Source organism: Sturnus vulgaris, chromosome 1 (genome assembly GCF_052056855.1).
Source record: "Sturnus vulgaris isolate bStuVul1 chromosome 1, bStuVul1.hap1, whole genome shotgun sequence".
Taxonomy (NCBI): domain Eukaryota; kingdom Metazoa; phylum Chordata; class Aves; order Passeriformes; family Sturnidae; genus Sturnus; species Sturnus vulgaris.
Genome location: NC_142243.1, coordinates 73073066 through 73217244, shown reverse-complemented (window position 1 = coordinate 73217244; position 144179 = coordinate 73073066). Strand labels below are relative to the sequence as shown.

At 38.5% G+C, this 144179-nt stretch overlaps 2 protein-coding genes and 1 long non-coding RNA gene across 9 annotated transcripts; 1 reads left to right on the top strand and 2 right to left on the bottom strand.

Moving 5' to 3' along the window:
• Nucleotides 1–53337: 53337 nt before the first annotated feature.
• On the bottom strand, nt 53338–63605 carry LOC106850794 (uncharacterized). 4 transcript variants are annotated; one of them, XR_015805406.1, is made up of 4 exons: nt 63454–63605; nt 61610–62786; nt 56327–56427; nt 53338–55015 (listed from the first exon to the last, which is right to left on the bottom strand). It is a non-coding gene; the product is annotated as an uncharacterized LOC106850794 (long non-coding RNA). The 4 variants fall into 4 exon arrangements; XR_015805405.1 differs by having other exon boundaries at nt 61610–62934; nt 63454–63578; XR_015805407.1 differs by having other exon boundaries at nt 61610–62916; nt 63454–63574.
• A 20-nt stretch (nt 63606–63625) lies between these two features.
• On the top strand, nt 63626–88686 carry PRP4K (pre-mRNA processing factor kinase PRP4K). 3 transcript variants are annotated; one of them, XR_015805396.1, is made up of 20 exons: nt 63626–63728; nt 67463–68656; nt 71563–71736; nt 72012–72167; nt 72890–72971; nt 74498–74708; nt 77084–77157; nt 78570–78660; nt 79040–79187; nt 80348–80485; nt 81646–81799; nt 82698–82812; nt 83285–83436; nt 83893–83979; nt 84647–84924; nt 85287–85421; nt 85936–85981; nt 86501–86587; nt 87414–87459; nt 88498–88686. XR_015805396.1 is itself a non-coding variant. In XM_088169899.1 (15 exons), exons 1-15 carry the CDS (start codon nt 63691–63693, stop codon nt 84848–84850), a joined length of 3018 nt encoding a protein of 1005 aa, XP_088026025.1. In that variant the 5' UTR covers nt 63626–63690; the 3' UTR covers nt 84851–86187. The 3 variants fall into 3 exon arrangements, 1 of the variants encoding a protein (XP_088026025.1); XR_015805395.1 differs by having other exon boundaries at nt 84647–85421; XM_088169899.1 differs by lacking the exons at nt 86501–86587; nt 87414–87459; nt 88498–88686 and having other exon boundaries at nt 84647–86187.
• A 7646-nt stretch (nt 88687–96332) lies between these two features.
• ECI2 (enoyl-CoA delta isomerase 2) lies at nt 96333–121371 on the bottom strand. Of its 2 annotated transcripts, XM_014872388.2 has the most exons (11): nt 121264–121371; nt 111883–112072; nt 108002–108164; nt 106669–106767; nt 104769–104960; nt 103903–103972; nt 102461–102563; nt 100770–100890; nt 98617–98706; nt 97692–97835; nt 96333–96873 (listed from the first exon to the last, which is right to left on the bottom strand). In XM_014872388.2, the coding sequence occupies exons 3-11, from the start codon at nt 108122–108124 to the stop codon at nt 96718–96720; spliced, it is 1098 nt and encodes a 365-aa protein (XP_014727874.2). In that variant the 5' UTR covers nt 108125–108164; nt 111883–112072; nt 121264–121371; the 3' UTR covers nt 96333–96717. The 2 variants fall into 2 exon arrangements, with proteins under 2 accessions (XP_014727874.2, XP_014727873.2); XM_014872387.2 differs by lacking the exon at nt 111883–112072 and having other exon boundaries at nt 121264–121365.
• Nucleotides 121372–144179: the final 22808 nt, after the last annotated feature.

The following is a 144179-nucleotide window of genomic DNA, read 5'->3' as shown; positions in this document are numbered from 1 at the left end:
CAGTATCTGTGTTGCCAAATTGGGTTAGCTGACCCATAGCACATTTATGATATGTGCAAGAAAACAGTTCCCAGACTGGCAGGCCTGTATTTGTACAGCAGAATTGTCACAGTGGGAGTATGCTGTGCAAAGCAGCTCTGCATGTGGAGGGCTGTGCCTGAGGTGCAAATTTCCTTTTGAATACGTTCAAGTCACCCTGGAGATTGTTAACTCATCCATGATTGCAGCTCTGTTGCCCATTGCTACAGGTTCTGGAACAAAATGGGATCAATGTCAGAGTGTCTCTAATAAATGTCTGCTAGCAAAGAGCTCTCCTGGAAGTGGTTAAATGAAAAAAAGAAATGTATAACAAAATAATAAAGAAGCAAGGAAAATAAAAAGTAAAAATTCTCTACAATTTGGATTTATTTACCACTGAGGGCTTTTTTCATTAATTTTGCCCCTGAGTGTTCTAAGGCTTTTCTTTCCCTTCCAGCCTCCCATAGCTCAGGGGATCTGCCATACAGGTCTCTTAGTGCCTCAGCTGCTCATGGCTTGGTCATTTCCAGTGAGTTAGACCAGCTCCATTCTCGACAGAAAGGCACTACCCTTTTCTTCCTCTAAGTTAGTTTTTCTGTCAAACTGTAGCACTGACACCCTCTGGGTGTGATTGAGCCTATTCTCTCATCCATTTCAATGAACCTTGACTCTGCTCTAGGAGGATAATTTCTTCCCACAGCTTCTGGGTACATCAAGTGAAATTGGACTGTCACTTACTGGATCCCACTCTTCTGGCTTTTAGGGCAGCCTGTCTCCAATGTACTTTATCTCTTTTATTTTCATCTCTTTCAGCCTGTGTCAACCTACTCTTTTCACTCTGTTTTACTTCCACAACACAAAATAATCTGCCTTGGCCTCAAATGAGGTTGGAAATTCACCAGTATGGCTTAATCTGAGAGGAAAAAGCCATCCCAGACTTCCCTTGTGTAGAAGTCTTCAGCTATACAGAAGAGCTGCTCAGTAGCAGCATGTGGCATGAAGATGCCATTGCCTCTAGCAATTCTGCTGCTGAAAACCTATCAGGGAAATATCAGCATTAGAGCAGGTAGGAGTATCTCTTCAAATATCCATGAATTCTTCATATTCTGAAGAAATCTGCTCTCCTTTACAATTGCACCCACTACCTTGGAAGAGCAGAGTCTCTGCTCGTGAAAATCTAGCCCAAGAAATATGAACTGAAAAGTTTTGTGGGTTTCTCTCCCCAAAAATCTTTATGGGATGCAAGTCCTGGATCTGACTTCCGTGGGATGACTGAGTTGGGCCAGGGCCAAAAAATGGCCTTCCCAGCTTGTCCTTGCTGCTTTTCTTACCCTGGAGCAGGTGTGTGCTAATACTCAAAACTTATCAGGCCCATCTCTAGAAGTATTAGGATATTTTCCCTCAGGCAAACATTCAAACTAGGAAATGTTGCAACCCATATCAAAAGATAATTTAAAATTAGAAAGAGAAACTCCAGATGAAGGAGGAAGAAGGAAGAAATCTGCTGGATGTCTATCTCACTGCCACTCCAAGACAACTTTTCAGCACAGTAACGGCAGGAAGACAGAACGAGCAGGCATCTACCAGAACATTCAGTCCAGGCCACTGGTAATACACAAGCCCACACCACCCTTTCCCATTCATCACCTCAGCAAGATCCATCTTAAAAGCAGTCACAAATCCCACTTGTGGAGCTACTGTTCAAGTGCCTAGAACTCATGTAGTAATTTCTAGCTTAAATTTATTCCTGGTCATTTGTATTCTAAGACATCCATGGGTCCTTTTCTCCTCTCTGGTATTTACCCACCTGATACATTTCCAGACAGCAAACATATCCCATTTCTGTTTTTGTTCTGCAAGGTTAAACAAATCATTCCCTTCAAGTTCCTACTGTAAAGCAGGATCCCTGTTCTGCTGATCTTTCTCACTGCCCTTTTCTGCATCTGCCAGCTTCAATTCACCTTTCTTCAGAGACAGTGGTCTCAACTATATAATGTGGTATTGGAATTAAAATTAATTACCACAAAACAGAGAGAAAAAGGATAATTTTTGAGGACCAGCTTAAAACTTGTAAAGAAAACCATAGCAAGTTTTACTGCATACATTGTAACTAAACTCACTTTCTACATCTACCGAAAAAGACTTTCAGAGCAGCACTATGTGGCTCTTCTGTCCAAGTTATATCTTGTACAACTCTGTCATAATTTGATGCCAGTCTCAAAAAGATGTTGACAGAAAATAAATTTTAAGGTTCATGAGATTTCCATTGTATCATGGTAACATTTCTTCTGTCCCTGAACCTGGACTTAAGGCAAAAATGGAGATGTCAAGTGAAAGCCTATGCACTGATTTCAACAGGCAGAAAAACAGCTCCAGAGGAGTTATTTTCATAGTTCAGAACCAATGAACCTTTGCAAGTCCATAGAATTTCCCTTCTTTAGGCAGGAGCAGAGTATTGTGTGTGGCCTGTCAGACATCGGGTTGTACATCCTTGCAGCCCTGGTGTTTGCCACTGACCAGGATGCATCCTACATTAGCCCTGATGCAACCCCTGCAAGCAGCCAAAACTATTTTCTGTAGTCTTCTGGCCACAGCGTTTCCCTGGAGCAAAGTTTGTGCAGTCCTCCCCTAGGGGCATCCTTGGACATGCACAGAAGCTCTCAAAGACAGCTCATGAAAGACCATGAACATATTTTCTCAGTCCAGATGTAGAAATAACCTCATAATGAAAAACAAAATGGCTCTACTTGGCAATCATTTCAGTGACTTTGTTTCCACAGCCCCAGGAAGGATTCCTTCAGTTCTGAAGGTAGCATAATGCAACCACAGCAGATACTATCAATCTGCCATATTAGGAGTCCTTCCAGGAAAAACGCTTATCATCTCCTGATGACATTCTGTTTTGCATGGATATATTCTCCAAGCTGGAAGAGGGGCAAGCCCAGAGATTCCTACTATCATCTGATTTGTGTCCTTTACACCACAGTGTCCTCAACACTCTCTGACTATTGGCCAGATCTTCTCTGTAGGCTGTTTTTTGAAGTCATCACAGAGGGAATTCTTCCCTATTTGTAATAGAAATGAAACTCAGAACAGAAAAATACCTCATGGCCAACTCAAACAATTGCTTCACTTCACCATTTCCTGTTCTGCAGTCCTTAAGAATAGTTATTGTCCTCACTGGACCAGGTTGATTCCCATTGCACATCGTTTGTAGGTTAGATTTATGCTCCCCTATGTTACTGCCCTACTCACACACTGCAAAGATGAACAACAGCCATGGGTTTTCCTTTTGCACTTTTCAGCCCAAGGTTGTGGTTCATGCTCAGTTTGGTTCATATGACAATGGCACCAAGAAATATTTGTTTCTAGGTCTTTTCCTTTGGAGCTATCTAAAATATACAAATTGTTTGCAGCACAAAAGCTCATCTCCCTTTGAATATAAAGTAAATTCAAGCATGCCCACAACAGGCCTGTGTGCTCCAACACTGTTACCTATGCTAATAAACTGTGAGAGAGTTCCTTGGCATGAATGTAGCCTGCTCCAACTTTCCCAAGCAGCTTCTGGACCTGTTTTTGTAGTGGGATTCTGCCAGGAACCACTCCCAAGCAGCAATTTGCTTGCAGCCACCTAGCACAGGCCAAGCCAGTCCACCAGCATAGATGCAGCCTGTTCCATGCCAGCTGGCCTCACTGGCTGGACCATTCCCAGGCACGTTTAATAAAGTGATACAAACCCAGCCTACATCTTTTAACAAAATTATGAAGTCAAATCAAATTGTCAGTGAAAAGCTGCTATACATATGGTTTTAATAGCGTGCTATTTTGCAAGTGTCTGGCATTTTCTGGGCTCACTACACTTATCCTGTGCTCCAGTTAAATACACTGATACAATTTCACAGTTAACAGTGGAGCTGCAGAACTCCAGCAAGGTTGTGATGAACTGGTTCCTTTGGAATAACAAGGGTAGAAGAACTTAAAAGAAGATTTTCTAAGGTCAAGGTTGTCCATTACCTAAGTTGCAACCACTGAATATTTCCTACATGTGACAATCTCATTATAATTTTCTGCTGTGTCACTGTGATTACCTCTCACAGCCAGGCACCATCTAAAATAATACCAAGAAAGCAATTGCTCTCCTATTGTGCAAGCAAAGTTGGAAATACAGATGTGATCAATTGGAGGTTGGGAAAACTCCAAACTCTATTTTTAACTCCAATCACAAGATCTAGGGTGTCCCATTAAATTACTGAATAAACAAAATAACTTTTTTCCTTCAAAATCAGCACGCAGTGATTCCAGTTGGAAAAGGACTTGTAGAGTCCTCCAGTCCAACCTCATGCTCAAAGCAGATGTAGTTAAAGCAAGTTGCTCAGGGACTTGTGCAGCTGTGGTTTGAAGATCCCCAAGGGTAGAGAGTGTACAGCTTCTCTAAGAATGCATGCCAGTGTTTGTCCACCTTCACAGTAGAAAAATTTCCTTAGACAAAGTCAGAATTTTCCACGTTGCAGCATGGTAACAACCCAGAACTCTGTTGGGGGCAACTGAAAACCCCTAAGGGTAAGCTGGAACCCTTTTGGGAGGGTGGGGAAAACTGTGGGTAACTGGGAACTCTTGGAACACCTCTAGGAGCATCTAGGGGCAACTGGAAGTAACTGAACCCCTGAGGACAGCCCAGAACTGTGTTGAGGCAGCCAGGGATAACTGGAGCCCCTTGAAGGCAACACAGAACCCCAGGCATGTCCGTGGTGTGTCATGTGCACTGAAATCATAAGAGTCAACAAAGATTTTATTCTACCCTATATGCCCAAATGAGCCAAATTTAGAATGAACTGTGACCTTAATTTGTGGCATTCTCATATCCCAAGGGCAAAACTTAAGCAGTACTTTTTTTTCCATATTAGATTTAACAGGTATTTGTAAAATACTGTAGAATGCAACATGGACAATGCAAAACTTTACAGTTAAAATCCTGCCCCTTACTCTGTTTCCCAATTTAGAGACAGATGAGCAAGGCCCAAAGAGGCATTCCCCTCCTTGTGCTTTTATGTCTCTACATGACACCAGCTATGCAGATGAACACCAGTAAACACCAATCAAAATGTGCAGTATTCTTCACCAGAGGAGTTTTATGAGACATGATTTGTCCTTCAAAGTAATTGCTCCAATCCCCTCATAAGGCCAGTGGAGCTCAGTTAGGTTCACCATGATTGGTGATAATTCTGACTGCTTCCATTAGGAGACTTGCTGCGCTATGAACAGTCAGGAAGAAAATCCCACCACTGTGTTCATTAGGAAAACTTCTACACCGTTTAATAAAAGACAAACCCGTCAGATCTATGTGTCACAAGAGCTATCCACCACACTGATGTGCCTTGCTGGGTCAGGGCAGGAGATGATGACACCATTCACTGAGCATTTAGGGCAGTGTAGGCACATCCTATTGCATGATTAAGCCCCAAGAGAGGCATTGACGATCAATTACAGGGGCTTTTTTTTTTTTTTCAGAGGTTCAAAACTTTGGGACACAAGATAGACTATGCCTGACTAGTACTGAATTCAGTCTTGTACAAGCTGCCAATTAATTTTATTGTCCTGTCTCCACCTTTTGAAGCGACTCGTTGTGACACATTTGTCAGGGGAATGGTCACATATACGGAAATACACACACAGGGCAAACAGGCACAGTATTAAAAAGTGAGGTCACATTATGGTTCCATTAACCTTGACAGCATCTATTAAAAGGAGATGAAAAGCAAAACAACAAACAACCAAACCTAACCTCTAGCTAAAAATAGGAGTTCTTCAGCTGAGCTCTTTTGTACCAGAGCAAATATTTATAGATTGCTCAGAAATCCTGAATAATGGGGGAATTTAATGGAGGCTGACAAGTTCTTAACTAAAATATTGCTAATGTGTACTATGATGAGGCTTCTCCACCATTTACCACAGGGGCCACTGTGCCACTAGAGGGTTGGCAGTCTATACAACTATGGATAATTAATGTTATACAATGAACAACTTCTCAGAGGAAAGCAAATGATCATTCCTGGAGCTTAATGGAAAAGTAAGTAGGTAAATAAATAAATAAAACTTAAAGATTTCAAATTTCTGTCATATCTGCCAGGAAAGTTCCCAAAGAGTAAAAATGCAGAGAGAAAGATCTATTAATGACAAAACAAGAAAACAACAGTAGTGTTTTTGACTACCACCCATTGCTCTGTAAGTGATGAAGGATTTAGGGCAGGGGGACAATTTTTAAAATTGCTAGGTTTTATTGAGGAATTTTCAGTGTTCATTTTTAGACTTTCGACCACAAAATAAATGGCTCAACATATTATCAAAAAACTGTCAAGAAAAGAGCAAGAGAACTGCAAATTTCTTCATCCAATGCAAAGGAGTGTTCTCTGGTCATGGTAAACCCAGAGGCTGTTTAAATAACTCAGATGCTAAGTCCTGTGGAGAAACAGTGGGTTCTATTTGATATTTGTAGCATTAATAAATGATCCCTTTTTCATACAGCTTCATCCTGACACTGTTTTAGGGCACAGGAGCCAGCAGGGACTTTGGAGTCTCAGCGTCAATTCAGGGAACTGACATATTTGGCTACAGAGCTTGGAGAGACAAGAGAGCAGCAAGGACCAGGGCCAAGGCTAAGCCTGGACATCTCTGGGCTCCTCATGCCTATGGTTCACATCTGGAGAATTTGTTCATCTCCGCTGCAGGACTGGAGAAGTCCTAACAGTTACAAACATGCAAGATCTGGTACTAATCCCAATGACTTTTATCCCTCCATTACAGAATGTCTTTGTTTATGACTCAATCGCCAAGATATTTTTGGAAGCTTTTATTCTGGCGATCCCAAAGCATTCTTCTCCTCTTATGAAAACTTTCTATTTCTTTGGGGTGTGGTGTATAACTTGGATACAAGTCTTGGCTGGGGCTAAGGCTAATTAAGAAGAGTAGGAATGACATTTTGCAAGAGATGAACCTCCTTATCTTTCTCAGTCATTACTGTGATTACTTAAGATGCTTATTTTTGAAACAACAATCTAAAATACATGTCAATAGGCTAAAATACACGTTACAAAGTACTGATCCTCACAATACAAGATTTAGGAAAGTTCAGTGTGAGAAACTGGCTTTAAACCAGTAAATAAACAATGCCTCTTATTTTGTTTCAGATAGCTAGAGAGGGTAGCCAAGTCACAGTATAAAACCAGAAAAAATCAAATCTAGTTTTTCTTATTTTGCTGACAAAATAAACATATATTCGTCCTTTTGAGTGAGCACTTGATAATAATGATTCCTTGAAGAATTTGTTACCTAAAAATACATCTCTTCAACTTTGTGTATTATTATTTCTCTGAGTATCAGTCCTAGTAGCAGTACGTGCTAAATACTGTCATTTTCCTCATAAATGGCAGCTTTCCAAAACCTTTGGCTATATATAACTACTGGAGTGTTTCAGGCATTCAGGGAATGAAAAATCTCCAGTGGAATAATTTGCTCAGGTCTGTAGCAGAAGCTTGAGCCCTATCACCATATTTCTTAATTAATAGTAATCCAAGAATGTATTTTTTTACTTGCCTCTGCATCGTACATTGCATCTACAATTCACCCAGACCATGGCTACTGAACATCTCCTTTAGTGGCCGTGCTCATGTGAACCTCCATCAGCTCCTGTGCCCTTCACAGCTATTCAATTCCACTCCTTTACCACTCCTTCAGTGGTGCCAGGACACTCACTGATTAGAAACTCGTGTTTGAACAAACCTCAGGTAGTATAACTTTGCTCCAGGTTTTAAATCAGGATATTTCTGACACGAGTAAGTTCCTAGATCTGATTCATCATTATAACTACTGAAGAACAAAACCAAATTGAGACTGATAAAGGTCATCAAGAGCATACATAGATGTTTTAAACTTTCTTCCCAAACTTTTAAAAAGCTACTTTAGGACAAAATTGATGGCTTTATGCACAAATTGCTGTCTTTATCTCATCTGCTGGTGGAGCACATTGACATCTATGGAGACCTTGAATTTAATTCAAGAGCAGCTTCACAAGCCGGAGCCAGTAAAAGCATTCAAGGAGTTCATCCTTCGCCAGTGATAGTGGGTTCAGATGAAAACTTGATCTGGAGGGCGGCTCTGCTTTCCCCTATACTCAGTATACTCCTATAATGGCTGAGGGCCATGCCTCTAGTCAGAGATGGCCAGGAACTGGGCAACTTTGTATTTTCAAAAGCCATCAAATGGCAGTATGTAACAAATTATTCTGTAGAAGAAAATCTTCAGTTAGCAGTTGAAAATTAGGTATTTTTTAAACTAGTCTCTCATTGCAGTTTCTTATACCATTGCTGGACATTTGAAATTCTATCTGGATACCCCTGTATACACAAGAATAATTTCTATCTTCTTTTTTTACCTCTGTATTTTGTGATTTACAGATTTCATCTCAATGCCAGGGCGAATTTTAGGCCTCACACTGCCCTGTTAAAACTGCGGATGTAGCAGATGCAGTAGCAGGTGTAAAGTTTCAAACCATCAAGCAGAATGCTGCAGTTCTGAAATATTTCCTTTTTTTCTCAGTCATATTTCCCACTCAATGAGCAGAGTACCTCTGGTCTTCATTCCCAGGAATGCATTTTATTTTATTGTTTCTTCAAAGATGCAGTAAGAAAATCAGCCAGGCAAAGCCAACAGTTTCAACAACTATCACTATGAGATGCAAAGTCAGAGGCTTTTACCTGCAGGACAGTGAGTACAACATCTCCAGAGCTTTATAAGCCAAGCTAAAATTTTTCGATGCTGTTTTGCCTAACACTATCAAGCATGTGCAAGCACAGTGGAGCCAGCATGTAATTAATAAGCACCATGTAAAAAGTTTCCATAGATTTGGGGTTTTCTTAAATGTCTAAATGTATTAAAGAGTTCTCACGTGTTTGTGTACTTGTACAGCAGCCCAGATGTGAGGATTTTGCTGGCTGTTCCCCACACCCTCACAGACAGGCATGCAGTAGCTTGGGCTGAACATAAAAAGGAATGCATAGGGAAAAGTTACAAGCTCATAAAATGTTAATGGTCATTTGCTTCTGTTTTTCGTGTGAGTATATAACAACTAAATAGACTCATCTTGTTAATGCAATCTGAGGTTGTTATGGTTTCCTGATACTGTTCTACTAAATCTCCACTGCATTGTACTGGTGTGCTCATCTACACTCACACTAAGCTACAAAATTTTGTGCTGTGATTCTCCCCAGCTAAAAAGCACTACAGCCACTAATGGCACCAGCAGAGAAGGGAAGAAGGTACAGCATATTGTTTAACAATGATGCTAAACAAGTTAATAATTAGAATTTGCTATGGTCAGCTTCTTTTCCAAACACTTTATTGAAATTTGTCCTTTCTAAAAGATTTTCTCTTGTAAGACTCACATTCATGCAGAAGGCAGATGCACATCTGTGGTTTGCAGCCTTTCAATAAAGAAGTTGTTACTATAAGTAAAATTTAACAACCTGGAGAAAGGAATGGATAAACCCAAATTCTAAAGAAGCAAAAGAACTTTTTGTATATGAAACTACTTGAATAGAACATCTGTTGTCTATAATCTGATAGCAGTGTAGGTTTTAAACAGTGCAAAAAGACCCTAACACATGGGCAGATGTGTGCTTAAAGGCAGTGCACAGGATGATCCCCATCTTGTGCTACCCACTTCCTTAGATGGAAGAATAAAACCTCACTCCTGCCAGAGTGCTGCTTCACTGTCAGCACACATTTGGAGAGCCTAAGACCTTACGGCTTGTTTTATTGAGTACCAGCCTTGTATCAGCCAACCTGAGCCTTTGTCCTTGTGAAATCATGCCAGAAAGGAGCTCGGGCCAGGGACAGATGTCCTTTGTTTCAGAACAGATGCGGCCTTGCTTTGTGCCTTTTCTTTCATGACCTCCTGGCTGGGGCTGCGGTGGTACCCTGACCCCTAAATTGCCGTGTCTGACATCTGCCGTGGCAGCGCAAGGGACATCCCTCCTTGGATGCAGAGCAGCTGCCTGAGCCGCAAGGGCACTGCTGCTGTGCAAGTGCCAGGATTCACCTGCTGCTGTGGCTGCTGCAGCCGTACGTGTGCACAGCACAGGGGACACGTGTGTGCCTCTGGGTCTGCGTGTGAATCTCCCTTCTGCCTTTCATGACTGCAGGAGGTGACATGCCCGTGACTGAAAGCTGTGACACCACCACTGAGGATGCAAAGCAGCAGGATGTGAGGAAGCACCGGAGCTGCTACAGCTGAGTCAGCAAGCCCCAGCTGCTCTGCTGCCTATTTGTCTTACAGCAAGCTGCTGTCTGTGCTGTGAGCTCCCCAGTGCACCATGCCTGCTCAGGAAGTTAGAAAAGTGAGTAGAATGGTCCCAGCTCTCCCAGAGTAGAACAAAAGATCAGAACTTACATTTCAAGGCTATTTCTGCTCTGAACTTTGCAAACAGAGCATCATTCATGTTAAAGACAGAACAGTGGAGACAAGCTGAGAGAGTTGGGGTTTTTCAGCCTGGAGAAGAAAAGGCTCTGGGGAAACAACAGAGAAGCCTTCCCATACCAAAGGGGGCCTGCAAGAGAGCTGGAGAGGGACTTCTTGCTGGGCATAGAGTGATAGGACAAGGGGTGATGGCTTTACAGTGAATCCACAAAGGTGGATTTAGACTAGATATTACTAAGAAAATCTTTACTTTAAGGGTGGTGATACACTGGAACAGGTTGCCTAGAGAAGTTGTGGATGCCACCATCCCTGAAAATGTTCAAAGCCAAGCTGGATGGGGCTTTGAGCAACCTGGCCTAGTGGAAGGGGGCCCTCCCCCTCCAGATTATCTTTAAGGCCTCTTCCAACCCAAACCATTCTATGATTTTATGATTCTATGCTTTCATTCTTCAGAAGACCTCCACGGCATTCCTACAGCTCTCACTGATGGAGTTAAGAATAAAGACCTTTAGTTCTGCTTCCCTACAGAATACTGCTCCTTTATCACCATTCAGAAAGAAACTCTGTCCACAACTGTTGAAAAATCCCTATCCAACCGCCAGTGTGGAATCAGTCTGACTGTGTCTAACTGACATTAAGAACATTGCTGAATCACCCAGACTTTCTGTCTTTGTAGACCATTTCCCCACCTTTTAATTTGTGCCAGCAATAAGTAGTATAGCAACTAGAAATTAAGCCACTTCAAGGAGACTAAAATTATTTTTTTACTTTTTGCCAAACTCATTTTTAGCCTGATCAATTCCTCGAACCACTCCACCACCTGACAACATAACCAGCTGGATTTGGATTGGCTTCAGCCATGATGAAACAGCATCCTTCTTCAAGAAGGGAGTCCTCAACTAAGGCATGGCTCATGCAATGACCTGTAAGCTTTAAAAAAGATGTAGTGAATGATTAAAGCCCGAGTTAGAAAAAAATGGTGCATAAAGCAAGGTGTTGTACTTCCTGAGTGACTGGCATCTTGGTGGAGTATGTAATGCCTCTCCTTTTCATACACACCATTTGGTTTGTGGCTGAGGATTAAGCTATCTAATTTCTAATCACTGCCTGGTGTGGTGAGCACTTGCTAGACACACTTTCTGGATGGTGAAGCTATGAAGCTCACATCTATGAAGCTCAAATAGAGAAATATCTTAATCCACTCAGAGGAAGAAAAGCTCCCTGTGAAATCTAAGCCAGCTACAATGCTCATGAAACTGGAGGGCAGAAGATCTGAGTCTACTTTGAATGGGTGGGGAGAAAATATCTCTATTTTCATAGAGGAAGTATCTTTATGTATTTTCAGTCATTGCAGGAATACCCCTGCAATTGTAAACTGTGGAGTGATTTAAAACTGTTGGGGAAAAAGAAAATCAAAGAGATGTCCCCTGATGTCTCATGTTCTCTTCCTGAGGCACATATGGTAGTCATAGCTTTTGATGTTTGCTCTCACATCTTTAATTTATAGGGAAGCTTTCTGTAATCTATGACATGTAAGGACAAGCAAAAACAATGTTCTCTGGCGCCCGGGGCATCTGAAATAACTTTTGCCTTGGAAAAAAGGAATCATTAGGTTGAAGTACACAGGCTTACTCAGAGACCTTACTTTACAGGGCAAACTCTTACCTGAAACAGTGAAAGCAGCAGTTTCAAAAATAGTATCCCATCAATTTAACAATTTTTTCTCAGTAAATTCAGAAGTAGTTACAACCCCAGCACAGTCACTGCACAAAACTGCATTTTTCTTCCAGCAGTTGAAGAGGAACATGTATTGCATCATCAGCCCGGAGATCAGGGCCAGCAGATGAATGTGAGGGTTAGTCTCCAGTGAAACACTAAGCATCTTTCTCTTCCTCAGGCACTGACAGAGACTTCATATCCCTCCCTCAAGACCAGCCATTGCTCAAAGATTATCTTTAATATACAACATCTTTGGAGCAGACTAATCTTCCCCATTGTCTAGACTTCACAATACAGCCTTCAAACAAGGAGTGCAAATGGGGACACTTCTATGTTCTCTCCTCATCCCTCTTATGTGAACAGCCAAGAGACCAACAGAGAACAGAGTCTTAGACCTTGGATTTAGTTTGTACACAGCAATAAAATTGCAGTCCAGATTGTAATAATATGACAGAGAAAAATTCCGTGGGCACATTGACAGACTCGACAGGCATTTCCTCAGAGATACTCTTTGACACTCAGGGCAAAGATCTTCCTCCTCAGACAGAGGCTTTTCTATCTTTTCCAGAAGACTTTTTGTAGAGACCTTTCCTTGGCTTGCCACTTGGACTCCAGTTTTCAGATTCAATTTCTTTCTTTGAGAAACCCTCAGAAAACATTTTTTGCTGCTGCTGTTTCCCATCGTGGGAAAACCTGTCAGTGCCAGGCAAGAGGAGGCAGTGTTTATAGTGTGCAACAATTGGGTGGCTCTCAGCCAACATGAAGTGAGGTCCAAGGGTCATGTATGCCCTGCTCTGCTGACTTTAGTATTCTGACTGAATACTAATGATTCCCAAAAGACAGCCATTGCTGCAGATTTGTGTTGCAGGCTCTTTGTTGTCATTTCAATAACTTTATTTTAAAAATTATTTTTCTGGCCACAGTTTCCATCTCTTTTTCTTAGAGTTGGTGGATGGTCAATTAACTAGAGTTTGGGGAAATCAGCAGTTTTTTGTTTGCAATCATTCATGCAGATCTTTCTCTGCCTTCAGTCTGAGCTGATTTGCAAAGACAAACAACTAAAATAAACATAGCTCTAAATGCTGCCTGGTTCAGAGTCAACTGAACATTCAGCTCTGGAAAGTACTGCATGATTTTTAGGTAAAGCATAAATGCATCCAAATTTATTTCATTTTTTATTGAAAGAGATCCATCACCAGATGGGCCTGCCTTGGAGCTGAGGGCTGATGGAGTTAGACTGTGCTCACACTTCCTTCCTGGGAGCAGCAGCAGCAATTGCAGTGGAAATACTCAGAGTAAATGTCTAACCCTGAGCCTCATAATTTAGTCTTTTGGCTTAATTCGATATCCTTGGCTTCTGCATTGGCTGGTTGGGACAAAATACCCTGCAAATAGTTCCCCTGTCTGCCCTGCTCCTCACCCCATGTTGTTTGTCTTCAGCTCTGCCAACATTTCCCTTTGCATGGGCAAACTGTAAAACCAATTTGGGAAAGAGTTTAGTTTAAAAAAGGATCACAGAAATTTGGAGAGGAGGAGGTGGGATATAAGGAGTATTGGCTTATGGGCTCCCCAAGCCCATTTAGGGTGGGATTCCACCAGTCGCTGTGTTAGCACTACTGAGTGGGGAGCCTGGAAAGGAGAAGAGGAAAGTGGGCAGAGATGGAGCGAGTCTGACTGCTGAGCACAGAGCTCCTGGAACCCTGACCTGGCCCAACACGGACTGAGCTCCATAAGCCAGCTCTGATGCTACTGAAATACCCATCTGGTCCTGCCACGTCACAGGACAGGCTGAGAAGCAGATTTAAATCCCTGTGGGCCTTGAAAAGAAGAAGTCCATAGCTTTGTGGGGGTAAAAGCAGAGAGAATTTTTCATTGCTCTTTGGCTTTATGATTAGATACTGATCTGAAGTCCACTGAATTCATTTGAAAGACTGAGTACACTGTTATTGATCAAGATTACAAATCAAATATTTTAAAGACTTCATCAATTCTTCTGCTGACTACAAAGCAGTAAGAAAGATAACTGGGAAAAGATAGAAAAAGGCTAAAGAAACACAGAAACAGCTGTACACCTTGAAACAGAATGTTACTGCGAGATGTAGTTTATAATAATGAGTTGATCAACATGCTAGGCAAGGGATTTCTCTTTTCTGTTTTGAACCAGTAGATGCACAGATGGGGTCTATAATAGAACTGGCATGTGTGTGGATTTTTTTTTAAGGCTGCATAATTTTACAACCACTACTAACATTCGTGTGTGTTGATATAATGGAAAGAGTACTCAAACTTCTGAGAATTAACATTGTCAAACTGGCTTCTTGCCCACGAGGTGACATTGAAATTGCAATAGTCTTTGTCTGGAGCAGCAGTAGTGGCTACAGCCAGATTGTGCAGAACCACGAGCTGCTCTAATCATAGTAACAGCAGTGGCATCAATATGATAATAAGTCAGTTAAGAAATGTAATTTTCCCCAGGTTTTCAGCCAAAGATACAGTTACAGCTACCTTAACTAGGATCAAGCAATAGATCTGCTTTTGAGACAGAGCTAGAAATGAGCTTTTCCAACATCTCTTGCCCTATATGATGGATGGGTTACCACGTGGGAGAGAGCATCAGCACACACCAACCAATTAGACATCATTGACCAACCAGGTCCAAAAGCATTTCCAACATGTTTCTCTCCACCACTGAACTGCTTGAATATCCTGTTTGTCACAAATTTACCAGTTTCAGCTGCACTCTCCCCAAACCATCACCAGATAGGATCTTGCAGTTAGAATCATCCGACAGACCCTTCCCAAGAGGGGAAGGGGGTTTGCCTGTGACAAGCCTGTTCTGGAAGTGAGCTGTCCTGCATAGGGGCTACCTGCTTGGCTTGTTTGTGTCCACAGCCATAGAGGCCACTCCACAAATGTGCCTTCTGATTTTGAGTTTATGGGTTTATTAAGTGCCCAGATATTCTAAGGGGTAATGACCCCTCCTCGAAGTTGTCTTTCTCATTCACCTGTATCAGTGAGAAATGAAGAAAATGAGCACAACAACATCATCAGTAATAAAGAAAGAAAAAGAAAGGTACATCAAGAAATGTGAATTCTGCTTTTCTCCAGGGATAACGTAGGGAGTACATTTTGTTCTGATATTTTCACAAGAAAGCAATTAACTCTTGGAAAAAAACACCATGAGTCAAGATTTAAAAACCTGTATGCGTTAAAATTAAGATCAGCACTAGGGGAACTCATACAAACATGCTTTCAGAATTCCTCTAATGCTGTCAGTTCAGCTGAATGTCACCAGTTCACATGAAGTGCAGGAGGTCCCCTAAGCAACTCAGCACCTTCCAAATATTTATTTAGAAGCACAGCTAGTGCAGGAAAAGCCTAGCTTTAAGCTATGTATCTGTCAGAGGCTCATACATAAACCATTACACTAAAAAAAGCTATTCCAACATTTGATCACTCCTAAGAATGGTCGAAACTATGCTACAAAAATATTGGAGGATGTGTCCTGACCTCTGGGATACAAACCCAGTTGTGAGATACGCCACTGCAGTCATACCTGTCAGCGTTTTAAAAGAAAGGCCCATATAATGCTAATCTGATCAAACTGCAAACTCAGCGCTTAAGCAATAAAACTGGAGTTTTATTGGTCCTTATTACTTCCTAAGTCTTAAAATCTCTGACTTGTAATATGACATCTAAAAGACTGCTTTTAAAAGAATAGCTGTCTTAGACAAGAAACTAATAGAGTAAAAACATAGTAATAATTGAAGCAACCATAATCCAACTAAATACTAATCAAAAACCTCTCTAAGGAACTTCCTATTTCAGATGGCTTCTGCTGATCCCTTTTATTTGTTTAATTTTATCAACAACACCAGCCAAACTACAGCCCTAAGAGCCGATGCCATCACGTGCAGAGACTGACTGGCACTGCACCAACATGAACATTACTACTCCCTAATTAGTTGAAAATTCTGGCACGTCAGGTGAACAAAGCCCACTGCCATCAAAAAATACCACTACAGAATTCAATCTCTCAAGCATCCAGCTCAAAGAAAGCAATGCTGTGCTAGTAGAGAGACAGATTTTTTTGCAGTATGTTTGTCATTCAGATTATTGCCTCCTCAATTGCTGGTAGCTGAATTCCCATCTCATAAAAGCTTTTTGGAGGAAAATCCCTCAGAGGGAGCTGACTTTCCCATTTTTTTCTTAATTTCTTTAGCTCTGTGGAAGGCCCACCCACAGTTTTGGCTGCTTATTTACCTCTCTATTCTGTTTAAGTTCTTTTCTTGCTCAGTTATTTGCAGCTGCCAATTAGAGCAAAACATCTATAGGTCCTTTGTTAATTAAAAAAAAATTTAAAAAAACATAAAAGAAAGAAATATCTTGATTTCAATTCTAACCCCAAATCTGGAAAGCTACAAACATTTAAAAACATATCTTGTCTTTTTTGTTTGGTTCTTTTTTTGTTCTCTGTCCTAACTATCTCCCTCCAAAATCATTAGCTAGGATGGATAACCACAAGAAATTCATCTTCAGCTATAGCAACAATTACCATTTTTAGGTTTGTGAACAACCATACATCATGGTATTTGTCCTCAAGGGATGCCAGAGTGGCTCTCAGAGGGAAGTTATTACATCATAAACCGTAAGGGCTGCAGAACCACCTTTTCAGCATTATAAAATACTTTTGTATAGAGTGGGAGTTTTCACCTGAGTAACAAATCCCTGTGATAACTCATGAAGCCACCTCCGTACCTCCATGAAAGGATAACCAGAAATATCATCTGTCATCCATACTAAACTTCTTCAGGTTCTGCTTGAAACTTCTGTAAGCCTTTAACTGGCTTTTGTAAAACATGTTTTCTGCCTCCAATCCTCCCTCTGGTAGTGACAAATGCATTAATTGATGTCTCATTATAATACTATTACTTCAGCTCGTATGGCACAGTTCTCTTTTAGCCCTGAAAAACTGTTTTCACTGTACAGCCATTTTATCTCTCTTTATGCAATTATAAAACAGCATATACATCTGTTAAATATTATTATTAGTGAAGTAAAAAATTCCCTGTAGCACAAGCAATAAATTTTTTATAGAGAACATATTTATCTTTTGACACATTATTATATTGACTCGTGAAAAATGGAAGTAATGTTCTCATTATTTATCCAATCTAACTTGAAGGACGCTCTTGTCAGTTCCTTCCAGGAAGAAAGGATGTTGAATATTTGATATATGTGATTAGTGGAGTCTTCAGTGACCTCTTCCAGTATTCTGTATTGCTAACAATCATTGAACCTTACAGAGGAAAAGGAACAGGGGCTTTGAGAGTTGTCATGCATTTGATAGTTTCACAAAGCCATTAAGTTTCTTGAAAGGCAACAGGTAACTTAAACTTAAAAGAAAGTTTAACCAACACATGGCTAAAAGTCACCATCCAAAACAAAAGGTCATGAGAAACCACTCGGGGAGGTGAATTTTGTGCCTGAGTGGGATTCCCTGGATACTATTTAATGCTTGTTAGAAACAGACAACAGGAACATCTCTGGATTTACCTCCCATTCTCAGCATTAAAATTTCAAATTACTACAGTAATCTAGGTTCTTTTATAGCTCAGCCCCTCAGCAATTATTCTGCTAAAACCAATGTAGAAACAGAGCCAAACCACAATGAGCTCTAGAGGCATCACTTCCACAATGTCTGAGACACAGGCTCTCTCTATCCAGGCCCTAGGGGACTAAGAGTGGACAGTGCTTGCAAAGTGAGATTTTAGTTTGGGCTCTCCTCCAGCCCAAAAGGGTCAGTCAGAAAGAAATCAATGCTCACATGAACCCAAGTGAAAAATCTGGGATCCCAGCTCAGCTGCTGCTGTAGCAGATGTTGGGATTCATCCTCACAGAGCAACCTTTGGGAGGGTACTGCACCCAGGACTTCCCTCTGCAGTAGCTGTGCCAGCTCTAGAGAGCTTTGCAGTTTGGCTGTGAGGCACAGAGAGGGAGGCAGCAGTGTGCAGAAGGGAAAATTCCAGCTGTGGTTGTTTCCCCTTCCCTCCCTTCCTGCCCCACAATAGCTTCACTGTCAGAAACAACAACAAACTGCAGGACTGCATTCATGCTGATCCCCAAGTGCAATTCCTGCCAATTTCAACCCCTCAATGGAGGGATAGTTTTCTTAGGCACATTTAACTAGCTCCAAGCCCTTTTGCCCGTCTAAAAAAGCAGTATCAATTATTAATAAATGATAGTACATAATTAATAGCAGTACTTAGAAGCAGTCCTGGCTTGCAGGGCTCTGGTTACTAGCTAATCAAACTTTACACTGAAGCACACCAGAAAAATGTTAACATTACCCTATCATTTAAAGGATAATTCACCTTATATTTATCTAATAACCATCCAGCCACTCTCCCTTTCTCTTTAGAGCACTTTCCAAAGGCATGCCATGATAGCTGGCAGCACCATCCCCATTCTTCAGGGGAGGACAAGGCATGGACAGGTAGAGCAGCTGGCCAGCATCTCACTGGTGGAGCCAAGCACAGCACCCACATGCACCAAGCTCTGTGCTTTATCAAGTCAGCCACAAGCAAGGGAGCATCTCACAAAAACAAGGGGAATATTACTCTGGTAGAGTTTCCTACACAAGTATGGCAGGAAGAGATTTTGGGTCCTGGTTCTGTTTACTCACAACCCTTCTCAAGCACCGAGCTCTTTTCAGAAGAATTCACTGAGAAGATTTATAATTAATTGTCAGCCTTCACAGCTTTCAGCATTAACTACTGCAGTTCTCAAAACCACAAAATAAATTGAATGCAGATGAACAAGACCAGAGCCACACATAATGAGGGAGTTCAGCAGAAGGAAAAAAGACAATTAAATAGAAAAACACATTAAAAGACATTCAAATCATGTCAGTGCCCACTAAAGAATGTCAGCAGTGGTCTTTGTGGAATAGGAGCTGTGCTTGGTGTGACATTAAGAAAGAGAAGGTTTATTTATGAACTTGATTTGTTTGGAGAGTTTTAGCTTGACTTTTAGAGTAGGGAAATCTGGGGCACAGGGCAGAACATCATATTATTTTCTGGAAGAAATTCCCTTTTCAAGGGTTATAGGTATCAAAGCAGCACATTATCACTACAATTTGCTTCATACATCTATTCCCCAACACCTAAGTGTAAGTGAGGGTCTGTTTCTACACATGGCAGAAAAAGGCAGAAAATAGAGCAGAAAGGGAGGTGAGAGCACTATGCCCTATGGAACAGCAGTGCTCCAGGACTGGCTGATAGGTTGGCATGGATTTTGACTCTCTTTTGCCCTTTTGCTCCTCTCCCAGGATGGAAAAGGGAACAATTTTGGCAGCACTCCATGGCCTGTCTGTATTGTTCCACTTGTATTTACTACTAGATTTTTCTTGGAAACAAAGAAGTTTTTAGAGCATCTCAGCAAGTTCATCTGGGGCTTTTTACAGAACATGCGGTAGACAAATTCTGATTCCTGCATAGAATAGATGTACGACAAGTTGTTTTGAAGTCAACTCTTGGATTTTTCTAAGCAGAAAGTGCATTTCCCCTTCCTGCTGTGAGAAAGGCTAAATACTGCTGATCGCTGTGACTTCTCGCAGTGATCACTTCCAGAGGCAATAAAATAAGCTGCATTTCAGCATTTGTTGACAGTAAGGCTTTAACAGCCTCTGCTATAAGCAAGCAACACATTTTCTTTTCTGTCACAGGAGAGTGAATTTAAGTTGTAATATCTTAATAAACACTTAATCATGTACCTTTTTCTGTTTTGTTTCTCAAATGCTTTGAGCAGAAGACTTACTTCTGTCCTGCAGCTGATCCAGCTGGCTTTAAAGCTCAAAACACACTTGTCACCTTTGAAGCTTCATTTAACCACCTAGGCTCTTCCTACATGTCAAACAGATTTTAACCCTGAGACAGACGCTGTAAATTTTTGTAGATAATTTCCACTACAGCCAGACATGGCAAAATCCACTGCGTACTAGGACTAACCTTAGGAAGCTTCTTTCACATCAGCCTGAGCAGCTTGCAAGAGGTCAGAGAGATCTAAACAGTTCTGGGATTTAGATTTCAGGCTACAATGCAAAAGATGCTTCAGAAGTCCCAGATGCTCTGCCCAATCCCTGGAGAATATCTGGGATTGGAGACTACCTGGGGTTACATTGGGTGGAATGTCACATTTTCTTCCCTTTGCCTCATTGCAGAGTCCTTGTCTACTCTGAAATGTATGATACTTTGCTTTTGCCAGAGGTTAAATACTTTATTCACAACGCCACAAAGGCTTCTCTGTGCAGCAGTGCTAGAAATGTCTAGGAATTCTGCTTGGCTTTATTTATATCTCTCTGAATGTTGTGTGTGCTACATTTTCATATGTTGAGGATTTCTATAGAATTTATCAATAGCCATAATGTTTTCCAGGAGAATCCATGGCTTGCCTTTAAGAGTGAACAGCTCCATCCTTAGGTTATCACTTCTGTCAGACTAGGATCAAATCCAGACACTCTTTCCATTTTTCTTTTAGCGGATCATCTACACTTAATCTTTGCCTCTGACAAACAGGATTAAGAAAACCCTCTATTTTTGTTCAAGGTCCCAAACCCATATATAAACACTGTAATTTACTACATAATGGCAGCTCTTTCAAAGCATAAATATAAGTAGCAATAACAAGTGTGCCTTTTTTGAGAAGTTCTTCTTTCCAGAGGTAAAAAATGCAGCTGAGGTGGAGTGTGTGTGACCTTCACATGCCTGAACTCCACAATGCACTGAAAATTCTGCTGCTGAACAGGGGATAAAGAGTCCCATCTCAACTGGAAAACTGAATGAAATTAAACAAAACAGCAACAATTTCTCATCTGATCCCTTCTGCAAATAAGATTTGCTAAATTGCCTTGGAGATTTCAGAGGGCAAATTCACCTGCTGAGCTGCAGGAGTTACAGCAGGCTTCAATCTGGTTTTGGTATAGTGAATGGCTTTTGAGCACTGCTGAGGTTACTGTGTGCAGAGGTAATGAGATGAAATCACAGATCAGCAAAGGCTTCATTTGCGAAGACATTTTAACAACAATAGAATATTCCTAAGAGTCTACTGCATTTTATTAGTTTAGCTGTTGAAAATAAACCCAACCAAAAAAATCCTGAATTATTTCCATGGAGATTTTAAAAAAGGCAAGAATGGGGTTTCTGAAGCAAAATAGCTTGTTTTTAATTTAAGAAACAAAAAGATTTTTGCTGTAAGGACTTTTGAATAAAACACTTTCCTTTTTATTGAAAAATTCCTTTTTGGTGAAAACCAAAACACTCCAACTGAGAAAAAGGCTTTGAAAAACTTCTTCAGATATTCTGGGGAAGCTTTGCCTTCTGGCACAGACATGGAAGTATAAGCAGTATACAGTAAAAGCAGTATATTAAGACAGTATACGTTGAATGTTTAAAAAAAAATACATTTAAATTTCCCTCTTCTGACTCCCTTTACTGCTGAGCTTGCAGAAACAACAAACTGAGAGGAGGAAAACTGCAAAGTGTGTCTGTGCTCCTCATGGGCTGTCTTGGTCCTCATCTCAGTCCCTGACACAGACTGAGCAGTCCCAGAAAGATTCTCAGGCACAGCACTGTGGTGTTCTTTCCCCCATGCTGAAGTAATGACAACTTGAATAAATCATTTTTTTTCTATTCCCCTGCTGTTCCAGCAAAGAGTTGCAAACAGAACCTATTTATCTGAGCACTATGTTGGAAGGGTGAGCATGGACCTAAAGAAAAAGGGGCAGGGAAAAGGGCAATATTCTTTTGTTAGTTTAAAAGTTTGGGTGAACTCTGACATATAGAAAGTGCTTGTTATAATGATTTCTTTAGCAGATGAGGTTTAAGGCTAAGAAATTTTAAATAGATGAAGCTCCTTATACAGTGTAAGCCCCCTCTGAATAATATTCCAGCAGGGAATATTTCAGTGAGTCTCACAGAAATGAGTATAATAAGAGTTAAATTGCTCCTGCTCCAACAGCAGATTTTTCTTAAAATAAACGCAATGAAAAAACCACCCCCTGAGTATAATTTCGTACTCTAGAGCCAAAATCCTCTCTTATTTACACATAAATCTAGGGCCTTATTCACAGAGTACCAGTTGCCTTCACTCTTTTCCCAAGGCATGATCTCTCCAGCACCCCAGGTACAACCCGACATCTGCAATCAGGCTGCGGCTCTCAATGGACATATTCCAGAGATATATCAGGATAACCACATTCAGAGCTAAATTCTCATGCTTATGGGTAATGAAAGCCTGATGTTTATGTACCAGCAGAGGCCAGCAATATCTGAATATGGGTAGCTGAAATTACCCCGTTCTACAGTGTTCAGACTTCTTTTACAGCAGTAGGGAGGGAAAAAAACCACCATTTGAATCGGACTCAAGAAAGGCAAGGTTATAACTCAAATTGCAAGGAGATACAGTGTGTGTGATGAACTGAAAAGGTTATTAGGGAAGAACAGATTCCTGTTATGATAGGCCAAGTAAGTGCTGGTTTCACTGGTACACTGGTAATTATACATTCACTCTTTCACATAATGAAAAAAAGTCTCGTGTAGTGTCTGCAAAAGGGGCTTGCACATTTGCATATAATGAAACCTGCAACTACAAATGTCAGCAGTAGCATACACTGATGCCATGAATAATTCATAACACAGAATAGTTGAGTTAAAAGCAGAGAAATAATCAAACCCGTTGATATCCCCTCACCCGCTCCCAGCTCTCCAGAGGCAGATAAAACCTTATTTTCTGAGCACTTCAAACCCTAATGGTTTCAAGAATTTCATCTCAGATAGAGCAAACTGCTGTACGGTCATTGCAACTTTGACTTTTAGAGGATCAGTTCTGATCTGGTCAGTCAAGCACTATCTGTCAGCTCATTTATCCGTGTCACTGCCCGAGACTCTGTTTGGCAGGGGCCAGGATTTACTTGGTCATTTCCCTCCAAAAGCAGTGTCTTCTTGACAATGGAGCCCATGAGAGGAAACGTGGAGAGTCACCACTTCCTGCTGTATTTACTTCGGGGTCTAAGATTTTTCTATGCCAGCAGGAAAGCTCCTGAAAGCCTGTTTTACAGCAATAATTGAGGATGGAGAAGTAACCATCACTTTCTGCTCATATTTATCCACGACATATTCTCAAACAATTACAGCTGGGTTACTGAGCTGTACTTTTTGACAGCCTGGCAGGGCAGATGGTAATCAAAATCTGCCAGATCAGAAGTTAATGTTTCCCCCTGGCTATAGGAAGCACTGCAATTGCCTGAGATGAGGGTTTGCTTTGATAATAATTTGATTAAATAAGCAGATGCCTACTGACTTCAGAAGGCATCAGCACATGCTCCTGCAGAGGAGTCAGCATGATCAGCTTCCCCAAGGGAGAAACAGAAATACCCCACAGCAAAGTGAGATATCGAGGAAAGCTGGGGAGGAATGGTATTGCTGGTCTGCAAGGATGTCTAGAAGAGACTTCAGTTCAATGTTTTTCTCTCTTCTTACAGGCATTTAAACTGGAATTCAAAAAAAGCATGACTTGAAGAAGGCAGTACTGATCTAATTTTCCACTGATAACTCCTCACTCTATCACACAAGGAAGGTCACCATCACTCCACAGCTGTGTCTAAACTAGAACAGGAGGGATGTATCATTTAGCTCACAGCCAAAGCACATTCAATTCATGGAAAGTTGTACACTTTTTATCTGCCATCATCTTACTCTGCTGGCTATCTCAACCACTTATGTTCTCCACCCCACTGGTTTTTAATATATGTACAAGCACGTCTATATTATGTAGCTTTTAATTACTGGTTCACACTCCTTAATACCACCTGTGTCCACAAAAATCCACATTAGGAGTCCCAACAGGGTTTTTAATCATGTTTCCTCCACACTGTACACTGCAACAGACTTCCTAATGATTTGATCATATGCTGTTTAATACACAAGTACCTGGCCTTATTCCCTCGGCGGAAAAGATGTCTGTAAATGCAGTAATACTTTAAAATAATTTAAATTTTTTTGTTTGGGTGTCACACTGATACCTATTTGCAAGCACCGTTTGCTGCACAGATCTGTGTCATTTTGTCCCACCTGAGTACTTTTCTCTATAGAACTAAAATGATGGTTCTAAGTGAAAAAGACTGAACCATAACACACACAACAAGGATAGAAAAATTATTTATTTTTGAACCAACTCAGTGGATATCTTATAGGAAAGAAATCCCATGCTAAGAAACACGAGTTTTGGATCTGTGAAACCAAACCCCTTTGCCCAATGCAGACAAACGGTGAGACAGGGATGTTGGCAGCAGGAGACAGGACAAGCCAAGAAGCCTTGCTTGCTTACACAAACATCATCACAGACCACATAACAGCAGCCTCTCTATATTAAAAAGCAACATTCTTATGCATGCATGTGCAAACACAATAGAGCACTGAGAGACTGTCTGCTCAATGGCCATACTCTTTATGCATGCATGGGCAAAGCTAATGAAATGCAGAGAGAACTTGGCTTATTGTATGACCAGTAACAGTATATGCAAAAGAAACAGATTTTTGTGAGACTGTTAATTCAGTCCTCTGAGAACTTGTTCCTTCCTGGCACCAAAAAATACCAGTTCAGTTAAAAAGTCAAGTTTATGCTTAATTTTGTGCTTATGCTAATGTTTGCCAGTCTGCTTACAACCAGAACCAAATTTTCAGAAGATACTTGCAATTTTTCTTAATGAAGATCTTTGTTTCTGTCAAATATGTTTCCACTGTTTCTTGCTGAGGCCAAACATCTCTATAAAAATGCTACAAAAGATTGTTGGGTTTTGTTTTGTTGCATTTTTTTTTCTAGTAAATAAAATCAAATACTTTTATTCTTGAAAAATTGCTGAACTTCCAAAGAGAAAAAGAAAATATGTTGATGAACTAAGAACAAGTGTGAGAAGTATGATACTAAGAAGGAAATGCTGGATTAGACTATCTGAAGACCATGAAATAATGCTTAGCAAGCAGCTGAGAACTTGCATCCTCCCAGATGTCAAAACAAACTGGCCTAGAACAGAAAATTAATTTCCCACATTTCAGCAAATACTACTTTTATCATTCCTGATTTTCAAACTCTACATTCTCTTCCACTGCTAGTTTTTAAAAAAGAAGCAACAGCAAAGAGCAAAAATATTACAAAAATTTGCTTTACACCAAGAAAAAATATAATTTAATACATAGCATAACCCCAAGGATCTTGAATAATTTGACCTTTTAGCATAGTTCTAGCATTCTCTGCCCCACAGCAATTAACATTGGCCATATGTCTGCAAGAGAGAGCTCTGGAGAGGACTGATATATTTTAAAAGCACCCTCATTTCTTCAAGGCTTGGGATTTAATATTGTGAGCTTCAGTCCTGACCATGCAATTTGCAAACCAACTTTCTTCATAGAAAATGTTTTACTTGCAATGGGGCTCCCAAAGGGAGACAGGCCCCTTCAAAGTGGTGAACAGTCTGACTGTGAGGGTACCATCACCATTCTGCTGCCACTGACGCTGTCTTTACACATGTAGCTCACTTGAAAGCTGCTTGCCTTTTACTCCGGATTTTTTTCTTATCTAGATATGTAACAAGTTCAGCACAAACAAGAAAAAAGGGGTTGTCTGGAGGCGGACCCTAAAATGCTCAAAACTACCAACTACCTTATGTTGCACCTCCTTGTAACTGTACTCCCAAACTAACAGGGGCAGGAAACTCAGAGAACAGGAGTAGAGCTGCATCAGCTTCTAATCCCTTTGGGTTTTGCTGTCTGTAAAGGCAGATGTGTATCATTCCAAAAGCTTTGGATCAGAAAGCCTGAGCTTGAAACTCAATTACTCTAAATCCCACAATTCCAGGGTGATAATTCATAACGCATTTCACGTCAGGAAGTAAACTGGTTGATGTATAGTACTTGAAAAGAAATTTTAAGACCAGAAGAAGATGCAGCAAAGGGCTATTCATACAACTGTCTATTCTACTTAAACATGTGAGCTGGGAAAACCAAGGGCAGTTAAGACCAGGTTAGTGTTGCCTTATGCTGCAGAATCTTCTCCTGCCCTGTTTTACCTTGGTAGAACATTACTTGCCTACACAAGGACAGATGCAGGTCAGCAATATCTCTACCCTGGCTTTTTGTCCATCCCCATTCTCCCCCAGTGCAGCAGCACCAAAGCAAATGCCTCACAAATCTGTAGTGTGAAAACTGGTCTGCTCTGATGCAGCCTAACCCACTGCCATGACCTGGTGGGGTTGAAGCTTGTCATCCCACCTCACTGACTTTGAGGGCACGATTTGGAAGCAGGGCTGCTAGAGTTACCCATAGCAACTGGATGGTTTTTCTAATGCAAACTTAAAAAAGTTAACAAGAATCCTCAAGATAAGTCTTCCAATCAGGCTGTAAAGCCACAATGAATGCTCTCCAACTATTGCAGCTGGTTAATTGATTTAGGAACAGCCCCCAAAGGAGAAACCCAGAAGAGGATTTATAACAGGGTTACTGAACATTGTGAATGAACCATCAGGGCCTTTCAGAGAGGTGGATGTATCATGTCCATCTTGCATTATCCATATTTCAAACTAATGAGAACAATAGAGTTCCTCCAGGCAGAGTAATTCAGGACAACACCATACCTTTTAAGAAAATACACATTCCCAAATGCTGAAATTATAGCTCAAACATCTGAACAAATCTCATACCTTCATAGTCAGTAAATTGGAGTGGCATCCTAAACTTCATTTAAGGACGCTTTCCACTTGCGGGTGAGCTGATCAGGTTTTTTCATCATATTAAATCAGCACAAGCTTTGGCAGTTGTCTTTAAAAAGCTTTTCCTGCTATTAGTTTTAAAACCTGTATTTTGTTTTGCTTGGTGCAGTAAAATGTCTCATCCTCACATAAAACTCCCCCGATACCAAAAAGGTGAATTCAATTTCTACTATAATTGTAAGCTTTTAGCAGAGAAGACACTGTGCCTGCAGACCTTTAGTAGAGAAGCAAGGCACACAGAAATTGTTCTCCAAGTAAGGATGTTAGAAGAAAAAGAAGAGACATTTGGCTCAGGAATGCCAAAACAAGGACTGAGTTTAGGAACATGGGGAAGGTTTTTATAGCAACGAACAAATTATAATATGCATGTAGTGACTGTACATTAACAACACACTTGTAGAAATTGGGGGGCATATTAGGAGGAGTGATCCCTCATGCCTTCCAGGCCCCTAAATAAATTATGCCCTCTAACACAGAAAATTTGGTGCAATGAGGTCTTATTCCAGTTTTCAGAGATCTGGTAACAGTGACAGGTAGCTGGTTACTAAGCTATGCTCTGTACTTTACATTTTCAGAGTGAGCCTATTTTCAAGTCTCTCCATCAATAACAAGGCAGGGACTAAGTCTGGTAATAAGAGGACATTCTAGACTGACAGTAAATCAGATTTTAGAGACTTCAACAGCAAATAAAGAGATCCCCAACTTGTACAGTTATTTGATTTCATAAAACTCCCTTAGATATCAGCATGTCCCACTCCATTGGAGGCTTAAATTCCGAAGGTCACTGCCATAAATCATAGAATGCTTTGGGTTGGAAGGGACCTTATGTAGTTCCAACTCTCTTGCCACAGGCAGGGATGCCATTCACTGGAACACGTTGCTTGGGTTCCCTTCAACCTGGCCTGGAACACTTCCAGTGATGGGGCACCCACAACTTCTGTAGGCAACCTGTTCCAGTGCCTCACCACACTCCAAGTAAAGAGCATCTTCCTAATCAGTGGTATCTGGGAGCAAGAGGCTGGTTGGCTGGCTGGTTTTTCATGCCAGGAAAGAAGCAAATCCAACCATGTACACTTAGGTGCTTTTGCTTTTTATGAGTAAGCTCTGAATTAAAGGCGTATTTGTGATGCAGGCAGAATCACATAATAGCTGTCAAAACTAAATTATTTTCTGCAGGGCTTTCTTAATGTAGCATGACAACTGCATCGACCAATGGGTAAGATCCAGGTGAAAGTGTCAAGTTTTCAAATAAAAAAGCTCTTTTTAAAATAATTGTGTGGAGTTGTAACATTTTCTGCAAAGCCCATTCTGACATAATGAGAGCTTGTCTTTTTCAAGTTTAAAGATCTCCCTTGCTCTTTGGAAGTCTACTTATTTGTCTCTTGTGATAGGCATGTAAAACCCTTCAGCAGTGCTAATCTGATCAGAAACACAAGAGATGCTAATCCACAGTGGATGGTCCATAATAAGTGATTTCAAAATCACTTTCAGCTGGCTCTCACAAGAGACACTGTAACAACAAAATTTGAAGGCTAAAATCACAATTCATCCCCGCAAAAAGCTACTTCCTTTAGAGATGCATGGTAGAAATTCTAGAGATTTTTTTAACATAGCAGAGATTATCATTCTGGATCAGTGAGAGGATCTTATCTTGCTACTGCTTACCCTATCAATCATTAGCTGGTGTGCTTGCCTATGAAATATTTGGACATACAGTGGATGATCTGTGGGAGTCCATGCAGAAAAAGGTCACTTTTCTTGTCTGCTTTTACTGGATGATTTTGGAGCAGGCTTATCACATCACTGGCTTGGACCCTTGGATAATTTAATGTATTACACTAAAACAAACTGCTGAGTCTTATTTTCCATCATTTTGCATTCACATAATTAAAAATGTGTTTAAGTGTTCCAGATGTGCTGCAGAGCAACACAGCTTCAAGAACCAGATGTTCCACCACAGCTCTTCCCAGCAATGTTGATGGCAGCAGTTTTCCTGGTGATACCTCACTTATTCTCAGCCTCATTTCAGATCACACGCACAAAAACTTCTTTCTCTTGCTCTTTGGCTGTAGAGATTTTTTCCTTCTCTTCCAATATTTTTCTCTGCAAGATCTTAATTTGGCAGCATATTAAGGGAGATGTCTTAACAAGTCAGTGTGAAGGGGCAGAACTAATTCAACTAACTTATGCAATAAGAGGCATTAAAAATTCAAAGGGTGCTTTATTACTTGTTTCAGTAGAAGCGAGTTCCCAATTCTACTAGCAAAAAGCTAAAGTTATCAAATGCATGCCCAGCTGAGTAGCAAGAATCATTATGGCCTACCTAATAAGGATTTATGCTGCACTGACTGGAATGCAACAAATTCCAAACACATGGAGGCCATACACTTGGAGGGGAGGGATGTGAATCCTTCCAGGGGAGTATAAGCCAGAGATGAATGCAAGTGCTAGTGTGCACATACAAACAGATTTGTCCCACTTTCCCCATTGTGCCATTGGCAACAATGCCTAGATTACCAAAACCACAAACAAATCACAAAGCAGAAGAATTATGACTCTCTAAGAATCCCTGTGCTGGAAGCATTACTGCAAGTCATGTTGCTAAAATAAATAGCTAGAAAAAGTTAGGGTTTTTTTCTGTATTTTTTTCTTCAGGACAGCAGCTTGCTTATTTAATATTATTATTAGCCCTGTTTATTATTCATTTCTAAAACTCTATTTATTTTTAACTAGGCAAAAGATCACCAGATCAGGAGAAAGGCTCCATAAATAAGAAGAATGGGAGAGAAAAGAGCCCTTTTAGATGTGAAGCATCTGCTGTTCCCAGGGAGGTATGTGGGTTTGGGATCAGGTTCATGGATGGGCTCCAAAAGCCCTGGGAGTTAGGTTGCAGGATAAACACATATATCCGAATCAGATGCAGTCTTGCTTCTCCCTCATCACTCAAACCCAAACATTGAGTTACAATTTAAAGTCCCTGCAAAACATTTCTATTTCCCTTGGTATTACACCAAGGGAATATCATGTCTTCTGGTATCTCTTCACAGAAATCACTGCAAACAAACACAAACAAAACAACAACAAGACAAACCCAAATAAAATAACAACACTAAAACCAAACCCAAAACAACAAATCCAATAGCTTATGAACAAACTACAGATTTTTCCTAAGTGTTGCAAGGGGGGGGACTGTAATTACTGCTGCACAGGTGTTATGTAATACAGGCTGATTTGGGCAGCCTTACCCTGTCTTCCACAGTTTACCTATAAACCCAGATCCCCCATTTGCCTAAAGCTTACTAATTATTAACTGCTAAAGAAGGCAGGTTATAAAAGATGTGTGTCTGATCTATACTAACAAGATGTTTTGCTGGAGTAACCATTCCAGCCAAAGCATCCATCGTGTGGATGTAACTCAGGAGCAGCAGAACCATTGCATTTGGCAATCCTTCTGAAAGTCACCCTGTAATTGTATAACAGTCACATTGGGGGTAATGGCATTTGTATTAGATTTTCCTGGCCTGGCTCCACTAGCCAGAGATGACACCTTTTCATATCCCTGCTTGCTTTGTCAACAGAAGTCTGTAACATAGATCCCTTCCTAGAGAGGGAATTGTGATTCTCCAGGAGAGGCTCAGACACTCCAGTACAGACCATTCTCTTCCCTTACACCAGTGCAGAAACAGTGCAAGCCCACTAATGCTTTTGGATATGATCCAAATTTACACATGTGCAGAAACAGAAGACACTTAGCACTAAATCCAATGCTGCTGCAGTGTTTGATACTTATGACAAAGAATTCTGAACTATAAGGTTGAGTGGTTTGCAGCTGGATCTAGTTGTATCTTCATCTGAAGATGTGGCAGTTTCGGTTTTTTTGCTTAATTTATCACAGTGTTTGGGATTTTTGCTTCATGCTAATGAAGAAAAATTGTTTTTCAGTTGCCATATTATTTCCAAAAAAATAATTAAAGATTACAAGGGAAAATCTGCACCAATATTTATTTTTACTGTCATGATTTATACCAGCTGCAGACCTGACCTCAAAAACTGACACTATGCAAGTCAAACTGCACAACACAAGGCCATTTCTCACAGGTCTAAACCCTCTCCTAGCAGTACTGTATTTCTCTTACTGTCTTGGGAGACTCATCAGTGACAAAGTTGGGGGTAGATATTAGTTTCTTCTGGTTCCATGGGCTTCCTACTGCCTCTGCCTCATACACACAGTGCTAGCAGGAAAACTGGGCCCTTTCATTCTTTGGCAGTGCTAAACTCTATGGCCCTTTTCCAATGACCTATCACACTTCCCAGACTTGCATAGTAGTTTCCCAATTTTTTCAGTTGTCACTGCATGGAGAGGTGTTTAAATTGTTCTTTTCTTTTCTGGATGGCAGCCAGCATAATACACCATTTCAGGCAGGGTCAATGCAGAAACGATGCTCTGCTTAAGAGCATGAAAGGAAAACAAAACAAAACAAAAAACCAAACCAAACAAAAAAAACCCCCAAAAAACAACAACAACAAAAAAACACAAAACAAAACAAAACAAAAAAAACAAAACCAAACCAAAACAAAACAAAAAAACCCCCAAAACCTGAAGGAAATGCCTTATTGCTAATGGCTCAATCCCTTCTGCTTTTTAGCAAATGACATCAATAGCTAAATCCAGGAGTCAGAAGTCAGAAAGCAAAGCCAAAGCAAACCTTTGAGATTTGGCTTCTGACAGGCACACACACTTCACTCCCATACCCAGTATGCAGAGCACAGCTCCAGAACTAATAGCACCATGACCCGAAAAGAGAAGAGAAAGATCCAGAGGATGAAAGAGAGGGTGCAAGGATCAGGGGTGAGAGTGGGTGTAGAGGGCATAGAGATACACTTCCCACAGCCTAAGCAATTTGCTTTAGCATATGACTGCATTGCAATTGACTTACCCGTGCCTGAGTCACTGAAGAGCTTATTTGTTTTTATCCCTGTTCTGATTTAGTTAGAGCACTACATAAAAGACAATGGGATTTGTGAAAATCTCCTATAGAGATCTACCAATTCAAGTATGTTCAGTCACTCATTAGGGCCATGCAAATTGTAACGCTGGGAAAAAGCCTTTAGAAGTAGATTTCCTGGAAGGCTGGGGGTTTACTTCCTCTACCTGAGCATGACTTTGCTCACTCATCACTTGCATGCTAGAAAAATTATTTCTACTATGCAGCTCTAAGTCACCAAGAGCTAGGTCTTCAACCAGCACTTCTTACTCAAAACACACTTGTCATCTCAAACTCTTCTCCCAGACACAAAATCATCTCAAAAATCTCAAATGCTGTTAATGGCATCACCACACAAGTCTAGAATTTGTGGTGAGAATTAGAAAATTAAGGTAGGAGAGAGTCAGAGCTCTGAAACAATGACAAACTCTCAAAATTGAATTTGATAAATTAATCAGCATTCATTTAATTATTGGGAGAAGAGAGTTAAGACTAAATGACCCAAGTGATCCTTTGCAGTCCTGTATTTCAGAATTTATAGTTTTGTGGTGATTTTAGCTGATTATTTCAGAACCTAGTTGCATATATAGTTGAAATATATTAATGATGTCCACTTCTTTATAAGAGGCATGTTTTCCTAGTACATCTTGCTTAAGCATGAGACTTCACTACTGGCTTCACTCCTAAATGACTTTTAAGGGGTAGAGGAAGGGAACATTTCTTCTATGTAGGACTCCTGCCAGCAGTTCTGAAAGCTGGAGCTGTTGTCCTTACGCCTAGCAATACACATATGCAACACCAATTTCACTGTAAAGACCATATGGTCTGTCTAGCATGAGGTTGAACCACTGCCATTTCATTCTAGCCTGGCTGCTCTGTAACAATGAAAGAATCTGATTTTCAACCCATCTATTTTAGTGTGGTCTTAAACCTATACAACTCATCACCCAGGTAGAGGGACAGCTGCAGCCAGTAAAGTTTAATTTTGCTCTGCAGCAGCACAGGAAAATGACCTGCCAGCACTAATCACTGACTGCTTTAGGTTAAAATGTTTCCTGGAAAAGGATACTAGTGCACCCTATGTAATTAATGTTTAGCCATAAGGTGAAATGGTTAACTTGACTCTTCTCATCACCCTCAGAGAGCGAGGATTAAGCATTTTACTGTGTCTGCATGAAACTGGCTGTGAGCAAGAGGTTTTCAGCAATCAGTGAGATGATGCTCTCATGTGTCAGATAGGGGCAAGCAAACAAAACTGGTGCAAATATTTACCCAAGAAAATCACAAGAGGATGACCAAGCTAGATAAAATTGAGGCAGGCTGTAAACTTAAACACATTTGTTTATTATTGTAATAAATAAATAAATAACTCATTCAGAGGGAATTTATAAAAGAGCAAAATCTGGTCAAACACATGCTCTTTCTGCTTACGGTTTTAAATCTTTTGTGATGCTAGCTTGCCAGGCAATTTAACATAACAGAGCAGCCTTGATGCTATCCCTGTGCAGGGCAAGGAGTTGAATCAATCAGGATCACTAATCACATGAGAAAAAAAAACACAGCACAACACTGTAGAAAGAAACAGCTGGCAATAATAAATTTAAATTGTTCTTCATAGAGAGAAAAATGGAAACATGTAGTGATAGACCAACATCTTCCTGAATGCACACAGTGCTTGGCTTTGAGCAGGGCATTTGAGGATCTCAAAGGAACAGCATGGTTCGACAAATGCTTGCTAATGAATGCTAGAGTTGTAAAAGGAAACCTAAATATAAATATAAAAATGCAACTTCAAATTAGCTGGTTCTACAGCTTGTACTGAAGTAGCATCTTCCCAGCCACAGAGGAAAAAAAAGCCACAAAAAACCCCCCAACAAATTAGTTGATGCTGCCATCCTTACTTTATCATGCATTTTTATCATGCAAAGCAGATAGGAAACTAGATATTGCACTCTTTCTGCAGGATCTGTGCCCGCTAGAAAGCATACTATAGCCAGAACCTGACAATTAATTTAGAAATTGTTTTTGACCAGATTGCAATTACAGAGTGAGGAGCCAGAATATGATGGCTAGAGAAAATGCCCCATCATAAGGGCCCAAAGAAGTCAATGTGCTTCATTTATCAAAAAACAAAGTCATGAAGGATCCAATTACAGCACACACACCTACTGTAAAAAATAGCTAGTCTCAGAGGGTTTTCTAACTCAGCAGAGAAATGTAGTGTAAGAATCAATAGCAAAAAGTTAAACCAAAAATAACACCAATTCAGAAATAAAACAAGTAACATTTCAAATGTGACCCATTGGTAAGACTAATTATGAGCTGAAGTAGTAAACTTGGTTTTTTTTAGGTTTAAATAAGTAAAATTAGTATTTTAACAAAAAACAAGCCATCTCTTGTCTAGCAGGAGTTCTCTGAAATGTACTACAGAGAACAGGCCAGGTGGGAGATCGGACACAGGCACCTTTCTGTGCTTTTTGGGGCAAACCACACTATGAAATCAGTTATTTCTCAATACTCTTACCACATCACCACACCCCTTACTCTAAATGTATTGCCAAGTTTCCTATGAAAATAAAACTTGGCTTTGTGTTCTACATAGATGTGGGTCTGTCCAGTGCCTCTTAGTAATTCTGGAACCCAGTGGCAAAGCTTAATGAAATTCAACAAAAAGGTAGGAAGTTGCTAAATATGAAATGCTCAAATAATTTGTGAAAAGAGCCAACAGAGAGAGGACCACAGAATCACACAGAGAATCAATCAGGTTGGCAAAGGCCTCTGAGATCACCGAGTCCAACCTATGAGCAAACACCACCATGTCAAATAGACCATGGCACAAAGGGCCACATCCAGTCTGTCCTTAAATACCTCCAGGGATGGTGACTCCACCATCTTCCTGTGCATGGGAATGGCAGCCCATTCCAATGTCTATTCACCCTTTCTGGGAAGAAATTCTTCCTCATGTCCAACCTAAACCTCCCCTGGCAGGGCTTAATTCTATTATAAGGTCACCTCTGAGTCTACTTTTCTCCAGAATAAACAACCCCAGCTCTCTTAGCTGCTCCTCCTCAGACTTGTGATGCTGCCTCTTCCCCAGCTTTGTTGTTTTCCTCTGGATTTGCTCCAGCACCTCAATGTCTTTCTTGTAGTGAGGATTTCTAAACTGGATGGAGTACTCAAAGAATGGCCTCACCAGTGCCAGATGTAGCTCCACATGGGATTGTTGTGGCCAAAGTGTAGGACCTGGGACTTGCCCTTATACTGTTGGTCTCAGCCCATTGATCCAGTCTGTTGAGGTCCCTCTGCAGGGCCCTCCTGCCCTCCAGCACATCAACACTCCTGCCCAACTCGGTGTTGTCTGCAAATTTACTACAGATAGACTCAGTCCCCTCATGCAGATCATCAATAAAGATTTCAAACAGTCCAGTCAGTCCTTAACACAGAAGACATCTTCTAAATTCATAGATCTCTTATTCCCCACAGAGGAATGGGCCATAGAATTAGACATCAGAGAATCCACATGGGAGGACACGAAACATGCATATATACACTTTGGGAACAAGGTTCCAGTAGCTTTGCTGTTCATTAAATTGCTTAAGTGATACTATTACAAAAGCAATTTTGTGCTGTGGCTACAGATAGCATACAGGCTATATTTATCTCAGAAGACAAGTTATCTGGGAGATGTTACTGTTATGATCTCTTTCAGCCTTAAGATCTATACCTTTGTGTTAGTTTTTCTTCAAATCTGCCATTAGTAGGACTCCTTCACCAATCTCAGTCTGAATAGCTCTCTAAAACATAGTAGAGAAACACATGATGGACAATACTGCTTTTACTTGGCCAAATTCCCCACTGAGTACGAGACTGCAGGGACTGGTCTTTTAAAAACACCATTACAATTTTCAGATGATTGCAAAAAGGAATTTTAATAACCAATTTGACTATTGACAGCACTTAATTTTTATGAAAATATAGCTGAAAAGGATCCCATGGCAGATCCTTTTGCAAGGCTGGGTTTGCAGAGAGCAGAGATGTTAGATCACTTGTTAGAACACTCCCTGCTGTGGCTACACCTAGGAAGCAAACAACTTGCTACTCCATCCCCCCAGTCAGAATGGGATTGATTACTTCCAGGAACCAAATAATATCTCCATTGCCTCTAGAAAGTATCCAAGTATCTAAGTTTAGATGGAATGCACTACTTCTTAGGCCACTAAAGTTTGCAAAGCTCAATCACACAGCTGGCTCCAGGAAAGGCTGAAATTAGTACAAGACCAGGTCGGGAAGAATCAGCTGCAGCTAGCACTATCCCTTGCAGCAGGATGTGGAGTAAAGCCACTGCTTGCAGAAATGGTACCAGCATTTTGCCATATCTGTCATCTACAGGAAGGAAAGTACAATACAAGGAAGGCCATGCTAAGTCCATCATTAAGAAGCATGGTTTTTTGCCTAAAGAAATTTCCTCAAACCTTTAACAGGACATGTTTGCCTCAATTGAATTAGAGACAGATTCTATCAAATGACCTGTTTCTGCCTGTTCTGCCTGCAGTGCCTAAGGCAGGTTTAATTGCACACTAGGAAAGGTGTGCTGCATCGCTCACTTTCTGTTCAGGAAACAGAAATTAAAGCTGCCACGTGAAAATGGAGCTGAAGCACCTCCACACAGCAGCTGGAAAGTGAAGAAAGAGCATTCCAATCACCAAGACATCATTTCCGAAATTCAGACAACAATCAAAATGCCTTGAGCCAGTTGCACGGACTATTGTGGAGGAAGTAAAGCTTTCTCAGTATTAGGTTATAGCATTATATTAGCTTGTTGCTTCCTTGTATTGGCGCACCAAGAAAGAACAATGACAATGAAACCAGGAATGCAGCTATTTACCAGTGCTTGGCCTTTCTAGCACTGGACACACCCACTCCTATAAACCAGGAGCCAGAGAGAGACATTGTTTCACAGCAAGTGCGTCAGGAGCAAAAATCTGGGAACAACTCCCTACGCAATCTCGCTGGGGACAAGGGCTGCTAGTACATGTAACCTCAGTGGCTGGGCCACCGGAGAAACAGAGAGGACAGGGAGCCAGACTTTCTAGCCAACCCGTGCTAGCAAGGATACTAAAATTCTGGCCAGAGTATTCTTCATGACACAAAAGAGGAGTGCTACAGATCCCTTTCCTCGGGGATAAGAATTACTAATAAACACAGCAGCACACTGTTCTTCAGCAAGACTTGAATCGACATCTATAAAGAAGAAAATTTTTCTGCTCCTGCTAACAGCTATTACTCAGTACAATTTAGACCAGAGTAAATTAACACCAGTTAGATGCAATCAGCACTTTCAGCAACAGCTTATGGGCATACCTTTAGATATGCCTGGCTGGGAACACAAAAAGAGCTTCCCTCTCCTGGGGCTATAGTGGTTTGTCAGTGCTGTATGACCATATTATTCAGAGGGTGTGGAGTTATCAGGGCAATGACCCAAAAGAATGCTGAATATATACATTTATACATTTACAACGCTGGACTTTCACCTACCCTACCTCTGTTGGTTCATTTTTACACGCCATCTCTTAGCACATGTTTTCTGTGTCTGAGAGTCCACAGGGAGCTGCTTATTTTGAAAATACAGTGTAAATGAGTAAACACAATCCATAAATATTTTCAAGATATTTTCTGCCAACACTGCTGCTCTGTTTGTAGCCAGTTTATTTCTGTTGGCCTTTTAGATTTCCCATTACATGTAGAATTACCTTGAAACAGGAATGTGAAGTTAAAAACACTGATTCAGGTGCAATACAACCCAAGAGTGTATATCACGTATACCACTAAGTCCTGTATATTTATGACCCAGAAAAGAATAATGTACTTATACAATGCACTGCCTTGCAGAATTCAGAGTTAACTACATGTAATAGCATTAGCTAGTGGTTCTTCAACAAAAATCAGATTTGAGCAGTTCTATCGGGTTCTCCTTCCTACCTTTTAAGTTTTTGCAGCTATCCTGAATTTTCTTTCAAGAAGAATCTTCTAGGAAAGGAAGGGGAGGAAGTTATCTTTCTTCTCTATTTCTAGTACTGTCCTTACAGGTATATTGGAAAAGACATATGCATGAGACACAACCATTTTTCCTTGCCTGACTTGTGCCCTAGACTTACTTTCAAGCCTCAGTTAAAAAATTTTAAAACTTTCTTCTGCCTTATGCTACCTCTGCCATGCTTAAAGGAAGAGATCTGACCATGAAGCTAGAAGAACGTCTGAAACCACTGCTAACAGACTACTTCTGTCACTATTAGCCATTAGAAAAATAAGAAAGTCTATACAACAGAACACTTAAGATATGTTGCACGGAATGATGTGATGTAAATCCTGTTCCATTTAATACAGAATAATTGAATATTCTCTGAAATAGAAATACATAAGTAACATTTCCATAGGAGCACTTGATAAACCCCATTTTCAAAAGGGATTTTAACCCTTCTGCACTCTCTTAGGAAACCCAGAATACAAAACACTGTCTTACTGTGCAAAGAAGTCTTCCAAACCATGACACAGGATCTTCACCAAGAAAAATAAATTAAAGTAGGAGCACCAGGACTTTCCCAGGTTGTGTCTTGTCAAAGGAAACTCCAGCCACTGAAGAAGAGGTAGGAGCTCATGAGTTAACCATGACCAGCTGGAGATACTTCAGTCTGCAGATTGGGGGTAAAAAGCCAATCCTATGTTAAACCTTGCCACTTAACTTGAAGGCTCCCTACTCAACGTCAGCATCTTCTGGACATCACTTTCAGGCACCTGGCTTACCTGTAATTCAGTACACACCCATGCTAAAACACTGGGTTCCTACAGGCTCTCAGAGGTTGGGGTCTGGTGTTCTTACAGCCTTTTCTGGAATCAGCCCTCTGGCACTTCTGGAAGGACTCCACATCACTCAGGACTTCTATACCTAAATTCTATTGTATTCCTAAATTCTAGATCTTAGATGCATTCTAGGTGTAAGTTGATCAGGCTTGCCCACAAACAACAGGGGACTAGGGGGCCCAAAGGGGACAACAATAAAATTACATTGGCCACCCTAATCCATTTCTCTTTTTTCTACAATACTGCAAGCTGTGTGGCAGAGGCTCATTTACTATTTTAATATCCACAAATTACTAATATAATTTGCAAAATTCATCTTGACACTGTTAAAGGAGTTTAAAACAAGAGTGATGAATGCATGCAAACAGAAAAGATCTAAATTAATGCAAGAATCAACCTAGCCCAAAGCAAAGTACTAGCCTTCACACAGATCTGTATTCACACACTTAGACACCACTTTGGTAACTGTCAGACACCCTTAGTGAAGTCATTAGAATGTAATGTTTAGAAGAGGCCTTAAGGTGTGGTTTTAAATCAATTTAATTAAAATAGTACCAGAAGTTGTACTCATCCTTTTGGATGGGCTTAGAGTTTCAGATTCATGAATTAGCCAGGTATCAGCATAGCCACTGTGGCTATACATGGAGGCCTAAGCCTATGGTTAACATCAGGCACAGTGTGATTAAACACAGAAAAATCTGGCAAGAAATGAATGTTTATTATCTGCTTTTAAAGTAATTCCCTACTAATAATAAAATTTAATAGGTATGCTGCACCCTCCTATTAATACCGACCAAGGGAAAAGGAAAATAGAATTCTCAACATCAGTGGGTACCCCGTCTTGTAATAGTGTTTCATGCAATTTTTATAATATACAGTGATAGAAATTTCCAGATTATTATGTAGATATGACATTTGTCTTAATTTATAGGAAGGAGCTCACTTGTGAAGGTAGTGGTGATGAAGGGAGCCAACCACAAATTTGGGGAATGTGTTGCATGTTCAGCACGTAAGCAGACTCTGCCCCTAAAGATTATACTGAAATCAATGAGCCTTTAGAGACGGATATTTCCATTTGAAGTTTCCAATTAAAGTATGCATTATTTATAGCAGTGGAACCTTTGCCTGAATATAACATAAGAGTCTATTGTCAACTCTGCTACAGCCCTTAACCTATGCTGAGCCTGCACTTCATGGAGTTTGTGCTCTATGAAAGGTCTTTCATGACAGCAAAGTAGGAAAGACTGGGAATGCAAAGAGCAGTTTGTTCAAGAGGAAGCACAGTTAACACCTCAAGACCCAGCTCAGATTCCCCTCAGACTCACAGAAACTGACATTCAAAAAACCACACACATCCCTGTTTGCTGGATTACATAGAGAGAAAATAAAGCATACTAATTTAGATATTCCATGAAAAAACTGGTTTGGAGTCAGAAGCCGACCTGGAAGATTTCTACTATACCTGGCAGTTGGGCTAAAAAATAATTGCTTATTGATCAAGGTACACTTAAAATATTCTATATTATTCAATGATAGTTCAATGTTCATTTGTTCAATGAAAGCCGCATCAGACTTCCACTACGAGCTGTTCCTGAAATACCATAGTGTGTGAATTTCTGATAAAAGGCTGCTGTTCCAAGATGTCTTACAAAGCAAACCAGAAATAAATCAGGATTATTAATTTCTGCACCTAAATTTTCTTCCTTTTCTAGAGCGCAAAGAAATAGTGCTGACAGAACCTGTCACATTCATATTGAAAGATCACTTACAAGGACACACCAAAATCCTTCACTTTACTTCAGAATAACTAATAAAGAACAGAATTTGGTTTTATAAACTATACCTTTTATATACAAAATCTGTTGTCAGCAGTCACCCTTTTCAGTAAACTAATTAATGCTGAATATTTCTGCCTACTTACAATAGGGTAATAAACACACACACAAAAAGAAGAAATAGGGCACTTCTTTTGTATTCAATGTCCCCTTTCTAATTAACTTATCAAGCTTACTATACAGCCTGCTTGAACAACAGTGGGGAAAAAAAATGGGAAAAAAAACCCCAGCATATTAAAAATTCTAGTGGGCATGCAACTGCAGCATGTTACACTTGCAGCTCTGCTACTCCAAACTACTCTTGCCTGTTCTCAAATGCTAAGATTGAGCTTGGTGCTTATGTGAAAGATGTAAAAACAGGGCAGGATGCTACCAGAAGTCATTTCTAGTCATTACTAGTAATTTAGTAAGTGGCACAGACCATCCTTCACAACATTATTGAATAAATTCCCTAGGAAAGCAGATTGCTTATAACGCAATTGTCAAGGTGACACCAAAATGAAAGCTCAGTTCACTTACCAACTATTACAAGTCTCGTTGTGCTTTTTTGCAAGATTGGGACTGTTGATCTGAGTTTTGGCTGAATTCCAGGTTGTTTAATTAAATTCCACATATCTCCATCTCCCTCGCATCCCTTTGGTACGGCTAAATGCTATTAAACAATCAACACGTTACATCAGTGTCCTCTGGGCCCAGCATCAACGAGGATCAAAACATTTCCCCAGAGCAGTCAGTGAAAAGCCACTGGAATCCTTCAGAATAAAGTACTGCTGTTGTCATAAATGAGTACTTACCACTCAAGCAATTTCAAGTTAAAGAACCATCAGACTGCTGTACAAACAACTTAATACAATTCACATGACAGAATTTAGGGAGAGAAAACATTTCCCATTAGTAATACTGTATGTACTCAATTGCAAATGTCCAACTATTGTTCTTCCAGATGAAGAGGGACCAAGTGTTTTTGTTTGGTATGCTACTCCAGCCTTTTCTGTGCCAAAAGTACAACAGGAAGATGAGACTAGGGATGCTTATCAGTTTCTTACAAGATGAGAATTTTCTTCTCTTAATTTTTTTTTCTTTAATTATTTCATAGAGATTCTACTTACAAATTGCCAGTAACTTCCCTCCACATAATTAACATTTTCCTGTAAATCAAGAAATCTACAATTTACCTGAAGGGAAATTTTATCCTGCTGTAGTAGTATATTCTTCACAATTGTGTTTCAGAGAACAGTGCTTCTGTCTGGTAGAAAGTTGTGATACTAGGTTTTTTTAACCCCATAGTTTTTTTAAACCATAGTCAAATAATAAATGTGAAGTCTTAGACTAAAACCATTCTAAAGAGCAATTTCTATTTGGCTAAATAAGATTCAGATATACTTAGCCATTGAATTTTTAAGACAAATTTATTTGTTATCATGTTTTAATAGTTCATGTTTTTATTTCAACATTGGATAAGCTTATGATAATATACTCATTTTGCTATAAAAAGTAACCATGAAGAAATTTAATGAATTTTGTTTACTCCACTGAAGGCTACAGCATCAGTTTATTTTCTTGAATCATTTACTATTTTATATAGAGACTGTATTAAAAATGAAAGATGAAAAGAAGAAACCACTTTTAAGGTCCACTGTCAGCTTTGACACATTTCAACTGATCCTGCCTTGAAATGTCAAACTCTTCATTTTTAAGTAAGCAAAATGTATCAGCAAGAGGTAACCAGAACAGAAATCAACACATTCACCCTTTGGACAGGACAAATCCCCAGAATCCTCTCAGCACATTGGAGTTACCACCTGTACCATACCCCATGCAAAGCACTTTGGAAAGACCCCTCTTAAGTGCTTTTAATAGCCACATAAGGACTATTTCTTCTCTTCTTGCATATAATCCCTGGCTTCCAGCACAAAAGCCTGAAAATGCCAACAACTTCTTTCTTTGCTGCAATGCTTGGGCGGAAGTTTAAGAACCTAATGTTCCACAGGGAGTGGTCTGAGGGTAAATATGGCCTGGGAACGGGATAACGAGATTCCTGAACTCAGGTGATATTTCTTAATGTATTTTCAGAGAAGTTGTTTGTCAGGGGAAGAAGAGCAGCAAAAACTACAGCCAAACACCTCATCATCAGTGTAATGTCAGCCTAGGTGAAGGTCCAAGCTCTTCTGAGTGCTGTCACAAAAGAGAAATGTCACAGTGATGATTACCATCAGCAGCAGTGAGTGAGCACTGCACAAAACGCAAGCTGTCAGTCTCGAGCTGTAGTGCTCACAAATCCAGAATAGACAAACAATGGGTCAGGGGATGAACCATCCCTAGCAAGATCTCCTGGCTCTGCCCAGCAGCAGAGCTAGCCCAGAGCACCTCTCTCGAGCAATTTCACTGACAGTTTAGCTGTATTCCCAAGTGAGGGATTCTAAACCTGAAGTGCCTCTCCTTTTACACAAGCAAGGTGATGCCTTTCACCATTTTTTTCCCCTACTACTGGAGTAAGTTAGTGGCATTTGCACCATGTTTACAGCAGTATTTCTATTTCAGTTGTGCGGCTCTGGTGTAGGTGGTTGCATGCTGGAGCAATTGTATCCGAAGGATCTAAATGCAGATAGGTCCTATTAAGACTGGAAAGTAAATTGGGACACTTCTGTTAGTAGGAGTTTAGATTTTTTTAGTTGAATTTGTGGAGGTTTTATTTTAAAAGAATTGATGCATCCACAGCTGCACACATTTGCATGTGCAGATAATTCCAGCTCAATGTAATGAAAGCTGCAAAATGCTATGAACTTGCATTTGTCATTAACTCAACCTATTGTGCATTATGACAGAAGGACATATCTCAGAATAAAGAACTTAACTATAGCACAAATACTGTCAAGAATTCATTTTATATTAAAATGTGAGATTTGCCACGTATTTACTATGGGTCAAAATCCTGCCCTGAGACAGTGTCATCTGATCATCTGATATTAATCAAAACCTCAGTTCTTTCAGATACAGGAAATACCAAATCTAGAACCTAAATCTTTGGGTTTTGGCACTTTCCTCATGCAAGACCAGCCAAGAATACAGTTGTACACGGGCTATGAGAGAATCCAGTCTGTAACTTGACTAGTCTTAGCACTTGTGACCTTACATCAAACAGTGAGACTACAAAACTTACCAATTTGTAACATAAGCTTCTCTGAATTTAAATTTCCATTCAACAAATATTGAGGATCCATGCATTATAACTCTGCGGACCTACAAGGTAAGATACAATCATCTACAGGAGGATTCATCCCACATACTGTTAGTAAACAGGTGTATTATCTTCTAGATTTCCCTGTAAAGTTACTGTAGGCAGGCAGTGAGAAATCCTAACAGGTGAATTAGCCCACACATTTAAGTGATGTCTTATATGAAATTAGGGTGTCTTGTAGAAATCCCCATCATTCTCCAAGAGCATAGAAGGGGACACACAGAGACGTCAGATTAAACAATTAAGTGGCTAAACCTAATTTTTTAGACTGACTTATACACCATACTAACTTAAAAGCCTCAAGGCTGGTGATGCCAGTATTTATGGGTTTTCTCTATTTGGGGTAGTGGTACTTGGGTGGTGGTGTTACTACATGGATACAAATGGCAAAAACCCCCTAGACGTCCTTACAAGTATGCTTAATAAGAAAGCATATCTTAACTCTCCTTTTCCTTCACACTTCACAAAAAATTGAATTGGCTGATCTAGCAAAAGAAAAAAAATCCATTTTCAAGCTAAGATGTATACAAAAGATGAAACATTTTCCCATACATTATTATTAAAACAGCATAGAACCCTCGCCATCTCTACTGTTATCAGGAACACACAATTTTCAGGAAATATTCTTGCAGTCTTTGATAGCAAAGCTACAAAAAACGTGAACCTGTCGGATTCTGTGTCATCAGAAGCAGTCATCTGCCTCTTCCAAGTCACTAAGTATGGCAAATATCTCAAGCAAATTTATGCCCCATCTTCTACACAGCTCTAAGCTCTTGATAAGACAAAAGCCTTAAAGTAAAAGACTGTTATGAACAGCCCAGTTACATACTCACACACATATATCCAAGTATCAACACACATAGAAATGCACTCTTTTCTGAGTATCAATAAACAATTTATATTTATTCATAAACTACATGAGAATACTGTAAAAGTTTAGAAATTACACTTTTCAGCATATTTCATCACTGCAGTTATGCCATTCTTTGTCTTGCTTACACTCAGATCTGCATATTATTTCTGCTCTTTACACCTCACTTTTGAACATAGCCCACTGAATCAGTCAATGGGCTCTGTGTGGGTACAAAGTGTATGCTTGGAGACTGGGTTGGGTTTGTCTAGATTTTTCTCTCTTTTTTATTTCTTGTTTTTAAATTTCTTTTTTATTTTGATACAATTTCAGAAGTAGAGGGTGTTACATTCTATTGTGCTTAAAAATCTTAAGACTGACACAGACCTAAAATAATCTATTTAAGAAAAAAAAACCCCAATACAACAAAACCCCAGCCTTAGTTCTATTTACCCAATTCAGGCAAACTCTTTCACAAGTGGCCATTTCAAACATCCTAACTATTTAGGTCAGGAATATTATGCAGATAGGAACTAAATATTTCCTAAGTACAGATTTCACATACAACAAAAGGATACTTTAGATGGTGTTATGGTTTACTCTAATGAACACTAGTTAAATTATTCACTTCCTGATCTCACAAACTGTCATCATAAGTTTTTGACTTACTAAAGAAAAATTCTATTAATTTCCAATGGAACCAACTCCTTCACAGCAAAAGTGGAGCATTCAAGTGTTTTTACTATCACTATATGCATCTAATGGGGCAAAGTAGGCTGGTGGAAGGAGGCACATTGATAATTTGCAAGCAAATATTTGCAAATAGTTGGCCCCTGTAAGAAGGATGGATTTATTACTAGTAAATTAAAAAGTATATGCTTCTAAAGTAATACTGCAAAAAGAGACAAAATATCATGACAGATATTACAGAATTATTTAATTTTAAAAGGATTTTTAGTAGCACAGGACTTAAAGAATACGGCTGTCATTAAGTTGTATCCAATTACTAAGGAAATCGTTGCAACAAGGTTAGTTAGTCTTCATTCCATTATATGAAATTTCTTCATTTATTGTTACAACATTTGGATAATGTTTACAACTCTGCTTTTTTGCACACCTGCCACAAAAGCTAGGCAAAAGTGTTTTAGCCTGTTATTCCATTACCAGATTTTGAAAAGCTCACGGTGAAGAAGGAACTTATTTTAAGCTCAAGGTATTTTATCATTTTTGATAAATGCATTTCCAGATTTCAGTTCAGGAATCAAAAGACTCTCCAAAGAGAGCACTGGTTTTGTAATCAGAACTACCATTATTATGACAGCTAAAGAACCAGATTAGATTAAGCTTTTAATTTTTTGTTACGTAAGTAACAAACCCAAGCTAATCAAACCTTCTCTCCACCAACCTCTGCCTACCTCAAGAAGTGAACTCATGGACATTAGCTTATCTTAGTTTAAATCTTTCAGCTTTAGGAAAAAAAAAAAACCAACCCGAAGCAAAGAGTACTTTATTTAGGGCAAAGAGGTTAAACACAGATGAATTGAACACTTAAACATCCGCTAAGGCTGCTAAGTACATACTTGGAACGTATTTCGGCTTTACTAAGACCAGCTAGTGCTCCCAGTCACCACATGACACGCCCTGCCAACACTGCAGAGTGAGATGTGTTTAGCACTATCAGGAATGCGATCATTTCCTCCATCCGTGGGGGCGGGGTGGGGCGGCGGAACCAAAACACAACAAGCAAAGCTGCAGACAAAATCAGTGAAAAAGCTGCGTGAACCGAAACCACCAAATTAAGACATAAAATTAGTGAATGAACACGTTTTTGCTTTTTTATGTAAGTTACTACTTGTCCCAGCACCCCTTCACACACATGCTCTGATACTGTCACCTACTGGATATTCTTGTATTTATCCCATTAGTGTTCCATACATGTTCCAGCAGGGTCTACATGGTAGTTAAATAAAGAGAACTGTAAAGAAGAGCCAGAAAGCAATTCCCTTAAGCAAAAAAGCCTGCACAGAGCCAAGGTCCCAACAGGAATATATGTAAATGCTTGACTTGTGTAGGAGTGCATACCTTAAAGCATGGGATTTTGTTGTTTTAAAAGCCACCATATTTACAGAATATGTCTGACAGAGGCATTATTTACACTTACCAACTCTATGAGCAGAGCCAACATTTGTAGGGCCTCTCCCTTGCAGGTGTTTGCAAGGGCCACCACAGTAGCACAAGAGCAGAGCTCACATCTGAAAAGCTTCTCGCCTGTCAAGAAATTAAAAGCAAATAGGAAGGATGCTGTATTTTCCAGGCAAATATCAAGTGTATGTGGGAAATTCAGAAGAGTATCAGGGGATCAGCATTTTCCACACGTCCTCCAAGCCACAGCTCATCTTTCACGTGATCCTGTTGCTAATGAAGCGTGATCTTAGACACTGCTCTGGACAATTAAAGGTTGCAGTCTATTTTACCAGTAGCAGACCTACTGTATCTAAATTTGGCTTCCACCATATGTCTTACCAAGATAGTCTGTCCAGAACCATTTCCAAATTAATTTTTGATCTTTTTCTCTAAATCAAAGTTCAGAGGGACAACTTCAAGTGTATTCTATGTCACCAATTAAAATCAAACAAACTCCAGAAAGTGGAAATGTAGCAGAACAGGAAATTTTCAAAAAGCAATAGGAAATTACGTTAAAGTAAAAGAATTTTAACTTAATTCAGGAAACACACAAAGAATTTTCCGTAAAGCCATCAAGGAGAACATTTAGGTCCCAAATACAAAGGAAAAGAATGACTTTCAAAAACAAAAATACTGAAAGGTATGTTCTTAAAGGACAGGCCACCCCTTTCATTTATATTCCCACGGACAAAATCTAATTTACAATGTTTAATTTAATACTTGTATGAAAATTCTGAAATATTAGTCTTACAGTGGAGAACCTGAAATGAACCTAATCAGGAAGAAAGCACAGACTGAAAAAATGAAACACAATCACAGAACGGTCAGGGTTGAATAGAGGACAAGTCCCACATAAGCAAACCTATTTTCATTTTTACGTCCAAAAATAAAACATACCAATGAAAACATTTGATTTTTAAAAAAGTAATGAAAAATTAACATATTTTAATAATCTAAGCCTAACACCAATTCTGGTATAGTAACAATCCTCCTCAAGATAGCATTTCACTCCAGCATTATTACAAGTATCTCTCCTGTACCAGTTCTGCTACTGATACCTTTCAAGCATTAATGCATTGCATGACCACTGCATAGCCAACATTTTTTAGGTTTACCTCCTACTGTCAATGTGGAAATGAACAGGAAGAGGCTGACATCATGTCCACGAGCAGCTGTCAAGGTAGTAAATTGCATTTTCATAGGTAATAAGTAGCTTCCTAAAACTAGTTACATGTGTTTGCTGTGGGTCACAGAGCAGCAAAACGAGGAATAGGAGACAGTTCTAGATTTGCAATCGTTCTTCTAGACAGTGACTGCCTTCATTTTTTTGCAAGAGTTTAATTTATTTTGCAGGGGTTTGGACACTTGTTTACTTAGGCACCTAGACACCATTAAGAGTGCCTGGCCACACTACCCAGTCAGCATCCCAGCAGAAGTTGTTTTGCTCATCACTCTCCTTCTCCTGTACCTTTTGAAGCCCTGTCAGTTGGCTTCTACATAAACTAAGAATATTTAATAGAGCAAATCTCTTTCTCTGAAGACATGACACACTTGCTACCACAGAGACTGAGAGCCATCTGTCCCAGTAGCAAGAGACGTCTATCAGCCCCCTTCACACCCAGGTTTCCTGCCAGACATCTGCCTACTCTCCTGTGCCACCGTGTGTGATGCCACGGCTCCAACGCTGCGGGATGCAGCACCGCCCACCCACGGCACTCAAGTGTTGGAGCGCCGCACTCCTGCCAAGTAACTGCAAGAGTATTTCATTTCTGCAACTCAGTGGAAAGTTTTTCGGGTTTTTTTTGCCACTGTGGACAAAGGTGGATATTCCCTATCCACTATGCTGCCAGGTCCTATAAGACAAGTTCTCCACAAGCTGTTTCATTTAAATATTATCACAAGAATCAAATTGGCTCCCACTGTCCTGTCCACCCCCTCACTGCACACACCAAGCAGGAGGTTTCGGAAAGGCTTTTAAGGCAACATAGCCTGTTTCCATCCTATGCATTCACTTAACCTTATTTTCTAATCCTGTAAAATGCTCAGTTCAGAAGAAAGAAGGAAGGCTTTGCTTTTTAAATACCAACAAGATGGAGGGGATCCAACAGTTCCAAGCAGACAGTGCTACAAGGTACTTCTCTGTAATTCAGAATTTCTAATGTAACTGCCTTTTTTTCCCCCCTGAGAATGATGTGTTTACTATAACCATGGCAATGCAAAGTCTATTTAAACAAATCACTTGGTTGAGCCAGAAAGAATACTGGTGCATGTCATGGAGTCTGGGCCTTTGACAGAGGCTCAATGAAGTTCAAAACAAAAAGCTGAAGTAGGGAGCTTTCCAGAAAATGAAAGAGAATACAGTCAAGGTGGAAACCCAACTCTATGATATTGAAAATCTTCTAATATGCCTATAGGTGCAGGTTGATTTCAAAAGTTTTGAGAAGACATTCCTATTTTTAATCTGGCCATGGAGTACCAGAAGAGAAAAACATGCTGTGGCTAAAGCCCACATTCCTCTGAACTACCAAAGACACCTTTTCAGCTAACAAGCCAGGAATATAAGCAGTCCTTGTCTTTGCAGTATTTATATCTTTACATAGGTACCTTCTGAACACAAATTCTAAACCAGGATCAAACATATCCTTAGAGATCAATATCCCTAATCACCATAAAAACCCCCATCAGTTAAAAAACTACCTGTTTTGTTAAATCAGGATCACAGTGTTTGGTTTTTGTATATTCAACGTAAGAGAGAAAACTACTAGTAGGAAAAAAATACCCCTTTTCCTCTAGAAATCCTTTTCATGTCACAAAATAATCACTCCTACACAGCACTCAATACTCAACTTTAGAGAACTTTTTTTTCCCCTCCCTGAGAATTTATATAAGTGGTAACATAAAAAGGACATCCATGCAATCCACCTGTATGTGTTTGCACCTGCTGGGTCAGAAAGACCTTGTTCCCTGCTCCCAGTGCTGGCAATGAAGGGTTTTGAAGCCAGCATGTATTCCCATGTGTTTCTGCAGAGCTAACTGTAAGAATGCTTCCTGTCAGAAAGGAAATGAACCTTGTCACAGCTGGAAAATCATAATCTATTCTTCCTGTGCAAGTGCTCTGAAGGGATTACGTTTCTCAGTTACAGTGTTAATTTAGGCTTTTAATGCCTTTTATCATGAGTATTTAAGGCTATTAGTTAGGAAAGACTGATACCACTATGGGAAAGATAAGAGCACAAAGATTCCTATCAGACCTGCTTCCAATGAAATACTTCCGTTTCTAGTGTATTATCTTTCAATTATTTATTTGTATTCCCAAAATGACATTGTTTGCTGTGTTGAATTAATTTCCTAGCAGCCAATAGTGCATAATGCAACCTTATCATATTGGGCTGTTCTATTTTGAGGTTTGAATGGTCCACCAAAATTTTCTAGAAATTTTTGTCTCTGCTATATGACCTGTTAGTCTTTCAGGCCTGCAAGTGGAATTTATTTAAAAGGAGGAAAAAAACTCCATATGAAAATTAAATATGTGCTAATATACGAAGATTCCAAGGAAGGAAAATGGTAAGACATTTGAAAAGGCAGATGCAGAATACAGATCTGCTATCCCAAATTCCTTGATTTTCTGGATTATCCCCCTCACCATGCTTAGTATATCTCTGGAACAACAGAGGAAGCACTGGCTCTTCACAAATTCAAACACAAGTCTTTAGTGCTGTAAAGTCACATCTTTAACATACAATAATTTCAAAGAGAGAAATACAAGCATAGACGTTTAAAATTCTTGTCCTATGAAAACCAACTATAGCAGGTCAAGTGCTTACACATCTATCCAGATTATTGACCAGCACTCAGCATCAAAGGAAACAACATCCTTTCAAAACACAGTGTAAATAATTAATAACTGAGTAAATACTATTCCCAAATACATGTAGTACATTGATATATTAGATGTAATTAACAGGATTACTCATTCTTTAAACACTCTGTAAGGAAATCAGAACGATTTTCACGACATATTTGTGAAGGCAATTCAAGTCCAGCTATTATGAAAATGAAGTATTTTAGAATATTATGGAATCAATTTATACAATACTCAAGCCTTCTACTGGTAAAAGTCTTCCTGCTAATTACTGCACAAAGCAAAAGTAAATTATACAATTGTTGTTTTATGCAACAGTATTCAAAATAAGAAAGAAGCAAAAGGGAATTTAATCCTCAGTTATTTGTGTGGATCTTTCCTGCACTAGAAAAATAAAGCTTACATTGCTCAAAGAATAAAAGCCCTGAACTTGCAGGAGGGAACTTAAATACTCAGGGGAATTGTTGAAGTGTTTGATGCATAGAAGGTGATAAATCAGTGACCTCAGTAGAGCCATGGGGCCTATATGGAAAAATCTGAACAGTGGTATTCAAGATGAAAGCCAACTCTGAAAAACAAGTTGTGCCATTCTGAATAAATCGTTAAAATTATTTCCTCTTCTTCTCTTAAACATTTGTAATCTTTAAAGAGAAAAATCACCACAAAAGAAAAAAATAGTCACATCACTTGATAAAGTTTTAGGCTCCATAAAGGTCCCACATACATTACAACACAATTTTAATGAAAATCATCAAGGCAAGTCTATCGGTGAATTGGTCCTGTTAGGAATTAGTTTCATTCTTCCCAGTTAGCTTCTGAACTTTGATTTATGGCAGCTGATAATCTCAGAAGCCACTATGATTTTCCTTTCTTTATATAAATTACAGGATAAAACTCAGCAGCTAAAATGTCTGGACTGCCCTCTCTCCATGGCTTTTTGTTAACTACTTGATCTGTAACTTAAACAGCCACACACTTTCAAGAAATTCACAATGGTAATAATCACTATTTTCCTACAGTTTTAAAAAAGACTCCAGTATACGTGCAATCAGTAATATGGTCGACCTCCATAAAGTTTTAGATGCCACTTTGTGGCTGAAATAAGGCAATAAATTTCGGTTATATTGTTTAGCACCACTAGCACTGCTGGGAATTGAGGCTTTTAACTCCCATGCTCTGTCAGCAGAATGCACAAGCCATCCTCGTACATGAACACCGTAATTACACATGAATGAAAAGCATTACTAGATTTAGTGTATTCACAGTTTTATTTTTTGATAGGAGAAAAACGGCTGTGAGAACATTATTTTGAATTGTAATATGCTACTTGAAATATAGAAAATAAGTATTTGAAAGACGTTCAGCAAGACTTAGGTGACGTTAACTAATAAGCTTGTAGGGTTGGGTTGCTTGGTTATCTTATCCTTTAAAATATACACACAGCTAATGCCAGAGTCATAAAAATCTTAAGTTTCAATCCAGAATTGCCCTTCTCATAAACTTGAGATAGATTTTACTAAATAAATTCTTCTGCTTAATACTGAAAAGAATGAAGACTTTCCCGTCATGTATTCCAGCTATCCTTGTAGCAAACAGGTAGGAATCATAATTTTAAATTCTCCCATCGGTATGGAGCCCCTGCTGGGATCCTCAGGCAGAGAGGGACACTTGAAAAGCATTTGAAAAGTTAAAAACAGCCCCTGATGTTGTTCATCTGCTGCCCCCTCCTGGAGGAAAACAAACAAAGCGCTACAGGATGGCCCGGAAAACAGCTGGATTTCCAGGTCCCACTTCCAACACTTAGCAGGTAACCTCCTGACAGCAGATCTCTCTGTTTAAAGGAATTCCTTAAAGTTTTACAGTATCCATAGACTCCGAGATATACTTCCCATGTGTGTCTCTGTTAATCTGAGCATAACGAGAGACAATTGTGGGACTAAAAGAAAACGAGGCAGCTTGCTCTGGCACTCTGAAGCTCTGTGCAGGTCACAGCCCATGCTCTCAGAGTCACAGTCAGCACAGCAGGGTTATCCTTACACCCTTCTGCCATCAGCTATTCCATCTGTGCTGCAGGACACACCACTGAGCTGGCTGTGATTCCCAACAGATCCTGTTCTGCTGAGGGGACAGGGTCTTTAGTGGAAAGAATTACAAGACAGCTGCAGGCTGGGACTACGGCTAATGCCAGTTTTACAAGTTTGCACCTCAGGGGGCTGCAGGAAAGGAATAGTTGGCATGAAGTTTGTTTTGCTGTACAAACGTCAAGCAAAGCTCGAGTCAGAAGTAGGTATGAAAAGTTAAAGTAAGTTCTTAATCTTCACGGTTCCAGGAAGAGCTCCAGAGACCCAGCCCATAAATACTGATTTTTCTTTCAAAACAGAGCTGTAGTGCGCACATCAGATGTCACATTTCATATGTAACCTCAGATCAAATTTGAATTGTCATACTCCTCTGGTTCACAAGTAACTGTTGTAATGATGTAACATTATCCTTCTGCCACTTCAAACGGACAAGTTTTATTAACTGACTACTTGATTTTAAAAAAGCCAGAAGACAGATGCCTGTGTGCAAAGGTACATCATAAGCACATTGGTCTGCTCCCTACTTACTAGCAAAAATGCTCTAGCTCACTTTGAGCAATTAGACCTTTGACTAATTGAATACAAATTCCATTTTTGATTTATTTTTATTATACCAGTTTCAGAGAGCTACTAAAACATGCATTTACTTATTTTCACATGAACAATAACAGCTTGAAATGAGGAAAGCTGGACTCAGTATAGACAATTATTTAAGTCCTAGAAAAAGGGATAAAGAAGCCTTTGGAGAAAAAAAAAAACTTTGACTATTTGAATTAATTTATGATACACAACTGTGAAAGTAAGAAAGTGATTTCTCTAATTAAACTATTGCAAAAATGTTTTCTGACAATGTAACAGACATGTATGGCCATAAACAACAATAAAAAGAGAAAACACCCCAAGCCAAAAGCACATATTTAGATGAAACCTAGAGAAAGATGTACCCAAGCTTCTCTACCTAAATATTAGAAAAGCTATGAGAACATTTTGTAGTCTCAACTCATGGACAGGTGGCTGCTAGAGATTACTATCTTCTTTATCGAAGAAAAAGACTTCTGAGTAACAGGAGAGCATCAAACGCCTTCTCAAAATCTCTTTGGATAAAAGGATGCACTTGAGGTCAGTCTTGGTGTTAACTCTTACAAGTGCAGACAAGTAGAATTTTATACTAACTGATAAAATTGGTGCTTCAGTTAATATTCCTCTTAAAAATGCACCTATGACTCAAAGGAAACTATTTCTTCACCTAGTTAACTTGCAGAATTCCAAGAAGTCTCACAGCATTTCCCTTGGCTCCTGAAAGAATGTCTTTCAGTGGCTGTACTTTGTTATTCCCTTTAAAAAACTAAAGCAGAAAACCTTAGCTGCACCTTTTGATCAGTACATGCTTAATTTATTCCAAAGACTATCACAAACCAAGTAGGAGGCAGCTATTTTAATTTTTGTTCAGGCTATCTAAGAGCAACTTTTGTATAAAAATATGTAAGTAAATCAGCAAATAAATAAATGTGCCAAATCACCAAATATTCTGCCATTAAGAAACAAAATAGCAAGTTTTGCTATAATAGAGATCATATCTACTGTACATACTGCATTTAAATTAGCTTGAATCCTTCTTTCAAGTTGCTTTTGTGTTGAAAAACACAGGATTATCTTCAGGCTTCTTCTCTTCCTGTCTTTCATTTGTGGGTTTGCTGTTCCTCATGATGGATTTGTTTTTGATGTCCATTCATCTGATGTCTGGTTTTGAATACTTGATCCCAAAATGAAGACAAAAGGGTGGTAGCAGTTCTGTAGTTTTCCATATGCTCCTTTAACTCTTCTCTGGATTGCCATTTAAAGAAACAAGCAAAGTAAACTAATTCAAAAACCCAAAATAGACTATACCAATATTTTATAATGCCATCAATGATGGAAAGACTTAAAAAGCAGAGATATGAAACTTTCAGGTGATACAAAATTGTAGAGAAAATAAACTTTGCTCCTCATTCTGTGCTATGTTTGTGAAACATACATAGAACTTCTCAAGAAAAGTCATTTGTTTGAGTTGGTTTTCGTTTGCTCATTTGTTGTGTTGTTTGGGGTTTTTTAACCTATAGGGCAAAATTAGATGCAAGGTAAGAAATTTTGAGGAAAGAACTGCTCTGTTTTACTTTTGTGCATACTGCAAATACAATGAAGGCAAGTGATTACAGAAATGTTTAACTGCCATTCATACACATCTTGGCAGTACAGATTATCATTATTAGATGCACACATGCATTATAAAATTGCTAAAGTGCTGTTCAGCACAATGAAAGATAAAAACAAAATTAGCTAAGCCCAAATTATAATCATAAAAATGACAGCATTTGAAAAGTTACTACTGTGTTTGACACACTTGCCAGGACAACAAATATCCCTTTCTTTTTAAAAGTGACAATGCAGGAAGGAGAAATATGATTTTAAGGTTTCTCATTTGACCTGAATCCCTTTGTTTTAACAGATTACGATGTATTTATCATATAAAACCTTTATCTTACAATGCACTTTTCTAACATTCCTGTCTTTTCTAAGTTTCCTCAGGTAAAATCATAATACATGCAGATAAAGAACAACCAATCCTTTTACATAATACAGCTACTATGCTGCAAGAAATTGATTTACTTTCATTATGTTATGGATATCCAAAAATTGTTAAAATAACATAAAATGCTAATTATGTTGTTAAGACTAATACAAAGATCAGTGAAATGTCAAACAACAATATAACCTTAAGAAATACAGTGCTGCATACACTTTTAAATATATACCATACTTTGTAGGGGGAAAAAAAAGCCCATTACATGATTGAGGAAATACCCAGTGTTTGTTTCAGAGAAAATGAAGTACTTTCAACCATGGAAGTATCATTCGGCACAGAAAAACTTAATTTGACTCAATTTTTTTGTTCCTGACATAGTTTGTATATTACTGCTTTTGTACTAGCAACAAACTACCAAAATACAAAAAATTGTCCTTTCATCACCCTCCCAAAAGCTTATAAACAAGATATAAAGGCTGATGTTAACTGTTATACAAATAAATCAATCTCAAAACAGTTGTACCAGCTCTGAAGATAATTTGTAAAAAGCAGAACTTGATAATGTGAGACGTTTCAGCAGACCGCTGTTTACAGAAAGAAAAATTAAGACTTTTTTCCTCATCCAGTGTCACCAAGCCTTATTTATTAAGCTGCCCATTCCTTTTAATACGATGACACAGCAAGCATCACATTACAAATACAGTTGGATTCTAGAGTCTCTAGTGACTAAGAGAAAAGGGAGGATAAATTGCCAGTTTTGTGACCATGCACAGATTAAAAAATATTTAAGAATCTTATTGCTTTTTTCATTTGCTGTATTCAAGCATAAATAAACACTTACCTGACTCTCCAATTCAGTGTACACCAGCATGGTTCAGTCAAGACACCACCAACACATGTCAGGATGTTGTGATGGAGCTGAAGCCAGTAACTCTAAAGGCTCTGTATATTACACGACCCAAGGAAGAAATACGTGAATTTTTACCTTCATGTTATGTACAGTATGGCACATACATGGTGTATAGCAATGTAGAACCAAGTAACTCAGAACATACAGCAGTATATACTGCTAAGGAAGACAGCATTTCTGGTCATTTATTTTAGTATATTAAGGTAAATTCCCATTGTATTTTCCACATCATAAAATAAAAGCTGAATTAAAAAAACTCAAAGCCTCAGCTCATTAAGGCTGCTAAAACAAGAAATAAAAATTAGGCATTGCCAAAATTAAAGTTGCCTTGGTAACCTTAATCTCATTGTTTTTTGTTTATCTACTCCGCTCTCTAAAGAATAAAGCGAGGCTAATGACGCACTACCCATTCTACACATTGAATTTCAAAAGGATCACTGGGAGTGGAAATTTGTATACAGGCAGATGAGGCAATTGAAGATTTTGATTTTGCAAGTGTACCTACCCACACTGATGAGTGCTTGGCTTTTTGACCTCTATTGAAAGTTCTTTTAATTTTTTTTTGTGGTGGTTTTGCTTTCTTTTCAACATTTGACAAGTTTTAGGTTTCATTTTTGCAATCAAAATACCTAAGAAGTTAAAACATAAATGCCAGGTTTCACAATGGGGAATTATATATATATATACACATACACACACCAAAACCCTCTGATGCTTGAACTGTCACTTGAGTAATGGCAGCAATAATAAATAGAAGTGATTGTGTACCCTGTTATTTTAATGTGAGTTCACATGTCTGAGACTAAATCCTTCTGTCCACTTCAGACCAAACTGTGGCCCAAATTATTCTCATTTTCTGAAACTCCCCATTATTTTATTATTTGCCCACTTTGCCATGACCCATTATCACTTTTCCTAACATGTCAAATCCTGCTTAAGTTCATCTCCTCGTCTCATCTTTAGCTCTGGCAACAGTTCACGGGTTTTCCAGGCCCACTGGTGTTCAGCATCTTTTATATGCTGTCTACAAAAGAATTAAAAAACCTTGAAAGTCAGGTGCCAAAGTAAACTGGCAAGTTTTCCTAGTTCCTGTCCCTGCCTCGCTAGAACAGTCAGTCACAATTAGCTTCCTGCAGTAAGGTATTGTTATGGTTCACTGCATTTTTCAGAGACACTGAAAAGGCCAAATCTCAACAGATTTTTCCATCAGAAGTGTGGCCTTACAGTTGTCCTAACAGAAGACACCACCTGAAAAATGCTTATATATTTCCTTCAGGCCATGAATTATTAGGGCTTTTAAAATAAAAGATATTCACAGTCTTGTAGGTTCCACTTGAAAACATTATGAACAGAAAGTTTTTCCCCGTATACCTTCTAGAAAATTGGCTGAATCATTTTGGTCGATTTGCATGTCTGACATCATTAAATGTCCAAAAAGAAATCAGAAAGAGACTGAGTCAAAACAGATCTACATTGAGTATTGAACCTGGATAGTCACCATGAAGAGTATTACAATTCTGGTGTTACTCCAGTCACACTGACATAAAGTTAAAGCCAGAAAAGCTTCCAACATGAGGCATCCTTCAGCTTTGACATTCTCAGCAGTATCATATTCCCACCCCCAGTTTAGTAAGACAACAAAATGATAAGGTAATAGAGTCTTTCTCGTATGAAGCAAGGATCCCGACCTCTTGCAGATGGAAATAAAGCTTCACTGAGATGAAGCAACACTTGACAAAGGAAGATAAGACTTGCTGCTACTAACTTAACAAGGCAGAATTTCCTTTTAAACTAACAGCTAGTTATCCAACCAAGCAATTACCAATTTCCAAAAGGAGCCCATTAGAAACTCAAATCAACCTAAGAAGTATTCAAAACCCAAGCATCTCATCAAGTCCTACCATCAGATTTCCTACACTGAATGTTGTCTTCTTTTCTCCTCCACCTAGGTAAGAGCTGCTCAGTTGCAACCTCAATGCAGCTGACACATCCCAGCCCACCTACCGCCTTGGAAAGATGGGGATCCTTGTTTAGTGCCTTCAAGCAAACTCTAGGAAGTCCCTAATCCTTCCTCCCTGCCCTTCACACCACCATTCTAATCTGTCTTAATGAGTTTTAACGTCTTCTTCCACCAATTAAAACAAGTTTACTTGTATGTGCACTGGCATTAAGCGAATATTTAGCACCAAAAGAGAAAAAAAAAGAAAAATAACTGCAAAAAGACTCGCATCTTGCATTCAGTACAGTTAGAAATAGTACCCATGCTTGCACAGATGCTTGCAGACCTTGATCCATTCCTTAGTTGTATTAAAAGCCATGGTTTGTTACAACAGCTTAAAACCACAGCAAATATATTAACTTAAAATAGAAGAAAGACATTTAGCCACATTAAAGTTACTAACATAAATGTTCAGACTTAACTCCTATGGAGTGTTATAGTATTTCGTGGTCATTTAAGCAATATGAGACCAAATTTGGCTGAGATGCACAGTATTTAAGAAGAAAGAGCAATTATTGATTATGAAGACATAATTTGACCATGGGGACTCTGGCAGCAAATACAAGGTAAGCTCAGCTCTAAGAATGGTCAGTGCACTCCCAATGTCAAAACAGAACAAAAACCAAAACAAACAAAAACATGATAACAAGGAGTTCTCAAAGATTTCAAATCACAAATAAAAAGCAAAAAACATGCACTTGCAGTGCAGTTATTTTGTTGTGAATTATGGAGCATAAGAAAAATATTGAAGGGACATTTAAGAATACCCAAGCCTCAAAGGATTACTTAGTGGCAGACACAATACACTTTACATGTCTGTTTTCTTCTAAGCACATCTGCTGACAGTCTAAATTTCGTCTGGAGAAAGTAGTGGTAGGAGGTTGCAGGTTTTGCACAGAGGACTTCTATTTAAAGAGAAATGCAATGGAGACTGCTAACCCTTTCTTGTAAAGGTTTTAATATAAAATCACTCAACTTCGCAGCCATTTCTGAACTCTTTTTTTAAGACTTAAGATTCAACTTGTACATTGTTTTTCACTAACCAATTAGGCTTTCACATAGGTTAAAAGCTACAACAAGCATATTGTACCAAATAACACTAGCAATTACAGTGAGAACTTGACACTAAGTTAAACACAGGCTTAGTACTAAGAAGTTGTGCTTAAAACTATTTCAAAAACCATCCCCATAGCCAGCAGGAAGGCTCTCATTGTATCAGCTCCACAAGCACAATAAATCAGCAGACAACAGTTCCTTACAATTTTACAGTAAAACTTCCTTTTATAGAATGAAACATCTGAAAAACATTAGCAAGTTAAAGATTCCTTACTTTCTTTATTGTTTCTTCTGCAGCTCAAAAATGTATAGAAATTAGGATGGTGTTAAATAAATATTTAAAAAGGTTTCCTTTGCTCACATTTATCACAAAAATGTAAGCAATGTTCAGAAAAAATATGAAATATTTACAATTCCACAATACTACAAAGAGCTTAAAAATTGTTAAGTATTTAACCAACTAAATTTTTTCACTAGGAAGCTAAAACTAAGTAAACTTTCTGCATGTTAACATAACAATGAATAGTAAATTATAATCTTCAAAATTCATCGCCTCCAGACGTAATGGAAATTGTCAAAAGAGCATCTCAGAAAACCCAGTCCCAGTTTTCTCACTACAGTTGTAAAGAAGATGGATTTTTGATCCCCACGCCTCCCACCTAAGAGGAATGAAATTACTCATTCAAGAGACAATTTATAATTTGTTAATAAAAAGCAGTTCTCCTTTCACTTAAAAACCCAATAGTTTGTATAAGCATTCGTACATCTTTCCACTGCTGTAGTCATCTCTATTGTGAAATACTGTGAATTTCAATTGTCTTTCCATGTGTCTTTCCTTCCTACTCCCTTAGAGAAAAAGTTATATTGGACTGCAGCCTTGTTCTTGCCTTATGCACAATTAAGGAGACACTGTAAGTCACTGGGAAGCAAAAAACCTGTTTTGCTTTTAATTCTAAAAATTACCATTTCCTCAATTACTTTTCCTCCAGAAATTCTGCTATAACCTATAAAAGAACTCTATCTCCTGCCCTGTCAAGCAGTAAAAGCCTCAGAACAAGCCCATGTACCCCAAAGATAACAAAGGCATCAAAACTAGGCAGCATAACAAGCAATACAATCTAAACCTTTCAAACAAACCCCTTCATAATCTAATCTAAACTCTACATCACAACACAGATGCCTGGCTACAACCACAGGATGCCCCATCATCCACATTCCTAAACATTCCTAACCCTGTCTGTTTCCTTACTTGACCACTGCCACAAACTCCAGAGCACACCCGTGAGCCATCACCTTATTTCATTATCATCTGTTCCTTCACTTGGCCATGCTGAGCAATCAGAACCAAAGCAGTAGTTCAACCCATAAAGCAAGAATTTGGTTTATATCCCAGCAGCAGGCAGGGAAACCTTGCTAAAATCAATTAATCACTGCAACTACCTGCAATACTGAATGGTTAAACAGAAAAATGCCCAGACTACCTTTGTACACAATCATTCAAGATTTTTACCTACAGGCATAAAGGTGAGTACTAAATGCATAATTTTATGCAGGGCAAAGCATTTGAAATTACTAACAGAAGCATTCTTTAAGCAATGAGGAAAAAGTATAATTGGTACATTTGTAGTGACATTTGTAGTTAATGCAAAGGGGAACAGAACTAGAATACGGGAACAACGTCCTTTTGAGATTCAGGAGGCAGATTATGCTAGTCAAGGTCTTTCATTTATAAATGGAAATAACATTTAGCTATTAGAAATGTCACAAAATGTAGAGATAAAAGGCATTCACCTTGATAGAAGTACCTTCACAGTAATGTTAAGATTAATCAAAAAGCTACTAATATTGAAATTGTTAGAATATGATGGTCAACTACCCATAAAAATATTCAGAATCCAAAATATTAAATGAGACAGAATTTTGCAGATGAACTTCATCAAAATGTCAACATTTACAACACATTTTTAGAATTTTTACAGTTCTTACATTTTCTTTGCTCAAACCATCATGAAGATATTTTACAGTGGCTTCTGATGATAGCATTTACAGCTAATACTGAAAGGCTCCAAGGCATTGTTATGAACAAAGAAAGTTATTTGCAGCAATAAGTTTAAGCTGAGGAGGAGCTGGATGAGAGCGAAAAATAAAACCTGACTTACTGGTAAAAATCACTGTGTGGGCATGTAACCATATCCTGATAATGCCAAGCAAGCTACATTAAGATTGCTTATCTGCTCAGTTTCAGATGATGTCCACTGAGATGAAGTTTCCTCTGATGGCTGCTTCTGTGCACTTTATAAAGTGATATATAAAAGCACTTTCACAGATAAAGCACTGGTAGGTTTCTTTTATCCACGTGTGATTTTCAATGATTTTCCATTAAGATCTACTCCGTCACGTGACAATAAACACATTTAAAGCCATGATCCACATCATGACCTTTTAAATGGATTTTCTCAGCATCTTTTGGCTCTAGTGCTACATTCCACACATTCAGAAATGCTTTCACTCAGAACTCAGCTTTAAGGCACAAGCATCTTCCACAGGGTGAGTTGAGCCTTTAGATCCAGCTTTCAACTGATTTTCCTATGATGTTTACACCTTGATTGAGCCTTAAGGGCTTTTAATTTCCCCATCAAATGTCTGAGTTCTAACGCTGGAAATGTGGCAGACACTAAGAGGCACAGACTGGGCTTATCTGTCCTTTCTCTTGGGATATGGAAGAGAAGTCAGCACTGCAGGGTTCCTAAAGTTGAAAATAAGCTGCTAGTTCTCCAAACAAGGTGTTCATTTCACAGAAGTGAGATGCATGAGGATTATGCTTGGGCTCATATCACAACTGCAAGGACTGTTATTTTAAGGCATCTGATACACAGGCAACAAGACAGTAATTTTTTGCAGGATTTTCTTTGTTCTCATCTCCAATGCTACGTAACTCATTTCTACCTTGGTCCATTTTAGAGCAGCCTGAAATTTGACATGCCATATCAGTTCCATACATTTGAGGCCAAGTGTATCCTGATCTTCTTTTGATCCTGCTTGTGAAACGGCAGAGATTGCACCTATACATCGCCACCAGAAATATTTCCACCAGACCAGGGGCTTCAAAATCAAGCAGAGCAGCGTACAGCTGGGATGCTGTGATGTCCTCATGGTGTCGTGCAGGTTCATTGACAGAACACAATGGTATTTGTAGTTAAAATTATTAATTTTCTGTACTTGCTGTTGGTTAGAACACGGTGCTGGTAACACCAAGGTAGTACCTTGGGCCATTTACCTAAGAGCTGGACTCGAGGATCCTTGTGGATCCTTTCCAACTCAGAATATTCTGCGAATCTGTGAAAAGACAATAAACAAAAGAGTAAAAACCCACTTCATGATTTCAAGTGCCTTATCCAAAGTGTGAGGAGCAATGACATCCAGATTCAGATTCCAGAGCAGGGATGTCTGCAGATTTTACAACCATCTGAAAGAAGTGAGAGTCCTGCGTGAGAAAAATGATGCCATAAATGACTACTCAAATCAGCTGTTGAAATTAAAAACGGAATACAGGTTAGCAACGTTACGGCATTTCTGTGTTAAGTGAAGCTCTCGTTAGGACACAGGCACCTTAAATCTAATACTAATTTTAAAAGGCGAGAACGCTGGTGAGAAACCTGCACTCTCCAGCCCAGGAGCCGCCACAGCGCACGCAGACACAGCCCCGCGCCCGAACCCCCCCGAGCCTTTCCCTGCAGCCCGCCCGAGCCTGGAAACGCAAATTAAGCGGAGCAACACCTTCCAACAGGATCACAGATTTAAACAACGGCTTGGGTTGGAAGGGACCTTAAAAACCACTCTGTTCCAACTCCCTGCCATGCGCAGGGATACCCTTAGACTGGACCAGGCTACTGAGAGCACCAAACCAGACTTGAACGCTCCCAAGGATGGGGCATCCACACTTATCCGGGAAGCGCGTTCCAGTGTCTCAGGGCCCTCATGGTGAAGAGCTCCCTCCCAATACCTCATGCAACCCCGCTGACTGCCGGCCGGATCCATTCCGACAGGATCCATTCCGAAAGAATCCATTCCGGCCGGACCCGTTCCCGCCGCCACCTCCCCCCGGCCGCCCCCAGAGACGGGGGGGGCGGAGCCTCCATCGCGCTCCCGGCCCCGCGCGCGGGGTTCACTTCCGGCCCCGAGTCTCCCCCCGCCCCCTCCCAGCGGCGGCGGCGGCAGCGAAGGAGTTCGGAAGTTCAAAATGGCCGCCGCGGCCGAGCCCGAGCAGCGACCGCCCGAGTAAGGACCGGCTGGAGGGGGGGAGGCTCCTCGTCCTGGAGCTTTGGGGAGGAGGAGAAGGGAGGTGGAGGGAGAAGCGCGGGCGAGGGGATTGGGGAAGGAGGACATACATGGGACGGGGACGACGAGAAGCGGCCCGGGTGGAAGTGGCGAGGGAGGAGGAAGAGGAGGAGGAAGAAGGGAGTATGGAGAGGATGGGGGAAGGTGGCCGCTCCGGGGGAGAAGGGTTGCTGTAGGCGCCGCTAGTCCCGCGGCGAGGCGGCCCAGCGGGGCCTGGGGCGCTGAATCCGCCCGTGGATGCGGGAGGGCCGCGCGAGGGGAGGGGGGAAGGGAAGAGAAGGGAAGCGGCGGCGGGCGCGTGTCCCCGGGAGTCCCGCGTGCGCCTTCCCGCCTTGGTGGCGCTCCGGCCGCGGGAACCGGGATTGCCGCCGGCGAACCGGGTTTGCCGCTGGCGCGGGGGACGTGGGACAGAGGGAGGCGGGGGAAGGGAAGCGCATCTTCCGCGTGGCTGCGAGGCTGCTGCCCGCCCGGGCATCCCCGCGGCCGATCCGGGCCGGCGCTCCCCGGGATCCCCCCCGGCGCTCGAACGTACACACAGCCCCACACACCGTGTCCGAGCGGGGCCGGGGGGCTCCGGGCCAGCGGGTGCCGTGCGGCTGCCCTGGGGCCGCCGAGCCGCTGCCCGCCTTGCGGCGAACACTCCGGCCTCCCTCCCTCCTTCCCCCGAGCCCCGGCCGCTCTCGCGGTATAGAAAGTGCCCGTGCGGGTGGAAGCAGAAAGTGATTTGTTGCCGCCGGCCCCTCCTTCCAGCCCTCGAAATGACTGGCAAGTCCCGGCTCCCGTTGGGAAGCGAAGATCGAGCTGCCGCCTCCCCGCCGGAACGGGGCTCCCGGGCGTGCGTTTTCCAGGCACCCCGGTTAGTGCCTGGTTTGTCCACACTCAGGAGCTCGTGAACACAGTGTTCTGGAAATTCTGCTGGGAGTTAACGATCTAATGCTTGCTCTCTCGCTCCTTTTTACTACATTGTTGTTTTAGCCATATAGACTGCTTTCTGTGTTTTTTTTCTCCTTAAAGAGTTTTGATTTGAGGCTTGATTTTATTGTTTATCCTGAGAGTATAAAAAAGGTGAGGAAAAGCAGTGGGATTACACGTGAGCCATGTAAAACACATGCACATGAAGAATAGCGTTTAGTATTGTAGAGAGAAAGTTAAGTAATAAGGTAGAAGCTGTATGAAGGAAAAGATGGGTGAAATCACTGCACATCCTTATGAGCTTCCTGTAATTTTTCTCCTTGAATTCAAAAATAGGAAAAAGTAGGGCTATAACAAGTTCATGTCACAGTTCCTCTCTATTTAAAGCCATTAGAATCTAAACGTGTAGGCATGCCTCATCACCTAAAATATTCTTATAAGGTTTTTTCATCCATGTCATGATACCTCTGAAGCATTTAACTGAAGTAATAGTTTATCAACAGTTTAATGAAATTACTTGAAATAAATGTATCCCTGTACATGAAGAAAACTTGAACTACTTTTTGCATATTAATGGACCTAATTTTATTGTTGAGTTACAAAGACAGCTGGCAGTTGTATTGGTAGCCTGTAGTGGCCTGAGATAATACTTGGTGTCTCATCTGGCATTTTAGCTACCAGCTGGCTTTTCCACAATTTAAGATGCAGTTATTACATAACTCCAAAATACATACAATAACAAAATAACTTCCTTAAAGATTTTGGTGTCGCTTTTTGCTATTAAGAGAAGGAAGACTTACTTGGAACAGCTTGAACAGATGTGATTTGTATTGTCTTTAATATTTTAATAATGTCTTGAAGTACCTTTAATGTGTTAACTGGGGCCTTACACAGGATCTTGGATCCAACTAAAAGAAATTTTGAAAGGCACATAGTTCCCTTAAAATTCTCCTGGTTATGTCACAGGTAGACTTGCTCAGAATGGCAAGTCCAAGTTGAAGAAGTTTTGCATTTAATACCTTTTCTTTTTTATTTTTTTTTTAAATGCCAAGCACAAGATAAAATAATCTCTTTTTAAGCCAGTTTTTCCTCTTTTGTTCTGATATTCTCTTATAATGGTGTTGAGTGTCAAGAGGTAGCAATTAAGAAAAACACCTTTCTGTATGCCTTGAGTAAGCAGAAGTAGTAATGAAAACATAAAAGACAAGGAGCATCCTGAGTTAAGTCTCTGAATATTTTATATTTTTAACTCAGTTTGTTCCTTTTGGAAGTTCATAATTTCATAGCACTAAAGTTTTAACGATTTTAGCAAATAATTCTAGTGTACTTTGCAGAAAAGTCAGCTTTATTTACTAGTACAAGAATTTACATTAACTCAAGCAGGAAAGAGTAAATGTGCACTGCTTAAATATCCTGTGCTTAATTAGGAAGACACTAATCAAATTTATAGTGAGATGCTGTCCTTTAGGTCTGGCTTAGAAGATCTCTGATACACTTATTGGATCAGATTATTGATCGTACTCCAGAAATAAGTGTCATATGAAACCAGTAGAGTTCAGAAGATAATTTCCGCATTTCTGTGTATGTTCACCCCCTGCTCCTTACTGTCGTGTTTGGGGGATTTCTTTTCACCTTATGAGGCTTAGTATACAGCAAAGAGCTATGTTTAAGTTATTAAAGTGATAACTAGTGAATTTCAAAACGGTAGTTTAGATGGGGTGAGTTTGTAGAAAGGTGAGCTCTGGCGTTTGTAATATTATTTCAAAAGGCAAATGTCTGTATTACCACAGGCAGTAACTTAATTGATGTTCTGAAGGAGATTGGGAGGTATTTGCTAAACACTGTAAAAACCTCTATTGCTAAGCCAGTTTCAATGGCTGTAGAAGATAATACAAGGGAATGTGTAACATCAGGACTGCATTTTATATTTTTTTAAGTTACTGTTTAGAGAAATTATAGTTAATTGAAAATATTCTTTTTAGAAGAAATGCTGTATATTATTATTTTAGTGATCTGCTGTGGACTTATTTTCAGCTGTTTTGGTCAATGGCATGGTGTCAAGATTACCACATTTTTTAAAGCTGCTAATCTGCTGCATACTATCAGAAAGCTGCTCTGAAATTAGGCTTCCTTAATTTTTCCTGTTCCTCAATAGTGTTCCCTGTATTGTTTAAATAATACAAATGTGTAAGAATATTTCATGATTTTCTAACAGATGTGTACACTTAGAGAAAAAAATTGCAGCTAGGAGAATTAGTCAGCTCTGCCTGAGATTTTGCAAGGTTTCCTAAGGTGGTCAGCGTCATACCTTGAAATAAATTTTGATCTTTGGAGCACAGGTGTTTTCTGCCACTTGAAAATTCTTGTAAAAGGCATAGCTTGAGTTAGGCATTGGAGTGGACTGTGTGGGACGTGACACAGATGATGATGGACTGACAAATACTCAGCACTGTTGTATGCTATTAACAGATAGGTCAGAATTGAACGTCGGGGCGTAAGCATTGATTCCATCCACACATTTGGTTTTGTCAGTGCATTTGCTGTCTGCTCCTTCCGTACAATTTCTTTCTGCAGCCATAACTGCCTGTTCCTGAGGAAGTGTATCTGCTGTTACAACTTACTTAAATTAGTGGCACGTTTTTAATTCTCCCAAAGGTAGGGGAATAAATGCCAGTTAGTTTCTATCCTAAAGGGCTGTCTACTTAACATGAGATAAAGGACTACAGTGAGTTTTATAGTACTGATCTCTTTATTTTTTGCAGGGTTGAGGATGCTGAGGCATCCGAGAAAAGTGTGAATGAAGAAAATGGGGAAGTGTCAGAGGCAGACCAACCTCAGAACAAGCACAGCCGACACAAAAAAAAGAAACACAAACACCGAAGTAAACACAAGAAACATAAACATTCTTCAGAAGATGATAAGGACAAAAAACATAAACACAGACACAAACATAAGAAACATAAATGGAAAGAGGTGGCTGATGCCTCTGACAAAGAAGATGGACCAGCTAAAAGAACTAAAATTGATTTTTTGGCTCCTCTGGAAGACTTAGAGAAACAAAGAGCATTGCTGAAAGCAGAACTTGAAAACGAATTAATGGAAGGAAAAGTCCAGTCTGGGATGGGATTAATATTACAAGGTTATGAGTCAGGATCTGAAGAAGAGGGGGAGATTAATGAAAAAGCACGAAATGGAGCACGACCTACAACAAAGTCAAATACTAAGGGGAAATTAGAACCTGTGGACAATAAAACTAGTTCCAAGAAAGCAAGTAAGAGTGAATCAAAAGAAAGGACTAGGCACAGATCTGACAAAAAGAAAGCCAAGGCAGGAGTTGATGGAGTCAAAGAGAAGACGACTAGAAGCAAGTCAAAAGAAAGGAGGAAATCCAAAAGTCCTTATAAGAGAAGTAAGTCTCAAGATCAGACAAGGAAATCTAGGTCTCCAATACTTAAGAGGAGATCTCAGGAGAAAAACAGAAAGTCTAAGTCTCCTCCAGAGGATAGAAATAAGGCTGACGATAAAAGTAAATCAAGAGACCGCAGAAAGTCTCCAGTTGTAAATGAAAGCAAAAGCAGAGATCGTGGTAGAAAATCTAAATCTCCAGCAGAACTAAGAAGCAAATCCAAAGATAGAAGATCACGGTCCAAAGATAGAAAACCTAGGAGATCAGAGACTGACAAAGAAAAAAAGCCAATTAAATCTCCTTCTAAAGATGCCTCTTCAGGGAAAGAAAACAGGTCCCCTAGACGACCTGGCCGTAGCCCAAAAGGGAGAAGCTTGTCTCCCAAACAGCGTGAAAAGTCAAGGAGAAGCAGATCCCCTCTCTTTAACGATCGTAGATCTAAACAGAGTCGATCCCCGTCTCGTACCCGGTCTCCGGTTAGAAGAGTGAGGAGTAGATCTGCAGAAAGAAAAAGAAGAGAATCAGAAAGGAGGCGTCTTTCTTCTCCCAGGTAACTTAAAGGTGCCATAAGCCATCACAAAAATGCTTTACGGGATGAACTCTCTTCTAGTTTGGTGTCTATCTCCTTGTTTTATTTGGAAAATAGGTATTAAAAAAGGTAATCAGATTGTACATTATATCATGAGCTTACTTTGTATGCATCCAGTTTTTTAAAAAACTATTCCTCCCAGCTGTCAGATATGCAAATTCATCTTGTGGTTGGTAAAGTTATTTGCTGCTCACACCCTTACTGGGAACAAGTTTTGTAACTGTGTTCTCCTTTTTATCGCTGGTTGGATTTAGAATTTGGCTTCTATTTTGTTTCTTTGTCAGTAGTTCTGTTGCTTTCTGAAACTTCTGAGGAGTGAGAATCCTCTCCAGTGTTACATATTAGTGTTGGCTGAAAGTGGGTAATAAGCCACTCTTTCCCCTCAAAAAATACCCTTAATGACAGATAGAGTCAGTATGTGTGAATGTAAGCAAATTTTTATATCAAGGTGTCCTTCTCAGAGTCTTTTTTTTTTTCTAATATTGTGGACTTTCATTTAATCTATTGCTAGTGGGATGGCAGTGTTACTCTGCTATTAGTCTGCCATATGTAATTATTTTACACACACTTAAAGGCGAAGAATGGAAAACTATTTAGTGTATTGGTGCGGTTTTGGCATTTTTAAAAAAAGACATTTAGCCTATGAAAGCAGTTACCTTGAAATTTGAAAGCCAATAATACCTGAGTGGCAAGTTCCCATGAAGAAAGCAATATAAGTGTGTGTGTTTTTGGAAGTTAATTCATTAGCTGTAAGAAGTTTAAAAGTCAGAAGAGTTCAGCGTTGGATAATAAATAATTTAAAACTTTGTATCAGGGAGTTTAGCTTCACCCAGTCTGAGAACTAAGTGCAAAGACGTATGAATTTAAAATTAATTGGAACCACGAAGCTTAGTGAATAGGCACCTAAAAATGTGAAAGTTTCAGCCTGAATCACTGAAGGTTACTCTGGTTTCAGGTATGGGCTATCTTTGGGTACTTTGGAGAATGGCCCCAGTGATGCTAACCTGATGGAGGAAGTACTGTAAATGCTACCAGTTTATCTGGCTGGTTTCTGGTCAGTCAGGAATGTGTCAGCTCAACCACTGAGTTTTTCTGGCATAGTAGTTGACTTTTGCTCTGCAACATTTTGCATCTTTCAGTTTTCATTTTTCTTGACAGCTTGTGTTGCAGCCAGTTTGAATTGGTTGTCTAGACACTTATTTCAAGTGATGCATGTGTCTAGAATTTTGCTGTCAAATTCATACTTCTATAGCTGCGTGGTGAGGAGCATGTGAGTGGGGGACTACTAAAATATTTTCTGCTGGAGGTGTTTGCAGATCAGCAGAAATAATCTTTCCTTGTAACACACCTGAATTAATTCCACCTGTGTTCAAGTTTTAACTACGTGTAATTACTCAAACTACCAGAGAATTTCAGGAGCTTTAATGAACAGTTTTAACCAAAAAAATCCCAGTAATTTCATCTTTCAAGTTTGTTTCCAATGTTCTAATCTTGTAAGACACTTCTCAGGTCTTTGACTAGAGTTACTCATTATGCGTTATTACTATGAATTCTTAATCATCTTCCACTTTTTATCTCATCCTTGTGATCTCGGAACTAATTCATTTTTTGTAACAGATACTTTGATTGGGTTTTGGCAGTACAACCGCTCTGTTAGTCAGGAATCCTGGAACTCTTCATCCTGTGCCTTTTTATGTAATATTCTTCACAAGAACATAATATAAATTAGTTGGGCTAAAGGTATTGGCCTACTCCAGCATTTGAATGCAGTAATTCCTTGTAGAAACTGCCAGTACTCTGCAGATGCATAAATTTTCCTTTTGCCTCGCTGTTTACTATTTTGCATCAGTTCTGTATGTCTTATTATTGTCTGTAGTTAAGGTAATTGAAACTGATGTAGAAGTCTCAAAACAAACGAAAAAAATCACAGAATGGGTGGAATTACTCTTTCAGATCCAAGAGTTTTTGTTCATTGATGAGATATAACACCTGTAATGAGTTGTTCCAACTTGATTTAAAAAATTCAAAAATAAGGAGCAGGAAAAAATAGAGTAGCAACATTTCTTTTGAAATAGTGTGGAACTATATTCCAGTTTCTAATGCAGCCTCATTAGAATCGTTGTTGAATTTCTAATTTATATTCTTTCCAGTTTTTGACTGAACTCTTGCTGTCATGCAGTTAAGCTTTTTAATGTAGTAATCCCATCAAGGATTCTTTTCCTTGAATAATTGTAAATCTGTATAGGCAGGAATAAACAAATTTTGAATAGTGTATATAGTATCAGACCTGATTTTTTTTTTTTTTAAATTTAAGAAGGGATAGTTTAGATTTTAGTTAAGAATTTTAGTTTTCATCTGCTGTTTTAGAATATATGAAATGTTGAAACCATGCAGTTATAGTGCCCAAATTGAAACAGACTTTATTGTCAGTACTGTGAAATAGCATGGTCCTAACCCTATATTTTAATAACAAGTTGGTGAAATAATTCTCAAGTTAAGATTTTGGGGTTTATGTATTGTTTCGGTACTGTTTCTGGTAAACATGAAAACAGGTCACTATTTATGTAAAGACCTAAACACAAGCTTTGTTTTAAAACCTCTCTTAGCTTCATGGTAGTAATTAACGAGCTGTTTCCAGACTTGTCCTGAACTAGATCTTGGTATGGGCACACACTTCCCAGGGTGGGGAGACACAGGCAGGAAGGGCATCCAGCTCTGCAGCCTACTTATCCATCCTGCCCTCAGAAGCCCATCTGGTGGTCCCTCACCTGCAGTAAGATTTTTCAATTGAGCTTTTAAAGGAACGGACTTCCTTTGTTTTCAACTTGTTCTTGATTTTTACTACCACTCTCTTCCTCTGTTTTAAGAACACGTACCAGGGATGACATTTTGTCCAGGCGTGAAAGATCAAAGGATGTCAGCCCACCCAGCAGATGGTCCCCATCCAGAAGAAGGTCTCGGTCCCCCATTAGGAGGAGATCTCGAACACCCCTTCGTCGTAGTCGATCTCCCAGAAGGCGGAGTAGATCTCCTCGGAGGAGGTAAAGACACCCTGTGTTTTTAAGTATATTTTGTAAAGTGTTACAGGAAGAAAAAGGATTGCTATCTTATATGTAAAAAGACTTTGCTTTTTGTTTTTGTCCATTTTAACATGTGCTAGCACAGTTAAATTCATTTTGTCCTCCACGAATTAAATTGTTTTATTACTTGGAATCATTGTGTGTCTTTGTGTTTTCTGAAACTATTTTCCTTCTTTTCTTAAAAAAAACTAAAACAACCCCCTCCAAAATCCAAATCTCTTGTTCTTATGAAACAGGGATAGAGGCCGGAGAAGTAGATCTCGCCTTCGAAGGAGGTCCAGGTCACGTGGTGGCCATAGACGTAGGAGTAGAAGCAAAGTTAAAGAAGACAAATTTAAAGGTAGTCTTTCTGAGGGCATGAAAGCTGAACAGGAGTCTTCATCAGATGAAAAGTAAGACTATACACTGATTATTTATAACCTGCAGTTCTACTGATACCAAGAATGAACTAAGATTTATCTTCATGGTGTAGTTTTGAGCTGTCACCTAAAACCATAATCATGTCTTTGTTTTGTGATTTTGTCAAAATAGTGTTACGAGAATCTGAAAAACTTTGGAGTATGCAAAAAATACCAAGACCTGTTGGCTAGTGGGCAGACTTGAGGGAAGGATATATCACGAGGTTTTTAAATTCAACTTGATCAGTATCTTGTGAAAACTTTTGGTCTGATTACTAAAGCTTACTCCTTGAGGAAGAACTTTAATAGCTGAAAGGATTAACTGCTGTCTGCAAATTGTGTTTTTATTTCCTAAACATCTGCCTATTCAATTGTGCAAGAGTATGCATTCTTAATAAAATTAAGGAAAAATGATGCTGCAGTGAAAAGGAGCAAGGATTTTTTGTTTGTTTGTTGTCCTTTAGAAGAGGGCTGTTAATTGTTTGCAATTAAAAATGGAATGCAGAAAGTCCCAATGAGATACTAAGAGATAAGTTTTCTTTGTAAGGAAATGTAAATATATGCAATGGGATTTAATACACCGTTGCTTTCTGAGTCACTTGAACAGCTCTTGTTTAATATATTCTGTGCTTTATTTGCCAAGCAACTGCACTTGGTAAAATTCAGTAGATAATTGTATGTTTATGAAGTTGTATTAAAAAAACATATTCTTGTAGTCTTGAAGACTTTGATTTGGAAGAAGAGGATGAAGAAGCAGAGATAAGACAAAGGAGATTACAGCGGCAAGCAATAGTTCAGGTACATGGTTACAGGAACTAATTCTGTGGTTTTAGTGTAATAAGCCAGGGTATAGGAAGGCTCCTCGCCTGTTGTTGCATTACAATAGTAATTCCTATTGCTGTATTTTTCCAGTTAGTTAGTTGTAAATGTTTTAGTCTCTCGTAAACTCTGTGCTTCTTTTGTCTCAGCATTGCTTTTAAAATTGAAGTGGCTCTTCTGTGAGTCATTTTTTGCTACAGGTAAACATTCTCTGATGGTCTTAAAATGGGTTAATTGATATATAACTTACTGGTACACTGACATAGTATTAGTGATACAGCTACAGAGAAAACATATAGATGAAGAATATTTTTAACTTAACTGCTGGTCAGTTTGTTTCAAGTAGAAATTTTCCTTGTCAATTTCCAAAATTTTGTAGAGCAACTGTCAGGGTTGTTTTGTAAAGCAGCTGTTTAGGGGTTCCTCCCTAAAAGCACATATGGGTTGCATGAGCTTCCTACTCCAGGTAACGAGGTAACAGTAATCACAGGTGTAATGTGTGATGGAGACCCCTGAAAGGAGCTGTGGCCAAAGGGGGTGTCATTGTACAGTACAAGTCAGCTCTCTCTTTTCAAAGGTGGGATTTGGCACACAATTAGGACAAAGCAAGCAAAACGCTGTGGTGTATTTATTTAGTATCAGATACAAAATCACTTATTTTAAATAGCACCAAAAATACTGTTCATGGTTTGAGTTTTATGCAAAGCCCGTTGTAAAACTCCTCAGAACTATGACTGAGCCAAAACATATAAATTATTTTAAAGACTGGTTACACCTTATGTTGGTGCAGGCTGGATGCAAATTGCAGAGCTGAATTCCCTAAATGGAAAAACCTCTGCTTGCATTATTCAATAGTTCAATCTTGAAAACTGAGTGGTAGCAGCATTTCTTCATCTTGTTTTTTACCTTTTGGGATAGGAAGTGAGATCTGTATAATTTCATAGCAGCAAAAATTGTAAAGATGATGTTTGAAGTTTTTTTGTGCTTCTGAAATGTTTTGACACAAATGAGAGAATCAGTATGATTTCCAGTTCACATAAAAAACTGAATCAAAAAGCTGCTTTTCTGTACCATAACACTAATAAAACTGGGAAATATTCTAAAATGTAGGATATTAAATAATTAGTTTTTCCTCAAAGATTTTATTTCAGTGTTTGTGTGCCAGGATGGTTTAGTAATAAATTTGTTGCTGCTGACATTTTGTCGTGCATAAACGAATAGTTAATATTCAGTAATAATCTATTTTTACAAAAATGTAAAGACCTGAAGAACACACATGAATGTTTCAGTCTTATGGTCTGGGCTGTGGTGCATTGTGGCAAATTGAATTTTCAGAAGTCGTAGCCAATTCTAAAAATAATCGGTTGTCTTTATAGACATAGGTGATTATGAAAGCAAATATTAATGTTTCAGCTGAAAGCCCAAACCATTGAAAGGATGGATATGAAAATGTTTAAATTGTGATAAGGTGTAACAGTAAGATTAAAATTTAAATTTCTTTTTAGAAATACAAAGGCCAGACAGAAGACAGTAACATATCTGTGCCATCTGAACCAAGCAGCCCTCAAAGTAGTACACGAAGTCGCTCAAATTCTCCTGACGACATCCTAGAAAGAGTTGCTGCTGATGTTAAGGAATATGAACGGGAAAATGTGGACACATTTGAGGCATCAGTGAAAGCCAAGCACAACCTCATGACAGTTGAACAGAACAATGGTAAGATTCTGAAATCTCTCCAATGCAGTTTATGAAAGCTCAGACACTTGGCTTAGTTTACTTATGTACTTCCAGACTAGGAAGTAGATTGACTTTTTGGATGGAATTTGTGAACCTTTTCGCAAATATTATGGTACTTAAAGCATTAAAATACAGCTTCCTCATTTGGAAGGATAATATGAGTGAAAGATATTCTCTATAATAACTCTTTATACAATTTATGCTTTACATTTGGAACAGCAAATAATGTCTGTCTATATAGTTAAGAATTGTCCTCCCAAATTTTTCTTTTCACTTAGGCAAGTTGTTTTCTTGGAAGCTTAGTGTAGTCCTAGACTTTATTTTGCGAGGATTCGAAATCATGCTTCTTTTATACCTTGTTTTGGTCAAAGCCACTATGATAGAAGAATATAGGTGGGTCTGTAGTAATTTAGAATGATTAAAGCTTTTGAGGGTCATTGCTAGTAAGTCCATTTTAGCAGCCTAGCTAATTGCTGAAATGGGTATTTTCTTTCTCTCCCCCCCTTCCTGTACTCTATAGTACAGCCATGTTGAAATGAAATAAATTTTGATACAACACCTGTCTTGTGCCAGCTGCAGCAAAAGGAATGTGGAACATCTCCCAGCACACCTTGTAGTATTGAAAGTCTGCTGCTTTTTTTGTCTTTTGAAAGTGGATTACTGTACATCTTCCAAGTAGTCAGAGGTGTGTGCAGTGCTCTGTGGTCATACTTAAGCTACTTTAAGCTGCTTTGGTTTCTCTCTGCAGTTTAATTGCAGTAGCAATGTTTAACGAGGTCTGTGGAGCCTGCCCAGCCCCTCTGAGGGAGAGTTGCAGTTAGCTTGTATTTCATGTCCTGTGCCACACGTACCTTTGGGGGCTAAATATGCTGTCTCTAGTGGATGCTTCTCTTCAAAGTAATAAAGCTGCATCTCTTTGGGACTGCTGTACTGCTCTGTAGTTTATCCTGTTCCCTTGAGCCGTGTGTTTTCAGATTGTTCTGCAACATTGGTGAAAAGAAGCGTTCTAGCGCTTTCTTTGCATACCACAAGTTTAGGCTTGTGATGTCTAACAGACAGTGTGTTTTTCCTATTTTGTCAAAGCATGTACTGCTCTCTAATTTTGTCTATTAAAGCATATGGAAATTTAAGTCTTAGCTATGTAGGCATTTTCCACACAGACATGTAAAAAAGGCTTTTAAAGTTACAGTCACATCTGAGTGGTAGGATTCTGGGTTGGAGGTGGCTGTAACAAGAGCTGAAACCAGTGGGTTATCTTCCTCTGCAAGAGTAAATTTTTATTTCTACCCTGATTTTGTATAGGGCCAGAGTAGTATGTTGCTAAGAAGCTAGTTAATAACTGTAGCCCACTACAGGTAAATGGAACTAAAAGGAAGATTTGAGGAAGTTTCTAAAAGGGTCTGTAGCTCAAAACAGAGGTATAAACTGCCTCCCAACAAGTGTCAAGTGACAGGTCTATACCTTGAAACGGTGGTATCAGCATGCTGGATAATTTTTTATGCTGTCAGATTTCAGTCCGGTTATTTGGTATTGAAGGGGTTTGTGCATCACGAGACCTGAAGCCTCTGAGCTAAATTAACAATTTATTTTTCTCCATTGTGTAGTGAAGGGAGGGTCTCCAGTTTACCATGTTCATGGAGGGCTGCCATAATGTGTGCATGAATGAAATAGTTTGAAGTTTGCTTGCTTTTACTAATGTGTACTTAATTTATATTTCTTTGCTTTTATCGTATCAACCAAGTAAAATGTCTTTGGGATTTAAAGATGATTAAAAGGTGAGAAAGGGATAATCTTGCCCATAACGAAAATGTTGCTCTTTAACACAATAGTAAACATTGTGTTTGACAAAAAGCTGCACACTGGGTTGTTTTTGGCAGGGTTGGAGAAAACATTTTCCAAAGAAAGAATTTCTGGGCTTTACAGCTTTGAATCTTAGTAAAATATCTTGTGATTAGCAGAAAAGCCTGAAATTGTGTATTGAAAATGTGACTGCATTTTTTTATATATACATGTAGTAATTTTATATTTTTATATATATATAAAAGTCATTATTTGTAGGGAGCATGTAAGTATGTATTTTTTTTCTTTCTGCTATGCTTACTTGAAAGCTATTATACATAGTTTATCAAGGAGATATAAATTTTTGAGTTGTTTGAAGAGCTAGTCTGAGTTTTATATTCTAGAATGTGAAATATGTGAAATGGCATTTGCTAGAAACATAAGTAGAGCTTACCTGTTTGCCAGTGTACTGATCTTAGACTATGCTGTACAGATACCAAGTGCCAAATTACATTGGCAACAGAGTTATTGTTTGACATCTTTTTCATGTTGAGTAATCTGAATTTCATTTTAAGGTTCATCTCAGAAGAAGCTGCTAGCTCCCGATATGTTCACAGAATCAGATGATATGTTCGCTGCATACTTTGATGTAGGTAATTCTTGGAGATGACATGTATGATTTTTTTCTTTCTGCTTGATTTTTGTTAGAGTCACTGTCACTTGAGAGTTGTGAGAACTTTGATTTGTAAAAGCAGATGCTGCTAAGAGACTTGTATATTCTTAATCTTTTGCTCAACCAAGGCAGGCAAAGTGGTTCCTAATTAGTACTTCAGTGAAATAAAACCTGCTGAAATTAGTGGCAATTTTGCCAGAGTAAGCAATTGGGGAATTTACCTGCTGTTTGAATACAATGGCACATGGTAAAAACATGAATCTATTTATAAGTTCAGCTTTTTATTACTGTATTGCAATATTCTAAATATGAGCTTTTTTCAGAGATTCATGCATGGTTAACTAAAAAAATGTAAAAAAATGTAAAAATGTAAAAAAATGTTAAAAATGTGTAAGATACTGTAATTAGCTAATGATGCTATGTTAAAGTAGTCTGGTGGTTTGTTTGGAGATTTTTTGGGATGAAGAGATACATTTCCTGGTTTTACTTAAACACTATTTCATTTGCTTTTCTCTAAATATGCTACAGTGACCCTCTGATATTGGCAGCCCAGTGACTGCTTTTGAGACTTTATGTGCCATTCTCTATCAATCCTGTGCATTGTTGCTGATGCATAACACTGAGAAATAAGTAAAGACAAGAATTTTCTTCTTAACTTAAACCAAAATTAACTTGAGAATTTTTTGGTAGATGTAATATAGGCTGTGGTTTTATGCTAGTAACACTGGTATCCCTCTGACCTGGAAAAAGATGAATACTTAAAGGGTAATGTGTGTGTGAGGGAGCATTTTAAAGGTTCAGAAGTTACAAGTGGGGATTTATATGGCTTGTAAGTGAACAGCTCCCCCTTTCAGAAACTGTTGTTCACTTGAAGATAAACTACTTTACTACTCATAGTTTGGAATTTTTGATTAAAATATTGCCCAGTCTGTTAAGAGATGTCAACAGCAGTTGTAGAAGTGTTATGGTAATATTTATAACAGTATGAAGTGAGTGGCATGTAATTCAAAGCTTAAACAGTTGTGTTTTCCTTGCAAATTGCTGAAATTTTTTACTATAAACTTACTGTAAATAACAAGTCTTACTTAGAGGGTCCAAAATGTGTACTCTAATGTGACTTATATAAATTCCCTGTGGGTATTAATTGAAACTTTGCCCATTTATGTTTAATAATAATTCTGTTTGTTGATCTCACCCTCTTTTCCTTGCATCAGTCTTTAGATACTGGTATGTAAATGACATTAAGTTATTTCTCTCTCCTGCAAGGTAAGTGTGTTTGTATTGTGGAGAGAACAGTTTTTTAGTAGGGAAAAAGGGCTTTGGTAAGTAAATGTTAAAGAAAAATACAGAGCACACACGCAAATCTGTTACTTCTCTTTTTATTTCAGAGTGCTCGTCTAAGGGCTGCTGGGTTTGGAAAAGACTTCAAAGAAAACCCCAATCTCAGGGATAACTGGACAGATGCAGAAGGCTATTACCGTAAGTTGTGTTTGTTCATCAGCAAGGACAGGTGGAGTGAGGGTGCTGAGTGGAGAAGATGCTCATGTATAAAAGTATTGAAATGTTGTTGTTCTAATGTAGAAGTATCCCAGAGCCTTCTCTGAGTGTGTAATGTAATGGATGAAACAAGCACTCAGGTTTTAACCTCAGTTTGGGAAGTACTCCAGACTTCAAGAATCACGCTTTGGTCCTATAATTTCCACAAAGCTAGGCAATACAAAACATTGTACACCATGAAATTAAAGGATCTTGCTATTTACCCTTACATTTTGTAATGATAGAGAATGGTTTATTTTTCTATAGAAGTTTCATTACGTTTATCCCTCGTAACTTGAACTTGCTTGGTTTTATCCCTCAGGTGTTAATATAGGTGAAGTTCTAGATAAACGTTACAATGTCTATGGTTACACTGGTCAGGGTGTCTTCAGCAATGTCGTGCGAGCCAGGGACATGGCCAGAGCAAACCAAGAAGTAGCCGTGAAAATCATCAGGAACAATGAACTTATGTAAGTAATGGGGCTTTTTTTGATGGTAATAAAGCATGTGCAGCACTTGGAAGTTTTTCGTGATGCGATTTGAATCTCCCTTTGTTTCAAGTGAAGTAACAGATCACAGCTGTGATTCCTGCCTTTTCTGCTAATATGAGCCAGATAATGGGAAGCGCTTGAGGACTATGTATCCACACTTCTTTACAGCTATCACAGGAAGGGTTACAGCTAGTTAAGAGTCCTACGTTTCTTGAGATGGGAGTTATGGACTGTAAAAATTTTGTTTTGATGGACCAAATCTGATTGGTAGGCTGTGGGTTGGATCCCAGTCAATCACTGCAACTTACATAAAGGTCTCCATGCATTTAATTATTTTTGTCTATTTTCAGAACATTTGTGTGTATTATAAGATACATAAAAAGAAATAGGACTCTCACTGTTGAAATGCAAAAAAAAAAGAGGTCTTTCAGAATGAGTGAACATGAACAAGTAGGATCTCCTAAACTAGGTCATTTGAGGACTTGACTTGTCTACAATACTAGTTTTCACCATCTGCTGCAGTATTTATACAGTCATTTTTTGTGTCCTCTTCTGTCAATGACAACTCAAAATTTTTTCCATGTATTTTTTCTTGGAAGTTTTAAAAGTTGTCTTATTGTGTGTATAACTGGATTTGTTTCAGTTACGTGAATAAGTATCTAGAAAACTTTTGAAGACAAAAGGGAGGGTGATAAGCTGTTTTAATTTGGTGTGTTGTACAAGTAATAAGCTTGGATGTGTAATTGAATCTACAGTCAGTTGAGTTTAAATCTTTTTATACTGTTATATGTGATGAAGCACTCATTTAAACAAGTAAACTTCTTAAGTGAGTGTTGTTTGAAATTTGTTACATTACAGGACAAAATCCATTTTTAGCCTTACATGCAACTGAGAGTGGGGAGGAAAGGATAATTAGGTTGCAAAGGTACAGTGAATATCCAGAAATTAAATAAATTTATCCAGTGTGTAGTCACTGACAAACTGTTGTTGTGATTTTGGGTTTTTAGCTGTGGTAAATTAAATAATGACAAGACACTTGTCATTCCTGGATAATTATAGCCACACAAGTGAATGTTTAGATTTTTTAAAAATTAGAATTTAACTGATTTTGTTTTATAATCACATTTCTCTGTTTTCAGGCAAAAAACTGGCCTAAAAGAACTGGAATTTTTAAAGAAGCTCAATGATGCTGATCCCGATGACAAGTTTCATTGTCTGCGGTTGTTCAGGCATTTCTACCACAAACAGCATCTCTGTTTGGTATTTGAGCCACTCAGGTAAGATGACAAATGTTTGGGGTTCTCTGTAAAACTTAAAGTACTACTGTGTGTTCTTTACCTTTCTAGATTTGGCTGTTGTTTTGATACCTGTTCTAGTGCCAAGATTCAAGAATGCAAGGAACTTGGAAGCAAAAAATTATTTGTGGGCACAAATTCACAGACTGCTGAACTATTTCTGATTTATTTTTAGCACTGTTGTGAGTTCGCTGCCTGGAAAATATTTGAAACGAGATAATGTATTAAAGATGGTTCATCTCTCTAGTACTGCTCTTAATTATTTTTTGCCTATATCAGTATTTTTATTAGTTTTCATAGTTCTTCATTTTAAGGGTTTACATTTACATTCAGGAAATGCTGTATATTCTGTAAATAGTACACATATAGTAACAGCCTTAGGGAGAAAATTGTTACAGTGGTTTTTGTGTGCTCACTTTGTTCAAGTACTTAAACTCTTGTGACAGGTTGATTGTAGATACTGTTTTCTGGTAGATCAGATATATTAGTTGCCTTAGTTCCCATTCCTATTTAAAGACATCAGTTATTCAAATCCTAAGTTTTCTGTGTATGTCATATTTTGCGTTTTGCCATATTTGGGGTGAAGATAAGTTATATACTGAAAAAATGCAAATTTTGTGAGATTACTATCATATTTCATTAATAAGCTATAGAAAAAATTGTCTTATGCTGCACAATCTCTTGATAACACACTTTCATGTTATTTATGTCCAGTTGTGTTTTTGTCCTGGAATGATAGTCTTTTTATCTACTGCTTAAGTCACCAAAAAATCTCCTCAACTTTTATGTTTTGTGTGCTTCCTTTTTAATTTATTTCTGAAGAAAATGAGTACAAAGGGTTTACGATTGTTAAGAAAATACTATTCATGTGCAAATAAATCCTCTCATATCAATATTGATTAAAAATGTGCTCTGAACTAAGTAAGTCCAGAGTAGTAAGTAATTACACAGTATAAGACAGATCTGATTGATCAGCCTTCTTATTTCAATTCTGTAGCTCACAGAGTGGAATGTTGAATGCTACATTTCTCAAAAAATATTTAAAGCTAACTGATTAGTTCAAGTTTGTCTTAGAATTTAGGAAGCCGCTATCGTTTTTTCTGTTAAGCTCTTTCCAATTCTTTCCACCTTTCCCTTAACAGTATGAATTTACGAGAGGTGTTGAAGAAGTATGGGAAAGATGTTGGACTCCACATTAAAGCTGTGCGTTCCTACAGCCAGCAATTGTTCCTGGCTTTAAAACTTCTTAAAAGATGCAATATCCTACATGCAGATATTAAACCAGATAATATTTTGGTAAGTAGCAAATAATAAAACCTTTTTTTTTTTGCATGGTCTGTAGCATAAAATAAAATATTTGAAATTCATATCATTCTGTTAATTTAGGTGAAGTCGAATTTACTGAAAATGTTAAGGGTTCACACTTTGATATAAAATGATACTGTGTTATAAATAGTAAGAAAGAAATACAACAGCGCATCTAAATAAAATTTTTCGAACAAACATGCATCCCCTACTATCTTTATAGAAAGCAGACTTTCCAAAGTAAGACAGTGTCTTACAGGAGAAATATTTGAAATTTTCCCATCAATAGTTGAGAGATGTTCTTGCTTTCTGCAAAATGGGAGTAAATTGAGTCTGAATGGAGATTTCGTTTACGTGAGTGAGATGTTAGGGAAAGGTCCTTAATGCCCCTTTTCCAGTAGGGCATGAGAGCTACAGCAGAGGAATGCAGAGGTTTCCTTTGGTTTTTTTGGATATCATCCCTGTGACAAACAGATTTTTAATGCATCTAAAATGTTCTCTTATTACTATCTCAGCAGTAAAATCTACCATGTAAGCATGAGATGTGAATAATATGCTGTTTTAAGAAGTGATACTCTAAATGCTGGAGTTACAAGTCTAAATTTGTAAAATTTCAGTATCTGGAATGAAATCTGGGTTCACCAAGGATATTTTGTTATGGGAAAAGTACATGAAACTGACTTTTTTTTGTATTTTGTAGGATCTGAAGACATTAACTCTCAGTTTGAGCAAGTTTTGTAATTTTCTTAGACTATAGAGAGGAAGGAACTTCCACTTTAAAGGCTGAATGTTTTTCCTGTCTCTGACTTAAACGTGTTGTCACTTTTACAGTTCTGTTATCAATTCTGTCCACGAATGGTGCTAATAGATATTTATGTTTAACTTTCAGGTGAACGAGTCCAAAACGATACTAAAGCTTTGTGATTTTGGCTCAGCTTCACATGTCGCAGATAATGACATCACACCCTATCTAGTTAGTAGATTTTATCGAGCTCCAGAAATCAGTAAGTACATTTTGGATTAGCTACATCTATCACATACCAGCTAGTGCCAGTACTAGCAGATGAAAATTTGACTTGGATTTATTCTCTAGTCTTAGCAAAACATGACTCTGGAAATATGATGACTGTCAAAAATTCAGACTTTGAAGGCATGTTCGTGGGACTCTTCATGTATGGTGCTGATCAGCTCAGTGAGAAGTCATTCTGATGGGTTATAGTTATGTTTCAATTTAGAGGTATTGTTCTGACTTCTTGGTTTTTGCTAATTTAAAGCTGATCAGTTTAGGTGTTAGGTAAAATCCTCCCTTTCTAAAATAGGAGTACTTTAAAAGCTAAAAGGTTTGCATCCTTCTTTTATGGTAGCATTTTATTCCTAAGAAGAGCAGCATTGATATTGTTTACAAATCAGAATTGCTTTTGTGATATTATATCAAAGTCTGCCTTTATGGAATTAACTGGAATTGCTCTGTTTCAGTTATAGGAAAAATCTATGACTATGGTATAGATATGTGGTCTGTAGGCTGCACATTATATGAGCTTTATACAGGAAAAATACTGTTTCCTGGCAAAACCAATAATCATATGTTGAAACTTGCCATGGATCTCAAAGGAAAGATGCCAAACAAGGTAAGAAAAATAAGTACTTAATACATGAAACTACTCTAATGATCAGTAGAACATATAGTCTTTGTTCTCCTGGAATTCTGTTTCTTATTATATACATCTTTTCTTAACAGTAAGTAGTAGACTTTGCTCTGACTATGTAATTTATACTGATTTTAAATCTTATGAAGTGAAAGTATGCAGCTTCTTTTTCATAGACTAAGTTTAAAGTGAAAGCAGAAACCTTCTAAGCACTGACCTGAAAAAAAATGCGTAAGTCAATGAAAGATACTGTGTCCTTTTTCAAAGGGTTTGAACTGTATCTTTGTATTCAATCTCAACATCTCTTCCTGTCCTTTTTTTTTTTTAATTAGTATTAAATTACTTGTGTGGCAGAAAATTAGTAGATACTGATGTTAATTGTGAAATGTGTAAGACAGAGAACTTGCCTTAAACTATTGCCTCTTCCTCATTTTCCAGATGATTCGAAAAGGTGTGTTCAAAGATCAGCACTTTGATCAAAATCTCAACTTTATGTATATAGAAGTAGATAAAGTCACGGAAAGGGTAAGTCCTCAATGTGTTGACTAACCCATCACTTTTTCCAAGCTTTCCTACTATATGATCTCTCAAATGTACCTTGGCTTCCTAATTAAACACAAGATTTTTAGAAGGTATTAGAAAGTTCTTTTGCAGCAGTATGGACAGATTACATAGTTATAAAATGGCAAAAGAGATTTTTTTTTTCCCTAGGACGTAGGAACATGATTAAGAAAAATCTAAATTTAATCTGGTAGATATATAGGGTATCTCCATATAATCTATCCTCAAATTACTAATAAAAGAAATTCTGCCTTCATTTTGTAGAAGGATGTTCAGTATGATATGGTTATATTGTATGAGGTCACTATTTTTTTTTATTTTGAAATACTATATTTAAGAAGAATTACAAAGTAGTAGTCAGATACGGGAACTCTCCATGTGGACTTCCATGTTCTGAATTAACTGGGATGCAGGTTCATGTGTGAACCTGTGTTGGTGGCCTTCCCCCAAGAGTGTTTTTTCCACTCTTTTCTCTGTACATTATTTTTCGAGGCCCTATGGGAGCAGGGTGCTGCTGCTCAGATACGAGACAAACCTGCAGAAAAGCTGCTGCTGAAACTCTGTAAAAGGGATAGATAAGGGGTTTGTGCATTACTTGTGTTCTACAAGGCTGCCATTTCTGTGTTTGTAGGAGAAAGTTACTGTTATGAGCACCATTAATCCAACCAAGGACCTATTAGCAGACTTGATTGGGTGCCAACGACTCCCTGAAGACCAGCGTAAAAAAGTGCACCAGCTTAAGGACTTGTTGGACCAGATTCTAATGCTAGACCCAGCTAAACGGATTAGCATCAACCAGGCTCTGCAGCACGCCTTCATCCAGGAGAAAATTTAAACCAGATGAAGAAGTTCAAAGGGTTTGATTAATTAAGATACAAAGACTGAAGAAATTTCACAGCAGTTATTAATGTATATAAACATAAATATTTCCCCTGCAAAGTTGAGGAAGAAATGATACATTTGAATTAACATCAAGGCTGATATTTCTTTTAGAAATGTTAGAGTAATTCTGTTTTGTGTCTTATGTGAAAATTTTCACTGTAGAACTGTTTTAATTGCCAAGACTGCACAAAAGTACAATGCTAATGTATATGGTTGCAGTTCGTATATATTATAAAAAGAAAAAAAGCATCTGTTATAAAAAAAAAAAAAAAAGAAAAAAAAAGAGAGCAGTAATACTGGGTGGTTGATTTGTTTTTAGCAGACTTGGCTTCATTTTTGTCTTTACAAAATGGCCAGCATAAATGCTGTTTATATTCACATTTTCCTAGGTGTGTGTGTGCAGGCCACAGCAGCATGCCCTTGGTGTAGTCAGTGCCGAAGGGGGTCTGTTCCTTCTTGAGCCTGCCCGCAGGGATGGTCTCCTCTTTTAAAGCAGGTTGTGTACAACTTTCAGTACACTGAAGGTAAGCTAACCCATCAACATCACCGGTGTTTAAGCTGTTATTTTACTGGAACAACTGACAAATGAGAGACAATAGCATTGTGGCCGAATTCCCTGCATGTTTGAGAAATGATCTTGTTTTATTTTCTGGCATTGCAACCGTGGCATAGTTACAAGTTCTGTTCTGTTCATCACATTTAAAACTGGGAGAGAGCGCACTTGATGGATAGAGCGCCTTCAGTGTACTGTTTCTTATTACTTTAGTTTTTTTAATCAACTTGGCTATAGACTTTGTATACATTTTGTTAAATACAGTTCACTATGACATAGAACCAATACTTACAGAAGAGTTTTCATTTAGTAATTACATATGTTGGGATCTCATTCGAAAGACCTTATATCTAAAGGATAGATAGACAACATAAAGAAATTTTTAACTATTTGTATGTCATTTTGAAAGTGTACTGCTTTATGCTAAAAGTGTTTCATTTGTTCATTGTTTTCATTATTTGTGATCATGTTGTCTTTCAATACAGGCATAAACCTTCCACTCTTGAACAAAGCAGCTGCTTTTTAAAAGCGGTAATTGCTTCTTTACCTTTTATTTCTTTTGTAAATGAAGATTTTCTTTAAGAAATGTGACTTTAAAGTGTTGTCTCTTGCATAAAACAGTTGACACTTACTTATTGTAAAGTGAAGATTGTTCTGCTGCATGTAAAGTGGACCATGCAGATTTCTGTATGTTTTCAGTATGCATCATTAGATAATAAAGTCTTTTGTGAACAAGGCATTTGTAGCCATTTTTAAAAGAATCTGTCTTCAGTGATGGTAAATCAGGTAATTTGTAAGACCCGCCCCTGCATTTCCTATTAATCATTTAATTAAAGGGATTATTAAATCTTATGATCTTTGGGAGAGCTATACGCTATATTAATTGGATATATAATTATCACTGCTTAAAAACAAAGCAAAAAACCCTACAGATACTGTCTGTCTGCTTTCATTGTAATGAAATTATTCCTGTAGGACATGGGATTAAATTCAGGCTTTAACTAATGTTTGTGCTGTTTTTCTCACTTTTCCTTTTGATGGTGCTGAAAGAGAAAAAAGGAAAGCGAGTCACAGGCCACTCAACGCCTACTCCATGGGTCTGATTTGCTGAGACACCAACTTCACCTTCCTAACAAGGTTATTTCTGACAGCATGTGTAGATAAACATTTAGCAACAAGTTAAAAGAGCTTGAGACAATTGAATTGGTTATACAGGGTGAGGAAAACAGAAAAAACCTTTTCAGGTCCATACTGCTGTTTTAATGTTCTCTTTGACAATGTTAAGAAGTTCATCTTTTCATTTTTTTATTAATATATTTTGACAGGCTGTGAAAACCCCACTGGTTTCACGTACTTTATAATACTTTGAACTAAGAAGGATTTTTGTATCCATCTAGGTACATAATGGCAACAGTCATGCACTCTTAGTGCACTCAAGAATGAGGAAAAATGCCACAAAGCAGGTCATTCTGCTGGTGGGGAGTACCCCACCGAGGAGGCGTAATGAACTAACTACGAAAACAAGCAGGAGATGGGTGGTTTTGTATACCTATTTGGAACCTTCAACCTGTCTCTTCTCAATTTATATTGTAAAATTCCTAATAAAAACCAATCTCTCCCTATTTCCACATATATTGAGGTATCTTTTTCATACAGGAAGTGGAAGAAGTTAGCTTTCATGTTTAGTGAAACACTAGTTGCTTGCTAGTTAAATACAGCAAGTGTAATTGCGCTTTTACAATGTAGGCAGCACTTCTGAGGGCACTTTTACACAGATGTAGTAATAGCTCGTTCTTTCTGTTGCTTTGTACTTTATTCTTAAAATAGGAATATGAAACAGTGAAATGAGTTGGTGATACAGAAACAAAGCAGTAGAAAAATTGCCCCTTAATGCCTACAGAATTGTTTTAAGCTGTTCTGGAGAAGCATAAAGTTGCTCGTTTACTTGTTCTTTGTGTTGTAGGTGCAGCTCAAAAGAAGATGAAGCCTACCAGAAGACATGAACAAAGGTTTCTGTCCTATAAAAGATATGAAAAATACTCTTCATCTAGTTCTGTCTTAATCTTTTAGTTTCCAGCATTTCAATTTAGAGTTGATTAACACTGCTGCATTACTGATAATTCCTGAAACATAGCTGCTGTATTAAAATTTGTTACATAGATTGTTTTGCTTCTGGTTGAAGAGTTTTGTTTTTTTTAATTGTAAAAAGTGTAGGTAAACTAGCATTACTCTTTAAACGTAGTTTTCTTAAAATGATAGAATGATCAGTATAAAATCTATTACATTTAGGAAAAAAATGGGCCATTATATTTGGTTAAAATAAATGTGTTAACCAGTAAACATTTAAACAGGTGATGTACTTTTTTTCTTTAATTTCAGTAGGTTCATTATTTCAGTTCTGTCAAATGTACTTATCCATACAGAGAAGAGCTGGCAGGTGTTATTTAAACTAAGTAGATCTCAGTCCCCCATCCAGCTGATACTTCTTATTGACAACAGTAGAAAACTCCTTAATTTTGGCTTCAAAAACCTCTGAACTTGAGGATTTTTTTACACCGTTAAGGCCCCTCTCCAGTTCTGGGCAATGCCTGTCCCTGTAGCCTGAGGTCTCTGAGGAGAGTAGCTGTGGCTGCCACTACAGTCAGCTGAATTCTCATTGTTGTGGCTGGGTGCAAGCAGAACAGCTGTGCAACAGAGCAAACAATCTCTCAGCTCATCTAATAGGGAGGATAACTTACCTTTTCCTCCTGAGCACGAAGTGTTAATTTATGTCTTTGCTAGAGGTCCTACATACAGAAGGTTTGGCTAAATCTACTGTGCTGATTTCTGTTTCCTTCTCCCTCATGGTGACAAGGAGCTTCACATTTAATACTCAGTTTTCAAAGCCTTCGCAAAAAACAAGATTCCAGCCCTGTGGAGTTAGAATGTGTTTTTATTACCTTGGTGTATACTACTTAGTTCAAAAATTATTTACTATTCAAGAGTTTTAAATAGAAGATAATGATTCCTTTAAAACCTTTTTAATAATACTTTATCTCCATACATAGGGTAAGTGGCATTAAACCTCTGAAGAACCCTTATGTGTATATTGACCCCCATACAGAAGGCAGACCAGACTGTGATACTACTGGATAGAGGGATCTTCTACAGCATGTGTAAAATTGTAATGTGGGTGGCAGATGTTGAGAACTGACAGTTGCTTGAAATTAATAAACTTTGCTTAAAACTCGCCTTCATCCTGTCTTCTGTTGTGCCTGCATATCCTACTGCAAAGTACTGTGAAATGTATGAACAATTTTTAAATGGACTAGAAATTAAATGTAGTTCTTTGAATAGGGTTTTGTCCTTAGATCATCAGAGGCATTAGAGAATCTCTGGGAAAAGTCTTCCTGATCATGTTGAATGGAGCTTTTGTTAAGTTGCCTCTCCCATAGTTTTGGAAGCCCCCTCAGCACCAAAGATTTAATGTAAATTCACTTTTATTTTCACTGTGCTTTTTTAAAATCTTTTATAGCAAGGTATTTACCTGTATTCAGTCAGGGGATGAAAGAATTGAATTGTATTGCAGTGAAGGGAAGCCATATATACTTACAGACTAATCTTCATTAGGAGCAAAAATAGATGGGGCAGCATGGTGAAGTGGGAGGGAATTCATTTATTAACTTGTAAATTATGTATCACATTATTAATTTGAGTATATTTGTGTGTGGGTACAGAAGTGAGGCTACCACGTGTGTTCTACACTGTGTCTTAGTTTTGTTCATCTACGTACGTAGATAATTAAAACTTAATTTTAACTTGGACAATACTTACTCTAAATGTAAAACCTTGGCCTTTCTTCCTTCGTAGATCTATTGAATTCTTCACTGTCTTAATTATTTCCTCATAAACATTGATGATTGTGGCCCAGATATTTCTATAAAGTAGGTATAAGCTAATTATTTATAAAATAATGAAAATACGTGAATATTTACAAAGATTCAGCGTTTGGCTTAAGTTTACTGATAAATAATTTAAAGCTTCTTCTGGGCAAGTATAAACAAATAGGCAGTATCTGACAGAGTAACTGTTGATGGTTCAGTTTCAGAAGTGACTTTTTAAGTGAGTGCAGCAAAAGAAATTAGGAGGGGGTCCCTGAGGACACCTGAAGTACACCCAGTCTGAAGAATGGGACTGATAGTAGCTACCAAGACTAATAAGCAAAGGAAGTCTGTACAGCTTTTAAAAAAAAGAGTTGATAACAAAGGATACTGGGCACAAGAAGGCAGAGAAAAAAGCACTCTTGATTGCTAGTAAGGTGTTAAAACCTTAATTCTGCATTGTTAGAGGAAATGGACCTTTTCACAGACCTGGTGAAACTGGCATGTTCAAGTCTTCGAGAGCCAATTTAAACTTGCAGCTACACTAGACTTTTTTCCTTGGAGAGGCAGATCTGACACAGAATCTGACACAGTATCAAGCAGAAGCATAGTTTTTTAGAGGATTTGGTTGAATTCATTGGTGAAAAGACAGGTAACCACCTTAAGTAATCTGTCTTAACAAGAAAAGGGTATTTAATAGTCTGGGTTTGATATTCTGCATGTTCACTTTTCAAACAGCTCTTAACTTCTGATTGCAGCACTTGTGTAAAGAGGACAGCTCAGATCCTACAAATCTTTCTCCTATGTTAAAACAAAGCTCATCCTAAAAATGTTATCCAGATGAGGTACTCCTATGTAAAACAAGCTGAAATTTGGGCTGCAGCTTTTCCATGGGAAAGAACAAGGTTTTGCTCAACTAAAGCCAAGCTGACCTCCATGGTTACTTGTGTATCCACTAGACCACTAGGAGGGCAACACAGAATTCTGTAAATAATTTAATAAAATTTAGTCTGGATTTAATATCCAGATAGGTTAAACTGGTAAAGGTGTGTTCCTTTCAGCCTCTTGGATGAAGATGCAGCATCTTGGCTGAACATGAGGACTGCCTGCAACCAGTATTGCTTTGGGTGATCTTCACACAGAATAATGACAATTTGGTCACTGTGAGTTTTTAAGTTAAATCTGAAATGTAAAGAATCTCTATCCTTTTTCTCCCCCTAGGAGGCTTAAATAAATCTGACAGAGCAAATTCAGGCATAGAGGTTCTTTCTTCTTTTACAGAGAACATCCAGCACTGACAGAGTAGGAAATGGGTGGTTTCACAAGTTGCTCTGTAGCTCATTAAAGCTAATATACCATGTCCATTCTTATTTGCAAGTAATTTGCAATCTATTTATGTTTATAAGGCCTTAATAAAAAACCTGACCTGTGCTTACATGAAAATCCCAAATAATGCCAGGATAAAAATCCTTTTTGTCTTGAGGGTTTTCTTTAAAAATAATCTATAAATCCTCATTTCCTCTAGTAAATTACATAGTAGTTGAATACATGAAATTGAGAGCAATTTAGGATATCTTACAGACAATCTGCTCCAAAGACTGCAACTAATCCTTTGTAACCAACTTCCAGATTTGTTCCAGACTCCCACATGAAGGTGCACACCCACTTTACATTCTCATGCTGTTAAGGCCAGGGGGAGACTGAGGACCTTTTCTGTATTGTTCCTACTGGATTCACATGTTTTTGATTTTCTAGTACACTGATCACAGAATAGAACAAACACATAAACCAAGACATCAAAACACAAGTAACATCTGGGCAAAATTTAGGCTTCCCTCCTGTTTCCCAGTTGGCCCTCAGTGACAGAAATTTGACTGTGGCAAAGCAGAGTCTTGTTCAGCGTATGTGCTGCAATGTTATGAAGTAAAAGTTTTCCAAACATCCATAACACAGCTAGATGACAGGTAAAATAAATAAATAAACCAAAAATCATGAACTGCAATCTGGTTTTGGTCTAAAAAGTGTTCTAGCTCCAATCTCATTTTTCCCATAACCATGAGCAGTCCAGTGCCCTGTGATAATACACTGGCCAGAAGAAAACAGTGTTATCAAGGTCTTTATCTGCAATAGGAATGATAAAAGGAAATGAAGCTTGAAAGGCACAAGGGAAACTGTAGTTTGGTTTAAGCTGATTTTGATTGCAAGGGGCAGGAGTTTAAGAATTTTTAGTGGTTTCTTAATATCCATCACAGAGGTAAAATATTATCTGCCTTTGCTGAGCACTCCTTAAGCCAGTGGACATCCACGGGCCTTCATGGAGCAGGGAAAGAGAGTGGCAGAAACCCATCATGGTTCTCCCAGTTTCTAGCTGACTGAGACAATCACACATAGATCCATTGCTTTCCTGATTTACTATGGAAGGAGAAGGCACAACTGTCACAAAATTGTCCTGTAACAGGAAATATAATATCACCGGCATTCTTCCTAAATCTTTTGAAATACGGAGTTTGCAAGAAACTTGCAAAAGCATATTAAAAAGAAAAAAACCTTCCAAAACCTGGCCATGTGGTCTCTGCTAGCTACAGCACATAGTTATAAAACATGGGACAATTTCCCTCTCCACCCCAGTAGTATCACCTTTCTCTATGTTTTCCAGCAAGAGCAAAGGGAGAGCACATTCTCAGAGAAGAACTATGAGGTAAGAAGAGGTTTTTGGGTTCTTACTTCATATTGCAGAATTTGTTTGTCCTTGATGGCGTAGATTAGCAAGAACTAAATTTGAAACAAACCTATTTAAGGTTTGCTTAAAAGTTAATCATTATTGAAATTGCTCTGAGGTAACAATTTTACAGCAAGTATGTCCATTCTTGGGGCATCTAATTGTAGCATTACTAGACAAAAAATGGTTATTAGAATCATCAGAAGAAAATACAACTATGTCCTTCTCTTCATTGAAATTCATCCTTTTAATTATGAACAATCCAGCTCATGATTGTTAAAACTTGGTGTTAGCCACATTTTATAAAATAATGTTTTCTTCTGACATCCAACACATTTACAAACACAATCAGCAGAAGCAGCAGCAACACATTCTGTGTGCTTTTCCAGGAAAAAGTACATGTAACGCATTGTACACACCATTACCACACTTGGATTTTTTAGCAGAACCTTTTGTGATATGCAGGGGGTAATGCTTTTAAACTGAAGGGGAGAGCAGGTTTAGATTAGATATTAAGAACAAAGTCTTTTACAGAGTGGCAAAACACTGGAACAGATTGCCCAGAGATGTGCAGGATGCCCTATATCTGGAAAATTCAAGGGGATGTTAGATAGGGCTCTGAGCAACCTGATCTAGAGTCAAAGGTGTCCCTGCTCATTGCAGGGAACTAGATCATCTTTAAAGGCTCCTTCCAGCCCAAACTGTTCTGTAACTCCTGCAGATCCCAGTCTATGCCCTCTCACTTTGATAACCTGATAACTGCTGCTTAGTTGAGTGTTTCAGCCAATTCTACAACCCTACAACTGTGATTTAATTTAGATCCCATTTCCTGGAACTGTTTATTGCAGCAGCATAACAGAACAGAACAAAAATCCCTCCTAAAGTTAAATGACATTCACTGCTGTCCACTTACACACCAAGCAGGTCACACTAATGAAGAAAATGAGATCAATTTGATAATGTTTGTCCTTGACAAAATGTTTTGTTCTATTACTGTGGATTCTATGACTACTTGGAGATTTCCAAGAAATTCTCTCCACTACTTTTGTGTACTTATCTGTACCTTCTTTTACTTCTTTTACAATGGCAGATCTTGATTAAAAAAAGATATTCTGTACTTGTATCACAAAAGAACTGTAAAGTCACACATTTTCACACTAATGGAACAATATGGTCAGAAGTTAGCTCTTGTTGCTCAGATGCTTTAAAAAAAAAAGTTTTAGAATGTTCCACAGTCATTACTTTAAATGTCAAAATGAAATAGAACAACATTCAGCAGTGTTGTGAGACAGCAAAAATATTCCTTCAATGCAAATCGCAGCAACTTAGAAGTATTTTTGTTATCTTCTTTTAGATAGGTTACAAACTCCATGGAATCTCTGTATTTTAATTCCTGTTTTTTTAAGCTACGCAAATATTTTACAGATTTTTAAATTAACATTCATATCAATACATAATGAATTCCTTACTTCATATCTGTAAATTAGTTACACTACCTTTATCTAAAAGACAAGGTAAAAAATGCATTTGCAATAGATATTTTACTGGCTGGGAAACATGAAACTCTACACATCACTAAATGTTAATTGAGGTGAACACATTTAATATCTCTTATTATCATGAAGGATACAAATTGGAGATATCATTATTTGTATATACATTCAGGGAAAACAAGGTAAGTGATTATTCAAATTTCAGGTTGGAGTTCTCAATCTGCATAAACGTTTCCTATGAAACACACATGTACATGGTGTACAAGAAATTTTGTTGAAATTTAAATTACTAACGTGGTTCTTGCAGTTCTAGGATCTTAACTAGGAAACCAGAAGAGAAAGTCCAATACCAGTAAGACACAACAGCCAAACAAAACTTCCTGCTGTATCCTACTTCATCAATAACTAAAACCAACAATCAGACAGAGAATAAAGATTATCTACTGAAGAAATGATACTTATAATGGGGTTAATTAATTGTATATTTAGATGTCTACAAGCATCTTCAGGGTGCAACAGACTAACACGCTTGAGAGAAGAGACTCAAGGCTTTTACTGGAACATACTGGTTTTTACCTCCCAAGTGCCCTTCCTTAACTTTAATGACAAAAAAATGTCATTAATTAATAAAAACATGTTGAGTTCTCCAATTAGAAAGTACAAAAACATAATTATCTGTTGATATTTAATTCCAGGGTGGTAACATGTCTTTACATGCACTGCTCTCCCATTTGGCCTGGGGGGTTGCCTATGACATGAACTATTAAATTTAACTTGATACAATTATTAAAACATTATTTTACCTGCTCAGAACAATTTTACCTTCATTTGTTTTCTTCCAGGCATCAAATATTCATACTTTTTGATATTTTTAGTGAGCTAAAGTAAGGAAAATTTTGTTCAAATATCAGAAATTTGTTTCACAATAAGCACAAGAAATATGAGATAAAACAGGACACCTAATTTATTTGGCCAACAAAGGTCACCTCTGTTATGCTACATTGATATTCAGATAACCTCAAATTCAGCAAAAGGTCCACACTAGTCCTGCAAAAAAAAGAAAACCAATTCGAGATATAATGGATGTGAAAACACTTCTCAGAAATTACTGACTTGCCTTTTTCTTTTGATCTTTTAGTAGAAAATTTTAACCTGCTATAAGCATGTAACTTAGTTGCAGTGAGCTGAACTTGGCTTTTAACATACCTCAGGTGTTGGGTCTGCATGAACAAGATGGGGATTTTAGGAAGGGACAAAGGTTTTGGGCTGGCTTTTTCCTCCCCAGGTTTTACATGTTGCATTCTAAACCTACTCCACCTACTTAGGGCTAAAATGTATTGATACCGATTGATACTGACATTACATATGTTATAGGCAATACAGAGCACATTTTAATGTTTGCTCACTTAAAAATCGAAGAAAAATAATCTTCAAAGAAAATCCTGCAAATTGAAATATTTTTCTTGATTTCTGCAAGATTATATAGCGTGCATAATTGTCTATAAATACCCAGGAAAGTTTCTAGGTGCAGGAAACATTTTAACAATGATCATAATTTAGTTTTTCATCATAAATTCTAACCTGTTTGAAAACTTTTTATGTCCTTGTTCAGATCAGAGATCTATTACATTATCTTCATGGAAGTGTTCACATCCAGCTGGAACAAGGGAGAGGCACTTCAACACAGCACAGTCATTATGGATAGTCACTATAAATTTAATGTTAGAAACACAAAAGTTGGCTTTATAATGCAGCTTGAAAATACTGAGTATATTGTTTATAGGCAGAGTTTTGTCAGTTCTGACAGACTTTGGATTTCTAACTGTTGGCCTCAAATGTGCTTTTAGTCAAATAGGTGTTGTATTAGCAGTAACTATAAGGAATATAAATCAATGAAAATTCCAAGTCTAGCGAGTGTAAGCTTAGAATATACCTTATTTTCTGAAACTTGGTGCAGATATCTTGCCTCTGGTATTCATGTGGTCCATTTGATTATTTGCCTGTGATTCTATACAAACACAGAGGCAGATAGTAGGTGTGTATATATAACTGTGCCAAGCAGGTCCTGAATCCTATTGTACATTGCACCCTCATTAGGAAAATGGGTGTCATCCAACAGTGATACCTTGGAAGGGAACATTCAAGAACACTGATGTAATTTTCACTATCTAATTATAATAGATATAATTGATAAGTGACTGTATTTCAGAAGAATTATCCAAAGTTGCTGCTTTGTTGAACAGTGCAAACAGAAATTGTCTTAAGAGATTCATCAGACTTCATTGTTCCTATTACCAGACACCTATAAAATGTGTATAAATTACTAAAGATGCTAATTTGAAACAAACATTTTGTGAACATAAAAGCTATGAACTAAGTGATCTGAGACACTGATTTAACTTTTCCAAAAGTTAACCAAAACCAAACAGGAGTTGCATTCCCTAGAGGTAATACTGATTTATTCTCATTACTTACAGAGAGCCGTGGTTTATCTCCCATTGCTGTAAGAGGTATGCTGGCATGTACTGATCAAGGCATCCCTGTTTTTGCTATTTCATCCATCAACAGGCTATCATGGGCTGCACTTCCCCATGAGGAAGGCAAAGACATCATACTTTTCCACAGAAAAGGAGTCATATGAAGCAATTAATGGAAAAATACATTGGAGATTAGACCCACAATGCTCAAAACTAATATCTTTTGTCTTGCCAAGTGAACGCTTTTTTGTAGGATAATACATTAACAGGGCTCCCAGGAATTACCTATCCTGGATAGGATATGTCACAGAAAGAGTAAGAATCACCACAACAGTAATTAAATATTTCTATTTATTTTTTCATTAATACAGTATTTCCTTCTCCACAGACAAATAAAAAGAATTATTTGTAAGATATTTATTGAACAGCTATCAAAATAGAGCGCTACAGAATCTCTTGCTTCTTTTGGAAGAGTCTGCTTTAGTATTATTCATAAACATCACTGATGCCTACAGAATAATCAACCTTTTTCCCCAACCTAAAAATCCACAATGGATCCAAGGCACATAACAGTTTTGGGAACCAGGTTTAACCTAGTACTCAGAACAGAGATATACCACATGAAAAGGTATAAGAATTACTATTTGAAGAGGAAGTTTATTAATGATGAGGGCAGATTAGGCTACTGCCAGATGGCAAATTACTCTACTGGTAAAGATCAGAGTTTTGATTTCTTCTGGAAGAAGCTAACAATAGCATTTACACATTCATCAGACAACCACCTCTCTGTCAGCACTTCACACTCTCTACTGTTGGTAGCATGGAGCTTCTCCTTTTCCATACTTCGTAACAGCTGCTTGGACACTGCCAAGGACTGGAGGAGAAAGAGAGGAACATTAGGAAGGTAGGTTTTCTATACTTTAATGGTTCAGGAAATGATACAAAACCCACACTGGAATCCTAACCTAACTGCATTAACATCAGATCACTTAGCTTTTAGTCAACCTTTTCGCTGGAAGTACTTATTGGATTTAATTCCCTATACTGCTAATAAGGTGGAGAAGGCTCATGGGAAGCAAACCAGCAGTCCTTTAAGTGCTCATAATCAGAGTAGATGGGCAAAAGAAACAAAACCCATTCAATTGTCTGCAGTGTCAAATGCCACCCACGTTATCAGCAGCTGGCACAGCTGCATCTTCCTGTCCAAGGTAACATAAGACCACCATGACTTCAGTAGTCTTGCAAATCCTAAACTAGGGAGCAGAAACACTGGGTTCAGCAAAAATTAAAGCCACCCCAGTGTCATCTTGAGTACCCAGTGTGCACACACTATAATAATACTGCAGAACCAGTGGTAAGATTCTTAAATATTAACTATGGCCAAAATAAAAACCTAAGAGAAGTCACTCAAGGCACTCACAGAGACACTGCACAGGTGGGTTAATCCATTAATTTGTAAGGCTTTTCAGCCACTGCATCTCTGTGGACAGTGCATTGTCTTAGATGCAGACAGACCAGAAGAGAAAGATCTGTTTCCCAGCAGCAGAGGGACAGATCTGTGCTTGAAGGAAAATATATTAAGCTTCATTATTTCAATTAAGGATGAAGTGAAACCAAGTGACAGGATAGATTTGGCAGAAGAATTGGGAATGCTACAGGCTTACAAAGTGGAGAAAAATTAAAAATACTGACATTTTTGGGGAGACTTGCATAAGCTTCTAATCTTGCCCAAACTTCCTTCTGAAAACTGCTGTCAGGGAAGACTTCAGTCACAAGTCCCTGGGCACAGGCTTCTGCTGCAGTCAGCTTTTTATTGAAAAGCAACATCTCACTTGCCTATATTAAAAAAATGAAGTGTGATTCAACAAGACACAAGACTTGAGTTATCTGACAGGGAAGCTGCATGCTTCCACATCACATTCATTTTACCCGCTTGCTTGTTAATATCTGCCCTCTGAAAAGAACACAGAATAGATGATGATGATTATTGTTATTAAGAAACCTCCAGATGCTGTCTACTTCAAAGTACTCAGGCAGAGTACTCAGTCCCATCATCCAGGCTATAATGAAGAGGTTAAGCAAGTTTCACATCCCTGGGCTTCATCACCAGGGACTGGCCACAGTTCCTACTCTTCACTGGGACTGTACATGTCTTTTTGAGCAGAGCTCCAAAGTTGCAATCTGAAATGATCTCATCATAAATGTGTTTGTTCACTTTTGCAGTGACTCCAAGATTTCTAGAATACAAACTGGCAGGCTGTGTCTCACTGAACAGACTTGGTACTCGAATGTCTAAGGAGCACTTGCTCTGCTCTTTATAGGTTTAAACCCTGCTCAAAAAATACATTATATTAATGCATGAAATATCAGATAAATATTTAAAACTACCCAGATTTTTTCTGCTGGATATCAAAAGAAGCAAAAAGGATGTATGCTGTTATGAGAAAAAAAATTGATTCTGCTGTCCCTTCATTTTATTTATTTTTTACTATTATTTAGTTTCCTTATTTCTAGAATAGACAGAGAAATTAAGAGTATGGACAGAAGACCACACTTGCTCTCATGGTCAGAGGACACCAACACACAAAGGTCAGATGATCCCACAGGCAGTTCTTACCTTGGCTAAGCCCATGATTTTTGGAAACAGGTAAGAGGAACATCCTTCTGGGCTCTGCCCAAGCTGACTAAATGGGGTGTGAAATGTAGCCTGGGGAAAAAAAAACAAAATAAAGGAAACCTTACAGCAGAGAATGGAACTGAAGTACTAGGATTAAATTTTCATTTTAAATCTTCTACTGAGACAGTTCACCAAACAAATCTGAAGTATTACCATAATAGCTTTCAAATACCATCTGGTAACATTGCTTCATCCTCTCAAAACACCCCAAAGCCAACTTTGTATCATTCCATTCCCACATCCAACAGCCCTATTGATGAAGTCATTACTTGAATACAGCACTTACAGAAACTGATGTGTATGTGCAAAATCTTTACAGAAAGGATAAAAATGTATTAAAAGTTATTAAACATACATTCCAAATAACTTAGGAGGAAAAAAGCACTTTTGTCTTTCTGAAGGTACACCAAGTTTATTCTTCTCCTGAAAAATTCAAGTCACTAAATCTTCTTTAACCAAATTTTAAGCAAATCTAAAAAGAGTCTGTGCCAAAAAGGCAGCAAGGAGTCATACAAAATAATACCACAATTGCAAATCAGAACTGAACAGTGAACAATCTGTTAGAACAAAGAAAAATCAACTTTGAGGAGGCTTGAAAAAAACTTGAAGGTAATAGGAAAATTGTCATGAAGGATAATCTAAGTGAAAGGCTGTGTTAGAGCCTATAGAAATCCTCCAAGAACTGTTATCAAGGGTTCAAGCTAAAGCTGTCCCAGTGCAGGTAGGAAGGTACTAGCAGACTCTAAATAATGAGCTTGTCATGAACTTTAAACACAAATAGACAGGCAGTGAAAACTATGTCAGGCAAGAAGTATGCAACTAATATGATAATGTAGAAATTTTAAGAAACACAAAGCAAAAATAAGATGCATTTACCAATGATTATATACACAGCCAGTAAAAGGAAGTTCAAGTATGAATTTCAAACCACTCAAGAAAGGATAATGTTAACAGGACAAAACATTTCATGCGTATTTAGATTAAACTTCAAGTTAAAGTATACTAACTCATAGCTATAAGAAGATGATATGCTGAGGGCAAGTGACTAGACTTCCAAACAGTCTTAATAAAATTGAGAGGTATGAGCAAGAAGATACTACCGATGGACAAGTTAAAGTTTGTCATGAACAACTTGGTATGTAGCATGTGATATACAACAGAGAAAACTGTTTTACTGGCAGCTTTGCAGTAAGGGATCCAGGTGTTAGATTAGATCACAAGAATGTAAATCACGTAACACAATGGGGTGTCAAATTGTAAATACAGCCTGCAGAATGTGGAGAAGTTCTTCTGCTCCGTTTCACATCAGTAAGACACGAGCTGGAGTGATGTACCACTATTCTTAAAGAGACACAGAGCAAATGGAAGGAGTCCTGAGGAATGTGACTCCAGGCCACATGAGGAAAAGCTGAACAAATGGCAGCTGTTCAGCTCAAAAAAAGGAAAAGACTGAGAAGAGAAGGTAAACCTGAAATATATCTAATAGGCTAAGTACACTGATGGCTAAGGTTATTCCATGGGAGGATGAATACAGACTGTTCTTTAAACTGAAGAACAAGGAAAAATAGGTTCACCTTATAGGAAAAAAAGATCAGATGAGAGGGGTGAAAGAGGGAGAAGACAATATTTTTCTAGTAAAAGAAGAAATCTAAGGGCCATAATTAACTGAATAAATCACACACATTATAGAAGCATCTGTCAGGAGTGACACAGTCATCAGTGATCTGTAATGAATTCAGCCAGTTACGGAACTTGTATTCCATAATAACCTTTTGCTCTCCCTTTCACACCTGGACCTTACAAACACCATTTCACACCAACTTAGAAGAGGAACTCTTAGAAAAGAGCCTCTAAGCTGGAGTCAGTAACTTGATAAGCATAACTACAGCATGGCAAATTCCATGCATGTCAACCACTGGCAGATGCACCCCTGTGCTTGTTATTAATATAGGTAGGTGCTCCTTGATGTGATATACAAATCCTTTAGACTTTTCTGAAGTGTTCTTTTCTTTCAGATTACCCCAACTCAAATAATACTTAATACAGAAAGGGGCTTTAAGACTGTCTTGGGATAGGCCATGTAATGTACTTACCCTGTCAGAAGCATAGACAAGGTCACACAAACCAAGGACTGTTACACAGACTCCAATAGCTGGGCCATTTACCACTGCAATCAGTGGTTTAGGAAAATCAATAAAATGACCCACAAACTCTCTAGAGAGAAGAGAAAACAGAAGATGAAAGATGTAAGAGACATCAAGTGGTTTAAGTCCAATATAAACAAATTGCAAAACACATGATTAGACACTGCATAACACCCATGAGCTAGATAGAAACTATTTAATGTACGGTTTTTGAGCCTTTCAGAAATGAATTCTGACAAAATAAGAACTATTTGAAACAGCTGCATTTCTTTGGCAACTAAGAATCAAACATGTCAGCAGAGCTTTCCTAGTTCCTAGATCAAGTTATGGAAGTGTTTTCCTCTTCAGCTACAGTTGCTGAATACAGCTCACTGACAAGAGGTCTCTGCCTACACATCCGTCCCAACTCCACCCATGGGATAGTAATTCCCTTCACAGACTCTGTTCTGCAGTGAAGCCCCAACAGGCACCAACACTGTGATGTTACCACAACACAGAATTCCCTAGTGCTCTTCTGTACAGGTTTGAGAAACAGCATTTTGTTTCATCTGACAGCTGCTTCTCCATCCAAGAGGTGCAAAATGCATTCTCAAAATAAAACATTTTCCAAAAGAGAACAGTGTTATAAGAGCTCCATTTCTCTGGCATCTCTGTACACGGGTTGTAGTGAAGCACTGTGCCTATGTAATAGTAAGAGCCCAGCAAACACGGGCTTCTCTCAAGAGCAAGGTTAAAGTCCATAGAGCACACGAGACCCTGCACTGCGCTGAACACCCCACAGAACACCGCAGGCTGCAACACTTGACCAGTAACAGAGTCACATCTTCACAACAGGCTCACACTGCGTCATTATCACTTCGAGAGACAACTGTCATCCACAGACAGCTCACCTAAGTAAAAGCTGCAAAACTGAGTACTTTACTTGCAGTTCATCTTTAAAATATAAACCAAAACCACCCATTTTTTGTGTATTTTAGCTTTTTCACCAGTCGCAAGTGCCTAAGGAAACAATCCAATTTGCAAGCATCTCTCAGATGCAATTATCACATATAGAAGTAAAAGAGAAGAAAAAAACCTGCTTAAGTAAGGGAAAAAAAGAAACAGGCCTTTATGTGAGATGATATCCCTGATCTACTTGGCCTTAGAAAATAAATTCATTTAAGAGGTAAATTAAAACTTAAAGGCAGAACCAAGATCCCAGAATTACTGGGCGATTTTGAACAAGCTCATTACACCTGTCTCTGTTCAAAGAAGTCTGCCAATGAACGTATTTTGGCATTTCCTGCTAGTGTAGACACTGCTGGATATCAAAAACCCCACAATTTTTTCATACACAGTTAAAACAACGTTTTTGTCATTATACCTGTATGTACTTCGGGGATTAAACAAGGAAATCAAGTCCTTAGCATCACTGTACATAAAAAGACTTCTAATATCAATCTATTTATTTCATACAATTAATACCACTTCCTCCCACATGATCTTTGTGTTTATGCACATGGTGAGCCCTTAGACACAGTCAGCTAAATAGATGAATTGCAGCCTAACTGGGTCTCTGCTGTTATGTTTCCTAAGAATGCCTGCAAATTACATTTTCCCATTACAGTAACTTATGCATATATGAAATCAAGATGTTCTACTTGAGTAATACTGCTCCATCTTTTGCCATCTTCTCCATTTCACCAGGCTGGATATTAGTGAAATTATTCAGATCATTTCCACTACTATAGTAGTCTCCATTTCCTGCAGAGAACACATAGGAGTAAATGCACCAATGATTTCTGAATAGGAAAGAGAAGAGCTTTCATTTATTACATTTACAAAAGAATTTAATCCCGAATGTCTAATAACATTAAATAATTAGAGGGATTTTCTCAAAGTATATACAATATCTTAAAGGACATCTAAGGTTTAAAAGTCAGTTTTGACTGTCAATTTGTTGAAAAAAAACAATCAGCAAAAAGGCAAAGAATGCTAGCTGTGAAATACTTGATGGGGAAAATTAATTTTCTTTTTTTCTGTAACTGTCAGATGGGAAAAATATTTTATTTCTTTCCCTGCACACTTCCTCAGTTTTTTTTCTGTCAAACAATTAGATGTGAGAAACTTCTTTTTACACAGGACAATGAAAATGTAAGTTGATGCATCTCCCTTCACCCACTGTTAAACTGATGAAGAAATCAAAAGTAAACAGAATAACCTATTTAATATGTGGCAGAGTTTCACATTTTTTGTGATCTATATAGAAAAAGGCATAGAAGTCTAAGGATAAGACTGACAGCACTGCATTGACATCACTGTACTGGAAGATGGATTCTTCAGTAAGAAACAGATAAGCTGGTATTCAATAAGTCAGTTTGAGGCACCACCAAAAAAGCAAGAAGTATTTAAAAGCTGACTGCATTACTCAATTGCCTAAATCACCCTATGTACCATGAGGACATTCACAGGATGGGACCTAATTTACACTGCAGTGCTCTTATTCACTGTGTGAAAAGGAACAGAAAGGCTTTCCAGAGGTGTTTGCTGTTGACTCACAGCTATATAATGTGTTAGACTTTCCAGCTTCGGTTGTGTGAATCATCTTTCTGATATTGTAAGGGTTCTGTTGTACACTTATTGCTACAGAAAGGGAATCCAGCATCTTGGCAATGGGAACCAGGTGCTGGTAAAGCAGACAGTAGAGAAGAATTTGCAAGCAACTACCTCAGAACGAACAGGTTCAAGCCCAAATTCACCTTAAATTCACACTACTTAGCTGCCAGCCAAAACTCCAGTTCTGGCTAATTTCCTAAAAAGACACTTTTCTGCAATGAGGACGGGCCATACAGGCAGCTATTCAAAAGTAATAAAGCCCTTAGGAGTATTTCATGTCCATCTTCTCAGCTGAAAATGACGTTTTGATGTCACAAAAGATTGCCTACGAATTTAAAACACCAGCTTGAAGAAAATTCGCCAAAACACTTTGGAAAATCTTTGGTCTGTAATAGAGGGAAGAATTTCCTCATTTAATTTTATCTTAATCTAAACACAGGTAGGTATTTCATGTAAGTACCATACCTTGGTATAATATAGAACATACCAGTAATAACTGCTATGGTAGAATCATTTTTTCCAGCTTCTTCAAGTGCTTTGATAATTTCTCTGTACATCTGCATAAAAGGAAAATCAACAAAACAAAAATGTGATGCTGCAAAAGAACACAAAAATGAGATTGACACTGACAACAAGGTACTCAAGAGATAGATTAGCTGTGATCTTAAGTACTGAAAAATTTATTATGCACAGAAAGTTTGGTATCACATGTGAAGTACTTCTGACCATAAAGTTACACGCAATAATCAAAACTTGCAGTGCAAATCTAAAAGACAAAATAAGGTCCTTTGGAAAAACAAGCACTGATGTGAAACAGCTAATTTCAATACAGCAGTTTAAGTGGACAAAACATACTAAAGAATTAGCACAGTGGGGTGAAGACCCTGCTCTGGTATCTGCAGTTGTGAACCAGGATGAATGTGATGCTTCCAACAGGTCAGACTTACTCATGAAGATAACTGTGGGAAACAGAAGATCACCTACACATACATGCAAGCAGTGCTGAGCCAAAGGCTGCACAAATGCTTTGTTATACTCAATATGGCAGTCAAATCTTGTATCCAAAACACAGGCCAGTCTTCCTGCAGTTTGCCATTTCAATTTAGTGTAGACCATAATCCTATATATTAAGTTTGAAAGAAATCAAGAGACACAGAAAAACCTAATCTGTAAAATTTTAGCTGAATGATTTCATTTTGTACTTGATATTTACTCCTTAGGTTGTTGTTAGATCCCTCAAAGTTCAGACCACCATGCTTCAGTCAGTTCTGTTGAACCTGTAGTAAGGATTCTTTAAAGTAGCTTGTCCAGAAAGAAAAAAAACCATGAACACTCCCAAGTTCATTTCTTTACCTGATGGTTGATGGCATTTTTCCTATCAGGTCGGTTAAACATTATCTTTGTGATATTGTTTTTAGTAGTAACTATCAATGTTTCATAGCCATCGTGTCTGCCCTCTTCTGGAGAGGCCTCTTTCTTCTGGCTAGCAGATTCTGCAGAGACCAGACTTGAGACAAGTTCAGCATATTTCTGTCTGGCATCATCCTGCAATAAAAGAAAAGAAATTTTAAAAAAAAGGGAAGAAAATAAAAGGGGGGGCGGGGGAAAAAAAAAGTTTAAAAAATTAAGAAGAAAATAACACACACAAGATTATGAAAAGCTAAAATTGAAATCAGTTACTGCACTAATAAAATGGGTACCTAGGTGGAGGGGGAGGGTGACAGTTTCATGACAAAAGAAAATTAAAATCTCCATTATATTATATTCCAGTTATGGAGGAGAGGAGGAGAACATGTTGTATTTGAGAACTGCAGAACATGCTTCAAGTCACCTTAAAGGCAGGAGCAATAGATTCACAAAATAAAAGTGCATAGATGCTGGTATGATGACCTTTATTTTACTGGAAGAGTGCCTCCATCCATAATTAAGATTATCAGAGAGACCTTTGTCATATTCCCAGCATTTACACATTTCTATGGATCCTATGTTTCGGCTTTCCAGTCAGACATTCTTCCAACAAAAGTTTTTATTTTAGAATATGTGCTGCTGAAAATAAGAGCACTGAAATGGATCTTATGGCATTTTAAAATTGCTTGAAGACAATAGTTTTCATTTAGCATTAACACGACACAAAGAAGCCTAAAGAATCTTGTCTCCCTATATCTAAAGTAAGTAGTGATTTAAAAGAATTTTAAGAACTTGCTTGTTATAATTTATTGGCTTGAAAGGATAATATACTTTAAACAATTCTATAATCCACAATGAGTAGCACATGAAATTGTCTATCCACTCTCCACTCTAACATGAGGAGCTGATTCTTTTTCTTAAGTATTTCTTGACTACTCCTAAAAGTTGAAGGGCCATCTCAAAAATAACCCTAAAACCCCAAACTAAACAAAAGATCAAAATGCACCCCAAAAAACTCAAAGCAGAACAATATCTTATATTCCTGAAATCATGCAACCGTGTTTTCTTAAAAAAAAACAAAACAAGAAAAATACAAAACCCCTCCCCTATATTCAAGAATCCTTTTGATTGAGCTCAGCAACTACTACTGAGCAGCAGGCCTAATGCAGCACTGACACAGCTGATTTGAAAAGCTTGTTTCCTTCATTTAATAGCAGCTGAGGAAACAATGGCAGCTCTTTGCAGTCAGACTTACTAAAGCCTGCATGAAAAAGGAATGGTTATGTATCTCTGCATCTTTATTCTCCCTGCTTGCTTCACTTGACTTCTCTAAAGGTTATGAAAGATACTAAAAATATCAAGATATATTGAGAAAGAATGAACACTCAACACACCATTTTTTTCTAGTCTTTTAGTCAACAGCATAAGAGACTGACATTTTAAAATGGCAAAGTTATGAATATGCTGAATTCAGAGATTTGTGTTTTGTTTTAAGAACTGAGAAGCTCAATCCGTCTTTCTTAAAGAGAAAAGCAGAATGGACCATAATGCAAAAACCCACTATTTTCACTGGAAGTCACCACATAAGATCTGTTACACAGACACAAGCTGGCAGTAATTATGTACACCAAAAAAAAATAATTACACCAAAAAAAAAAAAAAAAAATCTCCAAACACTGAAGCAGTGAAGTGATTGAGGAATACAGTAGGAAACACTCTGATGGCTGAAGCAGAGATTCTCAACTAGCATGAAATATTTTTAGTCATCAGCCACTCACTTAAAGACCAGGCACTTCAAGGTAAAGTAATCTACAAATTATCTAAGTGAAATTACGGGTTTTGTCACCTTAGATAAACTGCCAAGAGAGTTCCATGCATCCCACTTGGCCTTCTTGACGAAGTCCAGCATACCTGGTTTTGGAGCATTACAGGGACCTTCAGTAGCCTGAAAAGAGAGAGAAACAGACTTATTTAAATCTTTTATTAAAGTTCAGATGATTTGGTAGAAAAGATGAGGACTGTTCTGAATACTTATCTGATCAGGATACAGAATTCAACTCTGAGAGAGTTGACTGGACAATATTCTGACAATTCACATATTGTGACGTTTTCAGTGTCTGCTATTTCTAATATCATATTGAGCTTCCAGAAGCACCTAACCCATAGGAGAGACTGGTTTCCAAAATATGCATGCATGTTAAGCTGTCCTGCCTCAAAAACTGTGGAAATTTTATACTTACAAAGAATGTTAAAGACTTGTTAGCTGTATGAAGAGACCATTGAATAGGATCTATTAATTTGAATCTTACTTTAAAGCTTGTCCTGCTATGAGCAAGGGCATTGGACCAGCTGAACTGCAAGAGTCTGAGCTATCCTGAAGTATTCTATGATCAGTTTTCCTGAAGAAAAATAAACTATTGGAAAGAAATATTTCAAGTGTGAGGCAGGAAAGAAAGAATACAATTATGAGGTACTATTATTAATCAATAAGCTACCTGGAACCATCAGCTGAGTTCCTGATTGCCTTCCTCAACATAATAAGCCACAGCCTATACTGACCCTGCAGTCAATCCTGATCCACAGATACTTCCAAAAATATCAATACAAGCCCTGCTATGGACATAAAGTTATTTCTGCAAAGGTCTCCTTTTGTGGTAAAGAATAACCTTCACTCAGCTGTGGAGAAATAGTTCCTTGAATTCAAAACAAACAAACAAAAAACCCCGAACAAAATCTACAATGACCATACTAAAAAAAAAATGAGAGGAAAAAAACCCAGAAATCTACTTTCAAAGGTCAACACCATTATATTATAGGCCCAGATGCCTGCAGATACAAGAAATTTAAGAAGAAGCATTCAGCCTATTCTTTTTTCCTAGGCATAAGCCATTTTCCAAAGCTGAATCAATATTGTTATATGGAAGGCATCACACAATGGATGTAATTTTACTCTAGTTCTTTGAATACAGACTTCTACTCATAGCATGAAAAAACAAGTTCAGCTTCCCTTAGAATTTAGACATTTTAAGGAGCTGACATTTCAGGAACGCAATTTGAGCACATAAAATGAAGAGCCTGTTAACGCACAGTACATTTGAACAGCCTGCATTTTAAATAAATTTTACAGGCCCATCCCCTCAGGCTATAAACACTCCCTCCCAAACAAAAGTCAAGCCTACCTGTTTAAACAGGGCATAGAGTTTCAACTTAGTTTCATTCCCAGGATCCTTTTTCAAAAGCTTCAGCTGTTCTTGAGCCTTTTGGAAGTCCTGCTGGCTGACCTGCATGGTGGCTGCAGTCATGTGCAGGTGAATCGCTGGAACGCAAACAGCTTGTGTTGGCCTGGAAATAAGTGGGGAAAAAAAAATCCCATTACTTGATTTTTGTGAAAGACTAGAGGAGAAACAAATACACTGCTTTTTAAGACATTTAAACTAAATGCGAAACATTATACACAACACTAATCAAAACAACAGTAAGAAAGATATTAAAAGTCACAAGAAAGTTGCTTTAGAAGTTTGCTTTCCCTGTTATATAATTAACCTTTGGGAGTTATTATTTTTTATTATTTAAATCTCATCCCCTTGTACTCAGCACCTTGAATAATGCATTCAGTTCTGGGCCCCTCACTACAAGATAGACATTTTGGTGCTAGAACGTGTCCAAAGAAGGGAACAAAGCTGGCTAAGGGTCTGAAGCACAAATCCTGTGAGGAGCACCTGAGGGAGCTGGGGGTTTTTAGGCTGGATAAAAGGATGCTCAGAAGGACCTTGTCAGTCTCTACAACTGCCTGAAAGGAGGCTGTAGCCACATGGGGGTCAGTCTCTTCTCACAAAGTGACAACTGACAGATGAGAGGGAACAGCTTCAAGTTGCCTCAGCGGAAGTTTAGACTGGCAAAGAAAATCTTCCTAATATCCAGATGGGTGGTCAGGCATTGGAAGAGGCTGCTAGGAGGTATTTAAAAGATGTGTGTCTATGTGGCATCTGGGAACATGGTTTAGTGGTGGAGTTAGCAGTACAGGGTTAATGGTTGGACTTGATAATCTCAAAGAACCTAAATGGTTCTGTGATGAACAGCTTTATACATCCATGGATTGAGATGAGTATGCAGTCTGTCTGCTCTTCATGATCTTTTCAAGCTAAATCTTGTCTTCTGGCTAGAAGCATTTAAATTTGAAAGTCTGGTTCTCCTTTCAGGGCAGCACAAGTGAAGACTAATTTCAAAATGTACTTTGGAAAAGGTCTATCAGTAAACCAGCTTGTAGACACTTGAGAAAAAAAAAAAAAAAGGCAGTCAAAATATTCTGGGAGAACAACTTCCCACCAAAAAGGCAGTTCCATCAAAACATCCTCCAAAAGTAGCAAACCTAACCCAATTCTATAATACTTCAGAAAAGCAGGTTTACGTCAGTAAAGTTTGGAATCAAAAGCCAAGAAGTCTTACAATTTTGATTTAGTTCAAGAAGGCAAAAGCATGTTGTCACAGCTTTTTTGTTTTGTTAAATTGCAATATATGTTAAGCTTTTTTATTATTTTTAAAACGTTTGCAGTTTATGTATGAACCTTCTTTCTCTATTCTAGCAAAAAAAAAGTTCAACTTTCCTTATTCTAACTTACAGACACACTTGTCATGTTAGAGCATCATATATGATAGATTTTATAATCAGTCTCATTTGAAAAATTAATGAGTATTTGAAATGGAGGCTGACAGAATGCTCAATCAATTTAACGTTAATATTTCAGTTACAGGACAATAATTTAAAAATCATGGAAATTCTGCCTTTTTATACATGCTTAATGAGAATTTAAAAGATGTTCTACTGCCTACCTCAAAAATACCCTGTTTGCTCTTATTTCTTAAAGAAAATTTATTTTCTGCTGAAAGCCTAAAAGTTGCAGGCAGAAAGAGTGAAGAATGTGAACTGTTTCCCATTAATTTTATTTCTCTTTCATTTTATGTAGATAGATATGTAAAAATATTTTAAGACCTATTGTTTTTATGTCCTGTTACAGCCTTTCTTAATAAATTCTAAGTTCTAATATTTTGGAGATACCAAATTTGAACGACAGATAGGGAAAGAATATTTTTTGTTATACACAGAATTTCTTTCAAAGTGAAAGGATTTCAAAATTTGCTTCAAAATCTTATGCCAGCAGCAAGAAACCTATCTGAACAATAAAAAAATGGAATAGGCTATCAGAAAAGGTTGCAAGAACAGAAAGTCCTTTTACTTAAGCTGATCACCTGTAAGCCTTTATTAAGATAGCAGCACACCCAGACAAACATGGGATAAACAACTCTCACTGTAACAAACATTTGAGTTAGTGTGTTCAGAAGACTTCGTCAGAGTTTAAGGAATTCAGCCCTTAAACAGCCAGGAGGTTATTTAGCTAACTTGTGGACTCCACTTCCAGCATCAAAAAAATACAAAATACCTTCAACCGGAAAAAGTGCACCTAAATGGAAATGGATACAAGACTTTTAACACTGCATTCTTTCATTAGTCTGTCCTGGAGTCGTAGAATGTGACACTTTCAGTTCCTATTCCCAAATGCGTTTTTAAAGTCACATTTACAGGAAGAATAAATGAGAATGCAGGAAGAACAGCTGTTTGTTTTGGATTTTTTTTCCCTCCAATTTTTCTAGCCATCTTTGGAATGCTACTGTCCCCAAGATGATCTGTGTATCTGCTACAAATTTTCTTGTCAGCCTAAGCAGTGACAGAGGTAGATCCCATGTTTAAAAAATGGGGATTTGAGTTTACACCATGTTTGACAATCTGGATTTCAATCCAGCCTAGCTGGGGTCAGTATCATAAAAAGGCTTTAAGAATATTTTTTGTATATAATTTGATAATGATCATAAATCAACAAAAGTTGAGGATGAGCAGCTGGGGAGAAGAGGATGCCAGAGCAGCTGGTCTGAAGGTATGTACATACATTTGTGGTTAAGGTTGGTTTAGATTGAGTTTCTTTGCACTTAGCAGGTCACAGTTCTCTTTCTTATTAAGGATGCAAAGTAGACAAGTTAGAGGAGGATGAGAAAACAATTAGGTGAATCAAAATAATTTGGCTGGGGAAAAGTAGAATGATCTTTTAGTAAGTCCTGGCTCAGAGGAAACTTTGCTGTTTGGTAATACTGACTTTTTGCTTCTTAGCTAAATCTTTGAATTAGATTGTTATCTATCCACTTCAAATACTTCATCTTTCATTCTTCTTTTTCTCCTTACCTACTCATTTGAAATAGGAAATTGTGCAACCTAGGCATTTATTAAAGTCTGTTTATAAGAAAAGACCTTTTATCTTTTATTCTTCATTATTGCTCGTAGCTCAATTCTCTGCAGGACATTGATGATTCACCCCATTCCTTATCCTTTCTGATCTCTACAGACATTTCCTGCACATCAGAGATGCTCATCAATTCTTGAAACGCTAAGGCTAAGCTGATTACTATGATTTCTCTATTAAAATAACAACAAAGGATGAAAACACAAAGGAAAAATTAAGTTCTTTCACAATTAATTCATCTTGGGCAGGACTTCATTCTTCAGAGGCACACATGCACAGCAGTAAGACAGCTCCTCCATCCCAAGCAGCTCACACAGAATGAGGAGATGACTCGACACTTCTCAGCACACACACAGCGCTGCCACCTCTGGCACTGCACAGTGGTGCCATGCCACAGTCCCAAGGACACAAGAACGGGAGAGGCTGCTGCAGCACAGTGTGCAACAACTTGCTCCCTCCATCTGCTGCTCCCTTGCTGTGACACCGAGTCCTTAGTCACTCACTGAGCGAATCCACGCCCCACTTTAGCGGCCACACAGGACTTTGAGGAAACCATGCAAGGCAGGCAGAGAGTCTGGAACCTGACATGCAAGCTTTTAATCCAAGCAGAAAAAGAAGCCTAGGAAAGGCAATCAAAAACACCTCTGTATTTCTCTCTCTCTCATATGCTCACTGCAACAAAGCAAAATCATTTCCTTCACAAAGCTTCCAGTTTATTGCCCTGCACGCTGAGGCCAATTAGCTGCCACTGCCCCACTGCTACAAATTACCTTCGCTGTAGCGGCACCCACAGAAGAGTGGTGAGCGCTGGGCAACCTCCCCCAGCTGGGTAAAAAGCCAACTCCCACCAGAGGGACAGAAGCAATTGGAGTCACAACTTGGCTGTGCAGTCTGAGTCCATGACAAATGTCTGCGCTCTCTTGCAAGATCAGTCACTGCGGACTTCGCAAGTTGGACACTCTGAAAAAAGAAATAAATCCAGGGCATCACTGTCTGAACCTGAAACATCCAGGCTGATGTTACAATCATTTCATATTTATTGCCTTGGTTCAGACATCTCTTTTCTGCCATTCAGTCGTTCAGGATATCTTGTAGGCTCATCATTTATCCTATTCTCTCTATCTGTTCACTTAAATGTTTCTTATCCCGATAAACATTCAAATGTCTCTTAAATTTAGGATTGCAATTACACTGAAAGTAATTTCTCAGTTTATATTATTTACAAAAAAGACTGCAAAGCCTGTTAAAGGTAGGCCTCTCACTTCTGTGTAGTTCTGTCACTTGCATAAGGACTTTAAAAGAGTTAAAAATGCCAGCATTTTGTAAAATACTCTGTTCACTTTCTAACTTTTAAAGTAACATAGCAGTTTCCTCATAATGATTCAACAGAAGTCAAAAGATCTCTGCACAGCAAACATCAGTCACACTCAGCAAAAGAAAGGGATGGATATACTTGAAATCCATCTTCCATTTACTTAGTACAAGTTTTCTTTTAAGCATTAGTAGATCCCAGGGAAATAAAGCACATAGAAAAGCAGTTAAAAATACTATTAGCATTAAAAGCAGAGGGTGGTGCTAGATACACATGGGTTTAAAACTCCTGACAGAAATGGAAAACACTAATTTTACATTATTTTAAGTAGCTTTAGGGAGAGAAGCAAGAAAAAGAGCAGGAAGTGTTGTTAGGCAGAAGCAAGCAGCACGTGAAACTGTCACTCAGATAAATCCCACAGCATCTTTTGTCCATTACGTGTAATACTTCAGATGATGTGCACAACATCCCTTCTTTGCCATGATCACTGTCTCAAGGTGCTGTCATTTTTAACATTGTTCTTTCCACACGTTCCTCATACAGAACAGCAAAGGGCACAGTAACCATCCCTTGCCATTTCCCACACATAAAGTTTTACAGCATCATGGACTGGCACTATTTCTGCTCATGTTCTTTCCATCATAGGAGAAAAGTAAATGAAATGTTGGTTTGCTGCTGCTGTTTATAGAGTTGTATTGGTTGGTTTTTGTTGTTTTTTTTTTAATTATGACACAAATCAATCAATTCCCACAAACCTCAAGGTGCTCAGTGTTTGGTTATAACCTAAAACAAGCTTCTGATTGCATGGCTCTCCTGAATCCCTGCAAAGAAGAGAAAGCACACATCTCCCAGCCCAGCCCACATCTGATTTGCAGGTGGCAGCCACACCTCCAATTTTTCTACAAGGTTCAGTAACCTAAAACCTATCCCAAGAGCTCCACCTGCCCCAGCACCAGCAAGTGCTGCTCTTAGAGGCTGCTGTGAAGTCACACAGGAGGAGAGCAACCAAATGAGACCTCCTTGCTCCCTGTCCTCCTGCGGTGGGGACACATCCATCCACAGCGAGGAACCTCGCGTGCTTCCTGCCAAGGTCACTGGGGCGGTCCTTGCCTGCTGGTGCCTGGACAGCACCACTCCAACCAGTTTCAGGCTTCATTCCCCTTCTTTCAGCAACATTTCTCTACTTTGATCCTACCTTAAAATTATCCTGATTTTTCTCCCTGGAGGGGAAAAGGGATCTGGAGAAGGAATAGCAACTTTGGATTGATCATTAGTTCAGCTACATTAAGGGGCACAGGAGCAGAGCTGGTGGGAAAGCTTGTCACCACTGGCAATTGTAGCAACTGTTAGGAAATTATGAGTGTGAGGGGAATAGAAACCTGTAAAACTTAAAATTTAAACTGTAACCATGAGAAAATGAATGAACCATCCGAACAAGAAAATTTAACCTGACACACCAACTTCCCTCATCCCCCCCCAAGTCTTCATATCAGAATCTCCAATAAGATTAAAAAAAAGAAAGTTTAAATACCAAATAATGACAATGAGCAAAGCATTAGCAGTACCACGCTTCCTTGGTAACCAGGAAAATAATATTTATCATTTTCCATATCACTTGCAGTATTTTCTGCACCAAATAAATTTAAAGTTGTACTTCACTTTATTTTGCTGACAAGAGGAAGCTACTGTCTATGCTGTTAGCATAAAAATTATTAGAAAATTTTAATCTGCAGGTTCCCCAAGTAATCATTCATCACACCAGTGGTTATATTCTATTGAAACCAAACAGATAATAATGTAACATTAAGGACTCATAAATTTTTTACACAGCCCAAGCACTTACACAGCAATATAAGAGCTTTCCCCATACCACTAAAAGTGGGAAAAAAACCAAGTTTTATTAACCATGACAACACCATGAAGGAGTTGATGACTCAGTAGACAGAACTTCAGCCTTCCTAAAAAAAATCCCCAAGATGTAAGGAAACAACTATCCCTTCCTGTTCCAATAGCACAGTCCCTGGCATTACCCCACTATACCATAGCATAGAGTAACTAAAATTTATTGCTGTTAGGCAATAAGAATGCTCCTAGTGTTCTCATATTTCCAATGTATCTAATTAGTAGAAAACATCAGTTCAGACACTCCATAAACAATTTACTTACTGCTCCTTTAACAAAAGAAAGACGTGAAAGTCAAATTATTTTTCCCTTTACACTAGAATGTTTCGAGAGTTGTTCTAAACACAAGTTTTGGTGTATAAATCCTTATCAGCTTTTAATACTTTACACTTCTACACTGTTTTGACATATAAAAACTAGAGGATAATTATGTGTCTGTTGGCAAATTGAAGTGCTGAATCACTGTTGTTTATTGGCTCAGCTGTTCTTGATAGTTTCCTTTTCAATATTAAAGAATAGCTAAGAATGAAAACTCTAGATTACCATTCACTGAGATATGAAATGGTCTGATCTTTGTGGTCTATACACACACAGTTTTATTTTATTTATGCTCTCATCACAGCTGCTGGGAGGGACACTAGAATCATCTCCTGAAATCTCCACAAGAACTCTCTTTCCAGCAGACTTAAGTTGACTGAACATGATGAATGGCTAAGGCATGAGAGAACCTTCTGTGTATGCTCAGCCCATGTAAGATATCTCTAAAAGCAGGAAGGTTTACAGACAGATATCCTCTGAAACACATTTCAAAGTTAAAAATAGGAAAATGAGCAGAAAAAATATAGAGCTGCAGTACTCATACGTGTGACATTCGCTGAAAATCACAGAGTTTATTGTAGCATTTGGAGAGCAGCAAACTCAAATACATTCCTTATCCGAGGTGACTTTAAAAAGTTATGAACAAATACTCAAAATCATTTTGCTGGTAATGGAGAATGGGAAAAGCCATTTTGATTTGCCTTGCAGGGACAAATCTTGTTGGTTGTATGGAGAGCAAAAAAACATACACTTTAATATTAATGGCTTATGGACAACATAGGTAGGTTTCTTGACAAGGATACAACCAGCTCCTGTAGCTCCCACCCACATCACAACACTCACTGACACTCCCCAGTGCAGCTGAATCAGTGAAGGAAACAAAAATTTTGTCCAAGGCTTACTTTCTCTCCTGAATCCACAACACCTAGATACAAGAGGGGTGGACAAAAAGAATACTGAACAAAACAGTAACAAAGCAGTATTTGCCAATGGCTTATCCTGCCCAAAACCAGATCTCTTTCAGACAGTTTAGAATCAAACACTTTAGACCTAAACACAAAGTAGCACGTTGCCTGTGGTTCTGTCAGTATTTCCAGCAATTTACTCAACAAAATATCTGATAATCGGAAATGGAAATTACACACGAACCAAGGGACTTCACATGTCTTACTTAGTGTAAAAAGCTTAAATTATAGCATTTAGAAGGCTGCACCTAAAGCAGCACCTCCCAAGAGAGAGGTCAGAGGATTGCGTTGAATTGTGCCAGTTATAAGTGGGGAAGCAACACAGGCAGAGTCAAACTGGCTTCTGCTATCGTTGTAGAGATCACAAATAATTATTGATCTGGGAAAGAGGCAGACAACCCATATAGCTTGGAAGTTCTTCCTCTGAATAAAAGTGTGTTTCATCTGGCATCGTACCGGCAATTAAGAAAGTCAACACAAAACCAAACATTCTTTTGTTTCAGAAAGAGGCTATGTTTGAAGCAGTAAGCATTTTACAAGCACGTGTATCAAGGTATAAAATGACAGCATATATGAAATTTAAAAATTTACTCCATTTAATGGTTAGCTTCTAAGGACCAAATTATTCAAGAATTATTAGCCATTCCATAAGCTACATACCTCTAACACCAGACCTTATACCAGAAAAAATATTATCAGAACACCTTACCAAAAAAACATTAGCCAATCTTTTGGAGGGCCAAAGAATCAGCAAAGAATCCATACAACACAATATTTCTAATCCTCAATAAAGAAATTTTATTCATAATTAAGAATGAAATCTTTTTTACTCAACACTGATAAGGCCACACCTGGATCACTGCATCCAGTCCTAAGTTCCATAGTACAAGTGACATGGTCATACTGGAAAGAAACCAGAAAAGAGCCACGAAGCATCTCACATATGAAGAGAATCCTAGAGAACTGGGATTGTTCAGAAAGCTGTGTTCCACAACAATCCATCCTCAATCAAGACTTCCAGACACCTTGGCTTCATATTAGCTATGAACTGTGAATCCCAGCTCAATTAGATACAGCTTGCTGCTATGGATTACATTTCATTGATTTTAACTGCTGTGTGTATTTCCATTCAAAACAGTTTAACCCCTGCAATTAACATGAATGTTTACAGAGAAAGCCTCCCATTAAGAGATTTAGTTGCTCATTCCTTTGACTAGTTAAGTCCAATATTCAAGACACAGTAATTAGTTTATTCCAATGGCTATGTTTCAGAATCCTGCCCCTTAAAGAAAAAGAGAAATTCAAGATCCATTGGTGGTATGAAGAACCTTTCTGAAAGACTCCAAAAGTTTTCTTACAAATGCTAGGGGAATCTGATTTTACCAGTATTACTGCAAAAGTCAAATGGCACAAGGTTTCAAGAAAGGAAAGAAGGTGGTTTCTTTAATATATAAAGCAAAAAAAAAAATACTTCTTAAAAGATAAGGAAAGTATGATGAGCTCTCTAAACCTTCTAAACTGACTTGCACCAAGATGGAAAAGCTTAGGGCAAAAATAGGTTTAAAATCAAGGCAGATATGTGGTCTGCTTGCTTTTCTGCTGACCAGGCAAGGGTCTCTGACCCAGACCACAAACACCAACTAGAACTACAGATCTGACCTAACAAAGGGAAGTTTGCAAAGATAATCATGGTTATCTTGAGCAGGAGGAACAGAGCACAGTACCTGAGCACTACAGAATCCAGCACAAGCCAAGAAGAGCTGATAAACAGAAATGACACAGAAAAAGATGTTGGCTGATAGGGTATAGCAAAGAGCTGAGCAAGACACACTAGTGCAGCCTGAAATTCAGCACCAAGAGGTGCAACTTTCAGAGAGTCAGAAACCAAAATGCAAGAGCCTGTGTAAGATAGCATCAGAGAGTAAAAAACACACTCCACAAGGTTTCCCTGGTCTAGGATCAGGGTGTGTGTTTTATACTGTGGATAAGACATAACCCTTGCATGTGGACACATTTCCCATGTCAGTGAGCCATGATGCATTCCCATTGCACTGCTAGTGAGTGGGGAAGTTGGCAGGCAGATATCTGGGAGGCTGCAGGACATCTGCTGCCTACACCTCACTGAGACCAGGAGGGAAACAAGACTCAACTCACCTACATCTGGGGAAAACTTTCAGGCATAAAAGCAGCTTCTACTGCCAGCACCAGAGGTTTTTGGTACACACCCCAAAGAGACTCAGGAATGTTTGCAAACAGGGTTTTTAAGAATATACTCTGATCTATTACTGGAGAGCAACACTACAAAAACCCAGTATTTCTCCTTGTAAAGGAAATTGGATTAGGGATGACAGCAGATAGCAGGAAAGAAAAGGAAAACTGCTATAATACAGAAATAGGGCCTGGTGGGGGGAAAGTGGGTGAAGAGGCAACAGCGCCCTTTTTGTTCAGCCAGCATGAGAACTTCAGAATAAAGCTCCTAAAATTTGTATGTCCATACCCAACCACAATTATCTGCATAGGACTGACAGAAAGGACTAGGTATATCCCACCACAGGGATACAAGGCAGACTCTCTCTGAGGCCAATTAGGTCCTCATGGCCAAACCCAGAAAAAAGAAACAGAACAGAAAAGAGGATACCACCAGTCTTACTGCTCACCTCCAGGATGGCAGTAGGCTCAAAGAGGTTTTCGACAAGGCAAAGCTTACATGTCCTCTGGGTGTGCCGGCATCCAGAGCTCTCCCCAAATGCAGGAAACTTTACTGAATGTCTGTAGCAGTGGGAAAATGTATTTATGTGCTCCTCACATAAAAGAAGCAAACAAAAACCCGTGCTGCAGGTGATACATCATTAACAGCAATCAAGAAGTCTTTTCAGGGAATGACCAGGAATACTGAACTGCTTCTAATCAAAGGAGGCCCCTGAGCACAGTCACTTGATGAAGCAAGAAAAAAATCTCTCAGCTGCAAGAGACCAGTTCTTCCTCTGCTCTCAGTGGAGCAACTTCTTCATAAAAGCATAGTTTCATGGCAAAGTGAAGCCTCTGGGTCCTAAAGACTCAGGACTTTACATCTGACTGGTTCAGTGGGAGACAAGGCAGAAAAGAGTCATAGCCTTTTTCTGTGGATCTATAGGTCTGTAGTAAGAGAGAGCTAAAGGAAAAGACGAAAGGATTATAATGTCCTGCTTTGCAATAAACCTATTAAAGGGTGCTTGATATAACGACCAACGAATATAACTGCATTCCCAAGTAAAGAGTAAGCAATTGAGGGAGCAGGATCAATTAACTCCAGGCATAAGTACAGAAACGCTGCAGAAACTGACTAAGGACTGTTGTGTGTTGTGCTGGAACACCTGAGCTTCTGCCATATGGGTGGGCTTAAACATCCAGATGTTTTGTCATGAGGGGATGCCAAGAAGAGATTTGGAATGCTGCTCAAGAGACAGATGGAAGTGAACTTGAACTCTTAGGAGTGCTGCCTCCCAGGCTGAAAACCAGATACTGTAGTAGAGATTTACTGTGAGCAGGAAGTATTCCAGGCACAGGGGCAGACCAACAAGGCTACAGAAGCAAGGAGAAACCAACAGCATAAGAGAAAATTAACTGGCTTTCAATTCACTTCACTTAAAGACCAGCATTTAATAGTGCTCCTATGAAAGTTCCATGGCAAAAATCTGAATGCAAAGACTGTCAAATGCACACAGCCCCAGTAAGGCTCTTCAGAATGTGCACTTGTGTCAGCACCTCCCCTCCTCAGACAAATTTAAACTAGAAATATTATATATTGCAGGACATATTGCAATTGAAATATTATATAGAGCAGGACAGGAAGAGCCTGTGGAACTTACAATTCTATGCCTGAAAGAATTATGAACTTCTTGCTTAGAAAAAGTAACAAGTCAAAACAAAGTAAGAGCAAATCTTGCATTTTGCCTTTATATTTGTACAAGTCTTCGAGTGTTCCAAGGATACAACTCCTTTTTCCAAGATTAGACTGCAAAAAATGCTTCCTAAATTCACTGGCATAGCAATGTTACCAGTGTCTTTGATAAAATTCTGCTTGCATACTGCTAATACAAAAAATAAAGCTCAACTTTCTAGTGCTCCAGCATTAGAAAAGTTGCACTGTTTTTCTTTATTATAGCTGATTAAATACTAAAAACAGGAACCCATTATTAATACTGATTTATGACTGCTGTCTCATACAGAATTGTGCCATTTCAAATACATCTGACTCCACCAACCTAATGATGATCAGCAGGCCAGTCTTTTACGTTTTCTCAATTTAGAGCTGCTTTCCCTCACTCTCATTGTAACAACTTAGCTACAATAAAATAATGTTATTTAGCTGAGAAAGCTTACCTAGAAAGCTCTTCTTTTGAAATGCGGGCAGAAGTCACATAATTCTCTTTGCTTCTCCCTCTGTCTTAGAATGTTCATGTACTTACTTCAAATAATTTCTTACAAAGCTTTGGGTGAAAAAATATTCCAACTCAATGCATAAATGTCTTACACTCTTCTGGTTAAGATGTGCTCATGCCTAACAGACATATTTGGATACTTGAGTAAAAGCATTTCATTTATGAAAGTGTGCACTGTAACAGTCAAATCTGAATGCTGCTACCAATCAGAGTATCACACATCTTTAAATCGATTGGTATGACAATGTCTGCTTCACTATTCTATTTAGGAACTTTTTTACCAAGTATATTTAAAACACCTTGCTTCTTGAGTGTTAAGCTTTTTTTGATAGGAAGAGGAAATTCTATCAAGTGACATACTTTGTGATTCTTATTCATATACAAGCAATATATACAAGCAACTTTATAGCGGAATTTCCAATTTAGCCATTTACAATAAAAATGTATATCACACAATTCCAAGTGTAATTGCAACTCAAGCCATCCCTTCTGCTTCCCACTGCCCAGCTAACCCTGAAGGTGCTGCAGCACATACTCTTGCACATCACACTTGAAAACAGCTTAAAGGCAATATGTAAAAAATAAAGGCGCAGAAGATACTGTGTGATTGGAAAGCCAGAACAGTCTTAGCAAGAAGACCCAATTAGCTGGACACATAATTAAGATTGGTTTTGTCAAGGCCAGGCTGGCTCTGAGTAACCTGGTCCAGTGGAAGGTGTCCTTGCCCCGGGAAGAGAGTTCGAATTAGATGAACTTTAATGTCCCTTCTAACTCAAACCATTTATGGTTATGTGATCTATGGGACTGATAAAATAAAATACAGAAAACAAGAAAACACGAACGCTCTTTTACGCATTTCAGTACGGTTTTGGATACCTCACGCTCAGCCTAACCAATAACTTTTCTGCTGGTGAAATATTCACCTCAGGAAGGCATCAAACACAGGCTTCCCACTCCGTGTTCAAACACTTAAAGGTGGTTGGCACGGCCAGAGGGGTCCCCAGCTTTAGCAGAAAGCGACCTCCCCCGTTTTTGGGACGAGAGCGGCGCCCGGCCCGGTCACTACCGCCGGGGCCATCCCGGGAACGCCAGCCCGGCTCACCCAGCGGAGCGGGCAGGGAAACACCTGCTCCGCACGCTGAGCCCGGGCGGGACGCAGCTGCGGCTGCCCAGCCCCGGCACGGACGGCACCCTCGGGCTCCGCCGGGCAGCCCTGAAGCGATCGGCACTCACCTCGTCCCGCAGCGCGACCGCCAGCACAACCTCCGGACGAAGGTCAGGGCCGGGGACGCCATAACTAGAGGAAAAGAAGGCGGGAGGGAGGAGGAGTCGGCAATCCCCGCCCCGCCGGGGCCGGATCGGTGGCAGCCGGCCGCCCCCGCCCCGGGGCTGGATCGCCGCCTCCATGGCCGCGGAGAGGGCGGCCTGAGGGCCGGGCTGCGCCGGGGCCGGGCTGCGCCGGGGCCGGGCTGCGCCGGGGCCGGGCTGAGACGGGGCCGGGCTGAGCTCGGCCCGGCTGAGCTCGGCCCTGCGCGGAAAGGCGGCGGGCGCTGCCGTGTGTGCCGTGGCTCCGAGGCTGTATGGGGGAGTCGCAGTGTCACTTAGGTCGGAAAATACCTCCGAGATGTACCTCTGAGTCCAGCCTATGACCCAACACCACTTTGTCAGCTAAACCATGGCACCACGTAAGCTGAACTGACGCCACCACCTCCCTGGACAGCCCATTCCAATGTCTTCACTTTTTCCATGAAGAAATTCTTTGTAATGTTCGAAATCTGGAGCTTTCCTGGTGCAGCTTGAGGCTACGTCCTCTAATTCTGTCACTGGTTACCTGGGAGAAAGGCCAATCCCACCTGGATTCAACCTCCTTTCAGGCAGAGAGAGTGATAAGGTCACCCTTGAGTCTCCTCTCCAGACTAACACCTCCCCAAGTACTGACAATAACTGATGGAGAGCAGCTTAGTGAGCCAGCTCCCTCAGTACCCTTGATAAAATCCCATCTGGTTCCTTAAACCTGTTAGTGTCTAAAAGTGCTTTAGGAGCTGCTCAGGACCCTGAACTCTCTCACAGCAAGGGTAAGAAGAAGACCAGGCAGTTCCACATGCTTCAAATTCTGCAGGGTCAGAAATGATGGTGCTGTCTTGGTTTGAAAGACAGGTGTCTGCTAAGGAAGGCAAGAGCCTCTCTTGAAATGGAAAATGTAAACCCCCTCCCTCCAAATTATTATAATTTTGAAATTAGGGAGCTCTCAGGCAAAGATATGGGAATAGGAATCACAGTTCTTTACTAGGAAAACTAAAATAAAAATGCAGTAATACAAAAAAAACCAAAACACTTACTCAACTCAAGACGGGTGCAAACCTGGTGGTCGGCCAAGGTCACCAGAGAAGTCAATGGAAGATGAATTGACGTGAAACCAGAACCCTTTCATGGGCAAAAGTCATAAACTTGTCTCAGTCTCCCCAAAAGCAGCTTGCATCATTAATTACAGCCACTTATTGTACTAACTTTCTATTTAGGAAGCTCCCAAAAGGTTTGTGTTCTTGTTTGTACACACAAATCACCTGGCAGGCTGCTGGTTGGCTTGTTGTTTGTACCTCTGTGGCGCTGGCACTGTATAAGGGCAGAATAAACACTAGTGTCTGCCCATCTAACTTAAAAGTTATCACTATTTATTGCTCAGCTTTTACTCTTTCATCTTCAGTTCCTGAAAGTACATTCAATTTTCCCTTGCCAATGTTACCTGCTCTGTGAAAGATGTTTCTGTGTTTGCTTAGGTGCTCTGAAGACCCTCACAATTCAGGTACTCAGCTCTGTTAGCTTCCTTTCAAAAGATATCTAATAAAATCACCTTTTAGTCCTGGGGCTTTACCCCCTCCACCCCAAAAGTAGATGCATTTAAGACTCTCCTCAAGGATAAATGTTTTGAAGCTGCTGGTGACCTGCAGGGTTCTTCCTTAAGTGTTTGATTACAGTTTTCCAAATAGTACTTAACTGTTAGAGACTAACAATCAGGATGGCACATTTCGTACTGCAAAGATCATGATGTGTGACCGGGTCAAATCACGTGTAGCTGACTTTTTCTAATGTAGCCTTGGGTTTCAAGTATGGGTGTTCTTCTTTGAACTTGATACACGACTTTTACTCATGATTACAGATGCAAAAGCCTAGTATTTCTCAGTTTCAGAAACAACCTTGACTGGTTTACAGTTCTAGCAGACCTACTTAAAGCAGGTATTTATTTGTGTTTTAGCAATTTAGCAATTTCCATCTCTGCTACACTAGACTGTGATGTGAAATTATTTCACATTTGCAGAAGATTTTAAAAGCACTCTCCTGAAGGTGTTGTAGTAAATATTTCTGTTGAGCTATATCCTTATTTTCCCCTAATAAAACAAACTCATGGCTTACAAGTATGCAACTTGTTAGAGACAGTATTTTGAACATATAAAGACAAACTGTGGGCTAAGTTTTGTTCTGAGATATAGGATCAAGGCTTATTCTGTGAATAAGAGGAGAATTTGGCTCTAAAATGCTAGCATTTGTTTTGTCATAGGAACACTTTTTTTAAAAAATGAAACCTTATGAACACAAACATTTTAGTCTTGTTATTTATAAAGGCCAGAAAAATCACTACAGAAATGTAATGTAATGAATATAAATTGAAAGTTTACTGTAGTAGTATTGCTAGCACTAAAGTAATGAATCTAGAGAGGGCTCCCTAGAGGACTCATTTAGTAAGTTGCTTTAGATTTATTGTTTGACAAACAAGTCCCTCATGGCAATACCCTCTCTAGCATTTTATTATTAATGGTAAGATTAAGATTTTTTCCTAGCTGCACTTTTATTCTTGGGTAAAATTCTCATATTCTTTACTTTAGTTCATCTTCACATTTTCTGCTACTGCCTAGAAGGTTAATTTTGTTTGATTTCTTTATGCTGAATGTATGTCAGTTTAAATAGGCCAGGCTTTTTAATAAAGTCACACTGGAAGTTCTGAAAATGCATGAACATTTTTCAGTTTTGCTTGAAGACTGCAAAAAGGCATCCTTACATTCAAAGATGGATTGCATACTGTAGGATTAAATACAGACACCAGAAGTTTTCTGTGCTTACAGAGAGGGGCATAGAGAAATTGTAAACTCAGTGACTTCTTTTTCTCATCATCTCTCTAAGATACAGATCACAATCCATGTATTGTGTCTACAAGAGTGCAATTTGCTGCATGTGTCTGTCTCTAGAAACCTATACCTCCAGGTGTCCTCCTTCCTTTTTTCTTTTCTCTTTTTTCTTCTCTAACTTTTCTTTCAACTTCCTAGCATTCATCTCACTGCTCGGGTGAGCAAAAACATAACCACTCCCCCATTTTATGAATATCTCATTGCATAAACCTCTTTCTGTCCTATAGGTGGTGTTATATTTTCCTTACATATGCAATATAGTTTATTTTCTTAGCATGTTTTTAACTGTTTCTTCGTTATGATGTATTCTTATTCCTGGGATTTTGATCTTGGGGGAGCAAGGTCACAAACCTTTAAGCTTTCAGTGTGCCTCAATGTTAGGCATTTTGTTCTATCCCTTTATATATGGGCACATGTATATGTGCTAGAGAAAACACTGGGCCTTTCTTATGAAACACCAAATCATGCACTAAGTTTTCAGACCACGAGATCTGATGTTTTGTTTGCAGAATGATTGTCTGTTGAAATCTATACTTACATGCTATGTGTTTCAGCATAATTGCAGGTTCTCTGATGTGTTGATACAAGCCTGAACAAGAAGTGTTTTGCATAACTTTGTGGTGGAAGGGAGGAACAGTGTTGACACAATCAAAGCTGATTTTGATACACTGAGGTGATCACTCTATCATTTGTATCACTAGTTTCTTCAGGAAATTTGCATCAGTTTCCTCTTCAGTTGTGCAATATTCTGATCAGCATGATCATATTTTTTTTCTTTTTCTGTAATTTTTTTTTCTTTTCCTGTGATGATAATTCTGGCATCTTTGCAATAATTTCTTTAGTCTTTATTTTGGGTGTTTGATTGTTTTTCCTGTAGGTTTTCTAAAATAAGCTTTTTGTAATGTTTCTGGACTGAAGTCAGTGTTGAGGAGTTGAATAGTTGCAATTCTTTACCGTGACAAGGCAGCTGTTCTCTCTTTGATGGAAGTGTTTATCCAGAAAACAGATGTGTTGTGTACTTTATTATTCAGAACTTGATTTCCATGACAAATGGTTTTTCCCTTGAAAACCAGTCCAATAAATCCTGCAAGACTTACTTTGTGATAATATTAACAAGCTTTATGCCTTGATGATGACAACCTGTTCCAGACATGCAGAAGAGAGGATTTTCACGGTTTTGCTGCTACAGTGTAGAAAACTACAATATTAGCAAAGGGCATTAATTACTGATGTTGTTGTAAGCCTGGCTTTAGAACCTCCTGTTTATGTGGGCCCTGTTTATTCCTCAGCATGAAAGGTATGCTCACTGACACTCAGGAAGGAGTTAGACTTGGACCTATTTACTTAAGCAGAACTTTTTACCAACAGAGAAACATAAACCTGAGACTTAATCAGGAGCTAACAAATTATACTCCACTTTCCTTGACTGGATTGATGGTTCATTCTCATGCAATCATTAATTGTGGAGAAACAGCCTTTTTGCAGCATTGTGCTTACTTTGGATCTAAAATAGCAAGTTCGTGGTCCACAATTCTCAGTAGTCACCTCCACTGGCCACCTGGTGCATGCCTTGAGCTGTTCTGTCTTCTCACACTTTGCCCTAATGTTCCATCCAAAAACATCCCTGTTACTCCAAACCATTGCAGTTCTTTTACTATGAATGTAAATTAATTGATGCCATTTAGCTGAAGGTTATCCTCATCTAATAAAAATATAACCTCTTCTATCTTGAATTATGAATGTTTCCAAAACTCTCAGCATTCAGTAAGATTGGACAATACATATAATTTTTATTAAGAACCTATATACTGGCCTATCTCACTGAAATATTTTCACAAAAGAGTATCTGAGGGGTTAAGCCTCCTGTCTGCAGCAATTGAAATTAGTTAGGCACTATAATGCTATTGAAGGACTTACCTCAGCTGTGCCATAAAGTTAGCTGTCAGATTTTTTTTTAATTGCTTAGTTCTCTCTGTGTGTTGTAATGTCTCTCAATATTTTCTTCCAGAATTTTACTGTAGAGTCTTTCTGATCCCTTTACAATACAGTTGCAGGAGGTGCCTGTTTTGCAGGGCCTAGTACAGTTTTCTGTAGGCAGAATGTGGGCAGATCTTATTTACTTTAGTCATCCACTATTTACTTACAGTATGCAGACACTGGAGAAGACTGTTTACTCTGTAGTCATCATAATAACTTTTGTGCTTCTTACCACTGGCACTTAGCTACTCTTACAAGTCACAGGTTCAGGTTTAAACAAACCATTTGGCAATCTTGTTTTGAGGCCTCTTCTCTCTAACCAGTGTATTGGTGTTCAGAAATTGCTATGCTTTCCTCATGATCTTGCTTGGTTTATTGAATGAACATTTAAACTGCGTCGGAATATTATTCTAAAGATGTTTAACCAGAACAGAAACAAAAGTGCAATTGCAAATAATTATTTTTTTTCATTTTAGGAAATAACATGGAAAGCAATCTCAAAGATATTTTGTGAAGCTTAACATGGTAACCAGCAAATCTATGTATTTAGCTCTTGAAAGGCTTGCGTGTTTTCAAATATGTTGAAGACTTGCAACCCCTATCCACAGTCTGTGGAATGTGTAAATTCTCATCCTCCTGTTCTGAAGCATTTGCACTTTGTGCAAGGTTGAATGTCAAGTCTCATTTGTCAGTACTTTAGCAAGTTAGTCACTAAAATTAATCTGCAAATACAGGAAATGAGAAAATCCTATTTGATTGCATCTAAAATGATATGTTGGGTTCCAGTGGTTTTTCACACTAAAAGGACCTGGTTAAGAAACATTATTGCCTGGAATTCAATCAGGAGATGTAGTTACAGGAGTCTTGTTTTTAGTATAAATCAACAAGTGGCAGAAATGTTGTTAATTAAAGGAATTAAAATCTTCTTAAGCTGGAATCCCTTTTAGTTTCCTGAACCCTTAAGTGATGCAGGTGTTGGTTGTGGTGTCATCAGACCATTTGCCAAAGAACTGGCACTCCTATTTTTGTGCTTTCACTTGAAATTAAAAAAAAAAATAAAAATTAAGCATACACACTACTGAAAGGGGCAGTTTTTCTATTTTCCTCAGTCCCTCCCAGTTCACTCCCATGTCTTGTTTTGTGCTGATGGGGCTGTTTACATGGCCGTGCATTGACCCGGCTCAGGGAATTGATCTGAGTTACAATTAACCAGGAAAAACCCAGTAAGTAAATGAATAATGGTTAATTGTGACCCAGATCAAACAACTTATCCTTTTTGTCACACACATGAATGCACGCTCATGCTGATGCCAAGGAGGGAGATGCAAGGGGGCCTGACAGGCAGCGGGATTACTTCTTTCAGCAGCAGTTACAGCAGCTTATGATATTAAAGCATTAATGCACTGTCTCTGGGGGATTTGTTGTGGTTTCTGTCATAGCCTTGAGGGATTTGGTATGCTTTCTGTCTTGGACTGTTTATATTCCTAAAATATTTTATTTTGCAGAAAGCACTATACCTATAAGTAGGTACAAATGGGGCTGTTACCTGGCTCCTCTAGGAAGCATATTATAAAGTGACAGTGATCTGCATCAATTAGCATATTAAAATGAAACTTGACAGAGAGCTAGGGGAAGATATTAAATCCCTACACGTTTCTTTTGTTGATAGAAGAAAGTGAAGCTATTAATGATTCCAGTAGCAAAAGACTGCATCACAAGCTTTGTATTCTATCAAACAATTGTTGTAGTAAACATTTTTCTCATGTGTGAGATTCTCTGGGCCTTGATGTATTTTAAGGGGCAGCATTTTCTGTTTCTGCTTGTTTGTGATCACCCTTGCACAGCCCACTGTGCAGTGCTGACACCGGTATTGTGTGGGCGTTCAGTGAACCAGATCAGAGAACTGATGCAGTTAAAAAATAACCCACACAAAAAAACTCATTAGCTGGACCAGTTTCCCATTTTGATTTACTCTCTCCACAAAAATATTGGAGCTGACACAGCTCAGAGCACAGTAACTCTTTGAGATGGCGTGATGGCTGAAGCATTTACGTTTGAACTGCATCACTATGTTTAGTGATACTTAGCTCCTTCATTACTTCACCTTTCCACATGGTGACCAGATTCAGCAAAGGAGTTTTAGCAGTAATTCCAGTTGGGTAGGAGTTAAGTGCAGCAGGGCATTCTGCTTGTACTCGATGTAATTTGGAGACGGGATCCTGCTACTTAGTCTCCTCCCACAGCCCAAGGCTTGGATGTCCTAGCAGACTCCAGGCCACTATAAATGTGTCAAATCTGACAAGGGTATGGTGTAGGTCCATCTCAGAGCTTTGCTTGAACTTCTTGCACAACTCAAATGTCAGAGGCTGGTGATTCCTCTTTAAATTTGAGCTAGTGATTTTGTGGGCTGTTGATGACATTCTTGGAAGCTACCCTAACACGTAAGATTTTTCCTTTGTAATTCTTATTTGCATCGATTCTGCTTTTAGGCAAGTTTAGTTTTGAAGTTGTGGTCAATTTTAGTCAGTATGTATGTCTGAGTTTAACCCCAGCTGGCAACTAGGTAACACACAGTCTCTCACTCAGCACACACACAGAGAAACTGATGGGATGGCAAAGAGATTTGGAAAAAAAGTAAAACCCTCGTGTTGAAGTAAAAACAGCTTAATAACTGAAGCTAATAATAATAATGATGATGATGATGATAAAAGAGAAAACAAAAAGCGAGGTAAAACCAGAGCAGAATAGACTTGCTCACCCGCCACTGACCAATACCCAGTCCCAAGCAGTGATTGTCTCCCAGACAATTTCCCCCAGTTACTCAGCATGATGTCTCTCGTATGGAATATTCCTTTGGTCACCTCAGGTCAACTGTCCTGGCCATGCTTCCTCCCAGCTTCTTGTGTACCTCCTCCCTAGCAGAGCATGGGAAACTGAAAAATCCTTAACTTAGGGCAAGCACTACTTAGCAACAAACATCAGTGTGTTTAAAAATTTGTCTCAACCTCAGTCCAAACCACAACATTGTGCCAGTTCCAAGAAAGAAAACAAATTCTATCCCAGTTGAAACCAGGACAATATATTTCATGCACTGCTCTTTGCTCTTCCACTGGCCTAACAACTCTTGATGGAGTAGGAACAGTAGGAACACAGAAGGAATGATATATGCCAATGGCAAAGATGTGCATAAGGATATGATGATATTGAGTGACTGGATGATAAAAAGTCAGATGAATTCAGTCTAGAAAAATTTATATGATATCCATTCTATTTTTAATAGATATGCTAAAGTATTGATGTGTAATAATTCTGTGATAACATCAGTTTTGTGCTCAATAGCAATTAAAACAGAGCTGACTCTTTGCATCTTTGTCCACGTCTGTATGAATTGGATCAAAATGCCTCTATATCATATAAATCTTATGAGGTTAATGAAGTAAACCTGCTACCTAGATGCTTTGATACTAGAGATAAAATTACTTTGAAATTATGTGAACTAACTTGACTGATTTATTTAATTTTTTTTAAAGTCATAATTTTTGTTTTAAATTTGATTTATAATCAGTTCATATAAAGGAATCTATTAATCATTAGAATAACAGGAGTACTTTCCCAAGGAAAATCACCCCCACAGACATCCCCTTAAGGAGCCCTGTAACTTGAGAGTCAATTTAAGTAAAAACTTACTTATTATACTTGGTCAAGGTTTTGAAATCCTGATATTTAAAATCTAGTGTCTCTCGTTATTTCTTAAGTAAGTTATCTCTTTTCTTCCTAAAAGTTTTTCTTGTCTACCTCTTGTTTCCTTTTCACAAATTACCCCCCCAGTCTCTATTCTCCTGCCTCTCGCCCACTCCCCACCAACCCAGCCTCAGACTTGCTCCTGTGTTACTAGTTGCTGTAAATAATTTCATTCAATATTTATCTAAGGCAGGTTAATCCTTATAATCCACATAGCTGAGATGCATCTCTTAGAGGAGAGTGTTTATAGAAATGCCTTTTCCCAATTAGATTTTAGAATATTTTTGTTTTCATGCAAGTCCCTAGCTGTTAAACTCACAGAGAAAACCTTTAAATTATGTCGCTGGAATGGAGACCATGGCATTTTCCAATTCTGTTGCATGGAATCACCACTAAGGAAATCAGGAATCTTATGACTATGAATGAAGTGAGAGCTTGGGCTCTGGCCTGATTACAGAATGAACTGGAGCAATCCTGGGACCCTATATTTCCCATGGAGAGAACCTGAACATAACCAGTGAATGGCCTTGAATTGTAGCTGAAATGAAAGTCAAGACTGTTTCTGCTCAAAAAAGAGACCCAAGCTGCTTAAAATGGATTTCACATAGCCAAGAGTAGAAGTTGTTATCATCCTTTAGTTTAATTGGACCTATTTTGTACCAATAAGTAAAATTGTTTCTTGAACAACAAGATAAAATTTGTTTAAAAACATGATGCCTCCTTCCTGCACATATGCACTTAATCTGTGCTGTAAATCCTGTGAGTCACAAGTGTTGCCTCATGCTTACAGGGGAAAACTGTGCCTGACAAAGAATTTTGTGTTGCTGCAGTAAGTTGATAGACTTTTATTCTCTCAGTTATGGTGGAAACACACAAGGTCTAGGAGAGGATAATGGTCCTCTTCCTCAAGTATGCAATGAATACCCTTTAATTGTCCAGTGCTTTTAGTCATGTGTGGAGAGTGCTTTGCAAATATTTCCCTTAACATTAAAATATTTATTACTTGGAAGGTGCAGAGCTGTAGTTTGCCTCTCAGAAGATTTGAACTGGTTTATCTTTGAATACTCTAAATACGTCTGTTGTTGAATTTGGATCAGTTTTGGCAGTACAAAAAGAAAATATAGTGTTATTTTATGGAGAGAGTACCTGATGTAAGCAGTTATGGCCATGACAGCAGCTTTTTTATGTATGGCTCCAACTCCTGTGATGGCCTAGACACCCTCAGCAATGACAGTGATTCATTGCTTTCAGTGATGAAAGCTATTAGTAGAACACCTCAATGCTCCAAATTATCCCTTTATTATTTTACTGAAAGCAAAATTGTAAAGTTCTTGCAATTAAAATAAAACTTTTTTTTTTTGACTGAATATCCTAGGATGATATTTTTGAACATGTTAATTTGGGAAATAGGAATTTCTTTTGCAAAGTTAAATGCAATCCTGAAGAGGTATGCAATGTAATTGTACCAAGCTAATTTCTAATTCCTAGCAGGTAGCTGTCCAGATCATACCAGTCACTGGCACCAGTTGTCATGCTGGTAGATAGCAGAAGGCAGCAGAGGAGCAAAAGGATGAATAGGCACGAAGAGTGAGATGATTTCTACTGCTCATATATTGGAAAAAAGAGAATGATAGAAAAGTCAGGGAGAGAAATGACTGAAGTATCTCATTCTACGAAAGAGAAGGCTAAATGGTGAAACACAGAAATAGAATGAAAAGAAGCATATAGTGGCATTATTTTATTTATATATATAATGTATATCTATATATCTTCTATTAACAGGTGAAAAAATTGTGGAAATTTTCTGCTTCATAAAGAAATGTGCCATTAATCTGGATTAGGAATAAAAGTTAAAACATTTCAGAGCATGATTGGCTTGTAAAATATTTGTCATGACTATTGCTTTGAAGAGCATGTTCACAGTATGCTATTGGTATTTTACATCTCTATAACTAAATAGTAAAGCTGCTGTAAAGCTGAGTGGGAAATGACATAAAATTCTGTAGGCTTCAAATGAAATTCTTTACTAATTTCTTCCTTGGGATTTATAAATAATCTGTACACTAAATTTTTAGAAGACACTAGAGTGTAATATATGCTAATTCCTTTTTTCTTTCTTCTCTGGAGAGAACTCAGCCAGTTCAAATATAAATTTCAGCTTCTTATAGACTTTCCTGCTTGGAAAAAAATCTCACCTCCCATGCAGAAGGGACCTTTGCATGCACACACATGTGGCTATGCATGAATCCTGGCACTAACAGTTAGTTTCATTCATCCTGCATTTGGGAGAAAGAGTAAAAGCTAGGAAAAATAGCTAAATCTATTTATTAGTGACCTAAAATTGTTGTTTTTTTAAAAAATAGAAATCACATTGGATAATTTCATAGGGCAAGAGTCTACTGCAGATTTTATCCTGATCATAAGAGTTGTTGTGAGCAGTTGTCTGCAATACTTGTACCAGCAGTGGCCGAGGCTGGAACAATTGCTTGCTGTTGGTTCATTCAAAGATAAATTTTTCCATTTTCTATCTCCTTACAAGGAAGCTACAGCTCCTCCTCGTGGTAAAGCACTGGAAAACGAGGACAAGGAAGACATTAAGGTGGAATCCTTTGTACTGGACCAGCACAGATAATCAAATTCAGTATAAAAGCCAAATGAAACAAACCTAATCAAAGGATTCATGCTCTGACAAATAATTAAGCTGAGTACAGATAAACAAGAGTGCTGTAGATGCTTACTTTCCTATAGAACAGTTTTCAGATTGCATGGTGCAGTGCAATCCCAATAAGCAAATGAAGTAAGATCAGAAATGTTAGCAATCGGTCACATTTGAAGCATAAATTCTAATGGTGCTTAACTCTACATCCAGGGTTCAGTAGTCTTTGGTAACCTGGAACATAGAAGCATCAATGTGTATTTGTAATATCATTTCCCTTATCCCTACAGACAACCACAAGCTGTAATGCTTAAGCCACGCTTCTTTAGTAACTAAAGGTTCTTAACACAATTTAAGAAATATAACACATACCCGTTGTTTTATAAAAAAACCACAGTAGCTGTCTTCGTGGACTAAGGCCATTAGGTGTACTCTAAGTTAATGATAAGGAATTAAATGTAAACTTGAGACAACCTACTTATTTTCTTTCCACCAGTCAACCTTAAAATTATGTTGAGAACACTTTACTTCACTATTTATTTTAAAAGTGGAAGTTTATAGCTAATACAGCTCTATATTCTAGGTAATTTACTGCAACCCAGCTAGTTGTCTGAGACTGTTACCATGGGTCCATACTGCAGAAATTACACAAGTCCAGCTTTATTTTTGCATAGGGTGCAAGCTGATATAGATGGCTTTTGCAGAGCAGGATCTGTCTAGATTGAACTGGAACATTTCTGGAGCAGAAGAACTGCTAATGGCTTTCACTTATATCAATTGTTGCAGTAGTAGTGAAATGGATTCAGATTGAAAAAGGCTGCATTGGCATTACACATTGGGTAGAAATTCTTTACTATGAGGGTGTGAGGCACTGGAACATGTTGCTCAGAGAAGTTGTGGATGCCTCATCCCTGAAAGTATTTAAGGCCAGGTTGGTGGGGCTCTGAGCAACCTGGCCTAGTGGGAGATATCCCTGCCCATGGTAGGGAGGTTGGAACTGAATGATCTGCAAGGCATCTTCCAATCTAAACTATTCTATGACCCAACAATATAGATGACATGAGAATTCCTCCAAATTCTGAGGCAAAACTGAGAAAATTCCAGATTTCCTTAAAAAATTCACATGCTTGCCAAGACTAGAGTGTTTTCATTTTCCCCTTGCACTGCTGATGCAATTTGTAAACAAGAATGCTGCAAAGACTGGCCACTGCTTTGCAAGTATTGATTACAAGCAAGCACACTTTCTTATTAAACTTTGGTTTTGTTTTACACTTGCTCCATCTTTTTCTGGTATTCTATACAGGATTTCATTCCTATACTCCTCTTGATGGGGTGTCTTCAGAAGTTTTTATACTTACTGAGAGCAAATTAACAGGCATATGTCTCTCCTCCACAGATAATTTGAGGAAATAGGCTTCCTCATGCTGCTCTTTGGCTACCATAAAGCACAGGAACTGCTTTAAGTATTACAGAAGTGACAAAGACACCTTTGTCATGTTTATGCTTTTGGTCAAGCATTTAACAAAATGCAGTTTATTGATTAAGCTCTGCAAAAAGGTATTCATCTATCATGGTGTGATCTGCAGATGCGTTCTTAAAACAAACACTTTCGTAAGTCTCTGTTGTACCTGTCAGCACATTTTATTGCTGTGCCCCAGCATGTATGGATTACCACATCAATGCTAGGTTTTTGCACTGCTTTGATTTGCCAATGAACCTCTCCACAAAATCTGCAATTTACTATTAACACTATTTATTCTTTAGCTCAAACTTAGGCCAGAAATAATACCAACCTGGCCAGGGGCTGGGTTTATTACTACTTGTATTCTTTGCTGCTTCTTTTCCTGAGGCTGCTTCATTCTGAGTCTTTAATCACAGTCTGTAGAAATTGAGACTACTGTGGGAGGAGGAGAGCAGTTCTTGAAGCAATAAAAAGGACATTAGAGCAACACTTAACATGGTCCAAATAAAAGTGTCATGTTTAATGATAACATTATTTCCTGACAGTCCTGCACCCTTTTCTTTCAGATAAAGTCCAAACCCTTGTAAAGTTCTAGTAGATGTTTTACTATGATATTTTTCTTTCCTTTCTAGGCAGATCTGGAAGCTGTCTTCTCCTTGTTCCAAATGAAAATGGCAGGGCTAGCTTCACAAGCTGAAAACTGCCTGATCACTGCTTGCTGGATCTATCCAGTTATTCTTGAGTATTTTGAACAAGATCCAAACATCCTCTTGATCTCTTTGAATCCCAAAGCTCTGTCATCTACACGAGTTCAGAATAATTATCTGGTTGTCTTGTGTTTATCCAAATGTCTATGCACAAGTACTCTGATGTCAGCAATTCTGTGATGCTTATCCTCTTATAAAACTAAACCCTTTTAAAACCCTTAAAGTCTGAGAAATATTATTTACCACCTGGACCAAGAGAGTACTTTCAAAAGAGCTTTGAAATATAGTCTGAGCCAAAATCTTTTATTTCAATGCATGTAGGCAACTGCATGTCTAGCTGACAAAGTTATTGTATGAACATTGGAGACAAACAGATATCCTGGATAGTTCAGCTTGTCTGGCCCTCTCAGTAATTAAACTTGTAGCACTCAGTTCCTTTTATTAAATGCCTCTACTCATACGGTCATGATGGGCATTATAGCAAGAAGAAACATCAAAAATATTAGGTTTCCTAGCCACAATCTCATGAGTAAACAAAGAATGCTTCAGTAAACATGGTCTGTGAAAATGAATAATTCTGAAATGTGGTATTACATTTTTCTTGGTAGATGTCATCATAAGTACTGCTGGTTTGCTGAAGTGCCCACTTCGGGAAGACAGTATCAGTGAAGTAATTAATCCTTCATGATTCTTTTGTGCCTTAAAGCTTTTGTTTCTTGTCTGACAAAAGAAACATTCTATCTCTGTGCTGTTGTTTCACATTAAATTTGTCACTTCCTAGAAATTTAGTCTTAGCTGGAACTGTAGCTGCCTTGGTCTTTTGACATAATGATATTTGAACATCTTTTTGCTGAGAACTAGGGTGCAGCACTTTACTGAATCTATTTTATTTAAGTCTAGTTCAGGCTACATGTGAATTTGCAATGTGATTAAAGCTCTGTGAGCTCTTCGGAGAGTGTCCCATAAATTAATGCTTTGGAGGAACACTAGGTGGACACCTGGATCTTCTGAAGCTATGTGAATTTTATGTTACATGTTCTCATTTAAAATGGCATGCACTAGGTCTTCCTTTGTTCCTGTTTCCATACCTTTGGCACTTACACTACAAACCTGCATTCAGTACTATTGTAAACAGCATTAATTACTTGTTAGTATTATGGAAATAATTGCAGTAACAGTAGGTGCCAGAAAAACACTGACTTTACCAATTTTGGTGACCATCTCAGAGAACCTGCTCATACAGAAAAGCCACTCTGTACAGCATAAGCCTCTGATCATCCTTATAAATAGATTTGTCACCACAGGTGATTTTTATCTCTCTAAGGAATTTGATCTTGGCTGTGAAAAGGAAGCACAGTCTTCTGTCTCCCATGATGTCCTGGTACAGCCAGGACTGATGAGGTGAGGTAGAAAATTGTTGGTCCATTAGTCTCTTTCTTCTTGTGAGTCCTCAGCTGAAATAGCTATAGCAGCACAAGGTAGTAGAGATGTGAGTGACTCTATTCTCAGTGCAAAACACACATGAAAAGCCAGCCTTGTTAGATGATGCACAAGAATCCTTTGCTGTCTGCAAAATCTTCTGAAAATGAGCTCAAATTATCTAGCTATTTCTTTTTCATATGCATTAAAAAGAAATCATGTAAGTAAATTTCTATGAGCATCTCAGAAAAGCAGACCTGGAAACAAAATATTAAATTATGAAAATAAATTCTGAGAGGCACACCTTAAATGTTTTGCATGTGCAAGCTGCAAGAGCTTTATAGTTGCTTTGCAGATATAATACTTGTTTCTTAGTTCTTAGATCTTTGATAAAATGTCATGGTGTAAGATGAATGTGGTGAATTTGCTTTAGGAGTTTATTACAGACATATTTAATACAGGACTAAATGGTTTAAATTTTGACAGTATCATGTGGTATACATCCAGGTTTCAGAGCATTACAGATTGTCTCAAGAAAAATGCAAAGTACAAAATATTATGCAAGTCAGACTTCATGAAAGGTCATTTTTCTTATTATTTATTTGAAGATGCTTTAAAGTGTTGGCAAGTTTATTCACATAGGTGAAAGGAAAGACTAATTTATTCAAATTTGCTCAGAATAGTTACTGCTGCAACAAAAAGATGTTCCATTCAAAGTACTGCCACAACAAAATAGGTGTGACATATAGACACAGATGAGGACATAGAGTCATTCATCAGTGTTCTTGTAATCCTGGGTTTTTGTTTATGCTTGAATAGATTACATATCTGCAGGCCATTTTCTTAAATACTGAAGCATTTGGAATGAGAGGGATTATCACTACTGTTGGACCACCTCTCTGGTGACCTGAGTAGTCTCATCTCCAGAGGCAAGAATTATTTTGATGCTTCTCTTCTAAAATACCACTAAATGTAGTGGCATTTTAGGTAGCACTTGCTAAGCTTTGGAAGGAACTCAACTTACCAAATAATTGTAGAAGAAATAGGTTGTGAAAACCTGTGAAAAGAAGAACTGAGGCCTTTAGAGATAAACTGTTTAAAAACAAACTGTTTTTACTTTTTTAATCATCCATGAAATTGTGCATCTACACTTGTGGAGAGTATATACTTATTTTAAAGGTGAGCTTTGTTTTACATGACTGTGTATCACTGAAGGCGTGATGAAACACTGGTGGTCTGGTGTTCCAAAGTTTTCAAAAATGAAAGGTAACTTTTTGCTGCATCCAAGCACTTACTGTAAAAACTGAAGTACAAGTTCCTCAATTCTTCAGTGGAAGTTAATAAGAGCAGTCTTCCTCTATCATGAAGAACAACATCATGTTCTTTCTCATGTTTTTCTGTTATTTTTGAACAAAACCACTCAGTGTAAAAAAGATCAGTTTGCTTTCTCTGGCAAAGCAGCCTGTAATGTGGTCATCTTTTTGTGCCTCTGTCTCTCTTCAGAAAGCTGATTATATCTGTAGATGACATATTGGGCAGTATTTGCGTTACATATATTTGAAGAAGATTATTTGGATCAATCTTCTGCTTACTGCGGCTGAAACCACTATCTTTGTGAAGATGTGAATAGAGCAGCTTCTGGAATCTAGCTGAGCTGGGTGAAAAGGGTCTAAAATGTTGCCTATAAAGACATAAAAATAGAAAAAAAAATGAACATATATTGCTTAGTATTATGGTAAAGCTTAGGAACCTCATTCCTTGTTGTTCTGGGTGCTGTCCAGAAAAACCCACCACAAAACAATGAACAAAGAGATTTCCTGCCACAAAGAGCTTACAATTTAAGGGACAACAGGGTAGAGAAAGACAGTGAGGCATAAAGAAATAAACAGCTGCCAGTGAATTCATAGGAGACTGGTACAGTTGTCATTGCTGGGTATTTAAAGGGAAGTGGATAAGAGCATGGCTTCAAATCCTCCAGTGCCTTATTCTGTCAAGAATAAATGTATTTATGTGACATGTCAGAACTGATAACTCTATTTTGCAAGAGCTGATATAAATTCCCCTAAATAATGAAATCCATACAAACACGCTGTACAGCTTTTGCTATTTCCTCCATTTTTCAGGAAGGAAAAGAAAATGAACGTATTTTCTGCTGAAGAGTGAGCCTTCCTCTGCAAACATTCTGAGCCCTGGGACTTCAGCCTTACAGGAGTGATCTTTACGATTGGTATTGTAGGACTGAGTATCTCAGCCCTTTGAATACTGTGATCTGAGATGTGGTTTCTGATTGGGGTCAGTGGTAGCCTTGTCCCCAGTGACCATAGAGCAGCAATGCTCAAGATGCTGAGTGAGGTGAGGTAGGCAAAGAACAAGGGAGAGACTCAACTTCAGTAGAGCCAACTTTGGCTTTTTCATGGGGAGCTGGTGGGTGAGGCCCTATAGAAGGCATCACTGAAGAACAAAGGAGTTCAAGTTATTACTCATAAGGAGCAAAATGTTGTCCGTGCCAGGACTCAGGAAAATGAGTATATGTATCATGGCTTGGCAAAATAGGGAATATGTGGCTCAGTTTCAAGGTAAAAAGAATGTATGTAAGAGGCAGAAGAAGACTACATAGAAAGATTATAGAGGCTGGCCACAATGGCATAGGTGGCAGTAGGGAAGCAAAAGTTCAGCTAGAGCTGAAACAGACAATAAACATCAAGGGCATACTTACTGTTGCCTGTGAGTTTTCGCCTTCTGATGTTGAGACATTCTTTTATGCTTTCTCACACTCTCTTTCTGATAAACAGTGGATTGTTTGCATTCCTCTCTGGAGGAAGAGAGGATGGACTGACATTGTAACAAGCCAGTTGGAGTCAGAGGTTCTTTCAGCATTGTCCAATCCATGGTCATTGTTAGATATCTATAAATAGACATCTCACATAAATAAAGCTCTCTTTTTCTGTTCACCCAACTTGGAGTCAGGTGCGTGTCTGTTCTCCCTCTTTGTGTGTGCATTGCAACTGCCATAGCTTACTGCTAGTTTAGCAGCAAAAAGAAGAAATTATTAAAATGGCCTATGGCTGAAAATGCTGGGTAAATTAGTGGCAGAAGATTTTAAAATTCCTCTGTCTTTATCAGCATTTCCCAAGCCTTGTGCCCAGAGATGTGTTCAAATAGGAGACATAGTGTTGGACAGCCAAGTGAGAGTTTGCTTGAGAAATCTCCACCTATAAAAATACATGGGACTATATGGCCCAACCTTGTTTACATCTTTTGGAAATTATGGGTCAAGTCCCCTTGAAAGCCAGTCCTCACCACATGAAGGAGAAGAAGGTCACTGAGAGCAGACAGTGTGGATTTATCAAGGGTGATATGCTTGACCAACCTTATTCATGTTATAATGAAATGCCTAGATCTATGAATGAGGACGGAGCAATGTATGTTGTCAGCTTTGACTTCAGCAGGATGACAAAGTCTTGCACAGCACTTTTCTGTCCAGGTCATGGTGTTACAGTCTAGATGGTAGAAAAACTGAAAATTCTAAAGGTTTCAATTAATTCTTCAGTCAATTTTTGGGTGTTTCCAGTATTACACCTTCTGCAAACGGCCTTTATACTGTCCCATATTCCAGTTACTCCTACCTCTACAATTCACATCAGGAATGTATTTTTTTTCTCTAAATGTTCTGTTTCAGATGTAATGATACGAAGTAGCCAACCCTGCCCTGGCAAACAAGTCATCCCTCCTCACTCCTTGTCTCCCTTATGATAGATAGCTATGGGGTTTTTGTTGTTTTTTACCCTTGTTGCCTTCTTTCTGACTTAAATGTCATTATTATATACTCAGTGTTGATTCGTGCAACATATTGGTAGCATGCTCTTCTGTGAACTGCTGTGCTGCTTAAGAAGTAATTAGACTCTTACTCCCTGAGGTTAATTTTTCCCTACACCAGTTTTTCCATTAGTGTCATACTGAGGTAGACATCTTGATCTTGTTGAATTCAAGTTTGTGTCATCTGTATTGGCAGGAAGAACAATTAGAAAAGAAGCTGCAGTTTCTCAAAGCCCTCTCTGTAGAGACGTACTGACCAAATGTTTTGGAATATGTAACATTTATATTACAAAAAGATGATTCCATGTCCAAGTCAGCTTGGAGGGGAGCTTCAAGGGCATAGGTCTTAGAGGCTGGCCACTGGTGTCTCCTCAGTTTTTAACACAGTACTTCAAATACCAAAAGGGCTTAAACTTAGGTTTGTATTTCTTAGTGCAATTCCTTTCATATTCAAGATTTGGTGCAATGGTAAATCTTTTTCCTTTTATCTACTTAATAAATGCATCTAAAAATTCCTTTAAGTTCACAATTTTCCTTGATCTTAATTCACAGAAAATAAAGGAACAAAGTATTCATGAGTATCTTATTAAAGATGATTATAAATTAAGATTAACTTACTTAAATTGTAGCGTACTGTGGACCCTTATAATCATATATGCATTAGGTAACAGGATTGTTTTTTGAAGAAAACAGTTCTCTTCTGATTGCCCTTCACTGTAAAGAAAACACAGTATCATATAGTTCAGAAATGCCTCTTTAGATGCTTCACCTTTAAAGGGTTTTCACGTTTCATTTTCAGTCTGAACTGTAGCAGCATCCACATTTATAAATGTCAGCACAAATTTGTCACCTAAATTAATTTAATTATCTAAATATCAAAAGTAATTTCACACCTGCAACTCTTACCTAATTCTCAAAAGGCAACATAGCTATCCTGGCCACAGTCCTCCAAACTTCTTCCGTGGCTCTTGGATCCAGCTACAAGTACTATGTATCCTAGAGTCTTAGTTTTCCTTTTCTTCTCTTAGCAGATTTGGTGGCTATATAATAATGTTACTTTAATATCTCAAAAATGTCTTTCAAAAATACCCATATCACAACATCTAAAGGAAAGAATACTTTAGCATCACAAAGTATATGAGTATTCCATTTGAAAAACTGGTTGACAGACAGAAAAAAAATGCACTACTTCTTTTTCTGCTTCCTGGAAGACCAAATGCAGAGACGTATCTCATCACTGTCACAATGGATCATTTTAATTGTGGTGTTCAACAGTGATGTGGTACTGTTATGATTGCACTATAAAAGGCTTTTCTGATACCTTTCTATTTTTAACTTTCAGTGACATTTGAAGGAAATTCTATTTTTTTTTCACATCAACATTTTTAAAAAAATGAAAGTGAAAAGAAGGTCTTGACTATGTTGGTTTTGTCTAAAGATTTTGGGGGAGGGAGGAAGGAAAGCACATGAACTGGATTTAATTAGACAAAATAGTTTCTTAAACAAGAATGAAACACATGTTTTTCTGCCTTTATTATCAACAAGCAATAACTGAGTTTTAAATAAGGGAGAGGCAATGCATCTTCCCCCTCTTGCCCAATGAGCAAATGAACATAAATTGGCCATCAATAAAATAACCTTGAGGTTTGCAGGAATGCCTTAGCAGGGCAATTGAACACATTAACGTATGATGTTCCATCTGGTCCTGTGTTTCTCTGCTAAAGGAGATGAGAGTTTATTATCCTCCTCCCATCTCAAAAAACAGTTCTCCTCCCTCTAAATGTCCTTCCTTCCCTCCCTCCCTTCATATGTGCCCTGAAGCCTCTCTGCTGCTCCTGCTGGTGCAATAAAAACTTGCCCTTCTTGTCTCAATCTATCTCAACTGTTGTGCAAAGGAGTAAATCACAGTAGAAACTTACTATCTCTGATCTCATTGTGGGTGGCTCAACATTTTATTTAAATAAAATATGCAGGACTTTAAGTTTAAAAATCTGACTTCATGTAGGAAGGTCCTTGTGAGCAGACCAAAACCTTATTTTTCCTGAAAGCTGTTTTTAGAATTATGAAAATTAAGAATATGCAAAAAACTTTTTGGGAATCTGGGATGCAGTAAAGTGAGGCTGGATACATGAATAAGTAAGATCTATAGTGGGAGGAGATGCTAAAAAAGCTGTGGGACATGTGTTGCAAATAGATCAATGTAAGGACAGTCCTATTTTCTCCTGAATTCTCTTAAAGCTTCCTGGAAAAAAACTGCTGTTGTCAACTGACTACCACTGTGGTAGAAAAATGCTGTTTCAAAACCCATCTGTATCTGTAGCTTGCTGATATCACAGTTAACAACATAGCAATCTCCAAATTAGTCCCTTGAGCCATACTTGTCTGCAGGCTTCATCTAGAGTACAGACATTAGCTGTGTAGCTGCACCAGCAGAGGTTCTGCACCAGGTTTTCCTGCTGTCTTGAGTGGGTTTTGGCTCAGGTTTTTACAGACCAAAGTTAAAAATGTCTTTTCCTAATTTATTCACTTTCAGTTCACATTTTCTGTAAAATTGTTAAGGTTGTTCTCCTAAGAGTAGTCATTGCTACTTCCTGGAATAACAAGGAGGTCTCCTTAACCCACCAGTGCAAACTGATGGTGTTCTTAAATGTGGGATTCATCCACTTTTACATCAGTTACCGTTTGATGATGGAGCTGTGTCTGACAGGCAAAAAGGAAACAAAGGAGTAAGGGATCCAGTCCAGCTTTCAGAGTGGTGATGAGGCAAAAGACTGGGCTCAGACAGTCTGTATGTCACTTTAATGAATATTTCTCCAGACACTCATGTTTACTTTACTGATCAGTAACACAGCCTTACCGAGACTGAAGGTGCTCTGTGTTGTAATAGAGGTCACAGGCATTTCCCTGTTTCCTTTTTATTACTGATCATGGTTCCCTGTTGTGCCTGCCTGGAATCCCAGCATCCTGGCCTCTAATACACTCTTATCCTCTTTGCAGGCCTACTGATGCCTGGGGGCTCTTGTTCTACTCTACAGCCTGTACATAAGAAGGCAGGAGGCAGAAACAAGGAGTCAGTCTCATGTGTAGTAACCCAGTCAGCTCAAGTTTGGAAGTATATCCCACAAAATCACTGAATGGTTAAGATTGGAAGGGACACCACCCACAGAGATACAGGAGATACAGGAAGAGCAAAAGATGTAAGTATTCAGCTCCCTGTCTTGTTTTCTAAGATTTGAAGCACTTTATGAGGGTTTTTGGTGAGTTTCAAAGCTGATATATTTCCCAGAAAGTAAACTCTTTGCATTCATACCAGCTTCTTCCTGCTGTAGCTTTGACATGGTATATTGACGTGTCCTTCACTCGCACATGCCAAAGATCATTTGATCATTCCTGCAGTACATCAAGGCTGGTTAAGAAATGCATGAAATATGATGCTTGTTATGACACTTAGAGCTGAACTGTCCTTGGCAGCTTCTTCATGTGCTATGTAATTTCCATGTACCTCTGAAGAAAAAAAAGTAAAAGAGAAAGAAAGAGAGACTGGTTTTCTGCCAGGATCTCTAGGAAGAAAAGTGTAATATGAATCAAAAGGAATAAATTTTTGTTTCAAATAAAAGTGTGGAGAGGTTGATACTGGACTCAAAAGGCATGATTGTGGTCTGACCTGCTCATTTTACACTATGTCTAGTTGAATTACACATCACTGCTGCTGGTAGAAGTATAATCAGGGCCAAGACTGTGAGTGCCAGAAGACTTTATTGTAGATTGTCCCATGGTTGCAATCAAATTATTGTTTAGCTTTCCAGGAGTATTAATATTTTTGAAGCCAATTTAAGGCAGAATTCTTTGGCTTCCCCAGTTCTTTGACTTGCCCTCCAGAAAGATTATATAAATGCAACTAAATAGAACAGCTTGTACTCAGCTCAGCTATTGAAACCTCTAATAACTGTATTTTGTATGAATGGTTTTATGAACAAATGTATTTGTGCCCTTGCATCCTTTTTGGGAAAGCAAGAAATGGAATATTGCAGATGCCAAATATTTGTACCTTCCCTTAAGTCAACTGCAACATGTTTAAAGTATGGTAAACTTCAAATGCATGCTATTTTGTCTCCCCAATCACTTGTTGGCAGTGAATGCCGTTAAGAATAGAATCATGAACTTCAGTCACTACAACTCAAGTGTACGAA

Excerpts from the sequence above, each read along its gene's own strand:
- PRP4K (XM_088169899.1), top strand. The coding sequence starts at position 63,691 with ATGGCCGCCGCGGCCGAGCCCGAGCAGCGACCGCCCGA. Across the intron at positions 74,709-77,083 it reads GACAGTTGAACAGAACAATG|GTTCATCTCAGAAGAAGCTG; the intron begins GTAAGATTCTGA and ends TTTCATTTTAAG. Across the intron at positions 80,486-81,645 it reads TTGGTATTTGAGCCACTCAG|TATGAATTTACGAGAGGTGT; the intron begins GTAAGATGACAA and ends TTCCCTTAACAG.
- ECI2 (XM_014872387.2), bottom strand. The coding sequence starts at position 121,325 with ATGGCGTCCCCGGCCCTGACCTTCGTCCGGAGGTTGTGCTGGCGGTCG. Across the intron at positions 104,961-106,668 it reads CTCTTGGCAGTTTATCTAAG|GATGATGCCAGACAGAAATA; the intron begins GTGACAAAACCC and ends CTTTTATTGCAG. Across the intron at positions 98,707-100,769 it reads TTGTCTATGCTTCTGACAGG|GCTACATTTCACACCCCATT; the intron begins GTAAGTACATTA and ends TTTTTTCCCCAG.